The 114,099-nt window shown below is 39.7% G+C and overlaps 5 protein-coding genes across 7 annotated transcripts; all 5 read right to left on the bottom strand.

The window, feature by feature from the left end:
* Positions 1-30,812: 30,812 nt before the first annotated feature.
* LOC122657389 (rop guanine nucleotide exchange factor 1-like) lies at positions 30,813-36,335 on the bottom strand. Its single transcript, XM_043852082.1, has 5 exons — positions 35,866-36,335; positions 35,558-35,674; positions 34,925-35,448; positions 32,095-32,448; positions 30,813-31,350 (listed from the first exon to the last, which is right to left on the bottom strand). Exons 1-5 carry the CDS (start codon positions 36,149-36,151, stop codon positions 30,925-30,927), a joined length of 1,707 nt encoding a protein of 568 aa, XP_043708017.1. The 5' UTR covers positions 36,152-36,335; the 3' UTR covers positions 30,813-30,924.
* A 5,698-nt stretch (positions 36,336-42,033) lies between these two features.
* On the bottom strand, positions 42,034-45,619 carry LOC122657758 (receptor-like cytosolic serine/threonine-protein kinase RBK1). The gene is made up of 6 exons (XM_043852554.1): positions 45,253-45,619; positions 45,053-45,162; positions 44,171-44,969; positions 43,422-43,658; positions 43,170-43,319; positions 42,034-42,316 (listed from the first exon to the last, which is right to left on the bottom strand). Exons 1-6 carry the CDS (start codon positions 45,523-45,525, stop codon positions 42,170-42,172), a joined length of 1,716 nt encoding a protein of 571 aa, XP_043708489.1. The 5' UTR covers positions 45,526-45,619; the 3' UTR covers positions 42,034-42,169.
* A 2,956-nt stretch (positions 45,620-48,575) lies between these two features.
* LOC122659645 (coiled-coil domain-containing protein 124) lies at positions 48,576-60,482 on the bottom strand. 3 transcript variants are annotated; one of them, XR_006332522.1, is made up of 4 exons: positions 59,878-60,482; positions 56,756-56,875; positions 48,882-48,995; positions 48,576-48,834 (listed from the first exon to the last, which is right to left on the bottom strand). XR_006332522.1 is itself a non-coding variant. In XM_043854741.1 (3 exons), exons 1-3 carry the CDS (start codon positions 60,433-60,435, stop codon positions 48,984-48,986), a joined length of 690 nt encoding a protein of 229 aa, XP_043710676.1. In that variant the 5' UTR covers positions 60,436-60,482; the 3' UTR covers positions 48,576-48,983. The 3 variants fall into 3 exon arrangements, 1 of the variants encoding a protein (XP_043710676.1); XR_006332523.1 differs by having other exon boundaries at positions 48,576-48,857; positions 48,904-48,995; XM_043854741.1 differs by having other exon boundaries at positions 48,576-48,995.
* A 2,819-nt stretch (positions 60,483-63,301) lies between these two features.
* LOC122657944 (prolyl endopeptidase-like) lies at positions 63,302-84,923 on the bottom strand. The gene is made up of 12 exons (XM_043852749.1): positions 84,777-84,923; positions 84,457-84,676; positions 84,170-84,370; positions 83,985-84,055; positions 83,705-83,867; positions 77,195-77,788; positions 66,654-67,034; positions 66,475-66,550; positions 66,324-66,387; positions 63,823-63,958; positions 63,576-63,689; positions 63,302-63,472 (listed from the first exon to the last, which is right to left on the bottom strand). The coding sequence occupies exons 1-12, from the start codon at positions 84,890-84,892 to the stop codon at positions 63,407-63,409; spliced, it is 2,202 nt and encodes a 733-aa protein (XP_043708684.1). The 5' UTR covers positions 84,893-84,923; the 3' UTR covers positions 63,302-63,406.
* A 2,439-nt stretch (positions 84,924-87,362) lies between these two features.
* Positions 87,363-112,350, bottom strand: LOC122657945 (enoyl-CoA hydratase 2, peroxisomal-like). Its single transcript, XM_043852750.1, has 11 exons — positions 112,109-112,350; positions 111,228-111,250; positions 110,972-111,077; positions 95,918-95,988; positions 95,645-95,717; positions 94,332-94,371; positions 91,652-91,724; positions 91,428-91,578; positions 88,752-88,822; positions 87,850-88,023; positions 87,363-87,739 (listed from the first exon to the last, which is right to left on the bottom strand). The coding sequence occupies exons 1-11, from the start codon at positions 112,163-112,165 to the stop codon at positions 87,652-87,654; spliced, it is 927 nt and encodes a 308-aa protein (XP_043708685.1). The 5' UTR covers positions 112,166-112,350; the 3' UTR covers positions 87,363-87,651.
* Between the last annotated feature and the right edge of the window lie 1,749 nt (positions 112,351-114,099).

Genomic DNA, 114,099 nt, shown 5'->3' with positions numbered 1-114,099 from the left:
AAGAACATGCTCATTTTCAATCCTTCAATTGATATTGGGCTGAGGTATGAATATCAAAAGACTGGATAAAGGCTGCATTTCTTCAAGCCTGGGTCTCAGAACTCCTATGCTTGAATCTGTTCTCCGTAGTGATTGGTGCAATCTTTGAGTCAATCGACCATTGTGGTCTAATATAACTAATGATAAAGTGGCCTTTTTCGTACAATGTGAGGGGATTTCGGGAGTAGGAACCAATTCCTTCATGAAGGCTGTTGATGCAGTTACACACTGAATAAATTAGGAGTTGTTCTTTTTTTTTTTTTCCTTTGATAGAGTTGTAGGAGATGGGTTATGGAGTTTGATTCAAACTCTATTTCACTGTTTGAGTTTGAGTAGGTTTACTTTTGTTGCAAGTCTTTAAATACATGTATCATGTATGTAACAAATGAATAGATAGATTGGAATGAAAAGTTTGAGTTGATACCGTTAGCCAAGAGCTGTGGTTGCGCTACTCTATCTCCTCTTCTCTGAACTCTCTACTCATTTCAGGTACAGCTGATCCACACCCTTACCTTTATTCCTCCCCCTTATTCTTCTTATCAGTTATATTTTCCTTCTTTCTTGTTACTATTTTCTTGCTGGCCTACTCTGTTTGGGCAGTACTAGTAGCCCATCTAATTTGAATTGAACTCCTTCGATTGTGTCCCTTTCAATCTGATTATAGGTGGTTTTGGTCACAAAACCCTCAAAGAATTATTCCCATGCAATATGGTGTTGAAGGGATAACTCTATTGTGGGATCCCAGCAAAAATTTGAACCTGGTTTGAAGCTTACTGCCAAACCAGGTTGCATTCCATTTCAATTGCTTTGTTGTTTGCTTTTTTAACCTGAAACTTGTCCTACCTGGGAGGCCTAGCAGTGAGGAGCTTATTCCCATAACCTCTAAGTTAAACAGGTTCCAAACAAGGAAGATTCCACCTTCGAATGGTGGCTCAGTTGCTGCTGGTCTGCTGTTGACCAAAGATTGAAGACAACCTTGTGCATGGGTTTTTTTCCTTTTAACATTTAATTTTGTTTTCCATTCTTACCCTTCCTCTTTATTCCTTATTCTTCTTTATCCTCTATTTTATTTTATTTTTAAGTATGTCGTTAAACAATAAACTCTAATATCTATTGTGTCCTTAGCCCTTTTACATGCCAAGTACCCCCTCTAATATTCTGGTTATTTACTAAGTTGCCATTTCCCCCCTTTGCAACTTCAATTTACTGTTTTGCCGCTAATGCTCTTGATTTGAGCTTTCTATTACTTGGGTGGGCCCATCCAGAACCCGAACAGGGTTTTTGAACCCCGAGATTGCATCAATTGGTATTAGAGCCAGATTTTCTTGAAGTGTCTAACCATGACAGGGCAATCTAACATCACCAATCCCAAGTTGCGCAAGTTATATCTGCAACTGGCTGAGAGTCGACAAAAGACGGAGGCTAAACTTGATAAGTATGTGGAAGAAATACAAAGCCACTTTACGGAGTTTGTGCCTTCATGAGAATGACTGAAAAATAAGAAGAAGCTGGATCATCTACACCAGTTCAGTTTGGTACTTTACGGATTGAAGATACGCCTCGGAGGTGAAGCATGAAGAAGAGAAGGACCAAAATCAAATTCAAAACAAAGTTTCTGTTCACGAGTTACTGTTCATGGGAACAGTACCCGAGTTACTATACACGTGGTACTGTTTATATGAACAGTATCACAGCTATATTGCCTTGGTGGAAATCTTTCTAGAAGACCCAAGTTGAAGACCAAATCTGCCCCCTATTTTGTCTTATTAAGAAACCAAGTCAGCAGCTAGGAGGGGAGATCAGCTACAGCTTCTAGAAGGCTGATTTGCTTCTATTTTTATTTCCTATGTTGATTGTACAAGCAAGCAAGTTAAATTTTAGAAAGTCTTTGTTTTAGTAAGTCCTTGTTAAGCAAATAGTTTCTTATTTTGAGTACATTCCATAATGTAGATGGGGTTCAATTATGAACCACTCTACAGTAGGATCAATAATAGGTTGCAGCAGAACATCAAAATAGCAACAAAATCAGAATCAGTAACTTAGAGAAATAAAACCTAATCAGCCATCAGTTGGGATCCAGACTTGGATCGAGTGGAGAGTATGAGGAGAGGGCCTTGTGCTCCAAATTTCAGCCTATTATGATGGCTGGTTGCTGAGATATGAACTGGAATCAAAATTAGAAAGTTTGTTGAGATCTTGCAAACCAGCAGCAACTTGGACTCCAAACAGGGATCGAGTGTAGCTCTCCTTGACAGGGTTCAATTCTCCGAAGCCCTACTGAAACAAGGCTCAGGTTGCAGATAAGTGTAGGCTCGAAGATGCTGGAGAATTTTGGGCAGAAAACTGATCTGCAGGGGTGACTCGATCCTTCTGTGGTTGTGATCAGAAGCAGTAGTTTCTAGTTGAGTATGGGGATGTATTCTGGTCCTTCACTGATGCAGCAGCAGCAGCACTCGATTGTGGTCTCAAACAACAGAGAATATGGAGTTCGAGTGGGGGAAGAAGAGAAGATAGAAGAGAAGGGGGTAGGGGAATGACTCTCTCAGCCTGGGTCTCTCACCCGCAGCTATCCTAGCTGTTGAAACAAGGAGGTTCTCCCATAATTTGATGGCAGGCTTGGTCAGCAATTTTCTATTCGCAAAAATTCTGTTCCTTCATTACAATGTGTGACCTATTAATAGCTTAGGCAAGCTCACAATAAAAATAGAAACTAATCTAAAATATAAACTTAGGAAAATAGAAACTAGTAAATCCTAACTAAAATAGAAGTTAACTAAATTTACTTGGCTTTATAATTCTACCACAAAATAGAAACTAACACAAACTAGAAACTAATAAATATGGAAACTACTAAAGTGCACTCAAATCCAGCTGACTGGTCAAAGAAGAATCCTAGCAAAACCGTGGAGCATCTTTGACAGGTCAAGGGGGATCCTTGACACAATCGTGGGGTAAAGTAGGCCCCTGCCTAGCTGGCTCGAATTGGCCCTGCTGGGCTGGCTCGAGCTGGTCCATCTCTGGCCCAAAGAGGGGCCTGGTCCTTTGTCTCTTCCTCTTGCCAGAATCTACATCAGCTCTTCCCCGCTTAAAAAAAATTCGACCACGAATTTTAGACTGAGTAGAGCTGGGCTTCATGTTGTGCCCAATTTTGTTGCCACAACATATTTCTCACATGGAATCCACAGAAAACCATGCAGTCTAGATGTGTTCTACAATAGCCTGCACAATCAAAGGCAAAGAAGATAGCTTTCTTCCCTTGTTCTGGCCTTATGCCATGATGATGATCAAAAGCCATGAAGTACCTGTGTTGACCCTGTGTCATGATTATCAATGAATGTGACATCCCTTGAAGGCAACCATCCCATAGCGGCATAGCCTTTCCTTAAGGATCACACAAATGCCACAGTTCTCCTTTGACTGCTACCTGCATGGTGAGAGAATGTCTGCATGTGGGATTACACCATTATCAGTGAAGACAATAGGCTTAGATACGGAAATATACACACAGCAATTTTCTTGTCCATGAAACAGGAAAATTCATATGAGAAGATACAATATGAGGCAAAACTAAAAATATTTGACCCACCACATTGATACATACCCATTATTTCACCATGGAAAGAAGGACAGCTAACAAGAAAGACTTGGAATCTGCCCTTGTCAAATACAGAGACTAACTTTGAATATTGCTGGATATGTATCCATGATTCTGTGAGTCAATACATATACATAATTAAAATACTATAGGGAAAAAATAAGGAAAGAATATACAAGGAAAAACAAATGTTGTTATACATGAAAAAGATTTGGATGAGATATCCAATCAAGAGCTGTTATATACAAGCCTTCAATCAACTACTCATTAGCTTCTTTCGTTGCCTTACTTACACCTTCTTTAATACTCCCCCTCAAGTTGGATTGTGGAGAATAGATATCAGAAACACCCAACTTGCGAATAAGGTAGTAAAATTGTGTAGCACTGAGAGCCTTGGTAAAGACATCAGCTGGTTGTCGCATAGTAAAAATAGGTGCAGTTTGAACCATATCATGCAGCATTTGCTAATGAACTGATGTAGATCAAAGCATGAAGAACAGGACAAAAACAGACTTTAAAAAAAAAAAAAAAAAAAAGTTACTGTTCACATGAACAGTACTCTAACGTTCACGTGAACATGTTGTGGGTCCATAAACCTTGCATGGAGAAGGAAATCCAAGGAATTATTTGAAATTCTATGGGCCCCAATGAAGATAGCAAGAGAAGGAAGATTTTATTGCTGATTTAGTTACTATTTACTTAAGTTTCTATTTTTGTTTACTTTCTAATTTTATTTCAGTTTACTTAGTTAAGTCTTACTTAGTCAAGTCTTAGATTACTTGGTGTACAAGCCTCAATATTCTCTTGTAAGAAGCTTCTAGTAGTTTCCTTTTTTCATTACTGTCTAATTTTCAACTTTCTATTGTGTAAAGCTTAGGCAAAGCTATAAATAGGCCTCATCAGTTGTACTAGAATTCAGACTTGATTAATGGAATTTCTACTGCTTGCTTGCAAGTGTTTGGTCTGAGAAAGACTTGTGTTCAACAGCTGAGATAGCTGTGGGTGAGAGACCCAAGGCTGAGATGGCCTACCCTCTCTTATCCCCTAGCCGATGTCCCATCTTCTCACTTACTTTCTATTTCGTTACCCTGTTATCTGCAACAAATCAAGACTGCTGATAACAGCTAAGTCTTCCAACAGAGCTACTGATCACCTGCAGATGGTCACCCTCTGGAGATCCAAGACTACTGCTGCCACAACCATTGATCAGAACACATTCTACCTACTTGTGGCTCTGGTTTCCTTTTCAAAACCTGCTGCAACTTCAAGGTCCTATAACTTATCAACCACTTCACGAGTTTACAATATAATGTGTGTTAACACACACAATATAATGTGTGTTATCAGAAACCTTGTGGCCTTGTGATAACACACATTATATTGTATCAATTTTTGACCCTTCACGAGTTTACATTGATTTATATTTATTACTTTGTTTTTTTGATGAATATGCTTGTATTACATCTTATGCTTTTGTAACAAAATAAACCAGAAGTAGACTGTGCCGAGAGAGTATTGAAGAGAGAAGAAGAGATGGAGAAGGGAGAAGGGGACTGATCTATTGCGATTGATCAAACTTTTTTTGGTCCCTTGTCCCACGACTTTATTTATATATGCCAAAGTTACAGCCAAAGATTCCCATTACAACTAGGAATCACAGAAGCAGAAAATAGAAACATAATGTAACTAGGAAACAAACTAGGAGTAGGAATATAATCTAATTACATTAAAATCAAAGATACCTAAGTAGGTATCTTGATTAGAATAAGAATATTCTAATCGAGATACTCTCTCTAACCCTAGCTCGATATACTTCAACACTCCCCCTCAAGCTGGAGCGTACAGATCACCAAGACCCTACTTGGAACAATTTCTTCGAAAGGCAGGTCCAAACAGTGGCTTGGTAAACATATCACCAAGTTGATTAGTAGTGGAATTGAACGGAGTAGAAACTAACTTCTTCATAACAACATCTCGAACAAAGTGATAATCGACTTCAATGTGCTTAGTCCTCTCATGAAATACTAGATTGCTAGCAATGTAAATAGTAGCCTGATTATCAAAGAACCTCTTATCCCAACTCTTGAAGCAAAGATTTTATCCACATTAATTCAGTTGTAGTATGTGCCATCACCCGATACTCAACCTCAGCACTAGATCTAGCAACAGTAGTTTGTGTCTTGCTTTTCCAGGTGACCAAGTTACTACTCACTAAGGTACAATAACCAATAGTATAACGTCTATCATCATCAGCACCCAGCCCAATCAGCATAAAAAAATCCTACCAGGTTGACATTTCGATTAGGTTGATAAATGAGACCCCTGCAGGTGCACCTTTTAGGTACCGTAACACACGACAAACAACATCCCAGTGAATCTTCTTTGGTGTTTATATAAACTGACTAATAACACCAACAACAAAGGAGATATTTGGGCGAGTGACAGTAAGATAAATGAATTCCTAATCAATCTTCTATATTGATGAACATCTAAAAAATCCTCACTCTCAATGGACCCAAGCTTTTGATGGGGATCTATTGGAGTATCTGCTGGTTTGGATTAGAATATTCTTATTCTAATTGAGATACTCTCCCTAATCCTAGCTCAATATACTTCAACAGCTTTGTTTATTATATGTTAATTTTCTCATATTAGGTCATTATTAGTATAATTATCATATTGCATTGATATGGCTTCTATGCTGCATATAAACATAATTATATAAAATTATCATAGCTATATTACATATATTACACGCCTAGGGCGCCCCTCCAATGCCTTGGGTTGCCTAGTCGCCTTGAGAACTATGGGTGCTAATGAAAATAAGAGAGTTGATTTCAGCTAGAATCAAAATTACAATTAAAGAATATCAATTTCTTATTTATTTGAAATTACAAATAGTCGCTAATTGTCAAATCCCAATTCTTTGACTTTCACAAGAGTTTGGCTTTTCAGATCCCTGTTTGATTGCACCAGTTATACTTGATGGTGATGGAAAGGAGTATACTTAAGAATCAGAGATTAGGAGGGATGTGCAGTTTTCTATGCTTCTTCTTTGAAGCATGTCGGTGGTTTAATGGTTGACCGGTAAAGTTGAATTCTGAACTCTTATACCATACCAAGGAGAGTTTGTCAACTTAGCAAGGTTCATCTTAAAATATTGCTTTTGAAGTAGGAAGTCAGCAGGTTGGATGAAAATTACCAGTTTTGCAACCCAGCTTTATGGTTTGATCCCCATAAATTTTACCTAATATAATGACAACTTAAAGAATATAATTCAGTTGTATGCTGTTCCTTGGTTTCAAAATTTTGGGAGCATGGTTCATGAAAACAGTACATTCAGTGTTTTAGATGCTATTGCCTGGGTTACTAATCCCCAAACTTGACCATTTGGTGGCTGGGAGGAATTCAAGATTAAACACAATTTGGTTGATGGTGGATGATGCAGATAAAACAGAGTTGGCTTATTTGAGTGGAAATAAGCCTTGGGTTGGGGTATACATGTGTTGGGCCTTCGATCCAATGGGTTTTCTTTGTAACAAGCCACTTTGATGGGCCTAAAATATGGGTAGGAGGTAGGAATATGGGATTTACTTTATTAGTTTAGTTTTGAGTCTTTTATTTCTTATTTTATTATCATTAAAGTGTTTTAGTTAGGCTGATTTAGGTGTCTATGAGTCCGGAGTCTGTCCTTGTTTTAAGCTGGTTTCCTTTATTTTAGGTAGTAGACTTCCTCCAAGGAAAGCTATTGGCTAGAGGAGTTTTAGGCCTAGTTTGATTCCTGTTTTGAGTTTTAATTTCAGCATATTTAGGGGCTCTGCCTTGTACACAAATTTGGTAATAAGAAGAACCTTTTCAGCTCAAGAGTCTGTGGATTTCAAACCTTTTGCTTGGGTGGATTCTCAGGTGCTTCAGTGGATTCTTAGTGTTCTGTTGCTGTGGATTCAGCAAGAGAATCCAGTGGATTCCAGTTCCCAACTGGTGGATTCCTGGTTTTCTTTATTCTTCTTCCCTATTCTACCATCGAAACCAGCTTAGTATTCTGAACTTTCTCTTCATGCACATGTTTTTTGTTGACTGATTGAAGTAGTTTTGCTTTAGTGTTCTGATCTTCTGTAATCATATACTGAATTCTCTCTAATGTTCTGCTGTTGTTTGATCTTAAAAATTAAATATTTGTTGTTTTATGAGAAATCCTTCTTCAACTAGATTTTTCTGATTTCTTAAGTTCTGAAACTGATTGTCAAAATCAGTCAATTGGTTTCATGTCTTAAGTTACTACTGGTTTCAAAATCAGATTTTGCTCAACTAAAAAAAAAAAAAAAAAAAGAAAAAAAAAAAAAAATCAGATTTTGCTATTGATTTCCTAGGGTCCTATTTCAGGTCTGATTCCAGTCAACCCAAGTTTCAATTTCTGTTTTCAATATTTGATTTCAGATTCCAACCCTACTATATAATCTGTTATTCTGTGTTTACTCCGAATATTATTCTGATACTGCTGAAATCACCATTAATTCTTAGAATTGGGAATTCCTTCTTCAAGTAGGAATCTTCGTATCCTAAGAATCTGACCATTGGAACAAACCATATATTTTATATTATATTCTCCCATCCAATTAGAGACTTTGATCAGAGTTTTGGCTGAACCTGATGTCACGCCCCCATCCCAGACAAGGGATAAAATACATTATAAGGGGTGACTAGGACGACGCGTGTCATCTTACTAAGCTGTCAGGATCACTGACACAGTGTCCCAACGCATAGTCATAACCAATATTAAAACAATATAATATCAGAGTGCGAAAAGGGAAATATTACATTCCAAAAGATCAATAGTTTTGCGAAAGCGTATAAAATCAAATAGTTACAAGATGATCAAAGCCTAGATGATAAATACTGTAATTAATCCATTTCCATTACCATCTAATAATTGTCAACAAGGGTATAACAGTAAATGTTTATACATGGGCCTACGCCCTAAAATAAACAAAAGGGGAACAAGTCCCTAGAATTCTCACGGCCCGTAGGCACAATCGTCACAAGGACACCCGTTGCCATGTTCCTCTAACACAGCTTCCGGCTCCTCCGTACCTGCATCATAATCTAAAAAAATGTGTACACGAGGGGGTTAGCTCCACTGAGCCAGTGAGGGGATGGGGATGCACAAACACACAATTCACATAGTCCAATGATGCATGCATATGTTAATTCCATTTTTCCACCTAACATCACAACTAAGTCAGAGGTATATGCTACTGTGACAACTCGGGAGACACTGTGGGTCACTTAACTTATCGTCACAATGAAACCTCAATTGTCACTTGAGACCTACGCCGATCGAAGCCTCCAAGACCACTCAGTGGCAGACCCCTGATAACCAATACTACCATGACTGGCCTCTCTCCCTTCCACAGAATCCGGTGTACTGATTACCCAACATCTAAACCCCTGTTGGTAAGGGTCGTAGCATAAGGGTGCAAAATCCTAGCCGCAAATATACTACATGCAAGTCCTATCGTCCTGAGAGGTAATCCGGGCGCGTCAACTTTTCATCTGGGTTAGTGTCCGGTTACCAGCACGGCACGGCGCATACAGTTCAACATGACATTCAACATAATTACTTCATAAATGTATATAGTACCCGGGGTTCCGACACCGGCACCCACCGGCACCGAGACCCATCAAAGTAAAGCATCTCCAATCAACATCATAACAATCATATATAAAAGTATGCAATATGTGCAAGCATGCTTAATAATTTATAATGATAACATACTATACAATGCAATAATAATATCAAGCCCAAACAACCAAACCTACTCACAGTATATATTATGCCCCGATGTTACAAGTTGTCGCCACGATTAAGTAACACGTCACAAGATGGGAATTTAAACCTAAAGAAAGAGCGAGAATAAGGTTAAATAAGTAAAGGGAAGGATCCCCAAAAAGGTATCCCATAAATCATTTAAGTATAAGGTTTCAGAGGCAGGATGGTTTTATCGGTGGTCTCATGCCCAATTCCTACAACCACATGTAAATCCTAGCTAACCAGGGGCTTAGGAAGGTCTCTGCCAAGGGTGGTTTTACAGGTGGTTTGTCTCAGAACATGAAACCGCACCTAAAATCGATTTTAACAGGGGCTTATTCAGGGGGTGGTTGCAAGGGTGGTTTATCGTAGGTCTTGAAACCGCATGTAAAACCACATACCTGCAGAACCGAAAATTGAAAGGTTTCTCACCGAAGGTTCCTTTCCCAAGGGGTTTAAAGGTAATGAGGCTTCAAGGAAGTTTCCTCCTAGGTCCATTAGGGTCCTAAGACCTCACTAGGTCCATCTATCCCAAAGGATTCAAGAGGGAAACCAAGGAGAACCTAATCTATAGCTCAAATAGGGTAGAAACCCTAGGTTTTCTCAAATAGAATGAGATTAAGAGCTTTAGAGCAAGACATGGAGTGAAATAACTTCACAATAACCAAAGCTAAGAGCTCCAATCGATCTTTGGGTTCCAAGACAAACCCTAGATCGAATCTCTCCCATTTCCCAAACCCCAAAACCCAAAATAGAAGAAGAGAGGTGGGATTTAATGGCTTACCTACCCCCAATATAGAAAAGCTCCACGTAGAGGGCTCCACAAGGTGAGGTTCCAAGCCTTCAGCCAAGCTTTTCCATTCTTCTTCCTCCTTTTCTCCTTCCTTCTTTCTTCTTCCCTTCTTTCTTCTTTCTTCTGTCTCCTTTCTCTCCTCCACGATTTAGGTTAGATGGGAGAAGTAAAGAGAAAGAATGCTTCTCCCCCCCTTTTGTCTTATTTATAGAAAGTGACTTGGGTCCCTTAAGTCAAATGAGCCAAGAGCTAAATCGGTCGATCCAAGACAAATGGGTCATTAAGCCAAATGGGTACTTTAAGTTAAATGGGTCAAGAGGGTTTAATGGGTTGACCCATTAGTTCTATTTGGGTAAAAGAAAGGAATACCCAACCTTGGGTCAAATAGAGTTAGATGGACTCTTAGGTTAAATTGCCACTTAAGCCCAATGTGCCTCTTAAGCTAATGGGCCTGCCCACTAGTTATAATTAGGAAAGAACCTAATTAAAAGATGAGCTCACATGATATAGGTATAATTGTTCTTCACATGTTTCCCCAAGGCAAATGGGGCCCATAAGTGAATTATTCCCAACTCAACTAAAATAGCCCGGGCGGTCCAAACCTTGACCCGCACTTCGAGGGCATCGAGGGAAAGGGTAAATAAATAAAATTAAGGGCTAGCATTTACTATTTCCTTGTCATGGTTTGTCCCCCATGACCCCGAATAGTTTCCTCCACAGGCAAACTCGTACTGTGGTCAAAAATTTTGTAGCTAGGTTTTACCACCAGTGAGAACAGCTCATCAGCATACGTGGCAGTGATAACTACACGTCACGGGGAAGAAATAATAATTAATTATGATCCGGGGTGCGGGTATAACACCTGATCCCTTGATTCTCTTTTATTAAAATTCTTTGAAATCTAGTTTCTAAACCTGTCTCTGCTATTAAAATTCTTTTACTTTTGTTTACATTGGATATCTGAACTCAGTGACCTTAGGCTTCTGGAATCCGATTAGTGGGGATAATAACTGATACATAAGACAGTAAAGATTATGCTGCTGACACTGCACAGGCTGATACAGAATTCAATTTACGGTGCATGTAAGTGGTTACCTGCGAAATTAGCAGCACAGGTCAAAACACCGAGGAACAAGTGCATATTGTTGCATTTATACCAATATTGTCATCTTTTATGGGTATTAATTTAGGGACTGTTCCCATAATAACATAATACTAATGCATATTATCCATAGGATATTAAGATTTGGATCTTTGAAGATGTATTGAGTGATCTTTTACTGCAACAAATCTGTCCTTTTCCCAGTTTCTCATGTTCAAAATTTCCAATGGTTCATGTTGCCATGAAATTGAACAGGGTAATGTGTATATACTAACATGTCCAGGAGTACCTGTTGTCTTCTATGACCACTTTTATGATTGGGGTGACTGACTATACACAACCAAATTGTGAAGCTGGTATGCTACATAACCATATTCACTCTAATAAACATCATTTTGAGCTGGAATTCACTAACAAGTAACAAGTCTCTATTGAATTTTCTGCAGATGTCCTAGGAGACATCAAGACATTCCTAGCTGATCTGCAGTAAGGATTTTGGAGGCCTAATCCAATCTCTTCTCAGCCATCATTGATGAGTAAGTGTGCATGAAGAGAGGTGATGGGTGTTGGTGCTCAGCCTGTAGAGAGTGGTCTCTAGCAACCAGTGGTCACAAATATGCAGTCTGGTAATTGAAAAGAAAGTGAATGTTAATGGATATGCGCAACCATCCATTTCTAAATTTTGTGGGTGGTAGCGAATTACAATCATCTGATCAGGTAGATTTTTAATCAGGTTGTCTCCAAAAGCCCACTCCAATGAATCCAAAATCAACCTCTCTGAACCAGTGCTTTCTATGAACATGCATTCCCGTTTCACAATTTGAAGGCTGTGATTGGAAATAGTGTGGAATGAATATCATATATTTTGGTTTTGCATCAAATTTCAAAAAATGATGTCTTAAGGTTACTGCTAATGGAAATTAGAGATGATCATTAGTTTCTATTCTAGCATTCTTGTGATGACGTTGACTCCACAGCCATGGCATTGAGTTTGAAGAGATTTAACAGAAAACATCTCTATTTTACGTTCTTACATCAGTTTGGGTTTCCTTTTGGAATCCCAATTGGGCCTAGTTGAAGTTCGTTAATGAAAAGTGTGCTCACAGCCAGACTTCAGCACAGCCTTTTGTAGTCCTATGTGGTTATGGAGAGCAGATTTTGGTTCTAATGGCTCAAAATCAAGAGTTGCCTCCTGTGAGAAGATTTGCAAACACTGAAATGGAATTTTTTTTATGATTAGCACACACGCACACTGTGTTAGAATTCCACCGGCAGTCCCGAGTTTTCTGCCTTTATTAGTGTATGAATTGCCTATCCTACCCTTTCAAATAAAAGAACCAAACACATCCTTCTTCTTCCTCCCAACCGTCTCCCACACCCGTCCTTCTTCTGTACCTTACTCATCCCCCCCCCCTCCAAACTCCACCTCCACTATGCCCTCCCGCCTCTTTCTTGGCACACTTGTGCATGTATGGGGCCCCATCTATTGGCACCCGTGGGCAATTTGACATTGATTTGTTCGGCACGTATGGGGCCCCATCTATTGGCACACTTGTGCATGCGCTCTATGTTAGCTGTGTCTACAGTTTTTTTTTTAGGGAAATGGTTGTGACCCATCCCCTACTCTGGATGATCCAGTCAATGACATGTGAGATCGAGTCAATTTTCGCTTCTTGGTTTCGGACACCGTATATCCATACTTCGTGTTTATTATGCTCTCTATCTGTTTTATGTATCTTGTTTTCTTTTGCTTGGCGTTAGACGCGCATGAATAAATAACTTTCTTTCTACCAAAAAAAAAAACTACACACGGGCATATGGGAGGGAACCTACTCCCTAAATGTATATATCTTACATCATATGAGTATTATATATACTCGGGTTCAGGATGGACCAGGGCTAACTATCACTGGACCAGTCTAGGTTAGAGTTAGTTGTTAGACAAAGAAAAGTTCCGACCTTTTCTTATCTTGTTTGCCATGTGTTTGGTTTAGGCAGCGGAAGGATGAATTTTTTCATCCTCTTCTCGGTCAGGGTAGCAAAGCTAGTCGAATGAATACATGTCAAATGCTTAGAAATCATTTTTTCGATTTCTCTGCAAAAACTGAGATCTGAGAAGAACAACCAATATTGAATAACAGAGATTGGTTTCCATACTAGATTTGAACCGATAACACGAAACTTGACAGGAAAGTAAAGTAACCCAAAAACCCTACTTCATGAAACGATCTTTTTTCTTGGTCTCCGGGTTACAGCTTTTTTCTGCAGAAATAGATCTCAAGTCTCAATCCATTGGAAGAAGGAGCCGAGGAAGAAAAAAGGAAAGAATTCCTAAGTAGTTGACTTTCCATGTCAAAATTAAAGCTCTCTTCCTTTCTTTTTTATCTTTCATAAGCACAATTTGCATATTAGGAGTGAGACTGCAAAGGTAATCAATCATACACGTTTCTATAAGAGAAAGTTACAAAAAAAAATAAAAAAAAGATTGAGAGAGTGATGAGAGAATATGTTGTATGAATGGGCCGACATGAATCAAATGGTCAAAGGCATCCAATGAAGCTGAAGCCTTTTATAGAGAGAGAGAGAGAGAGAGAGAGAATATAGAAATGTTGTTTACTTAAATGGTGTTATCATCATCATAGAACAAGTAATTCTACTAGGTGTGTCGTGTTCCACCTTTATGAAAAGGCTAAGCGTGCCTTGGTGAAAGAGATCCATTTTGATTTTTGAGAGAGAAAGGGAGAGAGAGAGAGAGAGAGAGAGAAAGAGTCTTCTTCAGATTTCTAACTTTCCGAGGATACCAATATATGGGTTTCCTGATTCATGCGAAATGCATATTCATGGGAATTGAAATTGGTTTCCAGAGTCAAAAACGGCATCAAAAGCAATATATAAAAGTGAAAGTGTAAGGGAATTTTACCTTACTTTTTATATTGAGTCTTCAATGATTATTATCAAAGAAGGGAAAATACAGGTAATTAATGGGATTCATTCCAAACAAGAACGTAGATGATAATGTAGATTATACTAGAAATCTAGAATAGATATTAAGTGAATATATTTCGTCTTGTCATGGAAGCCAATTGGACCCGAGAAGTAGTGGTGGGTCCTCTCTCTCTCTCTCTTTCTCTTTCTTGCCCTACCATGCTATGATCGCTGCCCAGAAATTTTTTTTGGCATAGTGAGGAACGAAAACCTACGGAGAGGTTGGGACAATGAATTTGGGCAATTCTGGGCTTTTCCTGACTTGGACTCTGAAAATTATTAAGCACATTACCCTTCTTTGTGCTAAAAGGCATCCAATTCCGGATCTGGATCCGGATCCTCTCCAACTACTTGAGCATCCAACGATCCTCTCCAATCACCAATCCAAGGACTTAGACACGTATCCCAACACCTGGAGATGCATATCCAAGCCAACCCTCCGGTTGAATGGGTAGTTGGAGAGGAGTTGAAGTTGGAGAGGCTCTTTTTCTTCCAATTCCCCCTCCTGCTCCGCTCTTCTACACTCTTATGTACTACAACTCCATCTCACCTAATAGCTTGGTTCGATCTAGTTTTGGTTTTGAACGGTTTGAATTCGTTTTATTTCGATTTTTCATATTATGGAAAATTTTTGTTATGGTTTTCGATATTGGAGGTTGAAATTGCAAGGTTGTTGAAGATGGAGAATCGACTGTATGAAGCCGCCTACAATATTGTTAGAGACGGAGAAACTGAAACGGTAAAGAGTAAGAGATGAAGAATTGAAGAATTACAGAAGAAGTCCTGATCGTAAAAAAATCCATATTTAGTGAGATGTAAAGACTAAAGAGTAAATAAGTGTAAGGCTTTAAGGCACTAAGGGTTTAACCATCGTCAACTTATAATCTTAAACCATTAAAACTCTAAACTTAATAAACTATTAGGGTTTTAAGTTAACATTTAAGGTGGTATTCAGTTCGGATTCGGTTAAATCCGGATCCATACCGAACCAAATTATAAATACATTTTCAGATCTGGATCCATACTGAACCATATTAAATTCAGTCTGAATTGATTCAAGTTATTCGGTCAGAATCTGGATTCGGTATTTGGTTCCTGGTTACTCATTAGCACCCTTAGGTTTGGATTCAGTTTTGGTCCAATTTTCAGTATTCGACTAGTCAGTTCAATTTTCAACCTATTCCATAATACTCAATCCAAAGCCGACCCAATAAGAATACAATTGGTTTAGTTTGAATTTTTTTGGTCGGTTTTGATCTTGGTTGAATCGGCTCTGTTTAGGGTTTGACACCCCTACCACCCAGTTATGATCTTCTATAGAGAGAGAGAGAGAGATATGTATTTTAATATCTTCCTTACTACCAACTAGAGGCAACAAAACATGGGGATGCAAGACAACCCTACCTTTAAAAACAAAAGAGAAACAGACAGAGAGAAAGAGATGGGGTCAATCCTGACAGTACAAGGATAAAAATTGAGAAGGACCCTCCATAGCATCACCATCATCAACATTTTCATCACTCTCATGATTCATGTTTTGAAACTTAACTCCATGTCGACCCCGATCACCCCCCCCCCCCCCTCTCTTTCTCCTTTTAGGCCCTTCCTTTCTTCTTCTTCTCCTTCCACCTCTCTTTTTCCTTACAAAAAAAAATTCCAATAATCAATCTCTCTCTCTCATATAAACAAACACAGAAGCATAATTTAGAGGTGTATAGTATAAAACACTCACGTGACAAGACTGCCAAAGATGAATCATTCCTCACATGCAGACATGCTTTCTCTCTCAATCATCCTTATTATTCCTTTCTTGGCTGCTTTCTCTAACGCTCCTTCCCATGCAAATCACAAAAATCCTCTCTGTCTCTCTGTTAGTCTCCCCTGTATTGATTGTTAACCAGTGTACCATTCTAACTACATATATATATATATCCACTGCAGGAATCACAGTATACAAACATTAGCTTAGCTGCCACCCTCCATCGCTTCTCTCTTATTCCTTTCAATTCCTTTGAACCCAAAAAGAAATTTTAAGAAGAATACGCTTTCACTCACTGTTTTGCTCCACACCTATACCTACCAAAGTTATTAATTAAATTAACTTAAGCTATAGAAGGGTTAGGGGTTGGAGATTAAAATAAATCTGCAGAGGCTAATGATTGCAGAAGGTAAAGAAGGGTAAAAGCTAAAGTTTCTGTCTTTCCCTTGTCAACGCCTGCCACTCCTCTTCTCGCGTGCCCTCTCTCTCTCTAGTCTTCCTCTTTAACTTATGCTACCATAGCTGTATTACTGTGTATCCCATTATCCTTATCCAACCAACCAGGCCCATTCGTGGCTGTGTAGGCATACGCATATATATCATCATGATGATCATTCAAGTGTTTGAAACTTATTAATAAGATAAGATGAGAGTGAACTAAATTGTTTTATTAATTTGATGGCTACTTTTTAGGGTTTTTTTTATTTAAAAAAAAAACAAGAAAGAGGAATAGAAAAGTTTGGATTCTGCTGGGCTGAAAAGTTGAAGCACAAGAGCTTACAATCATGAAAGACGAAGATTTCCATGCATCGAGCAGTGCAATTAGCAGCAGTCCAACCTGTGGCCAACACTCATCCTCAACACCACCTACAGAACTTGACAAAGAGAGAAAGAAAAAAGAAAATATAAAAGCCAACCAATCTTTTCTACTCTCTCTCTCTCTCTCTCTCTCCTAGAAAGCTGCATAGAAGAGAGGAAAAAGTATCATGACTTTTCACACTTTTTAAAGTTATTGGATTTTCCTTCAAATAGAATATGGTAGAGAGAATTTATAAAAAAGAAAAGGTTGCTTTGGTTGGGTACTTGGGACTCTCAGGAAGTCCAATTCTGCAAAATTTTCAAATGGGTTATACCCATCCTTGGTGGAAACGTGATGCACATGTACATCAATACATGTGAGATATCTATCATCCAATCAGCCAGTCTGGCCTTGTGGGTTTATTTGAATTCCTTGCCTAAACCAGAAAGAATAAAGCGTCAAAGCTAGATTTGCTGCTTTGTGTTAAGAAATACTAATTTTGTAATGTGATTCAGTCCCCAAACCCTTAATAATTGAAGTAGTGTTCATTGAGACCTTAGGTCGAGCACCTTGAGTCCTTGTTTCTGAACTCACAATTTCCCTACCGAGCTAGTGGTGTTAGACCAAATCTTGTTTTCTCACATCTCACATTGTTTATTAATAAATGAGGTTTGACAGTACGTACGGTTTTAATTAACTGAAGAATTGATTGGGTATAGTAGGTGGTAGATTTTAGACTATAAATGAAATGTGGAACAGTTAAAAAGGGAAAGGAAGAGTGAGACTTAAGAGAAGAGGAGACTTGGAGTTTTAAATGTTTAATGAGGTTTACAAGACGACAGGTGGGAGAAGCTTAAAGAAAATAATAAAAGAAGGGGAGAGAGAGAGAGAGAGGGACACAGAGCCACATAGGTTAAGGCAGGAGGAGGGAGGAGCGTGGGTTGTTTGTGGGCGTAATGAATGAGACGTATCAGGCGACAAATAGGAGGGATTTCACTATTTTCAGAGGATGAGCCCATGACCAGCTAAGCTTTTTGACACCCCATACCCCAAGAAAAGAAAAAAAAAAAAAGGCTTTACTTACCCTTATGGCCTTATCACTGTATCACTGTTTCAACTTTCAACACCAACCCCAACCCCAACCCCAACACCCAATAGCCATGGAACATGGAATGGAACAAAAGATGGTGGGAAGGGAAAATGGGTTTGACTGTGGTGGATGTGGGATTTCACTTTTTCATCCTTTTTGTTTAGTCAATGAAAGTGGGATTTTTAGTCAACCTATCATATCCTTCCAAAGTTTGAATTTTTAACAAGAAAAAAAATTCTCACCCATGGTAAGATTACCCAGAGAGAGAGAGAGAGAGAGAGAGAAAAAGAGAAGAGAGAGAGAGAGAGGAATTGGGCTCCTCTTCTTGGAGGCATCAATGTGGAGAGAGAAACAGAAGGATTAGCTCCATTCTTTGAAAGGCATCAATGAGGCATCCAACAGTTAAGCTGTAACGCATATATCCTGATGATTGATTGAATACATGCCAGGATATGTGCGATACAATTCATCCATCGATTGAATACCTCATTAAAGATTCATTGGACGATATCGTTCAAGAAGAGAAGCCGAATACAAGAGCAAGATAAATACAGAAACGTACACAATAAAATGTAGACAAGTGGGTCGGAGTTAGGAAATACAGGACGAGAGAATGGGGTTGTGAAAAAATCCAACTTCCCACCAACATCGATTTTATCGCCGATACTCTGAGTTTCTCGAGAATAACGAAAATCAAACTGAGTCGGACATGAAAGATTTGTGTTCATGTGGGATGTGGCTTCTACTCAGCCCTAAATTCTGATAGATCGATGTTTCTCCCATCAATCCAGTGGTTCAGAATCCATAATATAACGTGGGGGCCCTCTTAGAGACAGATGAGAGAGACTTTAATGAACAAGACTCATTTTAAAATAAATTTTTTAGGGCATTTGAATCTCAGCAAAAATAATCCGGAAGAAAAATGTACGGTAGGAATCATTTTGAAAGAGTTTCCAAAATAAATAGGTGTAGGGTATTTCTTCTCCAACATTGTTGTTTTTGTGAGAGAGAGAGAGAGAGGAGTTTTGCAGCAGAAACAAGGAGGAGGGTGGAAGGAATAAAGGATTAGTGAGGGGGGCGAGGAAGGCAAGAAAGATTGATGGGAGGAGGAAGTGAGTTTATTAGGCATCAGTAACGAGGGAGAGGGGGGTTGATTCTTCCCCAAATATTCAATTCAATGCCTGAGAGAAAGAACAATCCCATCTGATACTGATTATTATCTGAACTCAACTTACTCTCTCTAATTACTCCTCCAACCTCCCCTTTTACTTATTATAGATTTATAGATGATGCCCAGCCTTCTCCACTTCCCACCCTCTTCTCCTCCTATCTCTCTGAACTTTGTATGCGTGCAATCCACTCAATCCCCCCTCTCTCTCTCTCTCTCATATACTACACCAATTACTAACCTTTTCCTCATATGGAGAGTTCTCTCTCTCTCTTTCATTTACTACACCTATTATTCCCTTCTCTCCTCCTATGGAGAGAACTACCACTCCTCGTCGTCCCATCTTCTCTCTCTCTCCGGGTGTGTGTTTGTATATATATGGATGTTGTGTGTTGTGGTGGAAATGGAGGAGAATAGAAGAAGATTTCTATGTGATGTTCAGCCAAAATGAAGAAGCACGAGGGGACCCATTTTAATTTCATGTGGGTTTAACAAAGGGTTTCTTACAGAGTTTATTGGCATTCTGTCCACCTCCCACTTGAGGATGAAGTATGCCCTCTCTCTCTCTCTCTCTCTCTCTTCATTGGAGGTGGGCATACTGCCAACCGAGCTCTGTTGGCTTCTCTTTGTAAAACTCGTGTGATGTTCTACCAGTAGGGCTCCCTTTTCAGCCATCTCCAGTCCTTTCTTCTCAATCAGGATTAGGAAGAGGTGGTAATTTGGTACTTTGAAGTTGGATCCACTCTCCCCTCCTTCTATTTCTCCTCTTGCCCTAAAATACATAGACAAATCATCCTTTTAGGTTTTTGTGGTACATGTCAGTATATGTTTTAGATATTAGGGCTCCCCCCCCCCCCCGTCTCTCTCTCTCTCTCTCTTGTATTTCTTTTATGATTTCCTTCATATTAATCTTTTTATTCTATTCTCTTCTAATCTGCAGGTTTTTCTATTTCAGCTAAACAGGTACTGGAAGTGCAATTTTTGTGTAAATGAGAAGCAGTATCATTGATAACTTACCATGAATGCTTGAGATATTGATCCATCCAAGTTACCTTTTGAAACCCTAGTTCTTGCTTCCTCTCTCTCACTCTCTCTCTCTATCCCCAACCCAACTTTAAATTTATTCCAAATCCTTAGGACTGTGAATGAGGAGTTCCTTTGTGGTTTCTGCATGCTGTCAATCCAAAGCGATATTGGAGGAGAGTTTATGACTGGGTAGTTGTGCATGGTTGGCCTAATTATTATATTTCTTCATTTGCAGGTTGCACCACCTACTTGGTGCCCACTCGTCCTCACAGTGATGTGAGGAGGAAGAACTCATCTGCTTCATTTGTTTGAAGCTTTCAGTATCTGGTAGACATGTTCTCCCATGGCTTCTTGTATCTGTTTGTTTACATTCTGTAACCTCCAACTGAGTGGAGGAGAGAAGTGGCCTTGTACTGTGGAGCTTCTAAGTGATGAGTTTATTGCTCATTTGTTAATGGAAATTTAGTATGATTTTTGAAATGTCTTGAGTTTTGAACATTTGATGCCCACATCACATAGAAGGACGAAATAAAAGCAACCCAATCAATAATATTTGGGGACCATTGAGACCATATGTCTCTGGCTTATATAATGATGATCTTTGTGACTTCTCTGAGCCATCAGGGTCCATATCTCTGCAACTCTTCTCCCATTTTGAATTTTTATCTGTTGCAAAGGACCCCAATTTATTGTATTAGGTACCACCATCCAATATTATAGGGCTCTCCTTAAGAATGTAGGGTACCATCCTTATGAAAGAAGGAGATGAATATTTATGTTGCAGAGTACAATAATTTTCTTAAGCTATGAAACTGGATCTTAGGAAAATGGGTGTGGTTGTTTGGGCCTTCTTTGATATGACAGATCATTATATGTTTTTTTTTTCTTTTATCGAAATGACAGATCATTATGTAAGCTTGAACTGAAACTAGCATTTTTAGGTAATGGGTTTCAATGGGAATCTTATGAAAAGTATATGGAAGTTGGTGTATTTCAAGATGAGTGAAACTGAAGCTAGCATTTTTAGGTAATGGGTTTCAAGGGGAATCTTATGAAAAGTATATGGAGGTTGGTGTATTTCAAGAAGAGTGAGACTTCACCAATGGAAACAAATTTAAACCTGAAATGTGTCCCTTTGGTGTAATATATATAGATGAGCCAGTCATCATTACTGATACAGCGCAGAGTCATAAATGAGAATTGATTTGTTTTTCCATATATGTTCTAGCCATACTTGAAAGCTTAGCCAAGGTCCCAGTGAAAACCCCTATTTATCTGACCATGGCGTCCTTGTCTTACCCTCATCTCTAAGCTCAAGGTTTTAAACGGGTGCTCAAAGGAGCAAAGCCAGCCCCTCCCACCTTTGACTTGCAAACCAAAGCAATAGATTAACAAACACTAATTAGAGATCTTCCCTAAGCATCCATCGAAAAAGTCCTGAACAATTGACATGGTAAAATCAATCATTGTAGAAGATAGTGTAAATTTGGCAGATGATTTTGTCAGGAAATTCGCTATAGGGTTTGCTTTTTCCTATAGCAATGCGAAATATGTCGGTCAATATAGAACACAAGGACTGCAAGGAAACTACTCCTGCGCACGGATCATGGCACCAAACCCTTGGAAAGAAGAATGAAAATAGCATTAGAGTCGCAGTCTATCAAAAGTTTTGGGGAGTTGAGATCTCTAGCCAATAAAAGACCCTTGATCAGTGTTGCAATTTCAGCCTCGTAATTTGATTTTATTCCTTAGCTTTGTTAGCAAAAACTTGTTTAAAACTCACATTACTGCTTTTTATCTTTTTAAAACAAAATTTTTTTTTTTATTTTTTAGTTTTTATAAGTTTTGGTGTTTTTTAAGACATTGGACTTAAAGTGATCATATTTCTCTTTCCCAAACTATGATCGGACTGATTTTTTCACCAATGTAAAGATGATTCGAAGGAATATATTTTTCATGATAATACCTTAAATTCAAGGTCAATGCACCGATACTGAAATTTGAAATTAGACGCATGTATTTCAAATAAAAATTCCTCAATTTATAATGAGAATAGTGCCTTTTTTTTGTTCCATTTTTTTGAAATATAACTGTTTAAAACCTGTATCATCCATTTTCCATTTTTTATCGTTTTATTTGACCATCAATTTATAATTTTTTATTGTTTAAAACCCGTACCATAAGACTTCACTTTTTTGCCGTTCCCGATTTTGCTTACTATGCTCCCAAGAAGGATCTAAAGAAGAAAATCACATTTGCTTGAGAGTCACGAAAAATTTCACCGCCTGATTTTCCTGGATTCCCCAAGAAACAGCCATCAACGTTCAACTTAACCCAAGAAGATGGATGACACACTTCCTTGAGGTATGTTACATCGGTATGTTACGTCGAATGATCATGCATCATAGGGTGAAGAGTTTATTCAACTAATAGATCAGTTTCTTTTCAGGTTAAGTATCAGTATCGGTTATAAAAACTAAAGTCAAAAGGTTTCATGAATGATTGTGCATGGTGCATAACCGTACCTACAACTGTTGCATGGAGATAAAGGGTTGTGTACTGCACACAATTATGCCCATTCAATGCTTGAAAGCACGGTTGTGTATTAAACATCTTTCCCAAAATAAATAAATAAATAAATAATTATTGTTATGGTCAGAGGCTGTATCAAACTATATCGGTTCAAAATCGTGTCAATCGGTTTATAGGGAAAGATTTTGGAAAGATTTTGTTTTTGTTTTTTTTTTGAGAGGGGGGGGGGGGGGAATAGGGAGGGGGAAAGGTAGCAGTCAGGAGACTCGAACTTGAGACCTCTTGGTGAGCATGGGCATGAAGTGCACCATAGCTCACCAGTGCACTAGGCAGCCATTGGTATAAAAGATTTTGTTTTGATGACTGAGATTGATAGTTTAATTTTAAAGGCAAATTCAATCATATGATTCGACTATGCATTGAAATTTTTGGTCCTTGAAATCTTCTTAAAGGAGTACTAAATTTTGTGGACATACAAGAGCATGCCTATTAACCATTATCTATTAAATTGTGTTGTAATATGGGGACTATTGTATATAGAAATATGCATTTTTTTTAATATTTATAGTGAAGCTACATAGTAAAGAATGTTTGTCAAAAAATTTGATTTAGGGAGAGGGTTAGGCACATGTGTGGTAGACTAGCGAGCGGGCACTAATGGAGGTGTAGGATGGGGTATTATACATGAGGGACAAGGGGTCATTTCAAAGGGTGAAGAGAGAGATTGACACAATTTGTGCTAGCTTACAATAGATTGGCGGTGTGCTCAGCCTTTTCCCTTTGATTTATTTAAAAATATTTGTTTCAAAAATAAGTAAAATGATATGGATGAAAACTTCAAATGGCCCCCATATTTTCCTTGTGTTGAGTGAAAACAATTTACGTCCAACTTGAGTGTAATTCATTTAACTTGTTAGAATATTTTCAAAGTTTTTATTTCACCATCTGCCAATGCAGTTTCAATTAAGACTTTATTTTAAGAGACTCTAGGCCTTATTTGCCTTAAAATTTGGCTTCACAACTGACCTAGTACATAAAAGAGAAAATGGCCATTCCTACTGAAGGCAAACCGGTGTTCTTAATAAACGTTTTTACCTACAAACAATTGAGCCAATTTCCATTAAAAGCAAAAAAACAAAAGAAAAATATATATTTTGATTTAATTTATCCAACCAAAAGAAAATTCACAAATATTGGGATAAATATGCAAACACGAGGAAGAAATCAAACAATAATTACAAAACACTAGGAATTTAACATGGTTCTTAACAAATGCTTACATTCACATGAGAGAATCAAATAAATTTTCACTTAATCAAAAAAAGCTATAAACCACTCTCCACCTTGGAATGTGATCTCTCTTGCTTGTGTCTAGGGTTTTCCTATAAAGACAATATATGAAACCCTAGTACTCATACAATTACAAATTTATCCCATGCACATGTAATGACCCAAAACTCGATTATAACATACAAAAGTCTAATAATAATTATGCAGACCACTACAAAATACACCCAAACCAAAGAGTAATGAAAATGGCTTAAATTATTAAGGGGAAATTTTACTTCACCCACTTGAAGGGTTAACCCCATGAATTAATCGCCATCATTACTTCTCCTATATGTTGAAAGTCTGAAATACCCTTCATTGTTTTCAAACACCCAACAAAAGTAATGATATCATTGGTGAAGGAAGAATTCCTTCACCATGGCTTAAGGACAACTCAGTCCAATTATTAATGTCTGCATGAAAGATAGTAGCATCATAAGGAGGGCCATGCCATTACAATGGAAGTAAAAGGCTCCATCCTTTTTATTAACAATAATAAGCATGAATTCAATACCTCTTCACCTCATCATATTCAGATCCATATCAGCCAGAGGAGAACATACCAGCAGAAAATTAATGGCGCAGAAGCTCCCTGGACTCAGAACCATAGTTGGAAAACCAGGTTTTCTGGATTTGATTCATCTTTCAGAAGAACCTGGTGACTTGCTGTAATCAACCCCGGTCAAGGTGAGTCACATTTTTTATTTTTTATTTTATAATACAATAAATATGTATAAATTAGTAGAAAATCAGAAAAATACAAAAAATATGGGAAAATCAGAAAAAAAAACTAAATAAATCAAAGAATCACATATCAATGCATTTTGAGTTTATATCATTGAACAGCGGAGTCGAGTAGTTGAGGTTTCTTTATAGATTTACTTTTTTACTCAACTCAATTTCTACGTGAACTGATTTTATGTTTTTTTTTTTTTTTTTTTTAAAAATGAGTAAACTTGCCAAGTTTTTCATGCTTGAAATTAATGCCGAAGATTCTTCATTTAAGTCTTGTACCTTCCAACTAAAATTTCTTCAGATCATAAGAGACTAGATCGTAGTTTAAACTCTGAAAGGTCAGTGGTAGGGATTGACTCATAGTCCTAAGTATAAACCCCCAATCCAATTCTAATTCACCTAAAACCTGTTAGCTAATACCTAAAATCTCAAGATTTTGAACTCCAATGATCTAAACACAGCCAAATCAAATTGTACTTAGTGGACCTACTTTCTTTCCACCAAATGGTGAAGATAGAATCTCTTTGTCCTTCCAGGGGTTAATGATGAACCAAGTGTCCGATCATAGCATCACATCACCAATGGGTGAAGGAAAACTTCTATCCTCATCCCTCAATGAATGTTTCAACTTTCATAGCTATTGTTGTCTCTCTTCACCCTTCAGCCCATCCCTGCTGACCCATGAAAGCATTTCAATGAGGAGTTGGAAGGTTGGTCCTAGTTAGGTTCCAGAAGAGGCCCAGATCCAGTAAATTATAAAGGGCAAATTTCACGGACACTTTCTATAACTATTCGAAAAGGCAAGTACACCCTAAATTTTGTAAAAATATCACAGACTACCCTTATTTATATTTTTATTTTAACTTAATCCACTCCGTTAGGTCTGTGCACTTAAACGGCTGTTAACTCTTTTATAATGGCGAAATTACCCTTACCATATGTGAACTTTCTATTATACCCTTAAGGTTAAATACCCAATGGCTGCAGCTCTGGCGACCATCACCTGCTCCGGCAACGGCAACCATGGAATCATCGCATGCAGCTCCCCATTTGCGGAGGGAGTCTCTTGACAGTAGCCGTTGCTGTCTCGTCCTAGTGGCGTGGCTGTTTACAGCGCATGCTAAGTTTGCATTGCAAGTTCCGGCACCAGCTCCGGCGTCTCCCATTCTGAAGAAAGGAAACTCGTAACGCTTCTTCTTGACTTAGATTTTTGACTGCTTATGTTGGATTTGGGAGAATGAAAGAAGAATATGGAACCAGCACCACATCATATTCCCTGTCGATTCTTCGCTCTTCTCTGCTGTGCCATTTCCGCTTAATCCTTCTCGGCGTGGAGTGCATCTTACCCCCCTTCACTGAAGGAAATTTCTCGATCTGGTTGCCGTTTCAGCCTCCGATTTCCGGCTCAAAGCCTGTCTCGAACTTGTTGAGCTTAAACCCACTGTTATCAGAGGGAACACCTCGGAAATTCTCGCTCTTTCCAACGCTTCCATGGGAACCGATAAGGTATCATATGGTGAGCAATCATATTTGGGGGGTGGGGTTCTTTGATTACTGAATTTGAATTTTTCCCTGAAAAGAGCAACCTTGTTTGAGTATTCGACGCTGGAACCAAAATTCCAAAATGTTCCATTCACAACCTTAGCAATTTTAGACTTCTTCAGGGAAATTGTTGAAAGGATATTTAACCAGGATGTTCTAGCTGTCCCCCTGAAATTTTGGTGTTTTTTTAGGTTGTCTTCGTTTCTATATGACTTGTTACAAACAAACTTCAAATTCAATGATGCAACCATTAACGCCCGAATCCATGCTTTTAGGGTTAGGGTTTTAATTTGTAGCGTTAGGGTTTTTATGGGGTTGGATTGCTGAGAGCATGGTCGGGCGGGGGAGACTGGAGAGGGTGGTGGCGGGGTTGCAGGGCAGCAAGAGAAGGAGGGCTGGAGGTGGTGTGGTGGTGGCGGCGGCGGAAGAAACAGCAGAAGGAGAAGAAGGAGAAGAAGAAGGGGAGAAAAAATGAGGAAGTTCGATTTGGGAAGATGATGGAATCTTAGTAATTTTTAAATTACTAAGAGGGTAAAATCGACATTTTGATTTTTAGGAGTAAGCTTGCTTAACGCCAGGGGAAGGTTGACATTTTGACAAAATTTAGGATGTACTTGCCTTTTTGAATAGTTATAGGGGGTGTCCATGAAATTTGCCCAATTATAAAAGGAAGCCCAAAACTTCTTATAAATCGAAACTGGAAGTTTGGTAACTCTGGAAGTCACAAAAGTTGGTTCAAGGTGGGTAAGCTGATCTAGTCAAACCAACCACTGGATAGGTTGAACACCTCTTGGATTGGATAGATGCCAGAGTTTGGATAATACAAACAGTATAGATCCTGTGCCTTTTTTTTGTTTTTACCACTTGGCATGCCAATTGGATGGTTGGATCCGAAATATTGAATAGAAATAGAAAATCATGTATTGCTCTATTGGGAAAAATAACCTTTTAAAGTTAATAGAGATTCATAATAATAATTGAATATGAATGTAATAACACACCGAAACAAATCAATCCAACTACAAACATAGAAATCGTTCATAGATGAAATGGAAAAATCACGAGATTTCATTCATGTAAAACTTTCACTATGATAAATAATGAGGTTATAAGCTATAGATAATACTAAAAACTATTAAAAGATCAAGAACAAACCCTTCTTGAATTACAAAGTAATTTATCAAATGAAAGTAGATTTAAAATATTACAATATCTTAATTTAAAATCAATCAAAACAAAATACGAAAAAGTCATAGTACCTTCTTTTCTTCTCTTGACAAAGAGGACGTTGTCAAACCACAACTTACTACAAGGAACACAAGACAGCATCTGAAGAAAGCACCTTCTATTCTTCTTTTTTCTCTCCACTTTCACTCTTACTCTTAGAAAAGCTAGATCTGAAAAAAAGATACCACCACTCTTCGTTTTACGGAATCCAAAACGGATTACAATTAGGACAACCGTACTCCCCCACCCCTCTCCCTTTTTATAGGGAACGAAGAGATCTTTGACCACCTTAAAAATTTTCGTTGTCCCTATAAATCATCCTCTGATGTGGGTCCCTCTCATGACGTGAGGAGGATGCCTACCAACATTGGTCATCTGTAAAGTTTGGGACCTTAATTACCAAAAAAAAAAAATGTGACCTTAATTTAATCATATAGTGACTCTGTATTGCACATTTTTTCTTATATTTTCGGAGGTGTAAGATTGTTCAAAATTTTGTAATTTTTCCTCTTTATTTATTTTTTTTTTTTTTGACACTTGACAAGTTTAGAATCGGTTCAATCTTAGGGATTTCGGTGCAATGATAAGGTTGTTCCATTGCGACCTAGTGATGATAGTGGGATCTTTATCTCTTTCAATTTTTTGTTCGGCGTAGTTTCCCAGTTCCTCTAACAAGGGGGCTGAAATGACAACTCTATCCCTACCCAAATACTTTATCCGAATGGGGTCCACCACCCCCTATTAGTGGAATTGGGAAACTGGGTAGGCAAGGAACTAGAGGAGATAAATTTTCCGTGATAATGGGTTCAAATAAGAAAACAACTTCTCTGCAAAACTGGGATTAGAATTCGTACATTATGACCCTCCCTAGATCTTGCAGTAGCAGGAATCTCATTGGGTAACGCCTATTTTAGTGCATCCTACTTCTCCTTAAATTTTAAATCCCACCTAACTTGCCACGTGATAGTATGGTTGATGGTGCAACTTCATCAAATAGTAGTGACTCAACTTAAAACGGTTTACAATTTTGTCTTTCTAACCATCGAACCAAAGTTGGCAATTAGGGTTTTTGAACAAGTCTTCCAAACTTGACTTCTCCACAAGGTACAATGCGTTGGGTCTGAACACTACCGCAAAGATAATTACCAATAACACATCCACTGTGTTCGAGCATATCAAGCTGCAATGTGGACGGCGTAACCTTAATGGACTGAGTGGTATGCGTTTGCAGAAGTGAGAAATCCAGATAAGCTTTACCAAAAAAACAAAGAAATCCAGATAAGGAAAGGAAGGCTGGGTTGGACTAACTTCTGAGTCCGTACAACACGTCCATACTAATTAACACAGCTGGTAAGGGTAATGGCTTTTTGTCGCCACATCTCAGAATTAAGCACTACTTTCACTTCGGGGTGTTTGGTTGAAAGAAAAGGAGAAGAAGGCGGAGGATGGGGGGGGGAAGCAAGAGAAAAAGGGGTAAAAATTCTAGACTGGCAAGTTTAAAGACAATCTCAAGATGATGTGGAAATTTCACTTGTATGAATATCTATTTCATACTTAGATTCAATCATTTACCTCCTGTGTATTTGACACATATTACCTTATATTGTAAACCATCCTTTTCAATTTTTTCTAAGAAAGTTTTTTTCCTCCACCATGGGTGATGGAAAAGTACACCTATATATATATATATATATGATAATAAATACTCCACTCCTACCATATGAAGTTGATAATGTCCTCCCCATTGTTCCAATACCCATCCCAAGACACCCAGATCCATCGGCCGAGGAAGAACTTGTGGATGAGGAGAAGCTGCCTTCATTTTCTCAACCACGCCACTAGGCCTATTCTATTTTGGGTCAAACTTGACATGTGAGATCTTGGGGTCTGAATTTTTTTTTTTGAGGGGAGGGGGGGGGGGGGGGTTTGGTTGGAATTGTAGTTATTCATAAAATTTCAGTTTTAATCATTTTGCCCAAAGGGAAATAATTGTACTTAGAAACAGAAAAAAAAAATTAACATGTTGGATGGTATCGGTTCGTGAATCAGTCAGGATCAGTAGGAATCACCCTGGATCAGAATTTTTCTTTAAAAAAATCAGGTTTTAATAGTTTTACCCTTGATCTATACCGTTCCACTAATATAGCATCGGCCTATGCAGATACCAATCCAGATCACCTGATACAACCGATCCGTGTTGTGGAACTTTCTGGTCAGAAATTAGTAAGCAGTACATGCTCACTACGAACAATAGTTGCACCGCAAGCATTTAGTATTACTAGATCATCTGCAGGGTCTGGGAGGGGCCAAATGTGGTGAGCCCAGCTTTAAGACCTGTTTCGATGGGAAAGGCTGTTTCCAATTTTTGAACCCGACCAGGTTGCAATAGCTCAACTTTAATCGTTGCCCAAATGCTCACCCACTAAAGCACTCAGTACTACTGATAAAGTGAAAATTGCTAAGGCTGTGGATCCCGTACTTGCATTGGGTCCCTTTCGCTTCCCCATTCTCAAGCACTGGGCCATTCAACAGCTCAAAAAGCAGCTTTGATGCTTGCTAGATTTTTGCCAACCTCCAACCTAGGGGAATCTTACCACTTTTGTACAGCTGTTCAACCTGTTTCTGGCAATGATGTATATTGCCAAAAAGAGGGAAAAGAAATCCCCAATAAATCCGTCATACAAGCTTTGGGTAAGACTACAAGCGGGCAAGTCTTTCCTTAGTCCAGGCTTTTATACAGGGTTTAAAAAATTGGATAGAAAACTAGAGTTAGGGTGTCTTTTAGTTGATTTCCACTGATTCCGGCCAACTCCAATAGGAATCAGATTAGAATTGGCTGGAACCGAGCCGGATCCCAATTCTGGGATTTTAAACACTGCAGATATGGGATTTGTCATAACAAAGTCAAAATTTTAAGATTCAACCTTATACAGCACATATGCTCCTCCATCAGGTCACCTACCTAATTATACAATCCTAACCCCTCGACCACTTGCATCGTTTCAAACAGCACAGCTAAGCGCAATCCAGAATCCAGATTAAGGTTCCTGGAGAATGAACTGAAGAAGAAAATGGACTTGGGTTGGGAAATTCCATGTAACTTTCAACAGATTGGTTAAAAAAATTAACCTGGACAATTAAAATCCACACTTGGGTACTAAAGTACAACTACCTTTTGTTAAATTGAGCAAGGACCCTCCTTCAGTAATAAACATTGGGGATAACCTAACCACCCCCTCCATTGCTCATCACCTACTACTGCAGTCTGCAAACATAAACAAGATCAAAACTTTGAATATGTTATTTCTAGTTCTAAAGAATATACAGGAGCAAAGACAACCAACCTTACAACCACTTGGGTTCAAACCTGGTGACGTTGGGTTAGCATCTTACATCAATCCCGTTCCGGAGCATCTCCAGCATCCTTTCTACTACTGAGGCTTCCGGCGTATGACCATACTTTATCTAAATCTGCAGCTTTCTCAAACTTTGGATCCTGCAACCCTTTGCGACTGTTCTTGCCTAAGGAGGCATGTCCCCTTCCAGGACTTCCCACTACCGGAGTGGAGGAACAGTAGGTTGGCGTTGCAAATGGAGATGCATAAGGCGATCGTTGGATAGAGAATGGGCTAGGGGAAATTCGCTTCTGTATGGGAAGACCACCCAATCCTCCCCGTCCAAACAAAGACATTGACTCTGCTAAAGCACATTGCCTTGTAGCATCATCCACATAAAGCAGATCATCGACCCTCGCCATTATGTTAAACGCTAAGCTCTCCATCACCCTTGAGTAGCTCTCAAGGATTGACTGCCCCACATCCTGCAGCAGGAAAAAAAGATTATTCTACCATCTTTCTTCTTGTTAGTAGAATATCAAAGTTTATACTGAGGAAGTTGACAAGCAAATTTTTTTTTTTCTTTTTACTTTTAATCAATCACAAAAATAAGTAAAATATTCATCCACCAGATAGTAGATAAAACCAACAACAGCCATCCAAAAGGCCTGTGCTTTGGCTACTTTCCACTTGATAGAGAGGCAGACTCCCCACAGTAATGACATGAACGATCCAACTCGGAAAATTTGTGCCAATCAATGGATTATCCATAATAATGGACATAAACCCATGGGTTTAGAACTCGAGATCAATTGCCCATATCAGCTGAGTTGTATCGGAACCAGCTAGTCCCACCTGAGTTGTCTCGGAATTCCCACTCCAGAACTTGGCTGTAATATGTCTGGTTAGCCCCTGTTGTACCAAACAAACCCAGATGAAATGGAGCCAACTAAAGTAACTTGATATCGGCAATGGCCAATCTAAACCCTAAATCCTTGCATAAACCGATTTATGCATTCCTCTGGTAATCAGAAAATGTAGGCCTCCGGTGATGATTATTCACCCATCAGAAAGAGCATGTTATCATAAGCTTACAATCAAATGCTTTGTGATTCTCAACAGTTCGAGCTCCTTATACATGGAGCTCTATGAGAACACTTGAATCATTTGAAGAAAGAAGAGCATACACACTATGTTATCTGAAATGGAAATTGAGTAGATAAAAAAACCTTGTTGTATTGGATCTTGTTCATATCTAGAACAGTCTGAGGAAGCCCAGGATAGCGGAGCCTTAAGCTCTGTAAAAGAGTCTCAGCTCGTTGTGCTAAAATGTGACTCTTTCCCACATCCCTGACAAGGCCCTTGACCTTTCCACCCCATGATGACCGGCCAGATTTTGCATGATTTGAACGTTTTTTCTGGTCTTTCATCCTCCAAACATGCACAGCAGCCTCAATCCTGTTTGCTACCTCCAACGTGTGGTGTTCAGATGACAGGTCTAAGCAGTCAAGGAGACATTCTGGGGAGAACTTGTCAGCAGTTATATAACGGTAGATGGTCTCACCCAAACAAGCTTTTCCACTCTAAGAGAAAAGTTGAAACAATGTCAGCTTACAAATGAGAAAGAAAGTTATTATAAATGAGTATACAAAGGAAAATTTTGAGTGCATGAGACTTAAGAATGAGGTTCAGCACAGTAGATGGCTATCTGTATTTATTTGTTCGCATCAAACTTAAATGGCTACAGAAACTTGCATTATTGAACATCATAATGTATTGCCTAGTTAGAGAACTGGGGTTTGAGCATAGAGGGAGGATTTCATGGATAAAACCCTTTTTGTATATTGAGCACATGCAATGAAGATCTTGGCAGTGGAGTGTGAAATCCAATTCATGAAATGCTTCGATGACTGGATCTGTTAGAAATTGGGACAAATGGCATGGAAGTTGTGAATCAGTAACCAAAGAAGCATAAAAAAAAGGGTTGGGATGTCATAGTTTGATTTTTGGGTCACTTATGCTGACCATTAATTTTTTTTCCCCAGATTGGGATGTCAAAGTTTGACATTCCAGATTCCCTTGTAAGCCATCCAATCTATTTTGGCAGTACTAGTCCAGTCATGGATTTAGGAGCCACCTGATTGATACCGGATAGATGATACAAAATTTTGGGGGGTAAAATAGTAAAAAAAGATCGGGAGGGGGGGCAAGATCGTTCGATTCTGCCGATCGGTATCGTTATTGGTGGAGACTGATACCGGTGCCAATACTGTGAACTAAATCCATGAATCCAATAGATTTTGTCAAGTTCATGGCTTACAAGGCATCCACAAAGGTGGTCTCAAGCATCAAGTTGGAAAGAAGACATTCACAATATGCTATTTGTACAAATGACATTGCTCCATTATTTGCAACCACTCCATTCCAATTTCTCAGTGGATGTTTTTGGAAGGCATCACCAAAAACTTACTTGTATTATACTGTTACAATTTCAAACCTAAAAAGTTGGCATTTAAAAGTAAAACTGTCAAGTCTGAGGAAACGCAACACTCGAATGGTATTTCTATTGAGTCAAGTGCTTCTCTGATCATCTGAACCAATTGAATTACTGAAACTAATGATGCACCTAAAAAGCTTATTGTTAATCAAATTTGCAGTAACAATTAAAATATATATTAGATTTCTAATTGCATTCTTCAGACCTTTGAAAACCTCAAAAGAGAAAACAGCAGCACATTTACTGATGTGGTTCCAACTCTAGGTATAATTATGTAATTAAGATCTCCCACCCCTTCAAACTCAAAATTATGAGTAGAAGCCAGAAAGTGAAACAGAGCAACTGCAAACTACAGGCAAAAGCACAACTTCAAAACAGAAACAAAGGTAAACGCTCAACATTTGAATGGCATTTTGGCCACTAAGACTTGCCAATGACAGCTTCCAGGTCATCAAGTGAACATTAAATATCTATTCATTCTTGTAAATGACATTAACATTCACATGTCCATTTTTACAGTAAATTTCCCATGTGAAGGTAGAAAACAAAAGAAAGAGTAGAGCCAATACGATACCTAATCCAGAACAATTATCTTTTTTCTTGTACGGTCACCAATTTTATGACAAACTAAAGTGGACAATCACCTTTCAGTGTCCAAATTCTTTTCCAAGACAAATCAAACTCTACACTGCTACACAGACAGTCTCTCAGACATTGAATAATAGGAGTAGATTATATGAAGTTAGACTTGACACAATGACGCTGATGCTTGACAGCACCTCACAACCCCCTAAAGGTCAAAAGGTAATCATATGCCCCAACAAGGGAGGGGAAATACCAATTGGTAAGAACATCACCAACATGTGACGTTTCCAACGCTGAGTTTTAGGGGCTTTGGAGCACCACAGAAAGTCGAAGGCACCCATACCGGGTGACACAAGTAGTCTTTGCCTCGTTGCCCTCAGTGATTCGGACCTGATAGTAGCCTGACCGAAGATCTCACTTTGAAAAGTACTGTGCTCCTCCTAGTTGATCGAACAGATCTGTAATGAGAGGGATGGGGTATTTGTTCTTGATCGTTACCTTGTTGAGGGCTCTATCGTCGATGCAAAGTCGAAGACTCCCATCTTGAAGTTAGACTTGACACAATAAGGAAGCTCCACCGAGAAGGAAGAAGGGAAAAGAAGCTTTATCATTTTTAAGTTTCTTATGGATTGACAGTACAGCTGAAGGAAAGACTAACTTAGAGAACCCTAAAGAAATGCATGTTGGATGTTCTTCCAAGTTCCAAATGCCTAAAAGCTAAAATGAAGACTCAGATTCGATGCCTTCCCACCATTGATTGCTATTTCAAACATTAACATTGTTTACCCTCAATAAGGTAGCTGCACTTACTACCCACCCAAAAAAAAAGGGCAGTTACAGCGGAATACAGAGCGAATAAAAAAAGAAAATATGTATAGTATTTAGTTTTTGCTGAATCATTCTTGTCAATGATCAATTTGAAGATTTTCACATAGAGATCAGTTGAATGATAGGACTGACCGGCTGAGTGATTTTACCTTTGGTAAAGTCTCCACGTAAGCATTTGGAATTTCCATCTCGGCAAGGACACTGCTATTGATTGCCATGGCTGCCTTAAGGATCTGATTCGTGCAATCTCTACATTGCTGCAGCCTTTTTCTTGCATCTTCAGACAAACCATCTGTGGGAACCTTGGGGCAGGGTAGCCACCACTTCTCCTCCTGCCTAATAGAAGGTCTCCCAATATACGCATCAGCATCGCCAGCTTCAGCAACAATTATTCCACGATCAACGTACCGAAACTCAGTGTCACGGAAGCCATCAAGGATACTTAGTAGCATAGCATCAACCTTCTTCAGGGCTGGGAGGTTTACATAGAGATCAGAGCGCGGTCGAGTCACCATGACCTCGAAGGTCCCACCGCCTGGAAATTCTTGCAATGAAGGAATGAGTTCCACAATCGAATCGCTCACGCATAAAAGCCATTCCATCTCTCTACACCACATTGCCTTCTTCTGCGGCGCCAATGGCTCCAGCCTCCATAGCTCCCCAAAAACAGTAGCTTGCCATTTTTTGCCCCATAAACAAGAAATGGAAATTGGAAACTTCAAGGAAAATTTCAGGGGAAAAAGAAAAGAAGTGAAAGAAAGCAAAATGAAAAATAAACTAACCAGATAGATTAGTAATGGCATTGGAGATTGCCAGAGCAGTACATACTCCCTTCCCCCCACCCGACATGTCTTCTCCTAGCAGAAGCTTAGCGAACCGCTCCTTCATCATCTCAACTTCTGCAGGGGAAAGAATAATACTCATAATGCTAAATACGCTAGTGGAACCAGTAGTTTAAGACGAGAGGCAGAGATCAGAAACGCGAAATTTAAGCACCAACACTAAAGCAGTTCCTAGTGCGTTGGACGAATTTGTTTTGTCGAAAAGATGAAGAAAATCCAACAAAAAATAAAATACAAAGAACACTAACCAGACAAATCTGCCTCCGGTTTTTCCGGCTTCTCATCCCAAACAACCACATCTTTGCCACCGATAACCGGCAACATCAAAGGCAGCGCCGGATATCCAGAATTAACGTTTAACGGACGTCCGGCGAGAGGTGAAGATGCGAGAGAACTTGAAGCGCCCTCAGCATCGTAGCGTCGACAGGAGAAACTACTCGAACTCTCAGACTCACTAACGTCGGCACTCAAGCTATAGCTCTCAAATCGTTCACTCTGCAGATCGAAACCATCCTCAGAGGAGACACTTCCCATTGAGGAAAGGAAATCCAAAAGGTCTGTCTCCCTAAAGCTGAAAGGCGAAGAGAGATCTCAGGCGTGCATTTCCTCCGGCGAACAAAAAGCTATTGTATCCAGTCTCGCTCTCGCATGATGTGAGAGTTGCAGAGACGCTTCCGAGCGTAAGCGACTGGGACAAGAGGAAAAGAAAAGAAGAAAAGGAGAAAGAGCACGCCAGGTTTAGGAGTGTACTACCAACACACACTTGTCTGTCTCCGTTTCTGATGCCGCAAAAGCAAAAGAGACGCCGTTTGCAGGTCCGCTTTCCGTAACAGCAGCTCTTCTCCACTCGACACGGCCTTTATCTTTTCCGCACATGACATATCCCTATGAACCCATACTATGTACCATTCCATTTTATTACCTTCCTATATCCTACCATTCCTACATGCCGACGTGGACAAGAGGAGATAGCTGGGTTGAGCCGTTGAAGTGAAAGTGTGAATGGTCCAGGTGGGGGCCATGTTTGGAGAATCGTTGAAATTTGGGGTGGTGTGGAGGGAATCTACATGTCAAAGCGACGAAAGAGGCGGTTATTTTCGCATTAGGTTATGAAAATGGGACCCACATAAGACTCATGAATATTCGCTCATCAACGGTCTTACTCCGTTTTATAACGATGATCATCGGTTCGTAGTTCGTAACCAATAAGAAACTGAACCAAACTGGCCTGAAATCCAAAACGTTCTTATTGGTTTGGTTTTGGGTTGGCCCAATAACAAATTGAAACCAGTTCAGCCCCAACCGACCCATATCAATATGCTAATATGTTACCTGCAAAAAAAAAAAAAGACTGATTGGTATTGTTGATCAATTATTTATATACCGATTATAGCTTGTTTATAACCTAAGGCATGTTTATATTCCGATTGTAGGTTAATTAGCCAATTAACCAGTTTATAGCCCGTTTAAGGTCTGTTTGTGGGCTGATTAGTCAATTAATCTGTTTATAATTTGATTATAGACCACTAACGATTCACCGAATAGAAACATGCTCATATCGAATCACATAATCATATTGAAGAAGAGATTTCTCTACAACTCAAGAGGTGAATAAAAACTTAGTCCTATGTACCTGTTTCCTTTTAATAAAGAAAGTGAAACAGGATTCATCTATACATCTACGATCATTAGTACCATGCCCTTATTTGTACTAAGTAGATAATTACTATTCCACCATTCTTTATATCCATCCACGTCCAAACCTATAGATAAAAGATTCTCTTTTCACCGTGGATGAAGAAAAACTACCCACCCATGTTGGATGTACCTTATAATTGGACCACGCAGCCTGACAACGATACCCCTCCAAAAGAAAGTATTCTGCATTGCCAGCACTGGTGCAGTCTCTTGTCTTCTTGTCTTCGCAGCAAGGGAAAATAATAAGCGGACGATCCATTTTCTTTCACCAAAAGTACAAATTGATTGGGGGGATCCTAATCGTCCAAACGCCAAAATCTTAACGGACCCAACTAAATAGGTGTGGTGATGAACCAATGAATGTCCTTCAAAGTATCTTTTGGCAACGAGCTTATCGAATCCTCCACTCCTTAATCCCCATGCCCTGAAATAGATGACAACGTATCGCGTCGCACAGAATAAATGGCTTACACGGACCCCGAGTCTAATTAATTAATTACTAATCAGGTTCGTAACTGATAACCCAAAATTATCAAGAAAAGAAAAAAGAAAGGTTTCGTAAGTGGCAGCAATTATTGTTTCTAACGAAAGGTGTAATGAAGATTAGAATATTGGTACTTGGTAGGAGTTTGTTTCATTGGGAAGCAAAGAATGAAGGGAAAATATGCATGAATTGAAGATTAACGGCATTGATCCGAAGTCTAGAAAGGGGTGAGACCTGAGGGTGAGTTTCCTAGTTGGGACGTTCGACGAAACACGCGCCTAGACTTCCGTGTCTTATCAAAGTTAATTATTAGCACTTTTAATAATTAATTAGAGCTTCCTTTTGACCACAGGATCATGGCTTTGTCAATCATTTCAGCACACATTGGTTCAGCCGCTTAGATCTAAGTTGGTACCGAGTGGTTTTTCGAGTTCGCATCTTTGGATGTTTGAGCTGCCATGTGTCAAACATCTCCATTCAGTATTATCGCACTATACACTTTTAGAGAATTAGAGAATATTATTTTCCCAAACTATAGGCCCTCGCTATATTCTATATCTCTATCCATCCCTCGCTCGTTTACTGAGTTCTGAATCCAATGGTTGAACGCAAAAACGAGCGAGAGCGACCTGGTTTCAATCTGTTAAGAGAATAGAAGCAGAAAAGTTATGTTTTTAATTTCTAGGCGATCTTATGGTTGGAAATCTATAGCTTCAGAGGTGAGAGCAGTGAACACTGAAAGGTGGAGTATCATGCTTGAATGCTAATGAAGTACAAGAGTACAGAGAATTGGAGGTGGTGGATAAATGTTTTAGGGTAACCCCTGCATTTGTGGTATGGGAAGGTGCTTCAGAAGACTGGGAGAGCATGTGGTGGTCTAATGGATCCTCAAAATTGAGTCAAAACTCAAAAGACCTGGTGGAAGTGTTGCAGTAACATGTAAAATGTTGATCACAGAGAAGGTTCAGACTTGCCGTGGGTAAGGTTGGAAGATAAAATCATTTCTATATTCAAGTTGGTCTAGGGAGATTGTATGAGTATGGATTATGATGGAAACCAAAATAATGTCAACCAGAGAGACATAATCCATCAAATCCAGCAGCTATAATAAACACAATCCGGTGAACTTATCATACATTTTCAAGCTTATCAGAAAGACAATGTAAATGATATCTCCTTTTGAAGTATCAAAGATCAACTCATTGACAAAAAAGATGAAGAATCTACCAGCTTGTTTTTACTTTTCTTCCTCTTTCACTTTACATAGAACAGATTTCATTATAACTACTAGTCTCCATCCATTGGTTTTGGCATTGAATAGCAGTTCCAGAACTAATCATGCCCTGGTGCGTAACTCCAACACTAAGTCTTCTATATCTTGATATGCCTTAAGGTCACAAATTTTGGTGATTAGTAAGATCAGATGAGAATTTATCATGAGCTGAGCTTGCTTGAGGGCCTAAATGACACACAAGATCTCAAGTGATTCTCCTTTCACCATAACTCAACTTTACTGGGCTTGAAGCAAACTTGAGTTCCAAATGGAGAGCTTGAGGCTTGGTCCTGGCCCTTTTTTTTTCTCTTTTTAATACTTGGTGCTGACTTGTTTGATTTGGCTTTGATATGGATGACAAGGTGCCTTTTTTTCACCCAGCTTTCTGATTGGACTTATTCAGTGTGAAAGACAATCAATCATAAGAAAATTACTAACAAATTGTCCCTAAGCGCCCCCCCCCCCCCCCCTCCCCAAAAAAAAAAAAAAAGAAGTTTATAAGGTACATTGGCATAGATTCTAAGAGCTGAACATACCATCATTTTGTTCTACCTCTTTCATTTGTTTCCTCTTTTTCGTTCTTATTCTCCTTTTAATGGAAGTCAAAGAATGAATTTGCATGGGTTTGATCTTTTCTTTTTGTTTATTTTCTTCTGTTTATAGTTCTCTCTCTCTCTCTCTCACACACACACACTTTCTTCAGCTTATGTGCTCTGCTCCTGTAAGAATGTTTCAACTTTGATTTGTCAAATTCTAGTGTGTTAAAAAAATTTGAAAGCAGGCTGGTGAAGAACAGTTTTCAATTAAGCCAGATAAGAATGACCAAGTCTGAGATCCTTTACTTCTCAAAGCCTGCCCATTTTCTGTCTTCTATTGGCTACTATCATGTCCAAGTCCAGCAAAAATATTTTGCTCACCAATCAGCAAACGTTTTTATAGAACATGTTGCTGCTAAAACACCTCTATTGTAATTATTTTATTGTTCACTCTACCTAAGACAAATGTGCTATTGTAGCCATAAGGGTATAATTTTGAAATTTCAGTTTTACTGATAAGGAGAGACATAACAGTGATACTTGTTCAGATACTTGTACAACATGTCATGTCAAAAGATTTACTTGATGAATTAAAAAATTGGAAATGCTAATTCATCTTTGGAACACTCATTCAGTTGAACTCAGGTGGGTCTTTCTGGTCAACTGTAGCTTTAGTAACCACTTGAGCCCTTTTACCTGATTCAAAATCTTGCTAAATGGAATAACACAACAAAACTTCTTGTCTGAATTGGCTGTACAAATATGGCTAGGAACTGCAGAAAAGAATTGCAAAAATGATGCTACTAAGATCTGGAGAGGGATAAAGTTCTCTGTGCTGCAGCGCAGCCTGCGCCCAGACACATGGGCAGCCTGTGCAGAGGGGCAGGGTGGTCATTGCGCCCATCCCCATGTGCCTGGGCGCAGGCTGCACTGCGGCACAGAGAACAACACCCCATAATATTTATAGATGACAAATGCTAGTGCCAGCAGTGTTTCTTAACAGAATGTAATACCATTGAGACCAAACCCTTCACTTGTGGTCTAAAGTCAAAAGAGGTTGATAATGTCCACAGGCTTATAACACTAGAATTTATAAACTAATGAAAGGGATTTCTTATAGAAACTATGGAGCTGAAATATTTTGCCTCAGCATCTGCGTATTCAGTTGAGTCCAGAGTTAGCCACAAGTCAACATAATATATGGTCCAATGAACTGGCAGGAAACAGCATCTAGTGCATTTTAGTCTAGACTAAGTATGTCTAATTACTAAATGTACCCTGCTTTATCGAGGATACAGTGACAAGTGACCGACCTCGGATGTAGTTTCACACCTTGACTGGGCCCTTGAGAAATTGCACTTGAAGATAATGTAAAGAATTTGGGTAAGAACAAAACTGTGTTTTGATATAGCTAGACAAAACAAACCCACCATGGGTTCACCAAGTGAGATCTGAGCCCTGATTAGGCCTTTCACCAATTCTTGCAATGAATAGTGAGATATAACACAAACTTGTGTTAATCTTTGAAAAATATGGATCATATTTTTTGAATATCTGATATATACATGAATAATTCATACATAAAACGAATTTTCTATGGTGATCGTTACCCACCTATCTGCCATCCCTTCGCTTTGACACATTCATCCAATAGGCAGAAAATCCGCACCAAAATGGTCTTCTACCTGAAATGGGAATACACACTTACTTCTACCAGTCCAATGTGGATTAGGTAAAAGAACACCCAATAACAATGGCTGCACAATACATACAAGGATCAGCCTGAAAATTTTATGAATTACAGTACTTTTGCAAAGCTAATCTTTTGGGTTGCAAGGTGTTAATAAGGCTTTCATGTGGTGTTGAGAGCAGAGATACAGTGTAGGTGACTGAAAAATTTATGAATTACAGTACTTTTGCGAAGCTAATCTTTTGGGTTGCAATGGCTGCACAATACATAAAAGGATCAGCCTGAAAAATTTATGAATTACAGTACTTCTGCGAAGCTAATCTTTTGGGTTGCAAGGTGTTAATAAGGCTTTCATGTGGCAGTTGAGAGGAGAGATACAGAGTAGGTGACTGAACAGTTGGATAAGAATTAGGACATTTACGAACATGCAACATGTGTAGTAAATTGCTATCTTCAAGGCTTTCTAGATTGAGGATGGAATTCATTCTTGCTTGGATCATATTGTGTGTGCATGTGTTTTATTTATTCATTTTTCTTTTTTGGAAGCAGCCTGGTAAGTACCATTTTGAATGGAGTTGGATAAAAATAGCCAGCTGTGGTAGAATTGTACAAAATCATTTCTTTCTCACTACAGTGTAATTGAATGAAGAAAATATTCTGTATTGATGTTTCTGTTTTTGGTAAGATTGTACTGTATTGGTGTTTCATTGGGGAAGAAAATATACACATTTAACTTTTTCAAGGAACATTGCAATGTACACAAAGTGGTGTAGATGTTGGCTGCCACAATAGAATTACCTGTTGAGAGCTTTCTTCTGGGTGTATTGTTGATACTTGTATCATGATGACTCGTACATTGGCTTAAAAGTTACTAGATGTCCTCCATAATTGTAATTCTGCTGCCTATCTCACTATGTCTCCATAACTGATATTCACCTTTGGAGCCTATCCAATTTAAGAACTCTTCTCTGCCTTTACCCCTTAGCCAATACTCTTGCTCTTCTAACAACTTCAGAATCTACCAAGAATGAAAGAACCATTCACATACCAAAAAAAAAAAAAAAAGGAAAGGGGGGGGAGGGGGTGGGGATGTTATGGCTAGAAGTGTCTGAACATTACTTTCTTTTGTGTGCAGAATTTAGAGTATGCAAAGTATGATTATGAACTCTTAACTAGTTTAGTGATGTTTATAGAATTATAGTTGAAAATAAGATTCTAAACTGCAGATAACAAAGGGGAACTTTGTTGCTAGACGTCTGAATACCCACTTGGCTGTACACATGGAACTTACTTCGACAGAGAGAGAAGTGAACCAAAACTGTTGAAATCGACCAACAATACAGAGCAAGGATTGCTGACCTATGCAACAACAACTGGATGGAACCTTTTCTATCAAATTTATAGATAGACCAAGATAATCAGCCCTGTTTTTTGGCCTTAGAATCAAGATAAAAGAATTTCAGTCAGTAGCCTCTTATATATAATGTACGCATTGGAATTTATTCTAGGGAGATGCTTTGGTTTTCCCCCTCTTTTTTGTTTTGTTTGTTTAGCATAAATGAACATCTATTGTAATTATAATTTCATTTTTTTTAGAAAAAGTTTATAGGTGGTAATATTTAATAGAGGTGTGATTCATATATTCCATTAATAATCTTTTTTCCTCCTCATTGACTCGGACTCCTTTATATGCACTAAGTTTCTGATTTTCCATGTCCACATCCATACAACACCGGAGGAGTGTCATACTATTTGTAGTAGATGATGGGGAACAAGGAAAAAAGGGGGTGGGGAAGAAAGGTTTTCCCAACATCAGTGGGGTTCCTTAAAGCAGTGCAGTGGAACTACTTCAAGAAGAAAAGATTACATACCACTTTCATCGTTGGTCTTCTAGAAGATGAATGCATGAGGCACAATCTCGCTGCAGTCATCATTTTCTGCATTTCTTCCTTCTTGTAATCTTCTTGCAAGTAGGGATCTATTAATCGATCACATAGTCCTTGGCAAAGTAAAGACCTTGCCTGAAAATCACAAAGGATGTTCTGTAGATGTTAAGGATCACTAAATCATTAAGGGATTTCTATTAGGATTTTAAAGAGTTATTCGAGAAATTCTTCTATTACCCAGGGCACTAAATTTTCAGGGTTAGACTTCTGGTCTGCATCAGTGGCCTCTTTTCCAGTGATCAGTTCCAAAAGCACAACGCCAAATGAGTACACATCTGTCTTCTCATCAACCTTCCCATACATGATGTACTCTGGTGCCAAGTACCCAAAGGTCCCAACCATGCGGGCTGGTTTCTTGTTTGCTAAAGGTTGCTCAGGTTGATCATGTACTATAGCTTCTCCAAAATTTGACAGCTGGAAGCATTGAAAGTAAAAGATGTTGAGTGACTTGGAACACTAGTACTGAATGTGAATTTTCCTTTAGAGAGAAAAAACGTAGAAACATGCAGATACATCTTCACAGTTAAATGGTAACTAACATAAGTATCCTTGATAAGCGAATTTCTCATGTATGGCAGATGTTTGTTGAAAAGGCAGAGCAAGAATACTGAAGTCAAGAAATCAGATTGCTGCAAGGTAAACCGAAATATAACAAGAGAAAATTGATGAAATATATTCAAAGAGAAGAACCTTGTATTATCAAGAACTTGATGAATTGTGTCAATTTGGCCATGTTTGGCCATGTTTTACATAGGTGGCTTGGGCCACTTGGTGATTTGCCAAAGATAAAAAATGTTTCTGAGGCAACTGAAAAATCAATCAAGCTCATTCAATTTGGGCCCAATTCCAGGTTGACATGTGTTTACATGGGTTTGACATGAGGTTGCATGCATTGCTAGTAGGAATTTCAAAAAGCTATAACATACCTGAGGTTGGCAATGGTGAGAAAGAAGAATGTTTGAAGAATTCACATCCCTGTGTATGATTGGAGGGGAGCAAGAATGGTGGAGGTATTCCAGTGCCTTTGCCAACCCAACTGCAACTTTCACTCTCTCACTCCATGTGAGCTGTTTCAATTTCTGTTTCAAGCTCCCCTGTAGGAGATTATAAACTATTGAATGCATATCTTTACAATAGCAGTACCCGATGAGTCGAATTATGTGCTCATGGTTCAACTCACTCAAAATCTCCACTTCACGAAGGAGCTTCTCTCCTGACCCATGTTTAATATTGAGAACCTTGACAGCCGCAGCTTTGTCATCTGCAAGTTGCGCTCTATACAGCTTTCCATGGCCTCCCTCTCCTATCACCATCTGAGGGCGGAATTCCTTGGTCACAGTACGTAGTTCATCTGGAGTGAACCACTTGCAGGCTCCCTTGGCCTCTAAAATAGCTATTCTTTGGAGATGGAAATGTCCCATGGTGGCAGGAGACTGCAATTTGTTCTTGGAATTTTGAACTACCATATCAGCATGTCTTAGCAAGGTTGCCTTTGAGGAAGACTGCTTGGCTTCCTGCTTGGGGGACTTGTGGCCGGGTTCTAACCAGGTAGCAGGGGAAGTGTGTGTCTTCAAAGATTGTGTCTGGGGGATTGGACTTGTAGACCCTTCTTGTGAAGTTCCTGGTTTTCGGACGAGTACTTTCCCCAAATTGCTTATAACTAGCAGGGAGCATGTGGGAGGCAATCGTTTCAAGCAAGGAGTAACAATGGAGTATTCTTCAGGCCTGCAATATATGCGTAAGAGAAAGCGGAGAGAGAGAGAGAGAGAGAAAGACAAAGAGGTTTTATCTATGTTAGGTCACAGTACCGTGTGGTGCTGCACCCAAGCACAAGTTCCGTTGCGAAGTGCAGTCTTACTTGATGGGTTAGAACGGCGATGAAGGACTCACCAACACAGATCTTGACTTGGAACTCCACCTGAAGAGAGAAGTGTCATCAACAAAGTTAGATAACTAATTTTGGAATCAAGTTTACTACTCTGGATGCGGATTCAATTACAATTTGGACCTGCTTAGATTTGCAGAGATCTTCATGGATCTCAAAACTGTTCAAATCGAAGTTGTCCTGAGGCTCCTGTACATGAACAGCTACCACATTATCACCAGGCCTGACCATCTCATTAAGTACGCGCAGAAGCACTTCTCTACTGCGGTTGTGAGCTTTCAAGCCAACCACGATTGTTTTATTCTTCTTTGTTGTCTTCTGAGCTCCTAGAATAGATGCAATGCTGCAACTGATCCTTGGACTTCTTCCAACCATAGCTGAGGAGAAGAATTCCATTGTTCAAAAGGTATCAATTCCATTGCAGAATTTAAGAATGTAACTCTTGGTAACACTGATTGTCATTATCGGATTCTTATGCTCGTTCTGGACTTTCTTTTTCTATGTTGGGCTTTTCTTAGTCAGTAAGATTAGGACTGGATAGGCAGAATGGTCCCCATAACATTTATCTGCAACAACCAATCCACCGCTCTATCTCAAAAAAACCAAAAAAAAATCTTATCTATGGTCAGACAGCTCTTATTGAGATGCCAAAAGTGTCTCACGATCCCGAGAATGGAAATATGCAATTACTCTCTGTAACAATGGTTTTTCTTGGTCTTCCACTGAGTAGGTAGCCCACATCTGCTACAAAGTGGAATCCCATTAAATGTTGCAGAGAGGGATGAAGTAGGAAAACATGAAGAGAGGTTCCCTTATCGCTCGACAATATGTCCATCATCGCGTTGCAACTGAGAAGTGGTGAAAATTTAAAGGAAGCACTTTTATTATCACGAGTCCTTGTGGTGACTGTAGCTAACCTAGCAGCCATAATCAATGGTGTCAATCGGTTCGGTTCCATGACTTGAGTGTGTAACCCAAAACCGAATAAAAAACCGAGTTGGTTCTGGGATCACCAATCGAATCCAAACCTGCTCCGTTTAGTTACGGTTCTAATTCGATTTTCAAATATAATTCTAATTTGGTTGTACACTTGAAGAGTTGAAGTTGAAGAATTGAAAGTGTTAGAATCCTCTACAGTACCCGACGGGGCGGTGGTGCACAGCACAGCAGAGGCCACGTGGCAAATGTTAGAATCCTCTGCAGTACCTGGCGGGGCGGTGGTGCACATCCGGCGGCACAACAGAGGCCATGTGTGCCACGTGGCCTTTGTTGTGCCATCGGATATGCCCCGCCGCCCCGCCGGTACTGCAGAGGATCCTGGTCCCACAAAAGGGAAACTGAGAAAGGGAAATAACGAAAACCTGGAAAGTGGAATATGAAAACTCATTCGGTTAGATGGTTACTAAAAATACAAAGAAAATTTGTAAAGTTTTTTATTTTGTCCCATGAAAAGTCATTTTGTTGGATGGTTACCAAAAAAACAAAGAAAACATAGGAAAGTAAAATATTTAAAGTCATTTGATTAGATATGGTTACCAAAAAAATTAAAAGACATGGCTTTGGATTAAGTGTTTATTCGGTTTGGTTTCGGTTCAAACCGATGGGTTTTGGCATGAAACCGAAATTGAACCGAACCAAATTAGAATACCATATATCATAATCAAAACCAAACCGACTTAATTCGGTTCGGCTTGATTCAATTACTTTGGCTCGATTTCGAGTTCTGTTTTCGATTTCGATTTGGTTTTGACACCCTTAAATTAGGTATTCTTATGCTCGCTGGCTGTGACTCTGTGAATAAGTGCAAGTCCACTAATAGTGAAGGATCCGCATCACTAGTATATATCGGACAAAATTTTGCTGCTACCCAGGTAGTAGGAATTTAGCAACAAAATTTTTTCGATATAGATTTTTAGGGAAAATCCTTTTTGTGTGGGACCCAGAGGCCACGCCCACACACAATAGGGGACAGAATGACCATCAGGCCCCCATGTATGACGGAAACTCCACCCCCTTTTTGTCCCCCGTGTGTGCTTTCATTGGCTAACGTGCACGACGTGGCCCTGCATCCAACGAAAACAACGACCTAGATTTTATTACCCGTCGAAGCTTTTGAAGAGGTTGACTGCGAACATAAGACAATTTCAAGTTTTCAGTTTCTTTAGCCGTGATGGCCACCGGCGAGTCTTCGCCGATGGACCACTGCGTCTCGGTCACTTCTCCTGACCAGGTTATGGTAGGAAATGTACAACGAAGCGATCAGAATCAATCGTGGGCTATCCTGTTTCCAATGGGGAATGCACGCCATGGTGAGGACTCGATTCCTTTCTTTGTGCATGAGGTTCTGAATAAAAGAAGGTTGCTCGCTCTAGCAGTGAGGACCTGGCGGAGAAAAAGGATCGCTGGGAATCCGCACTGGTACAGATGAGAAATGTCCTAGAATGACTGAACTAGGACCGTTTAAGACTGACTACTCACGAGGGAAGCTCCATCAACAGATGAGAATTGTCCAGACCTAGTATGAGATCCTATTACTTCATTTGTCTTGAGGGGGGAAAGATCCTCCAGACGCCAGGGTCGATGTCACTTTTGCACATCCCCACCCATGTTACTCTACCACCCCCTTTTGAAATTCCCATACACCCCCTATTGTCAGGGTTTCCTTTAATACTCCTCCCTCCAACGCCTGAAAATGCTCATCGGTGGGGAAACTCTCCCTTTTCTGAGAACAGACATTGATAGAGGATAAGAAGGGTGACAGTTGAATTTTGTCCCATGACCTCGCTACCAACAGAGGGACAGACCAAGGTCCTTACTGCTGGAGCACCTTCACCTTTCACTAGGAGTAAATTGTCTGTTACTTCGGCCTACCTATGCAATTGTTTGCCCTGGCTTCAGGGTGCCTCCAGTAGGGAAAATGCCAGAAAGCCCGCAGCTTTCTCCATAAGATTTTCAAGTCCTGGAAATCTTGATACTGGTAGTGGGATGCACTTCTACCTTTCCCCACACACTACCCTAAAATCTCATCAATGGAAAAACGACTGTAAATCTTATAGATTACAAGAGGGAGAAGACTGGTAGTGCCACTATCCCTGGCCAACCAGCCCCAGAAAAGCTTCCATTTATTAGTTATTACATATAAGTAGCATCAAATATCAGAAGCATGCCACCAAATGACGAACAAATGATGATACTTAAGATGGTTCCATTCATAGTTCTTGTCTAAACAGCTGAAATATGCAGTTAGATAAGAGCTCACTAGTCCACTAATCATATCTACATTGTTATATTCAATGTTTGCTAACAGACACAGGCATCGGGTCATTCAGGCTCATTGTAGTATTGATGCTCGACCCCCATAATGCCAGGAAAAAAGAGGGTGGGGAGGTAACTTGGATGTTTACAATCAAGGCCACAATGCCTTGCATTTTCAAATTCCAATCAGGAGATAAAAGTTGGTTATCTTACAAAACAAAATCAGCCAAGAGTAACAGTCCCTATCACTAATTTCATGCTATCCTTTTACTCCATATGTAAACCCTACTGAAAGCAATTATTGGCTGCACAGATTCGGTGTAAAGTAGTAAAATTATTTCAAGAAAGTGACAGAACTACCACGGGACCAAAAGTGACTTCCTTGGATCCAGGCAAACAGGAAGGGTCAGACATTTCCCACTCTGTAGATCCAAAAATCTAGAATATATCCGAGATTACTAACACTTTCAACACTTAGATGCAGTAGTGTGTATATCGGAGATTACTAACACTTTCAACACATAGATGTAGTAGTATGTTGAGATAGAAACACCAACGTATAAATTGGAAGCTGATTCCAATTGGAGATGCTACAAAGATCACTCCGTAATCTGCAAATCACAATTCTTCAGTGAGCCCCAAGCGTTAAGATACAGATAAGATGAAACATAATACCAGTCACAAGAAGCAATTGATGAGAAGTATCCGTCGGTCAAGTGCATTGAAACAAATTATCCCACCTTAAAAACAATCATATGCTGAGAGTCCCTACAAGCCTGTGGATGTATAGCAAGAATTTGCATCCTTCATTACTGCACCAACAAATTTTAGCTATGGGAGTACCTCCAGACAAGCTAATACTTGCTGCCCAACATTCCCAAATCCTGCTACAATCCACAGGCATTACCACTTGCTTCATTTAGTACTACCTTTGCTTTTCAATAGATGGAGACTTTCTAAACGTATAACTAAATAGAGTGCCACTAACAGTTTCATATGGTTCAATTTCATCACATTGCATTCACTTCACGGAAACTTCTCCCTGTTAAGAAACCTATGTCATTTCTCTGATCTTACCGTGGAAAATTTTTATTTTCCACTCCCCATTTGGGGCACCCAATACTCAACTGTCATATCTTTATCACTGAAAGCTAACTTCAATGAACCTGCATCAGTCCAATGTTCTAATTCTAGGGCCAGTTTCAAGACTTCCCTGGCTTTGCCATGAAATTCCGATGGTCTAGTCCTTCGATCCAGATAGTTTGATCGGATAAAGTAAGATGCACCAGTGATAGCACAACTAGGCCCAATAAGCAGGTGATTAAGGTGTTTATGAGCCTCGTAATCAAATATCCTCCCTCATTAGTTTTTAAATGTGACATGAAATTGAAAGCCCTGTGGTCTGATGTTCTAACTTTCCAGTTCAAACCGACCAACCATTCAAAACGAAATGTCCATTCACTAGTCCCAACATCTTTCAGAAGCCTCCTCTCTGTAGAATGATAGAGGCTGTTCAGGCCTACCTTCTGGGCATCCAATCATGGTCCAACTGCCCAAGTCTAATGGCCCACAAAAACAGTAGAGAAAATATTCCAATTCTACGCAATCAATTTTTAGGCTTCACAGCTAACACCGACCAGAGGTTCTTGAAATTCTGAACTCTATGTTAGTCTTCTTGATTCTTGAAAGAACCGATTAAGGATCTGATAGGAATACACCCTTCAGATCATAGTTGTCACGGCATCTAGGCGACCCAAGGAGAAGGACCAAAATCATGTCGACACCAAATAGGCATCCAAGGTGCCCAAGGTGCGTGGACGCTCTTGACAACTATGCTTCAGATCAACCCTTAAGCACCAAGAGGTATGTTGGCTGTCACTGTGATCCTACCATCTAAGATTGTAACTGAGGTAGAGGGATCTTTACTTAATTTCAGACAACTACGGATTTATTTATACATAGGCTATGAAATCTTCGGGAGGTTCCTTTTGACAAACCATAAACTTACACTAGAAAGAAATAATAATTAGTTCTGGACAGTCTGAGAAAATCTTTTTCCCCAAACATGGGATCTCAATAATTCCTTTTTTACTTCTTTTTGTTTGTCTTAAAAGAAACCTTCGTCAATATGGAAGCCAATTCCATGTATTAAAAACATTCTGACAAATGCTTTTATGATTAGTAGTCTCACGAAGGAAAGTATGATTAATAGTCTCTCGCTATCGCTCCCTCGCACTATCTGTCACTTTTGCTCAGAAATTCCTCAGGCGAATCCAGGGGTACCGGTGAGCGACTCGCTCACTCCAAAGGCCCCATCGCTCCATCAGTGAGTCATTTTCCAAGTATACGAGACCTGGTTGTCCAGTGAAATTCAGGGACGAAACCCCAGACCAGGTAAGCATCACAGCACCCCTACCCCCGACAGCTCTCTCTCCAACCTGCGATTCTTCCTACTCCAAACCCACGATCCCTCTCCGATTCTACCTCGCGCAAACCCACAATTATACCCGAGTCTCGCGACTAGCTCACCTCCAAACCCACAACTCACTTCTCCAATCTTGAGTCTCCCCTACCGCTGATAACACCTACAGTCCTACACCATCATCTCTTAACCCTGATTTTGTTGCAACCCCACGCTCGACTATCGCCACCAAACCCAAGCGTCACAGGTCTTGAATCCTATACCTGAGCTCGATATCTTCTTTAACCCCGATTCCTTCGACCCGGTTATCTCTCTGATTTCTGCTCTCCAATCATGATCCCTTCCTCAGCTACCCCGCACCCACACAACTCTCTGATTATCCCACAACCATTCACATCTCCTGAGGATCTCTCTGTCTCCCCCATCACTCACATAAACTTGAGTGTTCCTACCCAAGCCCTGATTCTCTCTCACAGCCACTAGCTCTATCACAGCGAATCTATCTCTAACCCCTTTTGCTTCTCAAAGACGACTCCCCTCAATCCACAATTCTCTCCCATCCACCGCCAACCACACCCCCACTCTCAGCCTCAACTTCCCCCCACACCCGATCATAGTCTTATAACCTTTTGCCGGCGAGCCCGACTTCGCAACAGTTCATCACTATGCTGTCTCCCGTGGCTGCTGTCGTGTTTAGTCCGGTATTTTAACTGTGGCTGCCTCTGTACTAGTTGAACTCTGGTAACTGCTGGCCCTGCTACAGCTGTGAAGGGTCTCTGTTTTTTGCTGTGTTTTGTTCTTTTCCCCTGTTCTTCTGTATATTACCCTGCTTTGCTATTACATTGCTGCTACAGCTGTTGTTCTATTACATTGCTGCTTCTATTACACTGTTCTATTACCCTATTTTGCTATATATTGTTCTTTACATTGTTGATATATATTATTCTCTACATTGTTGCTTCTAATTCCACCCCTTGCGTGCTTTATATTATTCTAACACCCTGTTTGCTGTTTATTGTTCTATTACACTGCTGCACTGCTGCACCTGTGTTTTGCTACATCACTGCTTGCTTTTTTTACTTATTGTTAGTGCACTATATAGACCTGTTGTGCTGTTTCGCACTTTACTTTACTGGCCTTCGACCTCATGGGGTTATTTTAATTTAATTAAACCTATTGTGAGATGTGAGATATTCCGTTTGCACCATTTGTGGCATCCATTTACTTCATTTTGCCTGGCTGCTCCGTTAGCTGCATTTTGAGATACCAGCCTGGAAGTATTAATATATCTCTCTATATTTTTGCCTTGTACTATGTGCGTGGTTCTCATTGTCTGATGCCTAAGCATTTCCCTGCCTTGGTTATATTCTTATCCCAATATTTAATGCTTGGGAACTCATTGTCTATATTCTTCTAATAATTAAACTTATTTATTTTATTTTCCTATAGGGGTGCGTCAGGTTGGCAGCCGGCACTTTAGTATATTCGGACACGCCAATCACCTTCTGCATGGATCCATTTGTTTTTGTTTTTTTTTTAAATCTTTTTTCTTGATCTCATGTCTTTCTGTCCTCTTTCTTCTAGGGCATCCCCCGTAGGCAACGCGCCGCATCGACGTCCGAACACGGTGATAAGTAGACAAGGGCAAGTGAGAGGAATTATGCCAGCCCAAAAACGTAGGATTAGATTAGCTTCCTGGAACATTGGATCCTTAACGGGTAAGAGCCTGGAGTTTATAGATGTTATGAGCAGACGAAGGATTAATATAGCTGTATCCAAGAGACAAGATGGAAGGGTAACAAAGCTAAAAGGTTGGACGACTTCAAACTGTGGTTTACGGGAGACCAAAGTAATAGAAACAGTGCGTATAATAGTGGATAAAGATCTAAAGAATAATGTAGTGGAGGTCAAAAGAGTGGATGATAGGATTATATCCATCAAACTAGTGTTGGAGAAAGAGGTTGTCAATATCGTTTACACTTATGCACCCCAAATTGGATTGGATGAAAGTAGTAAGCGCCAATTTTGGGACCACATGGATGATTTAGTCCAGGGGTTTGGCCAGGATGAGTCGATTATTATTGGAGGTGACCTGAACGGTCACGTTGGGAGCGATTGTAGAGGCTATGAAGGTGTTCATGAAGGTTTCGGGGTTGGGGAGAGGAATGATACCTCCATCTTTGACTTTGCAGTAGCTTATGATCTATCCATTGTGAACACTTTCTTTGAAAAAAGAAAGGAACACTTAGTTACTTACAAAAGTGGGATTCATACCAATCAAATTGACTTCTTCCTAACAAGAAAGACATAGAGACTGGTATGTAAGGACTGTAAGGTTATCCCTGGGGAGAGCCTAACAACCCAACATAGGCTGGTGACCCATGGATATGTGTCTCAGTGCCCAGACGCGTAGGAGGAGAGAACCTATGCACCCTAAGATGAGATGGAGGAAATTAAAAGGGGAGTACCTAAGGACATTTACTGATAATGTGGTCAAACAAAGAAGTGGGACTTTGTACGAGACAACAATGTGATGTGGCAGGAAATGATGATCTGTATGAAGAGGGTTGCCAAAGATGTGTTGAGGGTACCAAAGGGTAGTTGTCATGTCCCTAGGGAGACTTAGTGGTGGAACGAAGAGGTCTACACAACTATTAAGGCCAAGAAAGTGTTTTAAGACTTGGCAAATGACTAAGGAAACAAAGGATAAAAGAAGTATAATGCTGCTAGAAACGAAGCTAGGAAGATCGTGGGGATTGCTAGGGCTAAGAAATATGAGGATCTCTAGATCAACCTAAATACAAAAGGGAGAAAAAGCTATCTATAAGATAGCTAAGATGAGAGAAAGGAAGTGTAGAGATTTCGACCAAGTGAGGTGTATCAAGGGTAATCATGAAAGAATGTTGGGAAGAGAAGAAGACATTGTGAAGAGGTAAGATAAGTATATTTGTGAGCTACTAAATGGAGATTGGTTAAACAGATATGACCAGACAATTACACTTCTCAACAAGACACCACACAACATAGAGATGTACGAAAGGTTAGTGTGGGGGAAGTTAAAGAATCCTTAAGAAAGATGAAAACAGGCAAGACACCATGCCCAGATGAGATCCAATAGAAGCTTGGAAATCCCTAGGAAGTTGTGGGTTTTTTTGGTTAATCAACCTGTTTAACAAGATTATGAGCACAAGGAAGATGTCAGATGAATGGAGGAGAAGCATTGTAGTCTCGGTCTACAAAAATAAAGGTGATATTCAAAGTTGCAATAACTATAGAATCATAAAGCTAATTAGTTACACTATGGAACTTTGGGAGAAGGTTATTGAAGGCCGTTTGAGAAGAGAGACTCATATCTCGATTAACTAATTTGGCTTTATGCCAGGGGATCCACGACAGAGGCTATCTACTTATTGAGGAGGCTCATAAAAAGATACAGAGATAGTAAGAAGGATCTCCATATGGTCTTTATCGACCTGGAAAAAGCCTATGATCGAGTCCCTAGAGATTTAATCCAACATGTTCTAGTAAAGAGAGGGGTGTCAAGTAAATATGTGGATGTCATTAAAGATATTTAAGAGCGTGTGGTAACTAGTGTGAAATCTGTGGGAGGTCAGGGCAAGTAATTCCCAATTACGATTGGATTACATCAAGGTTCAACCTTAAGTCCTTACCTTTTTACACTTGTCATGGACGATATAACCAAGAACATCAAGACGAGGTCCCATGATGTATGCTCTTCGCCGATGATATTGTTTTGGTGGATGAGACAAAAGAAGGGATTAACTCTAAGTTAGAACTTTGGAGGTCAACCTTGGAAACAAGAGGCTTTAAGATTAGTAGAACGAAGACGGAATATGAGGTGTAATTTTAGTCACACTATGATGGATACTGATATGATGCAAATTGAGGAAAGAGAGATACCACAAAGTGACTATTTTATATATCTGGGGTCAATCATAAATAAAGAAGGTGACATAGAAGATGATGTTTCACAGAGAATTAAAGTAGGAGGGATGAAGTGGAGAGGTGTGTCTGGAGTGTTGTGTGACCAACGTATTCCTTTAAAGCTTAAAGGAAAGTTCTATAGGACTATTGTTCGACAGGCCATGATATATGGGGCAGAATGTTGGGCCATTAAGAAGTGTCATAATGATAAGTTTTGTGTAGCAGGGATGAGGATGTTAAGATGGATGTGTGGAAAAACAAGGAAGGATAAAGTAAGGAATGAACACATAAGGGCAAACTTGGGAGTTGCACCGATCAATGACAAGCTACGTGAGAGTCGTTTAAGGTGGTACGGTCATATTCTACGGAGGCCTACAGATGCCCCTGTAAGGAGGAGTGATATGATTCTGATTGAAGGAGCTAAAAGAGCTAGGGACAGACCTAAAATGACCATAGGAGAAATGGTGAGGAAGGACATGCATAGTCTAGGTCTTGTTCCAAGTATGACCTCGGATAGAGCCAATTGGAGTGCAAGGACCCATGTCGTAGACCCCATTTAGCTACGATTATTCCGATGTGCTGGGCTGTGCCTCTTTCCTCTTACTATCTTTCATCATCTTCTTCTTTTATTTTTTTATTTTTTTTTGGGGAGATCCATGTAGCCGACCCCATTAAGTTGGGATAAGACTGAGTTTGTTGTTGTTGATTCAATAATTTCAATAATGAACTTTAATAGATACAAGCTTGAGAAGTATCAACAGTTTCTTTATTGTTGTTGATTCAATAGTTTTCAATAATGAACTTTAATAGATATAAGGTTGAGAAGTATCAACAGTTTCATTATTGTTGTTGATTCAATAGTTTTCAATAATGAACTTTAATAGATATAAGCTTGAGAAGTATCAACAGTTTCTTTATTGTTTCTTCAATTGATATATGCAACTAGAATGGAGGATAGAAGCAGAGTAAATATGAAACTTGCTTATGAGATTCATTCGACAATTTTTTGTTATATGATATTACTAGTAGACACATAAATTGCTGAAAACCGAACACAGCTCAACTCAACTAAACTTTTTTGCAACTAAATGGGGTTGCTACACAAATTCTGTTCCGCCTTAACCCTAAACCAGAAATTAGGTCAAGTAACAAAGTCAAAATCAACTTTAATGGATGGGTCAGATTTTTGAGAAGGAAAACAAAGCATAGACAGGAAGGATATGACCTTTGGTTTCCCACCAGTAGGCCTAGATCAGAATCCCATTAATCCCAAGGATTTCCCACCCTTAACATAGTCTCACAGCAGCTCCATAGAAGCAGTGGAAATCTTTATTTCATCAAAAAACGTGGGAGAGCTCTTAGGCTCTTACAATGTATTAGAATTGAGTTTTCCAACTAGGAAACTGAAACAACGAGTCAAAGGGACTCTCCATCGTGGGAGAGTTCTAATGTATCTTAACTACCATCTAGCAAATAAGAAAAGAAATCTACGATATCTTAACTACCATCTAATAGACAAGATAAGAAACTAAAACAATTAATTAAACAAGCCCACGATGTGGGCTGGTGGACCCAGCCGGCAGAACATAAGAAAGGCATGTTTATCACTAAGGCATGTCTGCAACTAAGACCTGTTTGCCTTTATTCTTCTACGGGAGTATGTTATGAACTCCCCTGGATCACTATGCATATCTTTCTCACTACTACTTCCCAAGTTCACTTTAGTGTACGACTTGGTCTTTTTATCCCTCTGATCTGTATCATATCATTCCGCTGCTGCACTCAAAGACCTCCGCTGAACATTTCTTTAAAAGAAAATCCCAACTCAAAAGTAGCCAAAATTTTCATTAGAGATTTCTCTGGGACTGAGAAACCAACCTAGACAGTGGCCAGAAATAGGCATTGGTCTCAACTTAGTGAAGGCATTAGAAGGTAGAAACTCATGAACAGTCAACAACAATGAACAAAAAGACAAGTTATCACATCCACTGCTATAAAGCATACCTGGTTAAGAGGATTGTCTGGAGATTTCTTCCACAGCTTCCATATCATGTCCTTGTATTGGGTGTGAGTGAGACCTGGTTTCTCTTCCTTTAATTTAGGAAGTTCAGCTTCTTCGAAGGCCTATATGTATAATGGAAGTTAGAATATCAGGTACCACAAGAAGGAAATTCCAACAGATACAAAGCCAGGGACCAAGATCTAAAAGGAATTGACCAGCATTGTTGAGCAATTAATTAGACCCATTGCTTTTTCTCCTTTGGGTGGGGGGGGGGGGGGCAGCTAGAAAGTAAGTAGTATAAAAACTATTATACGACTCATTTGTTGCAACCAAAATCCCTCTCATTACCCTTGCACTGAAAAAAATTACCGAAGATATCAGCATTACCCAACAACAAACTACCAGAATCCTTACTCATGAAATGAATAAACTCAAGCCCAAAACGCACTGTACCTAGGAGCAATTGAGTTAGTTTCCCGCAACCAGGATGGAGAAAATCCACTCTTCAAGTGAGCAACATCATAGAGAAACTATGGGCAGGATTTTTAACTGTACGCTCATTATTTGTTTCAAGGGAAGCAAAAAATGCTAATTCTTGAAAAGCAGTTTACGCTATAAAGTCCTAATAAATTTACATTTTTGTTAAGGTGTGACTAGGTAATTAGGTGCACAACTGCTTTCTTTCATGCTCCAAATTACAACTTATATAATTGGGCTCTTTTTGGCCCTTCTTACTTCAACAGTATAATCATAAACCTAGGATATAATATTTAGTTATGAAAAGTAAAAGAAAAAATTTGCATGAGGACTGACTTAGCTCTTGTCATTCCATGCTTCATATACAAACTTGGACCGGCAAAATCCTCAACACAGTCTTTAATTGGTGATAAGAACAACCATTCTGTTGTATACTTTATTAAGAAGCATTGCAGTGAGATATTCAGTAGGTCCACATCAATCAATTGCAAGTGACATTGAGGATAAAGGTGTCTGGACATAGCTTCCAACTAAGATGCTTCATTGAGGATTAACTGCCAAATAGATTTTGAAGCATCAAGGACCAGAGTCCAGGCCTGAACTCTCAAAACATGCTATGTTGCTCTACAAAGAAGACCAGATCACCAGACCTACTTCGGATCATATGCCCCCCACCAATATTCATTCAGCAAAAATTAGGCCCTGAATCCATTTACCGAGCCCTAACATGTAACAGCCCCCTATTTCTATAAATTCTATTAAAATTACAATGTTCCTAGTCTTAGATTTATCTCTTTTCTAAGTACACCTAATAATACTCTCTTGAATGAAGCCCTTTGCAGTTGTGAATTATTACTGGCTTTTCTGAACCGAAATAAGTATCCAATTATAGTTCAAAATAAACTCCTTAAGCTTTAAAATGATTAATTACCACATCAAATCCCAAATTGCTCTCATTTGTTTCATCTACATGGGTTTTGATTTGAGGTATCCCCATATCATAGAGTGCCCAGCGCTTACTGGGTAATTCGAGCAGCCACTTAACAACTTCATGGAGGAACCATGCATTCATTTCAGAGTTGCAATAAGGCTAACAGGATAGAAATGTCATAAGGAAAATCAAAGCAACCAACCATAAGCTGAAAGCTTTTCTTGTCCTCATACTGAAATTTATTAATAAGCAATCATAATAACATTAAACCTGATGGATTAGCCTCTAGTTGTTAAGCCAACAGTCACTTCATTTTCGATGGTATTTCTTCAATCAGTATGCAAAATTCAACACTAAATTGAAATGCTCATTAATTGAGAGCATTGCAACCACTCACGCGTCCTCTTCATCCATCTAGCACTCAGCTTCAATGAAAATGTGTCGGTAGGGAAGTTCAAAATGACACGAGGGATGAAAGAATAAACAGGAAATAGAAACATAAATCTTGAGCATGGACAGATACTCGGGATGCAAACTTTTTCCCATGGGAAACAGAAGTATATTCACTTATCTTTATGAACAGAAAAGGACTGCTCCTGCCTGACAAGGAAAATCAAGCATCTTACTCAAGGATTACAAACCAAATTTTACCCAATTCAACATAAAAAAAATAATAATTCAGACAAGTCATTTGCATACACATTTGACGTTTTTCTCTAACTTGCACTTGTGCTAGTATGCGTCCAACCTGTATGTTTATCCCTCAGGCTACAGGGGGGGGGGGGAGTGAAATGAATTAAAAAAGGGCGTACCCAGTGCACATGAACTGATGGAACAAAAGGCAGACCTACAAACATGAAGTTGATTAAGTACTTGATTATAAGATTCCATCCCAATCAAATTTTAGGTTTCAGACACACTGTGAAAAAGGCTGGAGGGTAAGAGCTCTAGTAGTCAACCTCATCCTACCAGAATGGAGATATTTGATTCATAAACAGAAAGAAGCATATTGACTAGACAAATCATATTCAGTTCAATGGCCAGGCCAATTAATGAAGTACGGAAGTAAACAGGATGATGAACTGCAACAACTACAGGAAACTATCTTTCTCTAGAACCAGCATTATTCCATGGCCATAATGTTAAGATGTTAAGCAAAATTGAAACATCAGAATACAGTAAAGACTTTATGAAGACAACCTTGTACTTCCAATCAATAATCCATCACGTGGAACTCAATTCTAGGGAAGTACGAAGAAAGGTAAAACTATCATGCCATGGAACATTGCTCCTCTCAAATAAGAGTAGCCTATCACGTGTGGAGAACGGACAGGCTCTTGATGACCTATCGGATACTTTCCATAGCAAATCTAGAACAAACTCACTTGCTAGAAAAATCTCTGAAGTTGTGAACGGCTTTTTTTTTTTAGGTTCTACTCCAAGAATTAGCAAGACAAACTGAAAAGAAGAAACGATGAACTTTAATTATAATATACCCTCCTACAGACGACCGGATCCCAATATCAACTAGCTATCCTCCTAGTAAGTAGTAATCTAGTGATGCAACAGGGAAAACAAATCTAACTCATTAATTCTTCCTAAGAGCTTTGTATCTGAGTTATTCAAAGCAAAATTACTAAATTCTAGCAAAAAAAAGAAGAGAGAGACACAAAAATGATAGAAATTGCAGCGAAAAGAAAGAAAAGGAAAGGTAACCTTAAAGGTGGCCTTGAGTCTCCTCTCGGGATGGCGATCAACAGGAAGGTTGTCAGTTACGGTAATCCGAGCGATAGCTTCCTCAACGGTGTGAGCCTCGATGACGGAATCATCACGGTTGGTGTTGGTAACGAGGACCATGCGCTCATACTCCTCTTCGTCGGCGGTACGACTCTGGTGCTTCTTGGCCTCCTCAGCACGCTGAAGGATCTGAAGTCTCTCCTGCTCGCGGCGACGCTGGAGCTCGGCCTCGGTGACCTTGGGGACCGGGATGGACACGCGACTGGCCTTCTTGTCGGGCTTCTTGCCGGCTTTCTCCAGTTCTTTCTCCTCAATCTCCGCAAGGCGTCGTGCCTCGGCCTTGCGGGCAGCGGCCTCGGCGCGCTTCTCGGTCTCCTCCTCTCGTTTCTTGGCAGCACGAGACCTGTTGCCCTCAGCCTCTCTCCAGTACTGATCTTCCTTCTCTCGGACTTCTCGCTCCTTGCGCTCCGCCTCCGTAGCGTTCTTTCGTGCCCTAGCCTCTTCCGCTTTGCTATTCACTCCCATCTTCTTCGGCATCTTGGCTTGTGCTGTGCCTGTGCACCTCTTTTCCTCTCTCAACGTCCAAGACTATCTTGGCTTGAAATCTTGATTGCCAAGACCGAAGGTGGTCTTTTCTTTATTTATTTATTTATTTATTTATTTCGGGGAAGGGGTGTTGGGGCAGTGGACTCGTGGAGGTGAGGGGGGGGTTTGTAAGATATCAGAGTGAAAATTGGTAGAAGCAACGCAACAACCCACAAACAACACACTAAATTTCTAGCAGTGCCAAACGCAATGCATGACGGATGATGCTCTACCTCCCATTCATGGATTAAAATGCTCTGCAGTGCAGGCATCTTGCGGGCATGAGAGCTCAACACATGGAAAAAGCGTTATCCAACGGTGTGAGTTTGATGCAAGGCAGGTTTTTTTTTCTTTTCTTGAGTACCGTTAGATGTCGCAACTTCCACGTGTCTAATTCTCAGGATCGCACTACAATGCACCGCAAGATTAAGACATTGTAGAGGATTTTTTCTCCATTTATATTCAAGTTCGGATTAACTGCCTGTACAGAGTATTTACCTTGCAAATATATTTCCTTTAAAACACGTGTCACATCTGAATAATAGAGGACTTGTCCATTTTTTATAGGTATGCCATCGGATTGTCTTACTTTTTGTTTTCTTTTTTATTCCTTCAATATAAAAATCGTGGGTAAAACAAACAAGCCATCTCAAATCGGAGAATGGGTCCTCTCCATGTAAGTTCACCTGAGGTGATAGGGGTGTTAGGACTGAAAAAGATACTACTTTTAGAAAGATTAAGTTGTTGTCTAGATAAATTTTCAAAAAGGTTCAGAATTACCATTAGACTATGAACATCGTCAGTTGTTGCTTGACAAAACAGGAAGGTATCGTCTGCAAAAGAGGTGAGTGATATCAGGGGCTGTTCTTACAATTTTAACACCTTTGAAAAAGTTAAGTTCCCAATAGGCTTAAAGTAGTCTGGAAAGGCATTCCAAAATAATGATAAACATGTGAAGGCTGAGTGGACATCTTTGACGGAGCCCTCGAGAAAATTCGAAGAACTCGAACTCGAAACAGCTCTCTTCAAGATTTATGGAATAGGAACAAGTTAGAATGGAAGATTTTAGATTAATCCATTTAGTGTCGAAACCTAAGAATTAAAATAGAGTTTTGAGGAAGATCCATTCAATTCTATCATAGGTTTTTGATATGTCTAACTTGAGAGCAAGATAACCCATCTTCTCTTGTTTTTTATTTTTTAAATGGTGAAAAAATTCTTAAACAATGATGATCTTCCCAATCAATGGTTCAACCCATTTAACATGCCACTTGGCATAAAACTAGGGCGCCAGAGTTGTCTCTGCCAAATTGCTTCCTTCTTGCCGGAGAAGAGTGGTGGTGTTGTGTTGGGGAGGAGGTGTACGCATTGTGAGGTAGATAAAACACCGCAATGGAGAATGGGGGCCATGGGCCTAAAACGATGTGTAATGCATGCCGGGTGCGTTCTAACAGTCATAGGGAGATAATGAAGATGAGGGAGGTAACCTATGAGTAGGGGAGTTGTTTGTTTGTACCGGTGCGGGTGTATATAGAGTAAGAGATTTATATTTTTTTGGATAATCAGAAATAAAATGCATTAATTAAAAGGTCATAGGTACATCATTTGCAAAGTACTCAGAATTATAATTTTATAAATATAAAAAATAAATAAATAAATAAATAACTTCGTAGGTTAGGATTTTTTTTTCCACCATGATAATTTTTTTATGAAAGTGTAATCACATAAAGCGCACACCAATCCCAAAAGGTTAACGGACTTTTAGGATCGTTTTGCCTTTTTTTGAAAAGAAAAAAAACAGAATTACGACCCAGAAACACTAAGGTTACATTGGTAACCCTTCTATTTCATGTTACTGGTGTTTTTCTATGCTATTGGTATAAAAAAATGGAATCTAGTGTTTGGATGCCCCGGTTTGTTTTTCCGTTTTATAAAAACAAACCGGATAAAACAAACACCTAAAACATCAATTTGAAAAACAACAAAAACCATGTTTCTCCACATTTACAATGTTTTCAATGAAACAAAAGCTCCCACTGTCATACAACCGGCTATGAACGATGCAACCAACTCCATTTAGTTGGGTTAAGGTTGAGTTGTTGTTTCATCATGACGCTTAAGATGACCCTTAAGCTATGTTTGGAAGCCTAGAAAAGAAAATTCAAAATTTTACAAATTTTGAATTTAAGAAGAAAGAGAGGCACATAAATCAATCATTGTGGAGTTTTTTTATTCTTGTCTTATTATGTTTTTTCTTTCTTTTCTTGGCTTCCAAACATAGCCTTATTTAATACATAGTGGGCCATTGAATTAAAACATAAAATTTTTACAATTAGCTGTTATAGGATATTTCTTCGCAATCAATGGTTCAGGTCACTCCATTTAACATGCCACAAGGCATAAACTAGAGGACCAGAGTTGTCTCTAGCAATTTGCTTCATTCTTGTCCAAAAGAATTAAATTAGAAGATATTCTAAACATGTGTGGTTTGCATTTCATTGATTCATTTTCTCTTGTATTCCATTTACCATTCTGTTTTGCTTAAAAGACAATTCCTGTAAAATATCCGAAGGGATCTTCTCCTCTAAATGCATAACATTATTTTCCCATAAGAATCCCAGCTCAATTCCTGTAAAATATCCGAAGGGATCTTCTCCTCTAAATGCGTAACATTTTTTCCTATAAGAATCCCAGCTTTTAAAGAACGAAAATGTAAGACTCAATCACCAGGCCTAAATGAAACTTCCTCGTTTCCCTTCCCCCTCCCCCCCTCACCACCCCACACCCAAACCAACCAAGAGAGAGAGAGTGTGTTTCGACAAAACAATAACCAATGGGCTTCAAACCCTATTGTACAGCCAATATATGTGCTTTCGGCTTATCCTTGATGATTGCTTGATGTTCATTTAAAGTCGATGTTTGTTTAGTCAATCCAGGACACAGCCAACATTTTAGCCATGAAACCATACCGGTCAGCAGCTTCATCAATCTGCATATAAGAGCCAAGACCAATACTCATCAGATCCAATCATGAAATATCAATTTTGTCCAATAAACCACTATCAGGAATCGAATTAATGCCCAATCATTACCAATTTTTGTGTAGGCCGTCCAGCCCCATGGCCAGCTTTGCAGTCAATGCGACCAACAATTGGGTTGGTCTGAGGACTATTCTCCAAGCTCGTGCATAGGATATATTGCATGGTCTGAGGGAGAAAATAGGCCAAGATGATAAAAGTGTAAAGATATGAAGAAATGCTTATGTGACTCCAAATCATAAATACATAAAAGTAGATACAGGAGTAACAAACTCCCAAATCAAGATAATTGAGAACTTACTGTCAATAACTTCAATGAGTGTAATGGCACAACACGATCATCATGGTCAGCTGTCAACAGCATGGTAGATGGGTACTGACATGTCTTATCATGCATCTGTTCCCATGGTCTTCTAACATTGTGAAGTGGCGAGTATCTGAGAGAGAAATAGTCAAACTAAATTAATAATATACTAAGGTCTCAGTAGTTTTCAGTGCAAAGATTTCAATACAAGATCGAGCACCATTACATACATTACGAGAAACATAAGAACTGTATTTTACAATAAAGAGAACAGCAAGGATATCTGAGAGATACTCGGACTAAATTATACAAAAATTACAATCCAAAGGTCCGCCAGTAGTTTACACCGCAAAGATTTCATTTCAGTACATGAGAACCATTACGTGAAATAGGAGAAGCATAAGAACTGTATTTCAGCATGCAGATAACACAGAAAGGACCCTCAACCTTTTGTTCATACACCCAGACATGGCACACTGGTGCTCCCAAATAAAGTCCATAGCATGTTTAACACTGATCACAGAAAATTACACTAGAGTGACTAATCCAAAAATTTAGCTCGCAAAATAACTTTCTGTAGCTCGCAAAAATTACACTAAAGGGAACCAATTTGCAGCCCATAAAGGGAAGGCTTCCTACAATGATCATAATAATCTGGCACATCACTCTTCAAATTTTCTGAATATGTTGTCCATGTCACCTCTAGTCACCTGGTGCCAGCCAAATGACCATATGGTGATATAAAGCTTGGGCAAACGGAAAATACAAAGGCACATGTTCAATACATGTTGGGCCATATAATGTATAAAACTCTCTCCAACAGTCAGATTGGAGATATCAGCCCTTCAAGTGGCCTAAATAGGCAGGACCATTTAGGAAAGCTTGCCTCCCAGGGCCATGTAAAGGACATATTCCTCCTATACAGTAGGGAACTTCCAAATCACAAGATTCTGCTTAACCGTGCGTTGAGTGTATTCTTAGTTTCTTTAACACAAAAGATGAGTGATGCTAACCCTATTCCATTGAGTAGTAGAAGGTACTTTGTAGGTGACCACTACTTGGCATGTACCAAGTAGATAAATTTCTTGTTGACCATGTTTAAATTGATAAAAACAACCTCACCTAGACAAGTGTTAAACACAAGGAACAAAGACTATAAAATTTAGAGGCACAAGAATTGATACTGAAATAAATCAAAGAATTCTTAACTTGCTTTGAAAGGCTTACTATACTCGTTCTTTGGGAATCAGGGATGAGAAAAATACAGTTCGACATATTTTCAGGTAAATTGGTACATTTTAAAAAATAATAATATTATTCTATATAATATTTATGGGAAAATATCCCCATGACAATGGAGTGTGGATTCCTTCCCATGGTCTCTTAGATAATGAGATGTAGGGCCCATACTGGCACTCTCTCCTCAAACAAAATGTGGGCCCCCTCACTGAATGAATCCGTCTCCCACCCTCTCATTGGTGTGGTTTCCCACTCTGGCATCGTGGGAAACCTCTGCCCAATATTTATATACATTAATGATTTTTTAAGATTTTTTTTTTTTTTTGGTCTATCTACTCAAGGGCCCACAGGCCAACTACAAGCTAAGGGGGGGAGGCTAAGACAAGCCCACAATCTAAAACTAAGGGGGGGGGGGGGAGAGAGGTGCCTTTTTTGGCACAATATACAATCCAGGAGAGTCGATCCCTTGACCTCCTGGGGGGGCATGCACTCAACCGGCAATGCCTCCAACCAACTAAGATGAATCTATTATAAAAATTACTAAAATATGGCACATTTTAGATTAAAATGGAACTGTATCACAAAATTCGTTAATAATAAGGCTCTGGTACAAAATATGCAAAGTTTTCAATGAAATATGTAATATGGTAGTCAATTTTTTAAAACTAACGTCACTCATTTTTTTTCACAAATTATGGACTATAATCATGGGAGGTAAGTTATTGAATGACACATTGACTTTACATCAGATGATATGTTCATCTTGGAGTTTTACAAGTTTCGTCTCAAATTTATTGTGGGTAAAAATTTTGAGAAGATGTATAAAGATGTCTAGGTCCGTTCCTTTTCTGCCATGCTTTGGCCCAGAAGGATGAAATTTCAATCTATGTAATGCCCTGGCTTATAATATGGAGAAGACAATATGTTCATTTACTTAGATTAAATCCAAGCAATAAATATATAAAGGGAGGGTGTTTCCTGTCTGGGAGTGTAACCTACACTGGCAGGAAACATCCATTTACTGTACCTGAAAAGGAATCATTCCCAAGGGGTAAAGAGGTCATTTCAGGGGAAGGGAGGAGAGAGTTAGAAACAGGGGACTAGGAGTGCAGGATACGCTCCTGGACAGAGAACATTGTCCCATTTATAAAATACTTCATTTACTCAGATGAAATCCAAGCAATAAAGATAGATATACAATCAAACCACAGAATATTGACATCCAATATTAAAAACATCAATAGCAGAAAATTTCTCACTTGATCAGCCAATGGAACTCTTCCTCCTTCTCTGAACAACCATAATCAGAAGTCCAAGCATGGCCTGAACAAAAGAGAGGTAACTCACCACACAGATTTGGAGTTATAAAAAAATAAAAAAAGAAGAAAAAAGAAAGGCATGTATATTTACCTATAGTGAACTTGTGAAAACGCAGCATATCCATGACACCTACATGAGCCAGAGCACAGCCACATAGATCGGGACGCTGCCACAAAAAATTTTGCAATTTCAAGGTTATTTCTTCAACAATGTATCCTAGAGAGAGAAAAGTATGGACAGCAATTGTGTTGTCACCACAAGACCCATACCTGATTTATGCAAGCTGCAACAAGAAGCCCACCATTGCTTCCACCTTCAATACATAGCTTTTTGGGCTGGGTGTAACCTGCGGACACAAGAAATTCTGCTGCAGAAATAAAGTCATCAAAGCAGTTCTGCTTTTTTCTAAGTGAGCCGGCTTTGTGCCACTCTTCTCCATACTCCCCACCGCCACGGATGTTGGCAATGCAGAAGACGGCACCTAGATGCCTAGAGAGAACAATACGACTGACACTGAATGATGGTGTAAGGCTTATGTTAAATCCACCATATCCATACAACAAACAAGGATTCGATCCATCAAGAAGAATGTTATTCTTTGATACAATGAACATTGGTATCTTGGTACCATCCTTGCTAGCCACAAAAACCTGACAACAGAAATTCAATCAGAAACAATAAAGATGATGTTAATGATAGAAAAAATTAATGGGGGGCCGGAAAGGAGAAAGAGAAGCTTGGAAGAAATCAGAATTGCAAGGGGAAAGAGAAGAAACCCTGGAAAAGAAGAAGAGGGGGGGGGGGGGGGGAGAGGAGTGCACACGCACACAAACTCAAACTTCAATTCATTCTTCATAATCTTCTTCAATTCTGGGTTACACATCTGTTTATAAAAACCCAAAAAAATAAAGACTCTTAATTACTTACTAAAACTAAGGCTAACTAAAATAGAAACCCAATACAAACTCAAATTAGAAATTTCCCTGAGTGTCTAATAACTACCCCAAAAAAAAGTTTACATAATACTTTCCCAAATAAAATAAACTTCCTAAAATCCTACTAGATCCAAACACTCAAACTGGACTCGATTCATCTCCGTCTGGATACGCAACTGGGTTTAGGTCGGTCCAAGGTAGTGCACCAGTTGAGTCAGCCCGATCCAAGATTCTCCTGTGTCAATTCTCCCGGAGTTCAAAAAAACTCATCCACGAGTTTTGTAGAACGATAGAATCAAAATCGTGTGATCGATGTCAACTATCAGTCCACGTCCAACTTGTATAAAATCCACAAGCCGAAATTCTTGACTGAAGTAACCATGGGAAAACACAAAATCAAATGGATCAACTAAGATACCAACAGTCACGATTTCTTGATGTTAATCAGCCAACAACATTGCCTGGATCGAATTCTGATCATGGAGTTTTAACTCAACCTTCAACAATTCATGGTTTGCTTGAAGGGCTCTTATGGTATCTTTTTTTTGTTGAAGTATCCTGGCCCACTGTTCTGGACTCATTGGGATAGTGGATTTAAAGAGAAGAAAAGAATTGTGGTGTAATGATGTGTTAAAAGAGAGATGTAGAGAATGCTTGAATGATTAATTCGATCATTCAGGCCCTGTTTATATAGAGAATAGAATTACAACTGAAAATAGAAACTTACTCAGTCCTAGTCCTACTAGGAATTCCTAATACAACTAGGAATCCCAAACTAGGACTCTGCTGGGGAAAAACAATAAAAGGAAATAAAAAATAAAGAAAAAGAAACATAAATAAAGTGGGACTAACCACCCTAACTCGACTAGGACTAATCCTAGTAAGCTAGGACAGGTAGGACCAATCCTAGTGGAACTAGGACTGCTTACCCCAATCGGGTAAGCAGCAAGCAGCCTATTTCAACACTCCCCCTCAAGTTGGAGCAAAGATGTCGATCATGCCCAACTTGACTAAATTGGGATGAAACAATTTTTCAGACAATCCCTTGGTGAAGATATCAGCAAGTTGATCAACAGATGTCACAAAAGGAATACAAATCAGCCCATCTTCTAACTTCTCTTTGATGAAATGCCTATCCACCTCAACATGCTTGGTACGATCATGCTGTACGAGATTGTGTGCTATGCTGATTGCAGCCTTGTTGTCACAAAGACAACATCATAGGAAGACGAATAGGAACACCAAGATCTTGTAACAACCCTTTAAGCCGAGTAACTCACAAATACCTGTGCCATAGCTCGAAACTCGCCTTGCTGACTAGAACAGCAACAACATTTTGCTTCTTGCTACGCCACGTGACAAGATTTCCACCTACAAAGGAGCAATACCTGAAATAGACTTGCGATCTGCAGAACCAGCCCAATCGGAATCGGTGTATGCTTCTATCCGTAGATGACCATGCGTAGACAAAAGAATTCCTTTTCCAGGAGCGACTTCAAATAGTGTAAGATACGAAGAACAACCTCCATATGAGAAGAATAGAGATCATGCATAAACTGGCTTACAGTACTCACGGCGACAGCAATGTCAGGACGAGTGTGTGAGAGATAAATCAACTTCCCTACAAGTCTTTGGTACCGGCCTTTATCAACAGGCTCCCCTTCTTTCTCCTTGAGTCGAACAGTAGGGTCCATAGGAGTATCTGAAGGATGGCAGCCTAGCAACCCGGTTTCAGCTAATAAGTCTAGGACATACTTCCTCTAGGAGAGAAAAATGCCTTTAGAAGATCTGGCCACTTCAATCCCAAGAAAGTATCGTAATTTCCCTAGATCTTTAATCTCAAATTCTTGTCCAAGGAAGGTCTTCAGTCGTTTGATCTCATCACCATCATTACCAGTAACTACTATATCATCGACGTAGACTATAAAAACAGCGAGTTTTTCTCCAGTCCTCTTTATAAAGAGTGTGTGATCAGCATTACTCTGCTTATAGCCCACAGAAATCTTAGCTTTGTGGAACCGGCCAAACCATGCTCGAGGTGACTGCTTCAGCCCATAAAGTGCACGCTTCAGTTTACACACTTTTCCTTGGTTTCTGTCACAAGAGAACCCTGGTGGGACGTCCATATACACCTCCTCATCCAGTGCTCCATTTAGGAAGACATTTTTTACATCTAGTCGCGCAAATCCCATCCAAGGTTGATCGCACAAGATAATAACACACGAACAGATTCAACTTTGCAACAGGTGCAAAAGTTTCCTGGTAATCAATGCCGTATGTCTGAGTAAACCCCTTGGCCACGAGCCGTGCCTTATACCTATCCACAGTGCCATTAACCTTCTGTTTCACCACAAACACCCATTTGCATCCAACGGTTTTCTTCCCAGGTGGAAGAACCATAAGCTCCCATGTGTTATTTTTCTTCAAGGCCTCCATTTCTTCCATCATAGCTGCCTTCCACTTTCCGTCTGATAGAGCTTCCTGCCAATGGTTAGGAATACGAACAGAAGAAAGAGAGGAAACAAAAGCATGAAAGGATGGGGAAAGTGAGTTATAAGAAACAACATGAGATATGGGATGCTGCGTGCAAGTCCTGACACCTTTGCGAAGAGCAATAGGTAATTCAGGAGAAGGAATATTACCAGGTGGAGAGGCAGGTTCTAGATCCGGGTTTGGTAATTGGATGGGTACTGGAGCAACAGTTGATTGAACCTGCTTATGTTTCCTTCCATAGGTCTTCACAGTACGGTCATCAATCCTCCTCTGAAATTCACTAATAGTCCTTTGGATAGGAGTCTGGACCGGGGTAGGTTGCTCCTCTTGAATAGAGATAGTCTCCCCCTGTATAGGAACCTCTCCCCCTGAGTCAGGGGAAGTACTAGGGACAGGCCGAACTGGTTCAGACTCGTGGTAAACAGACTGAAGTGGAGGTGGAGAGTCAATAGTCAGCACATCTTCACTAACACTCTCCCCCTGAAGAGGTGGGGACACATAATATGAAACATGTTCATGAAAAACAACATCCATGCTAACAAAAGTCCGGCGGGAAGGAGGGTAATAACACCTGTACCCCTTCTGGGTAGCAGAGTAACCCAAGAAAATGCAGCGGAGACTACGTGGGTCAAGTTTACCAGGGGACCTTGTATCCCTGGCATAACAAACGCAGCCAAACACCTTAGGTGGGACTATGAAGGAAGAAGAGCCAAGTAATAGCTCAATAGGGGCCTTGGAAAGAAGAACCCGACTGGGCAGCCTATTAATTAAATAGGCTGCAGTAAGAACTGCATCCCCCCAATAAAGGGAAGGGACATTGCGAGCAAACATAAGAGCTCTAGCGATTTTTCCTCTCAGCCACACCATTTTGGGCTGGAGTGTCAACACAGCTGGTCTGATGGAGGATTCCATGGGCAGCAAGGTATTTTTGGAACTGACCTTCCGTATACTCTTTCCCATTGTCACTCCTCAAAATTTTAAGAGTGGCAGTAAATTGGGTCTTAATTAATTGATGAAAGTGCTGAAAGCAAGAAAAAACTTCATTTTTTGTGTGCATAAGGTATACCCAAGTGAACCTAGAATAGCAGTCAATGAAAGTGACATACCACCGATGGCCAGTCAGGGAAGCTTTCCTACTAGGCCCCCATACATCAGTATGAACAGTATGAAATAAGGAAGAGGATCTCTTATTAGAAATATGATAAGTTGAACGTGTCTGTTTAGCCAAGACACAAGGTTCACAAAAAAAATCTTCCTTATTACAATCCTTAACTAATGCTGGAAATAAATTTGATAAAGTTCCTAAGGGGGGATGGCCTAGTCTAGAGTGCCATTTATGTATTTCAGAAGAGAAAGATGCCGAAGGTAAAGATGAGTAGGTGTAGGATCTCCATCAAGCAGGTACAATCCGCCATGCATTTTACCCGATCCTATCGTCTTCCCCGAGTCCAGCTCCTGAAAAACACAGTGAGTTGGAAAAAAAGTCACTTTACAATTTAGGGATTTAGTGATACTGCTAATGGAAAGAAGGTTAGTTGTAAATTTGGGAATATGCAACACAGATGGCAGGGTAAGGGAAGGAGAATAACCAATGGATCCTTTCCCGAGATGGAAGAGAGGGGACCCATCAACAATTTTGACTTTATCCTTACGAGCGGGAGAATATGTATCAAAAAGGCTAGAAGAACTCTGTCATGTGATCGTAGCACCGGAGTCTATGATCCATGGAGTGGATACTACCGATGCACAATGACCAGAAAAAGAAATACCTGCGGGCAAAGAAGGAACCCGAATTGGCGAGGACGTAGTAGAGGCAAGCGGATGTGTTCAACATACGACGGAGAGCCTGGAGTTCTTCCCGAGAGAAACCGATGTCGCAGTAGGAGTTGGGGCTACACTTTCAGTGTGATTGGCTTTGCTTTTAGACTTAGCACGTCCTCGTCTGGCCTCAAAATCAGCAGGCTTGCCATGTAATTTCCAACACTGAGCCTTCGTGTGATATGGTTTGTGACAATGCTCACATTTCACAGGCTCTTTAGTAGTGGTAGCACCAACACTGTCAAAAGAAGTAACGGGAGTGGAGGCAGCAGTCAGTAATGCTGATCGCTCAACTTTGGGAGTAATCATCATGGCAGCCCTTCTTGTCTCTTCACTGTGAACATAAGAAAAAGTTTCCTCTAAAGTGGGGAAAGGAATCCGACCAAGGACTTGTACCCGGATAGGATCATAATCATCATTGAGGCCAGCCAGGAAATCATAGACCCGAAACTTATCAACATAGGAATGATAGGCAGTGATGTCAGTAGTAGTAGTAGGTGAAAACCTAGCATAGTGATCCAATTGTTGCCATAAACACTTGAGGGCAGCATAGTATTTAGTGACGAGATAGCTCCTGCGAGTGGTATGTTGGAGTGTCTTCCTAATGTCATACACCGAGCATCATTACCGAACGGCCATAAGTTCCCTTGACGGCAGTCCGGATCCGAGTAGCAGATGTCAAGGAGTAGATATTGACGGAGAGGTCGGTGGTCATAGAATTCGTAATAAAGGACATCACCATAGCATCATTGGAAGCCCATTTAGTACGGGCAGCACCTTCTTCAAGATGGTGTGGTGGTGCGTAAGATGGCCATGAGTCCACTACCGCCACAAAGGAGATAGATCTGGCCCGGATGAGGTAATTTGATCCCTCAAGTTTAATAGCTGCAGCATAAGGGAGAAATTCTGTCCGCGGCTGAGAATCAACTCCGAGTTGGCCGTGGTTACATCCGAGTCCCCCATATTGCAGACAAAACAAGATAAAAACTGAAAGATGAGTCCCTTCGTAGCAACAAGAACCAGCCCTAAATAAAAATCGATAGTTAGGGTTTTGAGGAAACCCTAGAAGAAAAGTCGATTGAGATTCAGGGGTCTTCAAGTCGGAAAAAAAATTGCAGAATCTGTCTTCAAAGTTGATGCAGATCTGTGCAACACACTGCCCACGCAGAGAGGAGAAATAAACCAGATTGAGAAGCAGCAGGTCTTGAATATTTGTTCAAAAAAAAAACCTGGAGAGTGATATGGATATATGCCTCAATGGTAGGAAGAGAAACAGAGACAGCAGCTGTCCAGAAAAACCTGCAGTGTTGGATCCCAAGAAAACCAGCCTGTAATTGTAAGAGAATCTGATCTTCAATAAGGGAGAACTCCAAAAAAAAATTTGCAGAAGTGTGGGCAGCAGCTATCGATCAAAGAACTTCTTAAATCATCAATTGTTGAGGTGAAAAATTAGGGCAGCATCTACAAATCACCTCATTAGATCTGCCCTAAGTGGAGAAAAAACCAGAAAACGTGAAGAGAGTTGAGTGGGGGGGGGAAGATGGAGATCGAGTGTTAATGGAAGGAGGGTGGTGGGCTAGGAACCAGGCTAGATCTGAGAGACTAGCTCTGATACCATGTTAAAAGAGGATGTAGAGAATGCTTGAATGATTAATTCGATCATTCAGGCCCTGTTTATATAGAAAACAGAATTACAACTGAAAATAGAAACTTAACTCAGTCCTAGTCCTACTAGGAATTCCTAATACAACTAGGAATCCCAAACTAGGACTCTGCTGGGGAAAAACAATAAAAGGAAATAAAAAATAAAGAAAAAGAAACATAAATAAAGTGGGACTAACCACCCTAACTCGACTAGGACTAATCCTAGTAAGCTAGGACAGGTAGGACCAATCCTAGTGGAACTAGGACTGCTTACCCCAATCGGGTAAGCAGTAAGCAGCCTATTTCAACACGATGGTTGGGGACTGGGGAGGGAAACTTTTGGAAGAAATAAGAAAGGACCTAAATAAACTAAAATGACTAAAGTGGAGGGTAATATGGGGAAAGTGGCCTAAATGAAAAGAAAAAGGATAATAACAGAATAGGGGTAAACTGGAGGGACAGTTTAGGAAAAAAAAAAATAAAGTAACACAAAAAGAGTGGGTTACCGTGTCCTGCTTGGAGTCATGTACTCCAGGGAGCAACGATAGAGGCGGGGTGTTTCACTCGGCTATTACCAGCGGAGAATCCGGTGGGGTATTGTTGCTGCTGTGTTCGAAACCAAATGGAAAAACTGTTATGAAAAGGAGGAGACACATGGAATCGAACCAAAAGATCAGCTCGAAGGATGTTGTCGATGGCAGGAGTCGACTTGCGGTGAAGTCTTGAACCAGGTATGTACCCCTTTTTTCTGGTTTCTGTACTCTCTATCCCTTGCACTTTCTCGAGAGCAGCAGATACTCCTTGTGCTGATACAACAAACCCCAAAAAATATGACCTGATCACTCGTAAATGTGCACTTTTTTAGATTAGTAAAAAGCTTCTCTTGCAGAAGTACCTGAAAGACCTGTCATAGGTGATCTAAATGAGTAGACTGAGATTTACTATAGATGAGAATATCATCAAAGTAAATCACCAAGAACTTGCCTATGAATGGCCGTAGCACCTGATTCATCACTCTCATAAAAGCACTAGGTGCATTGGTCAACCCAAAAGGCATGACTAATCACTCAAAGAGAACATCCTTCATCTTGAAGATTGTCTTCCATTCATCCCCGGGTCTAACCTGAATTTGGTGAGATACCCGCTCTTAAGATCAATCTTAGGGAAAAGATCGATGAACCAGCCATCATATCCAACATGTCATCAAATCTAGGTATAGGAAACCTATACTTGACGGTGATTTTGTTCATGGCTCTGCTATCAACGCACATACACCAAGTACCGTCTTTCTTTGGCGTGAATAGAGCAGGTATTGCATAGGGACTAAGACTCTCCCTGATGAATCCCTTCTGAAGCAACTCATCCAATTGCCATTTAAGTTCGGCGTGCTCTTTGGGATTCATATGGTAACGAGGTAAATTTGGTAGAGAGGAACCCAGAACTAGATCAATTGCGTGTTGGATGTTACACATAGGTGGTAATTCATTAGGTAATTCCTCGGAAAACAGTTGCCCAAACTCACATAACAAAGATGTATGGCAACTAGAGCATAAATAATCTCAGAGCCTCAGTAAATTTGCTTGACAAAATAGTATTACTCTATATGGCAACTAGAGCATAAATAATCTCAGACTTCTTACACTCTTTATCAAACTGCATATGACTCATTATGTTGAGTGTTTTCTGAGGTTTTGATTTAGATGTGCTTCACTTTGGTTCTTGGAGCTTTACCTCTTTGGGAGTGCTAGGGGTCAGTCTAATCTTCTTCCCATTATGTTCAAAAACACAGATGTTGGACTTCCCATATGAAGTCACATCTCAGTCATATAACCAAGGCCTACCAAGGATGATGTGAGCAACATCCATCTCTAAGACATCACACCAAACGCGGTCTTCATAACCTACAAAGTGCAAGGGAACCAAGCAACTCAGTGTGATTGGGATAGCAGACTGATCCACCCAAGCAACCTTATAAGGTTTCGGATGTGCTTCTGGCTTGAGTGCCATTCGAGTGACAACACCCTGGGCAACCACATTCATGCAGCTACCACTGACGATGGCGACTCAGCAGTTCTTACCCTGGTGATAGGTGTAAATAGTAAAGACGTTGGTCCGGCGCCAATCATCACTGTCCTTAGGTTGTGAGACCATGCATCTCACAACTCCTACCTCCTCATCTAACATGGTCTCATAAGGCCTATGGTCCTCAAACTCATTCTACTGAGTATGCTCCTAGTCACAATCCTCATGGTCTTGTCCTCCCACATAAAGATTTCTGTTGGGACTTCTCTGACAAAGTGTCCAAATCCCTGGCATTTGAAACACAGTTGATGGCCATTTCTGAAGACTCTCTCTCCTGAGTATACTCCTGGTCACAATCCTCATGGTCTCTCTCTCTCTCTCTCTCTCTCTCTCTCTGCAACTTGTACTCCGCTTCTATTTCTCTTCTCCCTTTCTTTTTCTTCTTCTTTCTCTCTCTCCCTCCTCTTTTCCTCCTCAAGAATTCTGTTCCTTTCCCCTCTATAATATTGTTTTCTTCTTCCCCCACACCCACATGGTACTGTTTCCTTAGTTTTCTTTTATGTTTCTGCTGTACAGTGACTCTAATGAACAGATTTATATCCATATAGAAGCTGGTCATCAAGCACAGCCTAAAATTCTACTTCATTTTCTTTTCTCCTTAATATTCCTGATCAATTTTCTGTTTAGTATTTTACATTGAAACTGTTGTTATTCTAGCATGGAGTTGGCTGCCTCCTACTATGTTTACGTTTGCTTAGCCTTATTGTTATAGGATACTTGAATTCTCCTGACTATTAATACTTGACTGAGTGATGCCTAATTCCTAACCCCTATAGCACCTGATCGAATATTGCAAAGCTGAATATGTAGCTTACGACTTCTGTTGTTCATTGTTATTATTATCACTGTTCTAACATGTATGTGTGTCATGTATGCCACTGCCTTCACCCAACTAGGCAGCTTAGGTGTGATTGTAGTCTCCTGTAGGTTAGTCCTGCTCTCCTTGTAGTTAAACTTAGTTTTCTAGGTTTAATCCTACATCAAGAATGGATCTTTGAACAAAAGAAAAGAAATTGAGTGATATTATATATATAAAAGAAAATACAAGTGATTGGAAACAAGAAAGGAAATAGTGAGACTCTACACGTGGGGTACAACTGGAAGAAACTTCAGCCACACAAGAACCAAAATGTAACATCAGAAGGCCAAGTCATGGCCAACCAAGGAGACCTTGGAGTTGGAACTAAAATATCAACAACATACAGTTAACCCCCCTGGAAAATAAACCCTATTACAAAGGTGGGCAACAGGCCCCTACCTTTACCCCCAAGCCTCTCAACACCAAGACAACCCAAACTCTACCACATTAAGTATCCTACCCAAATGGAATCGAAAAAATAAAAATAAATAATAATAATAATAATAATAAACACTCAAGCAGCCTACAAGTGAAACAAAAAGTCAGGAAAAGGATTTTAATTGTTTTAAAGAAAAATAATGGTGAAAAGTTCTCCCAAGCAACAAATAGATGTTCTTATGAGCATACTGAAAGACATGATGTAGTCTAGGGTAGAGCCTGAGGGCCACAAGATCCTTCATTGCTCAGAATAATATTACGGCCCTTAAGCAAATGGCATGGATCATGATGATCAGAAGGCTTTGGCATCGTTCACCTATTTATTATCCGATTACCCTCTAAAAGAACAGAAAGTTGTTGAATAGTTCTCATTGTTCCGCAATCTAAAAGAAAGCATTAAGATTATAATACCCTGTCTCCCCCCCCCCCAACACCCAAAAAAATAAAAAGAAAAGGAAAAAAAAAAATACAAAATAAACTTGAGATAAAAAACCAGTCACTCAGATTAATCATTAAGATGTCAAAAGCAAACTCAAGATACCTGATTAACCTGAAACTCTGAACGATCAAATCCAGGCACCACTATTTCTTGGAATATCTTCATTTCTGGAACCTCAGTTTTTAAGTTGCACTGGTAAATAATACCAGGAGTGAGGAAGCTAGTGAATTCAATAAACACTTCACTGTCTTTTCGCCTACCAGTGATCCCATCAACTGAGCCAATATCAATTGGCAAATGATGAACCAATGAAGCTGTTTCCAAGTCCCTAACCTGCAGAACATACTTGACATCACTCAAGTAACTGACCAGAATTTGGTTTTCGTTAACAGCATAAGCTGCTTCAAGCACATCTTTCTCAGATTCTTGGAGGACAACAGTCCAAACAGTTGGTTCCTTCAGATCCACTCGGACTAACTTATACTTGGGAGCTTCTTTGTTAGTCAGAAAGGTGAATAAGGTATCATCATTTGCAACAGCTCGATAACTTGCTTCAAAATTGTCAACAAGCTTCGTAAAAGGAAGCATTTCATTTCTCTCTCTAAAACCTTCAAGCCCATTATTCAGTGAAGACAAGTCACAATAGTAAAGTTTGTTGACTGGATCACAGCCCTCCTCAATGTATAGCAGCACATACTGCATATTAAAATCAAGAATTAAGTCAACTAGATGAGGAATACAACATTTCTGCAATACATAATTAAATCAACTAGATGAGTATTACCCAACAATTTGTGCCATCTCTTAGTGAAATAACAGATTCGTGGATATTTCCCAGGTAAGGAAATCACAAAGGGCGGCTTCAATTACTATGCTAAGTAATTAGTCTTGATTATTTCAATTAAAACATCCAGTTCAATAATTCATCTGAAAATGAATTCCAGTGAGAACAAAATAACTTCAATAGGCCTCTGACTACAATGAGTCAGGTGCTAATCTTTATCCCTAGATCCTTAAAGAATCTACCAAACAAGAAAGACTTGTGAGTAAAATGATTCAAGATCAAGATCTTGATTCTTGATTCTACTTCTTGTCTTGAATCTTGCAATTGATGGAATGTGTGCTGAAAGGATGAGATGGGATGGTCTCGTGGATCACACGTGAAGAGGAGAGCCACATCCAACGTTGGGGAGACATCCACACAAGTTTAGGCTTGTGGAGCCACTAGACGCACCTAAGGTGACGAATTCCCTATCTAGTCCCTGTAAGTTGAGTGTCTCATTCATATTCCGTCACTGCCTGGTTACGTTTAGAGCCCAGCTATAAGAATATCATTGAGCAAATGACAGGGGCTCAAAGTTAATAAAACAAAATATCAACAGAAAATTTTCATATCTTTTAATATCCACCATTGATTTACTTTTCAGATACAGTGGATTGTATCATTGAAATTTCCCAGAAAAGTTCGTTACAACATCCAAATGGATGGTTTATCAATGGGAGACGACCGTTCTTCTTATCTGGAACCATTCGAATGGTATTATACATTCATATTTCCCCATATGACAGAGCCTGCAATTTTGACAACTGCAATACTAGCAGTATGACACCAAAAAAACAAAAAATTCGGGTTGAGGCAATGAGGTTGTTTTCACTTGAGTGATGAAAAGAGCAATTAGCTAGAGCAGCAAGTACTGTAGCAAAACTAATTGCAAAAGAGTGATCAGGGATTTTGAATCCTGAAGGAGATAGCCATATTGATTTTTTACAGTGGCGTCTCGTCTTTGAGGCAATGGAGGTTTGACTCCTCTTCGGTCTCCCAAGACATCATACTGCTTCTCTTCTTTCCTGTCATCAGTCGATAGGTGCATAGGCAATAGTGGCTTCAATACGCATTCCTGTGAAAAGAATATACTGGCTAATGCAGGCCTGGTTAAATGTGGGTCAGGTTTTAGGAATGGTTTTGGTTGAGCTTTAGATTTTGGGTTGTATTATTATAATGAGCTGAAATATAAAGCCCAAAAGTGGGGATTTAAGAGGTGCACGGAATTAATATATTTTTTGGGTGGGTGGGTCCCATGTTGGCGATAGTTGTTCGTTAGGAGACTAGTAATGGGTTGTAAGTTGTTAGTCTTTAGGTTATTTTAGGAAATCCAGATTTTAGATTCCTTACCTGTCCAAGAATCCTAGGTTCTCTTTGGTATGGTTTATGTTCCTAGTTATCTGACGCATTTCCATTTTGCAGGCATTTGGTATGATTTTGGCCCTTATTTCTCATAATTATAAATTGATATAAACTAAAAATCATAAACAGCTGAGGAGGCATTTATGATTTAGTCATAAATTGCTTATTGTTGTTTATGCACAAGTTGCTAATGAGCATGTATTCATAAGTGACACAAGTCAAGAGTAAATGGTCATTTTATATTTTTTAAACAAATGTATTGAAACCCATCTCTCGTGCTCGGTACTGCCGGAATTTTTCAATGCCTGCTATTGGACACAAAAAACAGAAGGCTATTGGGTCCGGCCCGTTGGGAGCAGCATGCAAGGTTTCAGCCTGCCTAAAGCGGCGGACACCCCTCGTATGCAAAATTGGAAATGCACAACGTTGCAAAAGCAGCGAAGAGAACAACTTATTTTGGGCAAGCAACTTGCAGCCTGCCAGGACAACTGCATAAGGGGATGGGTCCGATTCCCGATGGCAAGTGTAAGTCCCAACTCCCACCTATTTGTGAAGAGGCGACAGGCAAGCGATTGCGATTGTCAAAGACTGAAACAAAAAGAGACCAACCCAACCACCCAACTCAACCCAAAGGAAAAGACGATGAACACACACACGGGGAGAGAAAGAGAGAGAGAGAAGGAAATACCTGTTCTTACCCCGTTTTCCTACCACCCAACTCAATCCAAAAGGAAAAGAGGACGAACCAACCCAACCACCCAACTCAACCCAAAGGAAAAGACGATGAACACACACACGGGGAGAGAAAGAGAAAGAGAGAAGGAAATACCTGTTCTTACCCCGTTTTCCTACCACCCAACTCAATCCAAAAGGAAAAGAGGACGAACAGAGAGGGAAGGAAATATGTGTTCTTACCTCATTTCCCTGTGCCCCCATTCCCTCCTATCCCTCCTCTATTGATTCTTGAGTTCCATTACTTTGATATTGAATGGAAATTATAAAAGAGAAGGTTATCTTACTCGTAATTCTTTATCTTATCCATCTTTCTCTCTTAATCAACTGCTTTGTCTCGTTTCCATTTAACTTTTACAAGGTTAAAAGAAGGGGAGAAAGATCTGTTCTCAATTTCTCTGTCGATTTCTTGGAGTACAAGCCATGCCTCTTTAGCTCAACTTTTAATTCGGAAAGGGAAAACTGATTGGGGATGTATAGAGCAAAGATTGTCTCATGTCAATGGAGCTGCACCCTTTAGTAATTGGTGATTCTGTAATTGATATTTTGATCATTCACGTGTCAATCTTTCAAGCGGATTTGAGAATTTCAATCAGTTGGAATGGGAGAAGGTAGGGGTTGAAAGGAGTTTTAGGCCAGAATCAAGATCTAGAGATGGCATGGACGCTCCTGATCCACAGCAACCAATAGAAATTTCCTCTTCTTCCTTGGTTGGTTGGTTGTTTTTCCAAGCTTTATTTGGTGAGTTTTCTTTCAATCAGAGTTTCTGTACAGAGTATTGATGATCTGAAATATTCTTAAGAGAGTTTGATGATGTTACCCAACTAGATTATTTCTTATATCATCAATAAAGGATCACCCCGTAATTACCGAGATGTAGTAGAATTTTTTATGTGACAGAGTAGTCTTTCTGGTAATGCATCTCACATGTTTGACAAAATTGTGCAAAGGAATAGAAGAACCAAGAGTTACAGAATTTATTTTACACATAGCAATACCAAACATATTTCTCATTTTGGAATGATGGAATCTATTATGTCTAGTGGTAACCAAACAATTATTATCTATGGTCCATAACTTATTTTCATAAATAGGTCATAAGACAAATAGAAATTACACCAAAGAGAACCCTGGTTAGGAAAGTCGAGATATTATGTTTCATTAGTTGAGCTACTCTAGAATGTTTCTTTTCATTAGTGAAGAATGTTTATTTTCCATACTTAACTTAAGGTCACGGGTGGTGCACAAACTCTCAAGCTGAACTTAGAGCTTTGAGAGATGGTCTTAGATTGTGCCAGGAGCTGGGATTCAAAGAGGTAGTGGTGAATTCAGATTCGGCCAACACAGTGAAAATGGTGATCCTTCGGAGGTGCAGCCTTTGGAAAGGGTGGTATTGGTTCAATGAGATTTTAGTGCTCATACAGGCTACTCAGGCAAAAGTGGATTTTGGGTATAGAGAAAGCAACAGGGCTGCTGATTGGTTGGCCAAGCAAGCTTGTGAGACAGGGTCTTCGGTCACTTTCCTGCAGGATAACTTGCCCACAGGATCTTTCCAAAAGAATATCAAGGAGGATAGGGAGGGCCTTCTGGTCCTTAGAGTCTAATGTTGGTTTTGTGGGTTTGGGGTAAGGTGGAATGTCCCCCCCTGTATTCGTTATTCTTTGATGATTTAATAATATCTTGCGGCTGGCCCAAGTCCCAGGTAAGTTCGGGTTAAAAAAAAAAAAAAAACATTGTACCCCCCACAATTGTGGGTTAATAAAGAGTAATTGGATTTCTTTTGGTTATTAACAAACTGTTCTATAGCCAAGTGTGATGTAATTGGCTGTCTAAAACCAGCCGCAGGTGTGGGGATTCTTCCCTACACCAGCAGGAGTAGCCATCGTATAGGTGTAGAGTCCCTACACCAGCAGTAATCGTGGGCTAAAGTTAGGATTTTATTTGGTATTTTTTTAGTTTGTCTTTTGTTGAGTTGTAACTCTAATTAGGATTCCTAGTGCAAGTTTGAATCCTAGTTAGAAGTCCTAGTTAGCATTCCTAGTTTTGTTTTGAGTCATAGTTAGAGTTGTTTTTTTCTTTTCAGCCATAAGGCTATAAATATGTAAGAGCTCCAATTGAGCCCCCACGATTTAATGAATAGAGAATTTTGCTTCTGCAAGCATCACTGTCCAAAGATAGGCTGTGAGGGTGAGATACCCAGGCTGAGATAGCCTTCACTGCCTCTCTCCATCGATCTGCATTCAAGTGTTCAATTAATTTCAGTTCTGCCCTAGCTGATAACTTGAAGATTCAATTCAACTACTGGGATTCTACTACTAGACTCAAGGACAGCTCAATCAACAAGTAAGTACAACACCCCAACCCCAAACCCTTCTTCTAATCCTCTAAACCTAACCCTATCATTCCATCATCTCTGAACATCATCCCCATTACCTAAATCCCACTCAGACCAATCCACTCATCATAATCCCACCTTCATTGATTCGATCTTTCCCTCTCACCATAAGGGAAACCTGATTCTAGTCCCAGCCCTAGGTGACCACTTTAAACCCTAGATTTCCCCTCCTTCCACTTTCCCAAAACCCAGAAACCCTAAACCTAATCTATTGTTCACTCAAGCTTACATACCTAATCTCATCAAAGCATCTCAGGACCTTCACTGGAAGACTCCCCTACATCAACTTACCCTAACCTTACCATCAAACCCTAGGCCCCATCAAACCCTAACCCTAATTTCACAATTTCACATATTTTGATCTAGCTGATTCCATAGCAGATCCTGGTTATTGATTCTAGTTGGCCTCATACCCATCTAGAATTACATTAAAGTGGCTGTTATCTCTCTCTCTCTTCCTCTTCTCTGTATTTTCTATTCTGTTCCATCTCTCCTTATTCGTCTCTTTATCCCTTCTATTTCTATCTGCTTTTTCACCTGTCAACAACTAATATCTTTCTTTCACGTTTCTCTCTCCTCTTAAATTCCGCATACTACTGTTGGATTAGATCTCAAGCATCAAACAGGTCAGCTACTATTTAAAGTTTAAATAAATATATTATAACCTGTTCTTCTATTTGTTTTCTCTCCACCGTTTGTCCCATCGATATCTTAATGCTCTACTGATTTAATTTCTGATATTCTCAGTTTCTGTTACAACATAATCAGATCTGATCTTCCGATCTAGGATATTCTTTCCATTATTTCTGACCATTTTATCTAAAGCTGGATCCATCCAGCATAATCTCCCCGATCTGTCATCTTTCTTCTCAACAAATCAAAGTCTTAGATCTCTCTTTGAGCCCATTAACTGCAGACCAATCAGATCCATAAGATCTAATCGATCTGCATCACTGGCTAGCTGGACTTGTTGCAGAAGGAAGTCTTTTGTGATCAGTTTCCACTATTTTTTTTTTCAAGCAATATCAAGGCAAAAGGAAACTGCAGAGGAAATCAAATTTTAATATGATAACAACAGCAATATTATCCACTTCTATTCTTCAGAACTACTACATGACTTTAGATGCAACTTTGAGACATTAGATAAGAACACAATCAAATTACTACTACTTCAACAAATAGGTCATCAACCTAATAAACCACAAGGGTGCCATGAGAAGCTTGCATAAAGTAACTCAGAAAATTAGAATGAGTGGCTTCAATGTTTTGGCAGAAGGGATATGATTAGATAGCATTTTACCTTCCCATCATCCATGACTTCAGCCGCGAACAGATATTTTGGGTTTTCAGGATCCTTCCAACACAAAACATCTTGGGATTGGTCTGCACCCAAGAAATGATAGTAGAGCTCGTGATAAAGGTTGGCATTGGTCTCAGTCCCAGCATCTATCTGTTCCCCCTCCCTATAATTCAGGGCATATCACTCTTTGATTTTGAAAATCATAAATACATAAAACTGAAACTATAAGAAATCAATCTGAACTACTTAGCATGAATACCAACAAAGAAGCAAGACTTACTTGGGAGCTGGATAGCGGCTGTAGAAAAACCCTTTGTTATCATGACTCCAACTAATACCGGAGAACTTAACCTGAGACAAGTAAATGTGCAGAAACGTTACCGCATACCCGACCAACAAAAAGCTCTTCTTCGGTCTTTGCTCCGTATTAAGTTGAAATTGGGGTTGCTAAGTAATAATGCTCACCCAGGATAGAGTATCAGGTTCGACCGTCTTATCCTCAACCCGCATAACTTTAACAGTCACCCAATCACTGCCGCTGGAGCTAAGCCCATAAGCCAAATACTTGGCATCCTCACTAATGGCGGATGTACTAAGAGCGACGGTTCCGTCTTCACTGAGTCCATTTGGATCAAGCAAAACCTCTGCTTTTCCATCCAAACTATCCTGGAAAAAAAAAAAAACAAATGAGAGCTGAATCAATAAAAACAAGTGTTTCCCCAACCTTATTCCTCCGAGTTAGAGCAGTCGACCTGTACATAGAGGACGTTTTGCGCTTGAAGCCCTGTGTTATGGAAGTAAAAGTACTTATTTCCTCTCTTGAACGGAGCATCAAATCGTGGATGATCGAAGAGTCTAGTAATTTGTTGGCGCAACTTCTCCCTCGTATCGCACGTCCGAAAGAGCGATTCGGTCAAACTCGCTTGCTTCTGGACGAAATCTTTAACTTTGTCCGCATCTGGATCTTCAAGCCTGATCGGAGGAAAAAAATAACATTAGATACATGAATACCAAATTTAGCTTGATTTCACCCTTGGCAAGAAAATTGTTCTCGGTCGTTGAAGTACATTACCATCGATACGGATCAGAAATTTTAACGCCGTGATAGTCATCAACAACCGACTCGTCCCTTCGTGCGGTAGGATACTGTAGTAAGGGAAGATCTTCCGGAGGAGACAAGGAGCCCATCTTGAATCTAGATTCTTGACCGGTGAGAGTACGAGGAGAGAGATATGTTGACGAGAAAGACAACGCAGAGGAGAGGAAATGGAAAAACGTGAGAAAGAATGATTCAAAGAGTCGGCGTGTACCTGCGCCCAGACACACAGTCTGGCTACCGGTGCACAGCAGGCACAGTATTTTTTTCAAATTTTTTTGGAAAATTTTCACCAATCTCCCATGTTATAATTACAAAAATACCCGTCAATTTTAAAAAATTATGCCATACCCTTAGAAGTAAAGGGAGAATGACCATCTCCATGTCCAATTCCACTACAAGTGACACATCAACTGGTCGGCTTTTGGGGATTTTGAATGAGAATGACCAGCTCCATGTCCAATTCCACTAGGACCTTGTCGAGGTATTCACAAAGAGCCTGAAGGAGGGTTGATCGCAAAGCCAAGGGTTCCCCAACTAAAGTAGCATGAAATTGGGCTGGTTTGAAGACAGCAAGTATACTGGTTCCATGATAGTCTCGAATAATGAATCCTAGTCCTCCGTCATTTGAACCAAGCTTAAGGGATGCGTCACAGTTGATTTTAAATAACCCTTGTGGGGGAGGATGCCATCCTTCTAATTGCTGCCTTCCATCAGAGGCAGGAGATGATACCTGAATCTGTGATGGAGCTTGGATGAACTCAAGGTGGGCTTTTTGAGTTGCATCAACAACTTCACCCAGGGACCAAGATCACCTCTTGATGAATATGAAATCGTTTCGAGAGGCCAGATGTGCCAAGCTATGAATAAGGCCAGACGTTCATGGAAAGCCAGATCCCTGATGCAGAATGGCTCAGGAGAAGATATGAGGAATTGAACCTGATGTCTCCTTAATCAATTCCACCTGGACATATACATGTCTATGACCCCAATTCCCATATTCACACGCATTGAATCGGAATGAGAATCTTACCAAAGGAAAAAATATATATATATTGGAATGAGAATCAAGGGAAACTTTCCGATTGATAACCATCTTGCTCCCAATTCCTTGATTCCAGGTGGAATTGATTCTTTTAGATTCCATGATTTGGAGAGTAACATTGGCGTTTGGTAAGCATTTCTAGAATTGATTCCGGATAGACTATAAGAGCAGAATCATATTTTTGTACGAAATTGATAGAATTGCTCCAATTTTTACAATGACAATTACAAAAATGCCACTTTAATAAGTTTTTAACCTCTAATGAACTCCAACCATCCCCTGAAGAATCGAAATCCTCTACTCCCTGCCGTCACTCGTATGCCCGACACACAGCAAGGCGTGTGCCCCACACACAAGCAAGGCGAAAAAATACCTTTCCCCGCTGTGTGTGCGCGAGCGGCAAGGAAGTATAGGATCAGGACTCATCCTCTGAATCGCTCCTACAACGGTGGTGAGTGGTGATTTATTCACCCAATCACTAAGAGAAAGAAGAAGACGACGTTGCTATTGCATCACCATTTTCGCCCACTCCTCTTGCTGATGCTCACGACTCCATGGACACTGATTGTCGGAAGCTTACCATTGGATCAGTGCAATGCCATCGAAAAGGTTGAATCGAATTGAAACTTCTAATGCAAAACCCCCATCCTTTTCGCCAATAGTCATGACTATGTGGCTTCTCCTCTGCATCAACCCCTCTATCTTACAACGAGTCTATCATATTTTGAGAAGGGTGGTTCTGAATCTAGCCCCTCTTGTGGTGAAGCCCTCTCTATTTATTGCCTATAATCTCTCCTTGTTTTCTCTAACACAAACCCTCTGGATTTACAGAAAGAATAGGGACAACCGAATAAGAAAACTTGTTTCCTATAAAATAGACTATAGTTGTTAAAAATTATTATTTTTAATACGAATAGAATTTTTTTAAACTATTGGACTGATTTGGATTTTTGGGTCCTCTTCTTTTTGTGGTTGTGTAGAAACACTCTTCCTATGCAACAATGTTTTGCTTTGAATATTGATTCAACCAATCACAAAAGGCCCTTTTAATTGTTTTTGGGTCAAAATCCTAGTTATATGTTTGTTACTGTATTTTTCGTTCTACCCAATTTTTTTTTTGGTTACAAAGCAACCGTATTAAATAGTATACACATGCGGTATCATAGTCATACGCGTTTTATTCCGTCAGATTTTTTAAAAGCATTATTACCATCTAGTATGTTTAATACCCGTACTTATCCATACCGGTGTCATTGCCATATGAACATGCACTGCCAACAAGCAGTTCTGAAGAAATCAAATCGGAAGAGTGGTAGGATGATGTAACAAGAACCAGATTGAATTAATGGAAACATCAAATTAAACTGAACAAAGCGTAATCTAAATTGATTGGGTCACCAATATCTGTCATATTCGCATTTCTACTATCCATCTAGGGCAACTTTCATGCCCAGGATAAACTTTTGAAAATCTTTCATAAAGCTTCTAAACATCGAATGCAATTTATCATACAGCTCTTGCTCAACTATTACTTAAATCCCATACATCGGTAATTGCAAAATACAGAGGAGGTAGGAAAATCATCAGCTCATTATCGACAATTATTTGTGAAACACATCTCATAAATTATTCACTTCTATAAATAGGGCCTGCATTTGCCATTTTTCAAAGTAGCCATACCAAACAACTTGAGCCAGTGTGGAGCATCAACTCACCAGTTGGTGTCCTTCGTTATTAATAAAAGAAAGGCTCAAAATGTGCAGTCCGGATTCAGGAGTTTCAGTGTAGTTTATGCATGGGTAGAACTCACATTAATGAAGTTAAGTGGTGGAGACCTACATACCCAGACAGAACTGTCCTGTTTCGTTCTTTTACCTTTGTCTGATATAAGACCCTGCACATTCCAGCTCCGACATTAGTCCTTTGACAATCCAAAAAGCCATAATGGTTCTCAAGCTTAGTAGGTATTCATTCTTATAAATAGCACAAGACAAAGGGTTCTACCTTGTTCCGTCAAGCCACATTTCTGTGATCAGTGTCTCGCCGGGGTAAACGTGTAAAAGAAAACGGCCCATAATGCTTTTCACCTTGGTTGGTTCTCCATTGCAAATGCATTTGATAATTGCCCTAACTGCAAACCCGAGGGTGCACAACCCATGCAGAATTGGACGAGAAAACCTGCAAACAAGAAGTACAAAAACAAGTCTAGATATTTTCACTTCCTCCTATGCTTTCATCAAATGTTCATATTTGTTGGGATCTACGATATAAGTTGCTTGGAGGTCTCACAGCTTTGAAGAGAAGGGGTAAATGCAAACTAGAATTAGAGATATTTCAGAGTCCAGATATTTGTCCTAAGTTTCTTATTACTAAAATAGAGAGGAGCTCAAGGACACAATTAATACATGAATGAGTAAAAGCTGTTCTTTATTTCTGTTCTTTATTTCTCTCTTGATAATACATGAATAATTAAACATTGTCCTGATGAAGATCAATGCATACGACAACAGCCAGCCAATGAAGTGAAATTTAATTTGAATTTTCACTTAACATAAAATATGACAAAATCATCCAGTATAGAGCATGGGCATGGTGAACTTCATGAAATATTTTTACCCGATCACCCGACACTCTTTCACTCACTAGTGCTACAGGAAACATATGATAAAATCATCCAGTATAGAGCATGGACATTGTGAACTTCATGAAATATTTTTACCCAATCACTAAACATTCTTTCACTCACTAGTGCTACAGGAAACATGTATCAGAATTATAGTAACAAAGACAGAAAACATGCATACAAAACATAACCACATAAGGCTTTGAATGAAAAAAGGATGATCTTAAAGGGCAACCAATATAAGAATAACAATAATTACTTCCAAGGAAAATGTTTTACTAACCCAGCAATTTCTGCAATCTTAGGATCTGAATGCAAAGGATTATAGTCACCTGATAGTCTGTATAGTAGTGCCTGCATCAAATTATTCAAAAAATTTCAGAATTCTGTCCCTTTGTTTTAACCCCCATAGCAATAAACTGGAAATAACACAGGATTCAATATTAAAGGGGTGTTGGGGTTGTTGGGGGGGGGGGGGGGAGAGGAGCCTCTCTGAGAAAGATGAGGAGATCAACAATTGGTACAATGTTTAGCATTTGACAATTAAGGAAAGCTCCAACAAGCAGAGAAAAAGGCATTTTTGAACCCTGTAAAATATATCGTGGGCAATATTAAAGTTTAAAGAGAAAGAAACAATGGAATATTTATACGTTAACACTACAGACTCATCATTACAGGGAAAAATGTGCAGTTCAAATACGTGATAAAAATTTGGAGAGCATTCATGTTCATTAGATGTCTGAAGATAATTATAGAATACCAACTCAAGTTTACCAAGGCATGAACTTATCACAGGCACACAGAGAGATTGTTTCCTTTCAGTTAATCCAGAGCAGAAAAAACCCAATCCAAAATTTAGAGTGACCTTCGGGCAGACAGAATTGGAAGAAGGTTTTATAAAACACAATGAATCAACTCTCTGGTCCAGTGGAGACCTAAGATTCCAATGAAGGTATTGTGCCTGATTTCTAATATTTCCTCCAGTATAATTTGGATACTTTTTAACAAGCAGAAGCACTCGTGGAACCTTGTTGGATGACAATAAGAGGCCCAAGGATTTTCTATTTAAGTATATCAAGTACCCTCCAACAAGGATGAAATTAATAGCTGTTGTCACCTAGGCTACAGGAAAATGTAATTGAGGAACATAGATCACTTTGAAATTGAGAAAAATAGCATGAGTTCAGAACAAACTAACAATAAAGTTAACTAGCTTCAGAATTTTCCCAATAATAACTCCTATCTCATATTACCCCTTTTTATTTATTTAGTTTTATTCTTGTTTCTGAATGTTGTATAACTGAACCTAATTCTTGATGACTTCATGAGGTGTATCATATTATTAACTCTTCCATTCTTGCCTCATGCTACAGTACTTCGAGTGGCATGAGTGGTAACTTGAATGCTGGATTTTTTTTTAATGAAATGTGTATGCTGGATTGCTGGAACAATTTAGCCACTTCTGAGATTACTGATATCCATTTCTTCTTCTTCTTTTTTTTTTTTTAGTGAAACTGATACCCATCTCTTACCAATGTACCAGTTAGGAACTAGAGTGTAATCACGCACAATAGTTTCATATTAATGTATTTGGGACCACCTAGAAATCCATAGAGACCTTTGAGATTTCAACAATTGGGTGTGAAATAAAACCATCACAGTAACTTTTGTACCAGTGAACATAAATTCTCATTCCAGACATAGAATGAAGATAATAAGGATTCAACAGTGGAACACAAGGTACAATCATAATCTCAACAGTGTACACTTGATTTAGGTTTCATTTACCAATGATCTGGTGTCACAACCAAAAGTAACAAGTAGCAGGTTTCAAAATATAGGAGAAACGATATAGTAGACCTTCAATAAGCATAAATCAAGAAAACCATGCTATTAGAAAGCCAAGGAAGGAATCGGATTGGGAAAGAAGACAAAAATCGATGTTCCAGATCATTTCGAATCCTAAGCCAACTGAGTTATCTCGTTTGGCGTGGGCAATTAACCAGAATACACATGTACAACATACAACTATATAAGTTCTGCATTAGTGAGGACTGAGGAGTGAAGGTATGCAACGTGAGTACAAACTCTAGACTGAAACCAGACTGGATTTTTTGGAGAGTGCCTACATGGAATATCATAATGATAGATTATGACAGACACAAGTTAACAGTTTGCTTTCCAATATTATATTTAAAGGAAGAAGGATTTCAAACTGTTACTTATTTGAATAAGATCAAGTAGTAAAGAGAGCCTCCGTCTGGTTGCAAGGGAAGTGAAATCAAATCAAAATTTCAATAAAAACGTTAGTAATCATTATTTAACATGATTGTGTAACTAAGTCCAAACCTATCTAAATTTTGCAACCAAAATCTTTGGTTTTAAGAAGGAAAATATAGATTCCATTTGAATAGTATGATTATCATATTTAGTCTCAATCATGATCGCAAAGTTTCCATCTTTTTATAATTGATTTCCCTTCGCTTCACTTGCAACCAGACAGAGCCAGAGAGAGACTTATGCAGTATTCTTGGGAGCTGGAATTGGCAATGAGAATCAGGTCTGCTAGTAGATGGGACAATGTTAGAGATTAAGCATCCTACACACTGAACAAATCTTATCTGGATCAACTGAACCAACAGTTTACATTGTTCCAAATCTCTGAGGTCATCATGCAAGCAAAGCTGGCCCAATACTGGTTGAGTCATTAAACAGGAAAAAACAGTCCTTTCTATCAAATTTTAGAAATTTGAAAAGAAAAACAAAATAGATGCAGTCATTATATTCTGCAGCTGATATGGCAGATCAATGAAAAAATGTGATCCACATCAATTTACTTTTGACAACTTTGACTGTTTTATACCTATTATATTTGCAAACATATAAATATCTATGGAGCACCACAAAGAAGATGTTAAAATAATTATTCTGGAACATGCATTAAGACGATGGTACATGCCTGAGATTCTTGGGTACAATCCTCATATACTGCAAAAGGTTGACTCTTTGGAATTTTAACAGGTGAAATCTGATTGGCTGGATACTTTGAGCATGAATACGGAGCTGATGGCTTTGAGAAGCCGCCAGCACCTCGCAAGTAGATGGTCATTCTGCATAGTTATTTTGTGGATAAATCAACTCGATGATTGCCAATTCAGAGGACTATGTAAAGATAGTACTAACCGGTTCATGCAAAGTGGTTCACCAGACTCTTTATCATAACTTACTGTGTCCATCTCAACAACAGTTGCTTTTCCTGGAAAGTCAGAGATCACTACTCACATAAAAGCTCTGTGTCTGTAGTAAACAGGGTTAAAAATGTTATCACTCGCACACTATTTTAAATTACCAGATCTACTTTTCCCCTTCCCCTCCTCCCCCCCCCCCCCCCCCCCCAATCCATGCGCCTTCTTGACAACTTCATGAAAGAAAATAAGAACATTTAATATATGTATCATCTTCCATTCCCTGCCCCTGGCATACGCCAGAATTCTAAATAGGAAACTTGGATGCCACTTCTCCTTAATGAACATAAATTGGCTGGAAAGTTATTAATATATATTCTATGTGAGGTGAATAGATCCAGTGAAAACAACTTACCATTACTCATTCACTCATGTGACAACTGATCTAAAACCAACCTGTATATTATATGGCTTCCACTGCAGGATCTAGGACTACTGTTCATCTTTGTAACTTGTACGTGAATCCCATGTAATTTGCTTGGTTTGGAAATGATTCATCAACCTTAAGAGTGAGTACCTAAAGATGCAGAACATTACAGATTGATTTCTCTGGGTTATATTTTGGTATATCAAAGAGAATGTCCTTTCTCAGGTGACAGATGCAATTCCAGCTGTAAGTGAAGGTTAGGTGTATTGATTGCTTTCTTTCTTATTCACGAACAAAAAATAAGTAAATTCATGACAGTGTTATGTTGGTTGGCCTCATGAGTCGTGATCATGTGCCCGTTTCCATTTCCTTATTCTCCAATGAAAGACATAATACCGCTAGCTATGGAGCCAGGTAGTTGCTATCTATAGTTGTTGACGAATGGAAGAAAAGATGAAGAAAGGTTAATTGCTGGCTTCCAAGTCCGCTTCCAAGCCTGCCACTACAATAGATAGGCACTTGTAGAGCCCTTGTTTTTGGAATCATATTAGTAACAACCAGAACTTGCACACCACAAGGCCCTAAAGGGCCTCTGCCCAGCAAGAAAACGGAAGGACATTCAGTTTACTGAAAATAGAACTCTATCATACGTAGATAGTCCAAGTGGCTATCGTTCTTCAAGTGAGAGATTGGATAGAAAAACCATCCACCAATGGGTGCTGCTTCGGTCACCGGTGGTGTTCCAATCTTCACTCGTTAAGCCTTCAACAAAAGCTATTTGATTCAGTGGAGCGAACGCGGTATAGCTTGTGTTCAGTGTACTCCGTCTCGATAAAATGTTGAGAGATTGGTTTATGGATTTGCTTTCTTAGTCAGTTAGTAAAGCGGATTTCTCCCTTGAAAAAATCCAATTTGTGAACTATAGAATTCTCTCCCAGATCTGTGGAACTCACGACTCTATTAGAAACTAGAATTACCAACTTTTACACGAATTTGAAAGTGGATGAGATCGGGCAAGTGGTCTCAGTTGGAGATGGGATTCCACGTGTTCATGGATTGAACGAGATTCAAGCTGGGGAAATGGTTGATTGCCATAGCGTTGAATCTTGAGAATGAGAATGTAGGAATTGTTGTCTTTGGAAGTGATACCACTATTAAAGAAAGAGATCTTGTCAAGTGCACTGGATCTATTGTGGATGTTCCTGCAGGAAAGGCAATGCTAGGGCGTGTGGTCGAAGCGTTGGGAGTACCTATTGATGGAAGAGGGGCTCTATGCCGGTGAGTAAGCTTCTTTTGGGCCTTCAAAAACTTCAATGATTCTGATGGGATAACAAAAGAAAATCCCTTTGAATGAGATAATGGCGCTTGCACAATCACAACCAAACTCAAAGTTATAGAATCCAAATGAAAATAATTTAGTACCAGTCGATGGGGGGCTTTTCCTCGTGTTCCTTGATTGAGCGTAGTGGGCTCCACAGCCTGGCTTCAATGAAACCACCTATTGTGAGTTGTAATTGATTTTAGGACTATATATGATCATACAGTGTGGCTGTCCACCACTCCATCCATGGTTCCATGAGTCTGTTTTGAGTTCTACCTCGATTGGTCCACTTGCATCTCTATGTTCTTAAGTTTACTGGCATGTTTGAACTTCTTTTTTTTCTTTGTGTATATTGACAACAAAGGTTACTCGGAAGAAGGGAAACCAGACCACCAAGAACTAGCCACCACAGACCCACATCTGCCCAACCATTCCCAAAACACAAAACCTAGCTACTTTAATACATAAAAAAAGGGTGTACCCAGTGCATGAGGCTCCCACCACTGCGGGTCTGGGGAGGGTCATAATGTACGCAGCCTTACCCCCTGCTTTGCGGAGGCTGTTGCCCATCTCAAACCCGTGACCATTAGGTCGAAATGGAGCAACTTTACCATTGCGCCGAGCTACTTTAATACATAATCCAGCAAATTTGTTGAGAACCTGTGATGCTTTTTCAGAGTTCTCTTCAAGTTTTTTATGTCCTGTCAAGCAAATCTAGCAAATAGATACCTTCTGATCCATCCCATTCAATTCTACCATTTATCCTTGAATAATCTGGACCTGTAGGACTTCTAGATTCATTACTAGTTTTCGCTACATCAACTTAGGCATTCTTACCAAATGCACAATCGAAAAATCAATGTATTGACTCTTTACCTCCAGCAACACACACACACACAGAGAGAGAGAGAGAGAGAGAGAGAGAGAGACCTTTATCATGCAATCCAGAAACTGCAACTTTATTTTGCATCTGAATAAACAACATAAAGGCATATTGTTATACTCTTAGCTAATAAAATACATAATGAGAAGGGCAACGAGACAATGAAAAAAGAAATAAAAGTGTGGATCCTATCAAATTTCACAACTCGACGACCAATCTAATATTTAAATATCAACTGGATACAATTAAACAGGCTGACTTTCTGTTTTTTTAGCTGGAATAGAAGGGAATTAGAAATCTAACTCCCATCCAGTAATGATTTTCATGCCCTGTGTGTGTGCGCGTGTGTGTGGTGTAAATAGAAGATTTTATTTATAAGAAAGAAAAGAGGAAAGCTCTTTAGGGCTAAAGGAGCCAGCCAAAACAGCCATACGAAAGGCAAAGAAGTCGACACCTAATGAGAGAAAGGTGTCCACTGATTTCTAATTTTAGTAGAATGGAATAAGAAAATGATTACTGTACCAGGTCAAATGGGAAGTAAAAAAAATGATAATTCCAAGCTAGACAAATCACCATCAGCTTGATGACGAGACGAAACGAAACAGTGATCATTGTAGTTTTTATGATTTGTTATTGTTTTGAACCAATAGAACATCAACAATCAATTAAGCCATTGAGTAAAAGACACAAAATAAATCAATATCAATCCAGTAACTCAATGTTTCATGACAAATTTCATAGCTCCAAAAAAAAAAAAAATTCTCCTCATCCTGGTCAAGATTTCATGACATCATAAAAAGGCATATGATTTTTAACTGAATTCTATTTGGAACAGGTGTACAATGAATTTCATTGTTTTTTAGATTCTCAAAGCATTAAGATATGCAAATCTCTAGGGCTTTTGCTTCTTCTTCTTCCTTTTTTTTTGCAGGGAATAGGTTAACACAAATAACAAGGTGTCTGCATCATTTCTTGATAAATATTATCCAAGATATATATCACAACATTGTCGTATAACTATAAAAATGTCTCGTCTTGTTAGGTCTTCAAATTTTACATCAATATCCAACGGCAACATAAATCAGTGCTTAAGTAGCACAACTTCCACCAAGATTTTCTACTCACAATTAATCTTCCCAACTCCAATGGGTTCAAGATCGGATCATTACACAGGATAGGTTATTCTAAATCTTTCCAATCCATTTACTCAAATTGCTCAGCTATGTAAGTAACTAATGAGATTAAACTCTCCAAACTCAAACAATGAAGAAGTGATTGTGAACGCAGAAGTGCACAACCAAATAATTGTTAATAGCACATCCTACAACTACCATTCAGATCTTTGGGTCAGAAGTCTTACACAGCCACTTGTAGGTAACGGCTTGTAGATTTCTATGTATTGTTGACCATGCAATAGAAGACGCGGATCAAATCTGGTAGCAGGAAAAACCATAAGTTTTTACTTGATAACATAAGATAAAGTTGCTTATACCATAAATTTTCCGGAAATTTACATAGAAGACAAGGTGGCATAGAGAATGTGAAAAAAATGATGGATGACATAATATCATAAAAAGGTAAATAAAACACAAAGTGACATCCTTGTTATTTATTGAATGTAGTAAAGACTTACTGCAGCCCTGGTAGCTGTTGGATGCTTCCTGCAGCTCCAAGAGTAAAAAGAGCAGCAAAACTTGGCAAGACCTGCAAATTAGTAGCAGTTATGGTCAAATCACAAAAAAAAATTGAGTTTATGCAGGAGCAGCTTGTGTTGGTGAAATGGAGGATGCCTTGCTGCAAAGCATTAGAAATTTCATTATTAAAAGATAAACAAGAATATAAGGCAATTCTAGATTAAAATTAAGACAAAGTAAGTAAGCAGGCAAACTCAATGCTCCTCCATTGCCATTCACAAGCCTGGATAAAGAACAGGGTTGTGTCGGGTTGATTGCTGGCACAAACCCTCTAACTAAACCATTTGAAACTCCCTTCACAGGATTTATGCAACCAATAAAGGACCTAAACAATTTAAACCTCCCTTCACAGGATTTATGCAACCAGTAAAGGAACTCAGAATAACATTCCATAAACATAAGATAGTGCTAACGAGTGCACAGTTTTACACAGTATAAATAAAAATGTTGCAAAATTTTCTTCCATGAAAACAATCTGCAAGGAATCCATGAAGATATCTGAGAAGCTAGAAAGTAAGCAGAGGATAATCCTTATGGAGTCAAATACTTCATTTTTTCGACATTCCAAGCGAGTAAACTATGTTACTGATAAATAAACCTCTTTCATTTATACCAGAGGGGGAGAAAACTGGACAAAACTCCTGTCAACCCCTTGGCTGGACAAGGAGCGGATCACACAGAAATACAGGGAACAAAAGCAACAGCATTTTCATAAGATTATTGAGATTACAACAAACTCAGCCTTTATCCCAACTTAATGGGGTCGGCTACATGGATGTGCGAAGAGAGAATTTAGAGAATGCTTAGATGATCTTAACCGCTCACCAAGGCCCTTTATTTATATAGAATTGAAGTACAATTAATCGAAGTACAAATAGGAATATTGCCTCAGTCCTAATCCTATTAGGAATTCCTAATACAACTAGGAATGCCAGAATAGGACTCGGCTGAGGGAAGAACAATAAAACAAAGGGAAAAAATCAAAGAAGAGAATCATAATCTGACTAGTACTACTCCTAACTTGACTAGGACTAATCCTAATCTGCTAGGACTAGTAGGACTAATCTTAATCTAACTAGGACTACTTACCCCAATCGGGTAAGCAGCCTATTTCAACACTCCCCCTCAAGTTGGAGCAAAGATGTCGATCATGCCCAACTTGACTAGATTGGGGATGAAACAATTTTCCAAACAATCCCTTGGTGAAGATATCAGCAAGTTGATCCGCAGATGTCACAAAGGGAATACAAATCAGCCCATCTTCTAACTTCTCTTTGATGAAATGCCTATCCACCTCAACATGCTTGGTACGATCATGCTGTACAGGATTGTGTGCTATGCTGATTGCAGCCTTGTTGTCACAGTACAACATCATAGGAAGAAGAATAGGAACACCAAGATCTTGTAGCAACCCTTTAAGCTAGAGTAACTCACAAATACCCTGTGCCATAGCTAGAAACTTAGCTTCAGCACTAGAACGAGCAACAACATTTTGCTTCTTGCTACGCCATGTGACAAGATTTTCACCTACAAAGGAGCAATACCAAGAAATAGACTTGCGATCTGTAGAACCAGCCCAGTCAGCATCAGTGTATGCTTCTATCCGTAGATGACCATGCGTAGACAAAAGTATTCCTTTTCCAGAAGCTGACTTCAAATAGTGTAAAATACGAAGAATAACCTCCATATGAGAAGAGTAGGGATCATGCATAAACTGGCTCACAGTACTCACGGCGACAGCAATGTCAGGACGAGTGTGTGAAAGATAAATCAGCTTCCCTACAAGTCTTTGGTACCGGTCTTTATCAACAGGCTCACCCTCTTTCTCCTGGAGTCGAACAGTAGGATCCATAGGAGTATCTGAAGGACGACAGTCTAGCAACCCGGTCTCAGCCAATAAGTCTAGGACATACTTCCTCTGGGAGAGAAAAATGCCTTTAGAAGATCTGGCCACTTCAATCCCAAGAAAGTATCGTAGTTTTCCTAGATCTTTAATCTCAAATTCTTGTCCAAGGAAGGTCTTCAACCGTCTGATCTCATTACCATCATTGCCGGTAACCACTATATCATCAACGTAGACTATAAGAACAGTGAGTTTTTCACTAGCCCTCTTTATAAAGAGTGTGTAATCAGCATTACTCTGCTTATAGCCCACAGAAATCATGGCCTTGTGGAACCGGCCAAACCATGCTTGAGGTGACTGCTTCAGCCCATAAAGTGCACGCTTCAGCCTACATACTTTTCCTTGGTTTCTGTCACAAGAGAACCCTGGTGGAATGTCCATATACACCTCCTCATCCAGTGTTCCATTTAGGAAGGCATTTTTTATATCTAGTTGCCGCAAATCCCATCCAAGGTTGACTGCACAAGATAGTAACACACGAACAGTATTTAACTTTGCAACAGGTGCAAAAGTTTCCTAGTAATCTATGCCATATGTCTGAGTGAACCCTTTGGCCACGAGTCGTGCCTTATACCTATCCACAGTGCCATCCACCTTCTGTTTCACCACAAACACCCATTTACATCCAACGGTTTTCTTCCCAGGTGGAAGAACCACAAGCTCCCATGTGTTATTTTTCTTCAAGGCTTCCATTTCTTCCATCATAGCTGCGTTCCACTTTCCATCTGATAGAGCTTCCTGCCAATTGTTACGAATACGAACAGAAGAAAGAGAGGAAACAAAAGCACGAAAGGATGGGGAAAGAGAGTCATAAGAAACAATATGAGATATGGGATGCTGAGTGCAAGTCCTGACCCCTTTGCGAAGAGTAATAGGTAACTGAGGAGAAGGAACATTACCAGGTGGAGAGGCAGGTTCTGGATCAAGGTTCGACAATTGGATGGGTACTGGAGCAACAGTTGATTGAACCTGCTTATGTTTCCTTGCATAGGTCTTCATGTTACTAGCATCAATCCAGTTAGATTCTAGGTTTAGGAAATAAGAAGGGAGAAGAAAGAAGTTGGAGGAGGAAGAAGATAGCAAGAGAAGAGAGAAGAGAGAAGAGAATATTAGGCTGTAATCGATTGTGTTGGAGAGGCTTCTCCATACACCATATATTCATTCAATCATAACTAATAGAGAATTACATCCACCTCCCTAGGGAGGTATATGGGAAATAAAGAAGAAAAAACAGAATTACATAATAAGGCAACTAGTAATAGAACTAGTTCCTAAACTACCCCTATTACATGACTTCTAACACTCCCCTCAGTCGGAGAATATATATCATGCATTCCCACTTGCTTAGAAAGAGCTAAACCGAGGAGAGCCAAGAGCTTTGGTGAAGATATCCGCGATTGATCACCGCTTCACAAAAGGAGCCCAAATACAACCGTAGTCTATCTTTTCCTTGATAAAATGTCTATCAACCTCAATGTGCTTAGTCCGTCATGTTGAATGGGGTTGTGAGCGATCTCGATGGCAGCCTTGTTGTCACAAAGACAGCCTCATAGGTCCTTCAGTGTCAAATCCAAGTTCCTGAACCAGTCTTTTTAGCCAGATGAGCTCACATACTCCATGTGCCATAGCTCTAAATTCTGCCTCGACACTAGATCTGGCCACAACGTGCTGTTTCTTACTCCTCCATATGACTAAGTTACCTCCCACAAAGGTACAATAGCCGGAGGTAGATCTCCTGTCTGTAATGGAACCAGCCCAATCGGCATCTGTGAAACCTTCCACTCTCAAGTGGTTGTGCCTTGCATACAACAGTCCTTTCCCTGGAGAGGACTTCAAATACCTCAGAATGCGATACATAGCATCTAAATGGCCACTCTTGGAAGCATGCATGAATTGGCTGACAACTCCCACCGCATAAGAGATATCTGGCCTAGTCTTAGAGAGATAGATAAGCTTCCCCACTAGCCTTTGTTACTTTCCCGCACCAACAAGAGAAGGACCACAGTCCTCTCCTAGTTTGTGATTCTCGCTCAATAGGAGAGTTTCTTGGGTTTGCAGCTCTAACATCCCCGTCTCCAACAGTCAAGAATAAACCTCCTCCGAAATATGTTGATTCCTTTCTTGGTCCTTGATACTTCTATTCTTAAGAAGTACTTTAAGGGACCCAGATCTTTGATCTCAAATTGCTGTGCCATGTAGCTCTTCAATCTACCTATCTCAGCTGTATCATCTCCTGTGACCACGATATCATCAACATAGACAATGAGGGCTGTGATAGTACCATTACTCCGCTTGGTAAAGAGAGTATGATCAGCTTGGCTCTGGGAGTATCCATTCTTCAGAATAGCCCGTCGGAAGCGCTCAAACCATGCCTTTGGTGACTGTTTGAGACCATATAGTGCTTTCTTAAGGAGGCACACTTTCCCTTCAGCTAAAGGCATCTTGAAGCCTAGTGGAGTGTGCATGTACACTTCCTCTTCCAAATCACCGTGAAGGAAGGCATTCTTCACATCCAACTGATATAAAGGCCAATCTTTATTGGCAGCCAAGGATAAAAGAACTCTTATCGAGTTATGCTTGGCCACAGGAGCAAATGTCTCCTGGTAGCCAATTCCATAGACTTGACTGTACCCCTTGGCCACCAACCTTGCTTTGTATCTCTCAATACTACCATCAGATTTATACTTGATTGTATAGACCCATCTGCATCCAACTGGGACACGTCCCTTGGGGAGGTCAACAAGTTGCCAAGTACCATTCTTCTCAAGTGCCATCATCTCCTCAGACACGGCTTGTCTCCACTTTGGGTCAGACATAGCATCAATGACATTCTTGGGAATGGAAGTAGTAGAGAGAGCAGTAATAAAGGCAAGGCCTGTAGGAGAAATTGCATCATAGGAAACAAACTGGGATATAGGTTTAGTACAAGTTCTTTTCCCTTTCCTAATAGCAATAGGAAGGTCCAAATCAGATGGAGGAGAATAAATGTCACCTGATTGAGGAGGATGGATCTCAGGATGTGGATCTGGATCTGAAGAGGACTCTTGGTAGATCATCTTTCTTGTATTATGCAAGCTTTCACCTTTTTTGTATGTAAGGTGGTAATCCTTCTTTACCATCTCTTTACCAGAACCACTTTTAACAACCAAATCTGTATTCCCCCCTGGTTGATCATCAACCTCAACCACATCTACAGTCCTATGTTTCCCAATGTCAAGCATAAAGGGGATGTAGGTAGAGGAGAAAGAAAGAAATCATCAGTAGCCTGTTCACTCCCACAATTCTCCCCCTGAAGAGGATGCTGAGAAGGGACAAAAAAAGGGATAGACTCAAGAACGGTAACATCCTTGGAAATGAGACAGCGGCGGGAAGAAGGATGATAACACTTGTACCCCTTGGTAGTAGAAGAGTACCCAAGGAAGAGACACTTTAGAGCTTTGGGGTCAAGTTTAGTGCGAGCAGATTTGTTAATATGCACATAACAAACACAGCCAAAGACTCTAGGTGGAAGAGAAAAAGCAGAGACCTTGGGAGATAAGATGTCCAATGGAGATTTGAAATTAAGAAGCTTGGTAGGCATACGATTGATGAGAAAGGAGGCACTGAGAAGAGATGCGGACCAGAAGGTCTTGGGGACATGCATGCCAAACAATAGGCTACGGGTAACCTCCAGTAGATGGCAATTTTTCCTCTCAGAACCCCATTCTGTTGGGGCGTGTCAACACACACTAGCTGATGGATAATGCCATGAGTAGTAAAGAAGGTTTGAAGGCCACCAAACATGTACTCTCCCCCTTTATCAGATCGCACAATTTTGATGCGAGTCTCAAATTGAGTAAGGATCATTTGATAAAAATTCTGAAAGGCATCACAAACATCACTCTTATGCTTTAAAAGTACAGTCCATGTGGCACGGGAAAAATCATCAACAAAGGACACAAAGTAATGAAAGCCAAATAAAGAAGTAGTAGGGGAAGGACCCCAAACATTAGTATGCACAATATGAAAAGGAGCAACAGTTCTATTACCATGATAAGGATATGAAGACCGACAATGTTTGGCAAACATACATGGTTCACATTGAAAAACATAAGAAGAGGCAATAGATGAAAATAAGTGAGGCAATTTTTTCCTCATTACTACAAAAGATGGATGGCCAAGACGACAATGACATAACATAACAGAATCCGCAGAACTACTATCATTTCGACCACACACATAGGAATGAGCTGTGGGCAAAAAGGGATAAAAAAAGTAGAGGCCTTGCTCCTCACGTCCACTACCAATAATCCTCTTCGTCACCAAATCCTGAAAAAGACAGTGAGAAGGAAAAAAAGTGACACAACAGTTAAGAGATTTAGTTAAATGACTCACAGATAAAAGATTCAGTATAAGGTTAGGGATATGAAGAACAAAAGAGAGGGAAATAGATGATGTCACAGGGATATTATCCTTACCAGATATGGAGGAAAGGGAGCCATCAGCTACCCTAACCTTGTCCTTACCAGAGCAAATGGTATAGGAATCATAATAATGAGACGTACCAGTCATGTGGTCTATGGCACCCGAGTTAATGACCCAAGACTGGGCAGCAGTGGAAGCTGAGGTGGAGACCTGCAAAGCTGAGGATGATGAGGATCCAGCCATACTAGATGTAGAAGATGTGCTCAACTGTGACACAACCTAGCGAACCACTGCATCCATAAAGGTGGAGTCATCCTATGGGGCATCAGCATCAGTCGCCGCTGCAAAATGAGCTCGAGCTCCCCCTCTACGGCCACCACGACCACGCATACCAGGAGAGACCAACACCTATCCTTGGTGTGTCCAATGCGTCCACAATGATCACATTTAAATCTGTCTCGCCCAACTCCACTGGCACCAACTGTCTCCACAGTACTAGCTTCCTCACGGTTAGGCCCTGGGCCTCTACCACCTCCACGGGTGTCTCGAACAGAACTAGAATTGAGGGCTAACCTCTCAGATGATGCTGGTGGTGGTGCCATAGTAAGTCGCCTGGTCTCTTCACTCTGTAAGTAACTACAGACTTCACTAAGAGAGGGAAGGGGAGACCGGCCTAACACTGAGTCTAACTCGGCTCATAGTCGAGTTCGACCACCAAGCAAAGAGAAGACACGCTCTTTTCAAGAGTCGATACACCTCGGCTTCATCCTCCGGTTGGTCAAATGAAGGTCTCTGTAGTGATCATACTCTTCCACAAGACTAAGGAACGTCATCGTAGTACTCGAAATAGTGCCACCACTGTTTCAATGAGTGGATTCGCTTGATGGAGTGATATACCTTGGCAAGTGTCACCTACTCGCAAAGGCCACAGAGACACTATCCCAAATAGCTTTGGCTGTTTCCTTCCTTATAAACATCCTCCCAATCTCGGGCTTCATGGAGAAGATCAACCATGTCATAACTATAGAATTTTCAGTCTCCCATTTATCAAAAGTAGGTGAATCAGCTGTGGGAGCCTTGATAGCACCTGTGATATATCCAAGTTTCCCCTTACTCCTAAGAGAAAGTCTCACAAAATGTGACCAATCTAGGTAATTAGTACCATCAAGCTTCACAAAAGAAATCATGGTGAGTACTCATAAGCCAACCGAGGGACAACAGTAGGGGCAGAATCAGCAGCATTCAAGCACGATGCATCCAGCAACGCGATGGAAGGGATTTGACAATAAACAAGAACACCAAATACAAGGGGAGTACACACTCAACCCAAACAAGCAAAAAATCCAATAAGCAGCCTAGGATAGCACACTGCCGAAGTAGTCCAAGCAGCAAATCTCTAAGAGGACTTAAATCAAACACTTCTAGTGCATAACAACAGCAGTCCAGCAGGCAGTCCCTAAGAAGAGGCCTCACAAAGGCTTGCAAGGTGTAGTAATAACTTCAAACAAGTAAAAGAGCCTCACAAAGGCTATGCATATACATCCCTCAACCAAGGGAGCATCAAACTGCAGCTCGAAGCAAGAAAAAAGAAGTAAATACTCTCGGGTTTACCTGGGCAGAACAGAGGATCCCATACAAGGAGCAAAACTGCTCATATAGCTTCTTCAATCAGCAAAGGAGATCATATCCACTCTCATAAGTGGCCTTGACGATGCAAAAGGGCCAAACCAAGACACAAAAAGAATCCGAGAATGGCAAGCACTGCAACTCAAACCGAGACCAGGAACTTGAGCAAGCAACATGGGAGATCCAAATCTCCAAAGAAGCTTCAAAAGGTCTCAAGTAGAGCCTTCAATCATAAAAAAAGGCTAGAATGAGCCTATTCCATATTCTTTAAGCAAAGTTGTACACAGAAATGTCCTCTTTGGAATCCTTAGACACAAAGGATTTCAAAGAGAAGAGAAAGAATGAAAACAGGGACTGAACACGACTCTCAAACCTTGAGCCTGCTCTGATACCAAGTTAGATTCTAGGTTTAGGAAATAAGAAGGGAGAAGAAAGAAGTTGGAGGAGGAAGAAGATAGCAATAGAAGAGAGAAGAGAATATTAGGCTGTAATCGATTGTGCTGGAGAGGCTTCTCCATACACCATATATTCATTCAATCATAACTAATAGAGAATTACATCCACCTCCCTAGGGAGGTATAAGGAAAATAAAGAAGAAAAAATAGAATTACATAATAAGGCAACTAGTAATAGAACTAGTTCCTAAACTACCCCTATTACATGACTTCTATCAAATCCTCCTCTGAAATTCACTAATAGTCCTCTGGATAGGAGTCTGGACAGGGGTAGATTGCTCCCCCTGAATAGAAATAGTCTCTCCCTGTATAGGAACCTCTCCCCCTGAGTCAGGAGGAGTATTAGGGGCAGGCCGAACTGGTTCAGACTCATGGTAACCAGACTGAAGTGGAGGTGGAGAGTCAATAGTCAGCACATCTTCACTAACACTCTCCCCCTGAAGAGGTGGGGACATAAAATATGGAACGCTGACAAAAGTCCTGCGGGATGGAGGGTAATAACATTTGTACCCCTTCTGAGTAGCAGAGTATCCCAAGAAAATGCAGCGGAGACTACGTGGGTCAAGTTTACCAGGGGACCTTGTATCCCTGGCATAACAAACGCAGCCAAACACCTTAGGTGGGACTATAAAGGAAGAAGAGCCACGTAATAGCTCAATAGGAGCTTTGGAAAGAAGAACACGACTGGGCAGCCTATTAATTAAATAGGCTGTAGTAAGGACAACATCCCCCCAATAAAGGGAAGGGACATTGCGAGCAAACAGAAGAGCCCTAGCCACCTCCAAGAGGTGGCGGTTTTTCCTCTCAGCCACACCATTTTGGGCTGGAGTGTCGACACAACTGGTCTGATGGAGAATTCCATGGGCAGCAAGGTATTTTTGGAACTGACCTTCCATATACTCTTTCCCATTGTCACTCCTCAAAATTTGAAGAGTGGCATTAAATTGGGTTTTAACCAACTGATGAAAGTGTTGATAACATGAAAAAACTTCATTTTTTGTGTGCATAAGGTATACCCAAGTGAACCTAGAATAGCAGTCAATAAAAGTGACATACCACCGATGTCCAGACAGGAAAGCTTTCCTACTAGGACCCCACACATCAGTATGAACAACATGAAATAAGGAAGAGGATCTATTATTAGAAATAGGATAAGTTGAACATGTCTATTTAGCCAAGACACAAGGCTCACAAAAAAAGTCTTCCTTATTACAGTCTTTAACTAATGCTGGAAATAAATGTGATAAAGTACCTAAAGGGGGATGGCCTAGCCTAGAGTGCCATTTATGTAATTCAGAAGAGAAAGATGCCGATGGTAAAGCCTGGGTAGGTGTAGGATCGCCATCAAGCAGGTACAATCCGCCATGCACTTTACCAGATCCAATTGTCTTCCCCGAGTCCAGTTCCTGAAAAACACAGTGAGTGGGAAAAAAAGTCACTTTACAATTTAGGGATTTAGTAAGACTGCTAATGGAAAGAAGGTTAGTTGTAAATTTGGGAATATGCAACACAGATGACAGGGTAAGAGAAGGAGAACAACCAATGGATCCTTTCCCTAATATGGAGGAGAGGGACCCATCAGTAATTTTGACTTTATCCTTACCAGAAGCAGGAGAATATGTATTAAAAAGGCTGGAAGAACCTGTCATGTGATCAGTAGCACCGGAGTCTATGATCCATGGAGTGGAAACTACTGATGCACAATGACCAGCAAAGGAAATACCTGTATAGGCAAAGAAGGAACCTGAATTGGCAGCAGATGTAGTAGAGGCAGCGGATGTGTTCAACATACGACGTAGGGCCTGGAGTTCGTCCTGGGAGAAACCAATGTCAGCAGTGGGAGTTGGAGCTACACTTTCAGTGTGATTGGCTTTGGTTTTAGACTTAGCACGACCACGTTTGGCCTCAACATCAGCTGGCTTCCAATGTAATTTCCAACATTGAGCCTTAGTGTGATATGGTTTGTGACAATGCTCACACGTCACAGGCTCTTTGGTGGTAGTAGCAGCAACACTGTCAGAAGAAGTAACAGGGGTGGAGCCAGCAGTCTGTAAGGCTGATCTCTCAACTTTGGGAGTAAGCATCATGGCAGCCCTTCGTGTCTCTTCACTGTGAACATAAGAGAAAGTCTCCTCTAGAGTGGGGAAAGGAACCCGACCAAGGACTTGCATTCGGATAGGGTCATAATCATCATTGAGTCCAGCTAGGAAATCATAGACCCGAAACTGATCAACATAAGAATAATAGGCAGTAATATCAGTAGTAGTAGTAGGCTGAAACCTAGCATAATGATCCAATTGCTGCCATAAACACTTGAGGGCAGCATAGTATTTAGTAACAGACATCTCCTTCTGAATAGTGTTTTGGAGTGTCTTCCTGATTTCATACACCTGAGCACCACTTCCTGATCGACCATAAGTTCCCTTGACAGCAGTCCATATCTGAGTAGCAGTGTCAAGGAGGAGATATTAACTGGATAGATCAATGGTCATAGAATTTAAAACAAATGACATCACCATAGCATCGTTGGCAGCCCATTTAGTACGGGCAGCACCTTCTTCAGCAGGTTGTTTGGTGGTGCCATGAAGATGCCCACTAAGTCCCCTACCAGCCACAGTCAAGGAGAGAGATCTGGCCCAGATGAGGTAATTAAATCCATTAAGTTTAATAGATGCAGCATAAGGGAGGAATTCTATCCGCGGCTGAAAATCAACTCCAGAGTTGGCCGTGGTCACTTCTATGTCCCCCATATTGTAGACAACACAGTGGCAGCAAAACAGAAATAAAAAAATGGATGAATCCCTGTGGCAGCAACAAGCAGCCCTAAATCCAAAGTTCGATAGGTAGGGTTTGAAAAAAAAACCCTAGAGGAGAAATATCGATTGGGGTTTAGGGGTCTTCAAATAGTGATAAAATACTGTAGAGACAGCCTTGAAATTTGATGCAGATGTGTTCAAACAGCAGCCCGCACAGAGAGGAGAAAAAAAACCAGATCGAGAAATAGCAGGTTTATGTCAAAAAAACCTGGAAAAGAGATCGATGTGGAGATATGCCTCAATGGTGGGAAGAAAAACAGAGACAGCAGCTGTCCAAAAAGCCTGCAGTGATGGATCCCAAGAAAACCAGCTTTAATGGCAAGGAGAAATTGGTCTTCAGCAGGGGAGAACTCCAAAAAATATCGCAGAAGTATGGGCAGCAGCTATCGAACAAAACCTTCTGAATTCATCAATTGGTGAGGTGATAAATTAGGGCAGCATCTATCTCACAGATCACCTCATTGCCCTAATTGGAGAGAAAAAACAAAAAAAAAGGTGAAGAAATTCGAGTGGGAGGGGAGGGGAATAGATATCGAGTGAAAAAAAAAATGGAAAAGAGAACGATGGAAGGGGGGAGGGGTAGGAACCAGGTTAGGTCAAAGAGACCTGCTTTGATACCATGTGAGAAGAGAGAATTTAGAGAATGCTTAGATGATCTTAACCGATCACCAAGGCCCTTTATTTATATAGAATTGAAGTACAATTAATCAAAGTACAAATAGGAATATTGCCTCAGTCCTTATCCTATTAGGAATTCCTAATACAACTAGGAATGCCAGAATAGGACTCGGCTGAGGGAAGAACAATAAAACAAAGGGAAAAAATAAAAGAAAAGAATCATAATCTGACTAGTACTACTCCTAACTTGACTAGGACTAATCCTAATCTGCTAGGACTAGTAGGACTAATCCTAATCTAACTAGGACTACTTACGCCAATCGGGTAAGCAGCCTATTTCAACACAAACAAAACAAAGTAGGGAAAATTGAGGCCTAACCAAAAAAGGGGAATGAAAAGATGGGAAAAGAGGAATGGGAAATGAGATGAAAAATGGAAAACGACAAAAGAAAGATGGAAAATAAAAAGAAAACGAAAGATGAAAGTAAGAGGAAGAGGCACAACACAACAAATTAGGAGAATCTCAGCTACATGGCGTCAGCTACATGGATCCTTGCCCTCCAATAGGCTCTATCCAAGGTCATACTTGGAATAAGATTGTTGAGATTAAGACTACAAAACTTGCGGTCCCTGCTATCCAAAAAGAAGGAAGGGTCTCATGGCTCTAGCCTGTAGATTGATGGACAATTTACACCTTTACCAAAGCTAACACGTCTATTCCCAGATTATGGTGCCAACCATGACAAAGGTACTGATATTTGGACAAGCTAACAGTGTAACAATACATTGGGTATGTAAACAAAATAAACTTGATTTGTTTTCCAAGTGACAAGATAACACGCCCAGCTCTCCCTCCCTCCACTATCCTGCAGGTCTTGGGGCTGCTGTTAGAGGGTCAATGAAGGCCTTTACAGAGGATCCGGCTAGCTCCTGCTAGCTTCAGATCATCATCTGCAATCAAATAAATCAACTACATGTCATATCAACTGTGGGAAGTCTTTTTCCATCATATTCTATCCAAGATTGAGGGGTTGAAGTAAGGCTTTAAGAAATTTTCATTCCTTTTTCCTAGGCATCGATCAAAAGAAATAGTTCATGAAGCTCTTCACATTTGTTGTACCTTCTATAAGTTTTCTGTGAAGGAGATCTCTGGATCAGTAAAGTTAAAACTGCTCCCTTGCATGTTTTATTGAATTGTTTGATTACCATTACTCTGTTTTTACTTTTTGCTTTTTGTTGCTCTTTTTCTCTTTCTTTCTTTCTTTCTTTTTTTTTTTGGGGGGGGGGGGGGGAAGGTTGGAGAGAAGAATAAGTCAAAATGATTCCATTAATAAGAAAGAATTCTCTTATGCATTTGCCAAAAAATGGCATAATGAAATTCTTTTTGTTAAATTTGGCAATGCAATAAATCACAATAATAAAAAGACAAGAATGTATAGCAAATCAAAATTTTAAACGATGCCATCAATCAAACTTATAAGCAATATAAAATAGAATATAAAAATGCCCACTGTGGACAGCAAACTAGAGTGAATTTTTTTTATAAATGATCAGTCAAACAATTCTACTACAAAAAAACTCTTACACATTTCCAAATTCCATAATGATATTCTCTTAGCTAATGAACTGAAATCAACTCAACTAAGCCTTTTACAGTTTTACCAACTAAACAGGGTGAGCTATATGGCCCTTGTTTCACCATGCAACTCTTATTAAAGCCTTGCTAGTTGTCAACCCAAAGCCATTTAATTCTCTCAACTAATCATGTCTATGAATAGATCATTATAACAAAACAATGAGAATGTGCAATAAATATGAAATTTAATGAATGCATGCAATCAACTTTTATAGAAATTAGAAAAGAGGAAATCAAAATGTCCACTGCAGACTGCATATGAGAGTGAAAAAAATGTCCTAGAACTACCCACATACAACATTTGTTGGAATTTGGATGTAGGTACTTCATCCCATATTACAGAATTTTGCAATAGGCTTTAGTACTAGGTTTGTACTACTAATCTGGTTTCTTACCATGTTTTCAAATGTATCAATAAATCTTGCTTTATGTATGATGGTATGCTGACTAGTGTATGAACTCTGTGTGTGTGTGTGTGTGGGGGGGTGGGGGGGGGGAGGGGGCGTCAATGTACTGAATTCCTAATTACAATTGGGTTACATCAAGGATCAGCTTTAAGCCCTTACACGTTTGTGCTTATCATGGATGATTTAACCAAAGACATTCAAGAGGAGGTTCCTTGGTATTGTTTTTTGCTGATGTTATTGTTTTGGTGGATGAGACAAAAGCGTGGATTAACGCCAAGTTGGAGTTATGGAGATCAGCCTTGGAATCAAAGGTTTTAAGATAAGTAGAACGGAGATGGAGTATATAGTGTGTAAGCCTAGTTACACTAGGATGGATAATGAGGTGGTGAAAATTGATGAAAGGGAGATTCTGCGAAATGATTATTTTCGGTATCTGAGCTCAATTATACATAAAGGAGGTGATATAGAGGATGATGTTCCACAGAGAATTAAAATAGGATGGATGAAGTGGAGAGGTGCATTTGGAGTGTTATGTGATCGATGTATTCCTTTAAAATTTAATCATTAAAATTTTATAGGACAATCATACGACCGGCTATGATGTATGGTGCGTAATTTGGGGCAGTTAAGAACCATCATATAGATAAACTCAGCGTAGCTGAGATGAGGATGTTGAAATCGATGTGTGGCAAAACTAAAAAGGTTAAAGTAAGGAATGGTCATATTAGAGCTGATTTGGGAGTAGCTTTGATACATGATAAGCTACGAGAAATTCTTTTCAGGTGGCATGGCCATGTTCAACAGAGGCCCTTGGATGCTCCAATACGAAGGACTTATTTGATTCAGATTGAAGGAGCTAAAAGAGCCAGGGGCAGGCCTAAGATGATTCTAGAATAAGTGATGAGGAAAGACATGCAAAACTTACGCCTTGTATCAAGTATGACCTCGAACAGAATTGATTGGAGGGTAAGGATCCATGTAGCTGACCCCATTTTGTTCGGATAAGGCTGAGATGTTGTTGCTGTTGTTCTTGTGTATCAATAAAGCTTGCTGTGTGCGTGTGTGTCAAATATATGTGCACAGCATGGGATAATTTCATGGGGAACAATTACATAAAATTCACAAGACCTGGATGGATGGCTGTCCGTCCATGTGGTAGACATATTTCAGCTCTTTCTCATCCAAGGCATCCCCTACACATGCACCAATACCAAGAGCATAGAGTGCTACATCTCTGTACACAAAGGATAAATCATTAACATATAATAGGGCTCATAATTAGATGCCCAAAGAATAAAAACTAGGGAAGGATGCATAAAGCTCATTGCAAGAAAATAACCCCGAGAATAAGAGATGCATCAGATAAGCTTCTTGAAGGTTCTACCTTTCATTATAGGTGAATGTTGTCTGCAGTGCATGAGTGTGCATCCAATCATGCAACAAAAGGGAAAAACACTAATCATAATAAAGAATTGAAGAAACTAAAAACAAATTAACTCCAAGGGAATTATTCAATCTAACAAGGAGGACCATCGTCCAATTATTTTTAAATGTAAAGAAACCATTGGCAAAAAACAAGAATAGTACTCTCTAAATCATGATCCAGTAATTTCTTTATAATAATGGAAAAAATATGTACCAAGCTGATGTTAAGAATGATAATTTTTCTTGTGGTTTTCATGTCTACTCTTAGCAGAGGAGATGAAATGGATTTGACATTCAAGAATTTCATATGATGCAGTAAACCTAAATTTGCCTGACAATGAACTTTAATCTATTCAAGTTTAATGATTTTATATTTCCTCTCAACCCCTTACATTTCCTGTTAAAAAAATATTTTTATTTCATGAAAAAAACGTCGGTGCCAAGAAATTTCTCTTGCCACATACCACCACAAGGAATCCTACCACCAAATAACTCTAAAAGAAAACGATCGGTCACCTTGGTTGATAATTCTTTGATGACATATCAATATCATATCACAATGTAGGAGATCCTCTGACTGAGTTCTATACGGCTGATCATCAAACTTGATTAAAGGGCTCACCGGAGATAGAAAACACAATTCACTGGGTTGTGCGTCCTTCTACGATGTTGAACCTAGAGCCATTAGATGACGCCAGCTCCTATGCTTACCAGTTTGCAGAGAGAATTGTTCGTCTATCATTTGTTTTATTTATCGGTAAAAGCTTCGAATTGGATCAATATTAGCCACATCGATAAAGTGAACCACACAGATGTGCAATTCGAAACGTAAATGCTAACCTCAGGGAATTTGTGAGAGATGGCCAGCTCAGGATCGAAAATTGAACTCCCCGCCATTAAAAGCCTCTGAATATATTTACGACTTTCTTAAGTTCTGCGAAATCTGCGCGTCAGCAAACTCACAGCACTACTTTCTCTGAAGTCTGCCGCAAGTAGATCAAGAAAAGTGGAATTCAAGGATAAGTGGATAAGAGCTTAAAAGCTCGTCATCTGATAAATCTAAATCCAAATCCCAGGCACATAGACGAATGGAGAAAAAGAGGGAAAGAGTTGCAGGAAGAGAAGTGTTTTTAACTGTCCAACTGAGGAAGGCAAGAAGTTGACAGTAATTCCCGTGGTATCGAGACAAGTGTCTACTACGCCACTTAGGAGATGTCAGAAGATTTTTTTTAGGGCGCAGGCTGCGCCCAGACACATGGGGCAGCACATGACCGGTTTTGCGTCATTGGGGGGCGGATTAGTCATTGCGCCTATCCCATATGTTTGGGCGTATCTTGCCCCAGTGCAGAGAACTCTATCCTTTTATTTAATAAATAAAAAAGAGGAAGAATGTCATCCGATCGTGCGTCTGGGAATGTATCTGCGCCTACACACAGCGGACGCAAAATGATCACCCCGCCCCATGGAAATGTAGGGGTGTGCCGGTCATTTCAGGCTCAATTGTGTCTAAGCACAGGTACACACCAAACGCATGATCGGGTGACGTTCTTTCTCCCAATAAAAAAATGAATGAATAGAAAAAGCAGAATACAAAGGCATAACCTGGCAAATAAATCCTATGTAATTGCCAAAAAACCAAAAAAAGATGATACATCAAAACTTGGAGAGGGGCAAAACATCAATAAAAGATGTCACACCAAAAACCAGAATGGGACGAAAACATTAATAAAAGGATTATACCTCAAAAAGTTGAGGATAAGAGAAGAAATGGGTGGAAGTAGGGCTGCAATAGGGTCGGGTTGGGCCAGGTTTTTTAAAACTCCAGCCCAACCCTGAGTCCCCTTAGCTGGGCCCATACTCTGCCTGACCTTGACTCAGGGCCTGGAAAATCTAACCCTGACTCACCTTCAGGGTCGGGTCGAGCTGACCCTGATTGGCCCTGATTATGGAGTGGGGGAAGGAAGAGATGCATGGATTGGACTGAGTTGGGCAGGATCAAGGATAAAATTATCAATTTTACATAAAATAACACTATAATAAAATATATTATCACTTATTATCTTCGATATATAATATATTATATAAATAAGATATGTATGACAGTTAAAGTTTTTTTTTTTTGAACAAGGAAGGGCAGCAAAAAGCTACCCAAACAAATTTCTTAATTGGAACCAGAAGGCCTGCGACAGAAAGTAGGGAAGTGACATTTAAAGTTTATAATATATATTTTACATCCCTCAAGGGATCAAATAATTTATAAACTATATACTTTTCTCTCTTTTAGTATGATACAGAATTTTTTTTTAACTGAAGGTAATAGTGTTAGTTCACATGTATACTAAAAAAATGTGTATGACAATGACCCCTTTTAGTAATGACATCACGATATGTTGCTTTCAAATTGTCTTTAAAAACTCTTTTATATTCCTCTCTTAAAGAACTTTTGGGAATAAGACGGGGCAATTAAAAGAAGGTGTCATGTTTCAAATACACCTATAGAGCTATCATTCAAATATTTCCAAAAAATTAATTCGTAGACTTATCAATATATTATTTTCAACAATTATCATTAGTTTCAATGTTTTTTAAGTACATAATAAAAAAAAAAAAGTTCAAAATCATTTGAAATTGACTGGCCAGTATGTCATTTTCAAGAAATATCAGTGTCTTAAACATCTTTTGAGTACATATATGGTATGATAGTTTTTATTTTTATTTTTAGTTTTTATGTCTATCATATCTAACTGCCCAATGAGACTTTTCACAACTAAAAGAGATTTTTTTAAACAAGGGGAAAGGGGTTCCTTATGACAAATGTGAAATAGGAGAGT

The sequence above is a fragment of the Telopea speciosissima genome, chromosome 4 (assembly GCF_018873765.1).
Source record: "Telopea speciosissima isolate NSW1024214 ecotype Mountain lineage chromosome 4, Tspe_v1, whole genome shotgun sequence".
In the NCBI taxonomy this organism is placed as follows: Eukaryota; Viridiplantae; Streptophyta; class Magnoliopsida; order Proteales; family Proteaceae; genus Telopea; species Telopea speciosissima.
Note: the sequence above shows the minus strand (reverse complement) of the source record. Positions and strands in the feature narration are given on the sequence as shown.

Bases quoted from the DNA above. Each gene is read 5' to 3' on its own strand.
- LOC122657758 (XM_043852554.1), bottom strand. From the start codon at position 45,525: ATGGAATTCTTCTCCTCAGCTATGGTTGGAAGAAGTCCAAGGATCAGT. The intron at 45,163-45,252 runs GTCCAAATTGTA...TTCTCTCTTCAG, and splicing joins ATCTCTGCAAATCTAAGCAG to GTGGAGTTCCAAGTCAAGAT. The intron at 44,970-45,052 runs GTACTGTGACCT...CATATATTGCAG, and splicing joins CTTGGGTGCAGCACCACACG to GCCTGAAGAATACTCCATTG.
- LOC122657945 (XM_043852750.1), bottom strand. From the start codon at position 112,165: ATGGCGGGGAGTTCAATTTTCGATCCTGAGCTGGCCATCTCTCACAAA. The intron at 111,251-112,108 runs GTTAGCATTTAC...CATGCACTGCAG, and splicing joins TCTCTCACAAATTCCCTGAG to ACAACATTCACCTATAATGA. The intron at 94,372-95,644 runs GTAAGACTTCTG...TTGTTTATTCAG, and splicing joins CGTTACCTACAAGTGGCTGT to ATGCAAAATAAAGTTGCAGT.
- LOC122657389 (XM_043852082.1), bottom strand. From the start codon at position 36,151: ATGGGAAGTGTCTCCTCTGAGGATGGTTTCGATCTGCAGAGTGAACGA. The intron at 32,449-34,924 runs GTAAAATCACTC...CTTTTCTCTTAG, and splicing joins ACGTGGAGACTTTACCAAAG to AGTGGAAAAGCTTGTTTGGG. The intron at 31,351-32,094 runs GTTTTTTTATCT...TTCCTGCTGCAG, and splicing joins ACAAGATCCAATACAACAAG to GATGTGGGGCAGTCAATCCT.
- LOC122659645 (XM_043854741.1), bottom strand. From the start codon at position 60,435: ATGCCGAAGAAGATGGGAGTGAATAGCAAAGCGGAAGAGGCTAGGGCA. The intron at 56,876-59,877 runs GTTACCTTTCCT...TTATACATATAG, and splicing joins GACTCAAGGCCACCTTTAAG to GCCTTCGAAGAAGCTGAACT.
- LOC122657944 (XM_043852749.1), bottom strand. From the start codon at position 84,892: ATGGGCTCCTTGTCTCCTCCGGAAGATCTTCCCTTACTACAGTATCCT. The intron at 84,371-84,456 runs GTCGACTGCTCT...TTTTTTTTCCAG, and splicing joins AAAACGTCCTCTATGTACAG to GATAGTTTGGATGGAAAAGC. The intron at 67,035-77,194 runs GTATCTTGAGTT...TTCTGTTGTCAG, and splicing joins CAGAGTTTCAGGTTAATCAG to GTTTTTGTGGCTAGCAAGGA.